General features: G+C 38.3%; 9 protein-coding genes, 1 long non-coding RNA gene and 2 pseudogenes across 13 annotated transcripts in view; 9 read left to right on the top strand and 3 right to left on the bottom strand.

The window, feature by feature from the left end:
• The first annotated feature begins 38,544 nt into the window (after nucleotides 1–38,544).
• Nucleotides 38,545–40,671, top strand: LOC147518797 (uncharacterized). Its single transcript, XM_086590535.1, has 6 exons — nucleotides 38,545–38,719; nucleotides 38,835–39,173; nucleotides 39,565–39,614; nucleotides 39,732–39,794; nucleotides 40,256–40,397; nucleotides 40,470–40,671. The coding sequence occupies exons 1-6, from the start codon at nucleotides 38,671–38,673 to the stop codon at nucleotides 40,484–40,486; spliced, it is 660 nt and encodes a 219-aa protein (XP_086446661.1). The 5' UTR covers nucleotides 38,545–38,670; the 3' UTR covers nucleotides 40,487–40,671.
• A 6,451-nt stretch (nucleotides 40,672–47,122) lies between these two features.
• Nucleotides 47,123–51,925, top strand: LOC147518796 (lysine-specific demethylase JMJ26-like). Of its 3 annotated transcripts, XM_086590534.1 has the most exons (5): nucleotides 47,123–47,956; nucleotides 48,035–49,323; nucleotides 50,578–50,693; nucleotides 51,370–51,469; nucleotides 51,584–51,925. In XM_086590534.1, the coding sequence occupies exons 2-5, from the start codon at nucleotides 49,279–49,281 to the stop codon at nucleotides 51,731–51,733; spliced, it is 411 nt and encodes a 136-aa protein (XP_086446660.1). In that variant the 5' UTR covers nucleotides 47,123–47,956; nucleotides 48,035–49,278; the 3' UTR covers nucleotides 51,734–51,925. The 3 variants fall into 3 exon arrangements, 1 of the variants encoding a protein (XP_086446660.1); XR_015211884.1 differs by lacking the exon at nucleotides 50,578–50,693; XR_015211883.1 differs by lacking the exons at nucleotides 47,123–47,956; nucleotides 48,035–49,323 and adding an exon at nucleotides 49,463–50,435.
• Nucleotides 51,926–53,117: 1,192 nt separating this feature from the next.
• On the top strand, nucleotides 53,118–54,724 carry LOC147518795 (uncharacterized). The gene is made up of 4 exons (XR_015211885.1): nucleotides 53,118–53,173; nucleotides 53,647–53,752; nucleotides 53,839–54,067; nucleotides 54,296–54,724. It is a non-coding gene; the product is annotated as an uncharacterized LOC147518795 (long non-coding RNA).
• Nucleotides 54,725–73,024: 18,300 nt separating this feature from the next.
• Nucleotides 73,025–77,948, bottom strand: LOC147518794 (uncharacterized). Its single transcript, XM_086590533.1, has 3 exons — nucleotides 76,982–77,948; nucleotides 73,633–73,750; nucleotides 73,025–73,529 (listed from the first exon to the last, which is right to left on the bottom strand). The coding sequence occupies exons 1-3, from the start codon at nucleotides 77,722–77,724 to the stop codon at nucleotides 73,323–73,325; spliced, it is 1,068 nt and encodes a 355-aa protein (XP_086446659.1). The 5' UTR covers nucleotides 77,725–77,948; the 3' UTR covers nucleotides 73,025–73,322.
• A 3,125-nt stretch (nucleotides 77,949–81,073) lies between these two features.
• LOC147518793 (uncharacterized) lies at nucleotides 81,074–82,167 on the top strand. The gene is made up of 3 exons (XM_086594016.1): nucleotides 81,074–81,094; nucleotides 81,221–81,571; nucleotides 81,649–82,167. Exons 1-3 carry the CDS (start codon nucleotides 81,074–81,076, stop codon nucleotides 82,165–82,167), a joined length of 891 nt encoding a protein of 296 aa, XP_086450142.1.
• Nucleotides 82,168–83,993: 1,826 nt separating this feature from the next.
• LOC147518792 (pyruvate dehydrogenase E1 component subunit beta-4, chloroplastic pseudogene) lies at nucleotides 83,994–84,311 on the bottom strand (annotated as a pseudogene).
• A 1,858-nt stretch (nucleotides 84,312–86,169) lies between these two features.
• LOC147518791 (heat stress transcription factor A-4b-like) lies at nucleotides 86,170–88,506 on the top strand. Its single transcript, XM_086590532.1, has 2 exons — nucleotides 86,170–87,043; nucleotides 87,132–88,506. Exons 1-2 carry the CDS (start codon nucleotides 86,807–86,809, stop codon nucleotides 88,257–88,259), a joined length of 1,365 nt encoding a protein of 454 aa, XP_086446658.1. The 5' UTR covers nucleotides 86,170–86,806; the 3' UTR covers nucleotides 88,260–88,506.
• Nucleotides 88,507–93,661: 5,155 nt separating this feature from the next.
• LOC147518790 (uncharacterized) lies at nucleotides 93,662–94,036 on the bottom strand. Its single transcript, XM_086594015.1, has one exon. The coding sequence runs from the start codon at nucleotides 94,034–94,036 to the stop codon at nucleotides 93,662–93,664; it is 375 nt and encodes a 124-aa protein (XP_086450141.1).
• Nucleotides 94,037–113,946: 19,910 nt separating this feature from the next.
• On the top strand, nucleotides 113,947–114,498 carry LOC147518789 (uncharacterized). The gene has a single exon (XM_086594014.1). It carries the CDS (start codon nucleotides 113,947–113,949, stop codon nucleotides 114,496–114,498), a length of 552 nt encoding a protein of 183 aa, XP_086450140.1.
• Nucleotides 114,499–115,236: 738 nt separating this feature from the next.
• LOC147518788 (uncharacterized) lies at nucleotides 115,237–117,755 on the top strand. The gene is made up of 5 exons (XM_086594013.1): nucleotides 115,237–115,357; nucleotides 115,400–115,683; nucleotides 115,777–116,493; nucleotides 117,403–117,507; nucleotides 117,564–117,755. Exons 1-5 carry the CDS (start codon nucleotides 115,237–115,239, stop codon nucleotides 117,753–117,755), a joined length of 1,419 nt encoding a protein of 472 aa, XP_086450139.1.
• A 14,384-nt stretch (nucleotides 117,756–132,139) lies between these two features.
• LOC147518787 (uncharacterized) lies at nucleotides 132,140–133,207 on the top strand (annotated as a pseudogene).
• Nucleotides 133,208–141,529: 8,322 nt separating this feature from the next.
• LOC147518786 (gamma-glutamyl hydrolase 2-like) overlaps nucleotides 141,530–144,179 on the top strand; it is a 5,378-nt gene continuing 2,728 nt past the window's right edge. The window contains exons 1-5 of one of the 2 annotated variants that reach the window (XM_086590530.1): nucleotides 141,530–142,131; nucleotides 142,201–142,287; nucleotides 142,406–142,495; nucleotides 142,889–142,983; nucleotides 143,667–143,727. In XM_086590530.1, the coding sequence (XP_086446656.1) occupies nucleotides 141,748–142,131; nucleotides 142,201–142,287; nucleotides 142,406–142,495; nucleotides 142,889–142,983; nucleotides 143,667–143,727 (717 nt within the window). In that variant the 5' untranslated portion in view covers nucleotides 141,530–141,747. The remainder of the gene's footprint in view (nucleotides 142,132–142,200; nucleotides 142,288–142,405; nucleotides 142,496–142,888; nucleotides 142,984–143,666; nucleotides 143,728–144,179) is intronic. The other variant, XM_086590531.1, reaches the window with a different exon arrangement.

Below are 144,179 nucleotides of genomic sequence, written 5' to 3'. Positions count from 1 at the left end.
ATTATGGTATCAGAGCATTTCACCTCACGGTGCTAATCGATCCTTCACGATTTTTTTTTTTTTTTGATTCATCTCAAATCCTCAATTTTCTGTTTCAATCTTTTGATTATTTGTTAAATCTATCTTTGATTCATCTTTTATTCACGAATTTTCTTTGTTCAGATCAATTAATTTAATTCTTTGTTCTTCAAACCCTAGATAGTTTCAATTACAAATCAAATCATGGTTCGAACGAATCAAACTCAACATCCATCTTCTTATGTTGACGATGTTTTGCTCAATGATCTTCAACAACAACCTCAAGAACAAGAAATATTGAATCCAACACCAGTTAATCGGATTCCTTCTTCATTAAGTAATCAAGAACATCATATTCCTTCTTCTTTGAATCATCAAGAACCAGTTCTACCAACATCAGGTTTGAATACTCCTGTTCCTATGGCTGTGCCACCGCCTAATACTTCATTTCAAAACATCAAATCTTTTAAAACTCTTGTTGAAAATCTTGTGGCTTACAAAATCATGTGTCAGAACTGACAATGGTGGTGAATTTACGATCACAAAATTTGAAAATTTTCTTACCTCAAATGGTATAAGTCATCAATTCACATGTCCTCACACTTCTGAACAAAATGGCATTGTGGAAAGAAAGCATCGTCACATTTTAGATATGGCCAGAACACTTTTGTCTCAATCTTGTATTCCACCTAAATTCTGGTGTTCTGTTTTTACAAGTTTTGTCTATCTTATAAACAGACTCCCCTCCATCACTCTTCATAACATTTCTCCCCTTGAAAAGTTGTTCAATAAATCTCCAAACTATGGTAATCTCAAAAGCCTATGGATGCACCTGCTATCCCTGGTTGAGACCCTACACCAATAATAAACTTGATCTCAGATCAAAAGTATGTATTTTTCTTGGTTATAGTCTTAATCACAAAGGCTATAAATGCATGGATATCAAAACTGGCAGAATTTACATATCTAGACATGTAGTTTTTAATGAAGAGGAATTTCCTTTCAAAAATATGTATGATAACTCCACTTTCATTGCTTCTCAAAGCTTTATTCTTTCCTCTTTTTGCAATGATATTAATCCCTCATCTGACAATTCTTATTCTAACAATTCTTCTCAAAAGTCTATTTTAAGTTCTATCTCTACTACTCCAGTTCCTACAATTTCTACATCCTCAACTACAATTCCAACTGTTGTCAATTCTAATTCAAATCCTCCTTCTGTATCCTCTCACGCTATGACCACTAGAGCAAAGAATGGCATTTTTAAACCAAAATCTCTTCTAAGTACAAAATATCCCCTGCCTCATGCTCTTTAGTCCACTCTCTCTTCTATTCCAACTACACCAACTTCTTTTACTCAAGCCAACAAGGATCCTCACTGGAGGGCTGCTATGCTAAGTGAGTTCAATGCATTAATCAAAAATGGAACGTGGACACTTGTCCCTTTTATTCCTAATCAGAATCTTATTGACAACAAGTGGGTCTTTAAGCTTAAACAAAAAGCCGATGGAACCATTGACAAACACAAGGCAAGATTAGTGGCCAAAGGGTTTAATCAAAAGTTTGGTTTTGATTATGACGAGACATTTAGTCCTGTTGCCAAGCCAACTACAATAAGGTTGATTATATCTGTAGCTGTATTTTTCAATTGGGACATTAGACAACTTGATGTCTCGAATGCTTTCCTCCATGGTAATCTCAAGGAAGAAGTGTACATGAAGCAACCTCAAGGCTTCATTGATCCAGTAAAACCAACTCATGTATGCAAGCTTTTGAAATCTCTATATGGTCTAAAACAAGCCCCGAGGGCTTGGTATGAAGAATTGTATCAAGCTCTCTTATCCTTTGGTTTTGTCACATCTGATGCTGATCACTCTCTATTCATTAAGAACGATGTATCTTCTATGACATATGTGCTTGTATATGTTGATGATATCCTAATTACTGGTAACTGCTCCAAAGTTTATCATCACATCATTTCTCAGTTAAGTTCTTGCTTTGCTATGAAAGATTTGGGCTCATTACACTATTTCTTGGGACTGGAAGCTAAAAGAAATTCAAAAGGTATTTTTCTTTCTCAAGCAAAGTATACTTTTGATCTTTTATCGAAAGCCAAGATGAAAGATGCCAAGCATGTTTCTACACCTCTTTCTACAAGTTGTAAACTAGACAATCACACAGGAGAACTTTTAGTGGATCCAACTGAGTACAGATCTCTTGTAGGAGCATTACAATATCTTACTTGGTGTAGACCAAATATTTCTTTTGCTGTTAATTTAGTTTGCCAATTCATGCATACACCGAGAGTTCCACATATGTCAGTGGTCAATAGGATTCTGAAGTATCTTAAGGGTACAATTCATTATGGAGTCTGGTTTACAAAGAGTTCACTTCAAATTCAAGCATTTTGTGATGCTGATTGGGCAGGCTGCCCCATGGACAGACGGTCTATCACTAGTTTCTGTGTGTTTATTGGTCACAATCCTTTGTCATGGTCAGCTAAGAAGTAGAAAACAGTACGTAGCTCGTTCTTCAACTAAAGCTGAATACAGGGCCTTAGCTCAAACTGCGGCAGAAATCTACTGGATTTGTATATTACTCAAAGATCTCAGAATTCCTTTGTCTTTAGCACCAGTGATACATTGTGATAATATAAGTGCAATTTCTTTAGCCCATAATCCGGTCTTCCATGCAAGAACTAAGCATGTAGAAATAGACTATCACTACGTCAGAGAGCTTGTTATCAACAAAGTTTTTGATGTTAAGTAGCTTAATACTGCACATCAAATTGCAGATATTCTGACAAAAGCTCTTTCTTCTCAGAGATTTCATCTTCTTACAGTCAAGCTTTCAGTGCTCCAGAATCCCTTCAACTTGAGGGAGGGAATTGAACAGAATCAAATAAGTGTACAAGTCAAGACTACCAACAAATAACCATACAAGAGAAATTCTCCAGCTTTCAAAGACAAGAAGACAATTTAGAACCTTATGTATATATGTTTTAGTGTAGACTATAAATATGTAAGAGATATAGAATTCAAGAATTATGAAAATCATTTTTAATCTTTTATCTCAAATATCATTACCTTTCACGTTGCCTCAGGACACCTTTGACCGCCTTGGCCACTTTGGCCACCAGGCGCAGCCACTAAGTCTGATTCAGTCCATTTCTTACAAATTTCCACAGTGAATATAAATATTCTATTTACACGCTGTACTCCAAATAATAAGAACAAATACAAATTTATCGGAATAGTTTTACTGTTGCAAAGATTTTAAAGAAAACAATCAACAACATAGAAGATTTTAGAGAAAATAATGTTTCATTATGAATCTATCATTAAAAAGTTCAAAATTAGCACCCCAAGTACATTTACAGGTGAATTGACATAACTGAATTTCACAAACATGAATTTGCTCTTATCTAATAAAAATGACATAGTTAAGATTCGTATGTAGATATATACAGAAAGGCAGTATACCATTTCTATACTTTAGAGTACTTTAACACCATTACTAATCTATTTATAAGGTGGTATGCAATTTCATTAGTTTACACAGCTTTAACAGTTTAACAACAATACTTCTCTTTTTACGTTACTCCTTACACATTAAAACATCGGCATAGTAAATGTAGCTAGGAATTCTCTTATTTAATTTACTTTCTATTTCACCTTAAAGTTTACCTTTGTGGGTTTTATATAAGCAAGTTCAAACTTATAATAACTCATTCATCCACCGATTCTCCTCCAATAATGGCCAATGACATTACCAGAATAATTGAATAAAGTGTCACAAGCAATAAAGCAAGTATTTTTTTTTAATCCACACTAGCATACTGGCATGTAGATAACAATCGTGATTTACTCAAAATAGAGCTAAGGAGCCTCAGAGCCATGACATCCCAAAGTAGTTGAATAAACAAACCAAGCAAATGAGACTTAATCTCAGAGTCCCACCACCTTGAGACTCCAAGACTGCATAAATATATGACATGGAACAATTTTTTAGTATAACCAGTTAATCAAATGAACCGTACAGACTACAGACTCAAGTCTGAAATATCTAATCAAGGTATAAGAAAAGGTTGCAAAACAGAACAAAGGACCTCACAGTTTGAATCTGCAATTGTTCCAAAAGCAAACAAAGAATCAAATCATCGATAGAGAAAACGAATTCAACTGCATACAAAGGAGCTCACTTCTTCACCGTAGAAGTTCACTAACTGTAATCTGCATTCAAGATTGAGAGAGGGAGAGAGAGAGAGAGAGATAATGCTTAGCGTAGCTGTGTTGATGGAGAGATAGGTGAGAGAGAGAGAACAGAACTGTAACTATCTAAGGCTAAATTGTTATAAGAGTAGTGTCCAATTTTAGATTTTTTCTTGTTTATAGATTTTATCGATCTGTTTTTTCATTAGTGGTAAGTCTTTATCATTTTTAACAGCAATCAGCTATCATACTCATACATTGTTGTTGTTATTGGTACTGTGCAATGAGAAAAATGCTACAAAATGTTTCAAACATGATAGCTGCAGAAAACTCAACAATCGGCATCCATATATCGAGGTAGCAATATTAAGCATAGTTTTAAGATGCCAACAGGCCGTGAAATCTCATCATACAACAATGTGCTATCACTACAAAGCCGAAAGTACGCATTTCCAATAGATTGCCACTACAAAGTATGCATTTTTCTAAGATTTTAGCAGATATTACAATATATTACAGCATTTTGTATGTACTACGATTATTAAGAACACACAGTTTAAGCAATTGATTTCTTCATGCATCTTCTATTCTCACCTCTCCTCTAGACTCCCTTTTCAAAACTATTGTTTAGCATACTATTTGATAAAAACACTAAGATGATAAATTGCTTCACAACTTTAGTATTTGTCTTGAACTCCCTTGGGCGAATCTTCTCTTTTCGGCTCATCTCTCCCAAATTCCCCCATTTTTCCTATTAGTTTCATCCCACCATTCTGTTTGACTGGAAGGCAGATCCTCTCACAATTTTTCTACCTTCCACTTTTCATCATCCTTCCCACCGCACCCCCATCTCTCTCTCTCTCACTGCCACAAATCATAATCCACAACAACCCGGAATCCGTTCACACAGTTTTTTCAATTAAAATGTTTTGATCACAAACACAAAACTTACAAAAGAGAAGAAACATTATCTAAATTCCAACGATTTTTCTCTTAGATATAGGAATCCTCTATCATCCTCATCTATTATCCTTACAAGTTCTATAGAAAATTCATGGGGGTGTAGTATTAATTCCTCATCTACAGCTATTCTAGATAAGAGATCAGCCACCCTATTCGTCTCCCTAAAAACATGCTTAACATTCCACCCTAAAAATTGTCCTAATAGAGTCTGAATATCAATAATACAATCCCTTACTATTATAGGGCAAGAAGACGCAGGAGAATAAATGTAACTTACAGCCAGTACTGGCCCTGAGGCAAAGCGACCCAAACCAAAACAAAAAATAGGGGCCACACTATTATCGACACAAAACAATAAACTTTCTGATAAATAGTTCAGTTAGTTGCCACTTATTTAAGACAACCATATTTAAGAAAAAAATAAACACATGCACGATTTCAATTAATCCCTCAATACTTGAGAACCCAACTCTTTATATTAAATTGATTGGCAATATTTACTCTACTAGTTACAAACAATTAAAAAAAACAAAAAACACTAAACCAACTCACAATTAAAAAACCCAAACTTTTATCTATATCTAAAAAAATAAATAAAACTCTTCTGTCAAATAACAAAATCATTCACAATCCCCGATAATCCAACTCCTTATTAAACTCTTTGGCAATACTTACCCCACTCCCACTTGTTACAAAAAAAAAAAAAAAAAAAAAAAAACACTAAACCAACTCACAATTAAAACACCCAAACTTTTATCTAAATCTAAAAAAACAAATAAAACTCATTTGCTAAATAACAAAATCACTCACAATCCCCGAGAACCCAACTCCTTATTAAACTCTTTGGCAATATTATTTCACTCGTTACAAATAATTAAAAAAAAAAAAAACACTAAACCAACTCACAATTAAAAAACCCAAACTTTTATCTATATCTAAAAAAAGAAATAAAACTCTTTTGTCAAATAACAAAATCACTTGCAATCCCCAAGAACCCAACTCCTTATTAAACTCTTTGAAAATACTTACCCCACTGGTTACAAACAATTAAAAAAAACAAAAAACACTAAACCAACTCACAATTAAAAAACCCAAACTTTTATCCATATCTAAAAAAATAAATAAAACTCATCTGTCAAATAACAAAATCACTCACAATCCCCGAGAACCAACTACTTATTAAACTCTTTGGCAATACTTACCCCACTTCCACTCGTTATAAACAATTAAAAAAAACAAAAAACATTAAACTAACTCACAATTAAAAAATCCAAATTTTTATCTATATCTAAAAAAACAAATAAAACTTCTCTACCAAATAACAAAATCACTCATAATCTTCGAGAACTCAACTCCTTATTAAACTTTTTGGCAATACTTACCCCACTCATTACAAACAATTAAAAAAAACAAAAAATATTAAACTAACTCACAATTAAAAAACCCAAACTTTTATCTATATCTAAAAATACAAATAAAACTCTTCTGTCAAATAACAAAATCACTTCACTCGCTCTCTTTTGGATTATATTAAATAACACAAGTTTAAAAAAAAATGATAACATTAACACATATAAAGCCACATTCTATTCTCTTGCTTTAGGCCACTAAAATATCAAGGCCGACACTGCTTACAACGATACTAGAATCAGTATGGACATTGATGAATCGCACACCCTTAGATAAAGCAAGCTCCAATCCACGCCAAATTACCCAAAGCTCGACCGCATAGACATATCAGCAAAAGCTATAAGGGATTCACCAATTGAATTTCTAATTATCCCTCCAATTTTAGAACCATTCTTAGAAATAGAACCATCAGTGTTTCGATTAGAATAATTGGCTAATGGTTTGGCCCATCTGTAGTAACGGGATTTAGGAATACAGGTTTTATGTAATAGGGACCACTATATAGGAGAGGAGGTGGTGAGAGTAGCATTGGTGGACGTTGGAAACGAGGCGAAGGTAGGAGAGGAAGAGGTTGCAGGCGGTAATGAGGAGGCGAAGGTAGGAGAGGAGGTTGTAGACGATTACAAGTGTAATAATGAGGCTAAGGTAAAAGAGGAGAGTGTTGAAAAGAAGTTTTCATCTTCGTAACTTGTTAATGAGACAACAGAAGATTAGTTTCTATGAATAGTTCCTTATCGTAATTTATAGAAGGGTATCAATATTTGAATATTTATATTTCGAAATTACGAGTGGCTGAGTGGAAAAAAGAGAAAAGAAAAACGGCGTTTATTGAATTCCCAAGGAAAATTTTCGACTAGTTATTGTTAAGTTCTAAAATTAGAAACATGATATGGCAGTTGTGAAGAATGGTGATCGAGTCCCTGGAGTGCATTAAAAGTTACTTGGATGGTATCAACAGTCAAATATGCCATGTTTTTGTATGGTTTTGTACCACCGTCACATATATCTCGTGACACAAAAATGCACGTCGTCAAGGTTCTCAACGAATAAACACGATATATAATTCTTATGAGTTGAATATGAATGCTGAATGAACACAGAGATTGAGTACAATTCACAGTACAAATTAAAAGCAAATTCACTAAAAGATGTTGAGGATTGGTCTAACTATATTATTACTTCGCCCGTTCGAAAGAAAATTCTGCTCGGTCAGTGGAAAAAGTATATCATTTAGGCTGGGGAATGGTCATTGAATTGGTGACACAATCATTACGTATGCCTAGGGTCTTGAGCCCTTTGGTTCGCTTAATTAGTTCTATGAATGGCGGCTCTTAGGATTTCCCTATCAATGTGATGCCGGTATGACAAAGATTTAACATGCTACCTCAGCCCAACTACTTCACGGGAGGGGAAATGTGGCCACATAATGCTAAGGGACGCCGTGAAGCCACCAGAATGAACTCGCAGAACACGTACTAGGATGAGAGATCTTGTGGGGAGCGTTGAACTTTATTTTTACCAAGTTAGGTGAACACTGATTAAATATTGATGAGTGAAGCTATCTAATTAGCTTATGTGCACGTACCCAGTGCACGTATGTATTTCCATCGGATTATCTTTTACATTACCTATTAAATGTCATTTTTACATTTTTGATCTGAAATTGTCGTCACTACATTATCACTTGATATTGCAAGCAAATACGGATTATTTTAAACTTTTCAAGTCCTTGCCGTTAGTTTGGGAGACAACATAGGAAAAAAAACACTGTTCGTAAAAGATGTGTCCCCATTCAACACCGCACCAGCTCCGACTTGACTATTCAAATTCCAATTCTTTATTTTTTTTAAGCAAGAAAAGGAACTTGGTTCAAGCCCTCACTTCCCCATTTTCTTAAGAACACCACACAAAATAAGTTCTTCAAAATTTGATGAGACCCGACTTTTTTGGGTGAATGATATCAAATTTTCACTAACTCCTCCTTGTGAGCTGTTCTAGATATCTAGTTCAGCCCAAAGGAGTCCCTCCAAGAAAATGTTGAATTGTTGTGTAATTAATTATATTACTTAAGTTTACCATAAAAATTATATATATATATATTACTTAAGCTGGTGCATCACTACTAGCAGCTAGAACTTCTTTATCCAAACTGCTACTAGCTAGGACTGATTGAGAACTTTTCGGTCTTTTCCCAGGGAATTTCAGGCTCTCCTGGGACTCAGAGAGAGAGAGAGTAGGTTATTGCATTGAATTGACTTGCACAAGGGCACAAGGCCGGTCAAGAGAATCTTGCTCTGTCTTTCTACTCGTACAGCAAGTTCTTTAACGTGTTCTGCACTTCTGCAATACCCAAGACTACCAAACCTATTTCATAGTCGTTAATTGTGTTTCTCCAACCCTGTTTCTCTTGGTTCGCTGTAGCGTGGTTCAAAAGTTCATGAAGTTTTAGGACACAACATATTGAATCTTGGTGACGCACTCACGCACGTCGCTGGTAGGGCATCAAGGGCTAGAACAAATAGACAAACCTTAGGCCTAAGCTTTTCTAGTTCTGTACATAATCTTCTACAAAATGATTAAGCTAAGCTATTGCCAAATGCCCAATTGACGATTGACGAGTGAACCATCTGCTTCTTTCCAGAGCGAAACCGAGAGCATAGCTATGCATGTTGTTTTCTAATTTTTCCTTCCCTTATCTTTCCATCACATTATTTACAGAGCGAAACCCGTTATCAATCTTTCCATCACATTATCAATCTTTCCCTTATCTTTCCAAAGCGAAACCCGTTATCTTTCCATCCAAATTTACCATTATCTTTTATTAATAAATATTTTTTAAATCCTTTAATTGTTTAATTATTTACAGCTCAGTAAATTGACAGCCAGAAGTAGTCAACTAACGTGGCGGATACATAATATGTATCATGATGATACATTAGCACGATAATACAAAACATGTATCATTTGCCACGTGTTGACTTTTTTGTTGTGTTGACCTTTTTTGTTTTTTTTGTGATAAACACGTGTTAAATTTATCTTATGTGTAATTGTTTGTTTTTTTACTTATTATTTGTGTATATTTGAAATAAAAAATGAATGACACATGTGAAAATCATCGCCACGTATGCTAAATTTGGACGGAATGGTAACATGTTACCCTTATTGACGAATTACTTAAGTTACCATAATCGACGGAAAAAAAAATATGTTACCTCAATTGAAATTTTGGGATAAGTTTATGTATTTTTTTGGCTATTTTTTCAATTTGTGATGAGCAGTGAGGAAGAAATTAGTTAATTATAGCATTTCAACTTTCAACCAAACACTTAACATCCCAGGGCATTAAGATTCATGGTGGAAAGTACCAATGCCAATTAGTCATATATAGGCCATAGGAGGGTTAAATTTCTCCCTCCTTGATGAAAGAGGCATACATGAAATTTCAGGGCTGGCATTCTCAATTATGTCACTATCTCGTCTTCCATGCATTAGTGCTCATAGACAATAAGATTCATGGTGGAAAGTACCAATGCCAATTAGTCATACTAGTAAATGGGCACGTGTGTTGCACGTGCTATGAAAATAGTTAATTGTTTGTTCGGGATAAATGATATTAATAATGGTTCCTATAGACAGAAAAACTCAGCCAACAATACTATTATACAGACACTTATAAATCTGCTTTCAAGTCCGAAGGAGAATGACTGCTTTCTTAATAAATCTGTCACAAAATTGCTAGTATTTATATGATTTGGGCTGAAATTATTTAATTGGTGAAAGAATTAATTGATTTTGCCTTCGAATTGTACTGTCATAACAAATATTTTCAGAGAAATGTGCTCGGAGTTTTCAAAGTATAAGCAATATATAATTAAACCTATAATGAACTTCAAAGAAAGATTGTGAAACATAAATAAATGACATCAACGAATTTGTCTTGGAGAGGTAGCATAATATTTTGAACCAAATCAAAATAGCAAGAATATCCTTCATACAAAGTGGAATATATAAGCTGAAACATAGATGCGTATACTTGTGAGAATTTTCTTTAAAGAATTTGTCATACCCTCACATAAACAGGAACTCAAGATTGATGGTATTCGTACCGTTCCAGTTGGGAATGATGATTACTATTCCCACTGGGCCGATCACATTTAGTCTCTTGGGATGCGTCATGGTAGTATTCTGCGAAGGATGTCAATTGTTGGTTTGCATTATCAATTTCCAAAGATGGATATCTAGTAAGGTCTAATGACCTTGAAATGGTAAGTTCTTGAAGAACACTAACACTGGGTTTTGTGAAAATAATTTTCATTCGATATAGGGTGGTTACTTTCTCAAGTACCTTTTCCTTAAATGTTTTGTTACGAGTCAATGTGTGAGGTCCTCAAGATGTTAGTCCACAATTCTCCCAACCAAAAAGTTCAACCACGTCACGAATGTGATGCTTGCAATAAGATTACTTGTCAGTAAAGGACGAAATTCTACTGCAATGGTTTAAAGTGAAAAATGAATAGCTATTCTCCATGTTCTGCCAAATGATGAATATAAACTTCCACATCATGATGCAGCTCATACCACAACTTGGGATACTTCTAAGCAACATCCTCTCACTCAAAAAACTCAAACGATAAAAAATAGCAAACATATTCTGCTTCAAGTCAAATGCAAGACATTCCACCAAACACTTTTGGTGTGTTAACTGAAAAGAGAAAATACTAATAAGATTAAACTGTAAAACAGAAAATCTCCATCCACTCCTTAATATTGTGTCATTTTTTAGCCATACTCCTGATCTTGCTCTCCAAGCTGCGCATGCACATTTGGCTTAATCTTCTCTCGTCTCTCCCTTATCAAAGTTAGTTGTATCTTTATCACCGTTTTGACTGAAAAAAGAAAAACTCAATTCACCCCATTTCCAACTTAAGTTTAAACATGAAGATGCATAACTATTTGGACAACAACTTCTTTAACTACATAGAAAATTAAAATCACATTGCCGGTTAAATAGAAGAAAACTGTTACACTACCTTGCTAACAATCAAACCTTGTTGAAGAAAATTACTACTTAAAATGTTCAATTCCTTTCCATCTATCATTACTGCAAATATTGTCCCGAGTCGCAACCCTGCACATAGAGTCATAGACCAGAAATTAATAGATAAGAATTTGAATGCATTTAGACGAAAACATAAGTTGGAAAAATACCACGCACCAAGAACTAAAAAATAAAATAAAACTCCTCAATAAGCAGATAGGATGTCCAAAAAGATCGAAGTAGATACTTAAGGAACATGAACAAATAGATAGGTTCATAACTCTTCTGCCTTAGTATAGAAAATATTATTCTTATCTATAGTTCATATACACAATTTGAAGAAAATGACATATAGTCAAACCTAAAATATTAGAAATAATGTATAAGACTGGAAATAAAATACTATCATTACCTATCACAGTAGCTGGTCTGACATCAAATACAATGAAGCACTTGACTCATTCATACAACATTGTGATACCACCACTTCTTTCTCCATTTCTCTAGGCTTGAGACTGACAAAGCAAGAATGGGCATCACATTTAATGGAGTCACATTCGATACCGATAAAAACAATAACCTGAAAGTGGAAACTAATACAAGGATGATGATCCTTGTTTCTTAACCTACATTTCTGTGTGTTGAATCTGTAAGTTTTTGAAGACATAGCAATCACTGCAAGTGGAATTCAAAGTTCAAACCAATGGCAATCTTAGATAACTTATGTTAGTTAGGGACTTAGGGGATTGTTCTTTCTCCATTGTATTTTATCTTCAATGTGCCATCATGGTTCGACAATGCTTTTTTTAAATTGAGAAACAATAACATAACTGGTGACACATAGATGTGTGAAGGAATATATTAATCAATACACAATAGTGAAGAACACATTTTAAACTTAGGAAAATCCTCCTAGTAGTGATCAATGCATAAAGAATTTAACTGTACCACAAAACATTGAATTCATAACATAGAACTACATTACAAATTTATGGCCATAAACAAAGTATGAGGGAAACTAAATACAAAAAATCAACTATTAATACCAAAAAATGAAGAAAATAAAGAAAGCATATTTGGCACGGTGAGGTATCGAGTCGTATCTATCTGAGCAACATACCTTCAAAGACACAAATTGAACGATTGTGAATCAGTTTGGTTGAGAAGCAAGATTGTGTGTTCAAATGTGAATTTTTTTGTAATTCCCAACCATTGTACAATTCATGAATCGGTTATAAGTTTCTAACACTTTCCGAATAAACTACGGATTCGTAAACTACTGATGAGGTGAGAATTTTGGAATCCCTAAAACTACGATTGAGAAAAATCGGAAAAAACCAACAATAAATTGAAGAGCATATTAAACATCTAGTTAAAAGAACTCTTAAAATGAGAAGATTGAAATAGGAATTCTAAGCATAACAAATAAAAACACTGAAAGTAGGAACTGCAAGAACTAATTTAGTAACAGAACTTACCTATTCTATTCCGGTTGCAGGGGATGTACGTTGGAGAGAGAATGTGATTTGAACCCGAAAAGTAAGATTAATTTCACATAAAAACAATGGATAAAAAAGAGCGTGAGTGTAGGACCGAATTAATTTAGCCAAAAAGCCAAAGAGAATGAGACAGTGGGAGGATGTTTTTGTTGTTAGAGATAGTTAACCCCCTTCTTTAATCTGGTAAAGTAGGGAAAACCGCGAAACAGTATGTTTGTTTCATGAGGAGTTTTTCCTTTTAAAACCAGGAATAAACAAAAGTACGTATTTACCCTAAGAAGTAGTACTATCCGAAAATTTTATGGGTGAAACATTTGGGTACCTTTTTTATTTAAAAGAATGGGATAAAAGCGAGAATACACCAACTAATACAGAGGCAAGTTTTCCCATTATATATAAGAAAAGAATCAAAAGATGAAAAAAATAAATGAAGTGGGATTCTTCTTGCTATACCTCATAAGTCAGAACGTGCTATATTGTTCAATTTGATCTCGCCCTCCTTTATCTATTACAAAGAAACACATAGAATAAGGCATCGGTTATTCTTGGACTGTGTGACTGTGCATTCAGATGCATTAAGTAGTTAATTGGGCATAAAAGCATGTAATGTACTGTTTGATATCTCAGTACCCCTCATAGCAGTATGTTTTCACTCTTCTGCAGATTCTATCTGCAGTAGTCCCTACTATGCTAATACACCAACGAGCAAACGCAGTGCCGGCCCTGAGGCAAAGCCACACAAGCAAGCGCTTTGGGCCCCCATTATTTTGGCAAAGTAAGGGGCCACCAGTCCACCACTAGAGTCCACTGAAACAGTTTAACACACCTTGTAATAAACACTTACTAATAAGAACAATATAATTATAGGCTTAATTGTAGCTTATATATGGCTAATAAAATTATTAAATCCACTTGCTATTTCACATATTACGAAGTCAAAAGATGCATAAAATCTTATTTGTTACATAAAACAAAAAGGAATTCGACTAAAAATAGGAGATAACAAATAATAACGCTAGGCAAAAAATGCATCGATTTTTGTTTTTGACATGTGAATTTACACATATAGGGCCATATTTTAAGAGTTGGCTTCGGGCCACCAGAAACTCAGGGCCGGCACTGAGCAAACGCCGACTATTCTTCCAAAAGAATGTTCAATATAATGCACCAGATGATAAAGCCATAATGGAAAACTACTTCCAGGACAGGATCAACACTCTAGTGCTTATGGCGACACTAATTGTCACCATCACCTTTGCCGCTGGTTTTACATTACCAAGAGGTCACAACAACGATGACGCCGACAAAGATGAGGCAACTCTTCTACTAAAATCTACGTTCCATATTTTCGTGATAAGCAACACCATAGCTATGTACAGCTCCATAGTTGCTGCAATTATGCTCATTTGGGTGCACTTAGGCGACCTCAATTTGCTTGATTTTGCTCTCAGATGGAGCATGGTCCTACTGTCCATTGCATTAACAATGTTGGCTGTTACTTTCATTTCTTTGGAGTGTATTTGGTGGTGAGCAAATTTGCATGGTTGGCAAGTGTTGTTTCAGCAATGAGTTTCATTTTTCTTTTTTGTACTTTAGCTTTTTTCATTCCACTTCAGGCCCCTATTTTCCCCAGGCCGGGTTGGATGAGGTTCATGTCCACCTTTCCCTTAAATTTATTGTTGTTTGCAACCGGACTTGAGCCCCGGGGATGGTTAAGGGATCAGGCTTCTCTAAAGCATCTACAATGTAATGGAGACATGCAGTTATGAACTTATGATTGTTTACTGAACATGATAGCACATTTTTATAAATGCATCATTTGGAATGGGTCTCCTTAGTTCAGCTTCTGCGGAGAATATATTAAAAGGAGCTTCCATGCCATAGCTCTCCTACAACCAATCCAACCCCGTTCTCATCAGGGTTAACTACACTCTCTCATGGTCCAATCACCTAGTTAAGTTGAGTGGTGAAGGCAAACCAAAGGCCTCAGCAATCAAGTTTCCATGAAAATTTCTATGGCTAAGCTTGTCCCCAGTTAAGAGACTACCATAATAAGTTTCTGTTTACTCCAAAATTATTGCAGTTCAGCCAAATTCTCTAGACTACTTTCTGATGGAAAGACGAAGTTTAATGTATCCATCCATCTCAGTTGATCAGGGGTATGCCTAGGTTTAACCAAGATACCTATGTCATTGTCAAGGGTCCTTAACCTTCAAAATTTGTTTTTAAGCATAAGAGATATGATGGCCAGTTCATTAAGAGTAATACAGTGATTCTAATGAACCGCTCTCCAAAAGACAGAAGTCCAAGAGAGGAGTTTACAACCCCTTCTACCAGTGGCCACAGTTTTAACCACAAAGAGTCTAGTCGATTAAACTTAGCCATGCTTGACTAACAATCCCTTGTGCATTTTAGATGCTTTCCTGCAACCCAAGTCTCCCCATGATTTAGGCCTAAATAGAGTGTCCCAACTTAAACTTCATCTGTGTCCACCAAAAGTTTCTTAAAGACTTGTCAACTAAGATGTCATCAAACTAATCCCAAGTCCAAATCAACACAAAATAAAGTGATTGTGATCTTTTCCAAAGGAACAACCCTCCTAAGAAACTACTTTTTAAACCATTCTCTTCTATATTAAAAGTTTTTTTTTTTCTTCTTACTCTCCTCTCAGTAGACAAATTTTCATTTTTAACCTTCTCTCATCACCACCCTCCTTCTGTCAATTGCCACTCTTTTTGGCCTTGTTCTCGAAGCTTAGCATGCATATTTGACTTAACCCTACACAGAAATATAGAATGACATCACCTCAAAGAAAACTGTTCTTAGAAACTTAAATGTTTTCAAAGCACTGGAGTGTCAATTAAAAATAAAACAAAATATTCAACTAAGAGTGCAATCACATGTTTAGGAACAGTAAGAATAAAAATTCTGGAAGCATATCCAAAATTTGTAGCATAAGCATAAATAAATCAGAAGGTTGAATTTATGAACAATAAGAATAAAAACTCGTTGAACTCACCTCTTCTATTGAAGTTGCACAGTAGTGATTCCGTTGAACATAATTTATTGCAACTAACATAATAAAGGTAGATTAAATGGGCAACGGTATCCCTCTTTCAGAAGAAGACCGAATTCCATGGCTTGAAACCTTGAGTGTCGTTCTCAGAGCAAACATTGTCAATTTTAAAACAGTTATTCTTGGATGTTCTCTCTGAAAAGAAGTCTGAGAGAGATTCCGAGAATGGCGCACCAATTATGAATTAGGGAGCTATGGTGGTAGAGTGAGATTTGTTTGCTTGGAGGCTCCAGCAGAGCTAATAGTAGCACGACTCTTGTAGTCTCAGATAGACTTACTTCAAATTGATAGTCGACGCCACCCTAAGTCCTGAAGCCATTGTGACCAATGTAAGAGACCTGATCATTCCTTCAAAGTGCAGATTATAGATATATTTCCAATCTCAATACGGTTGAGAAATCACAAATGCCTGCGATAGAATTTCTTGTCCGCCCAATTGGTGATTTACTTCTACCAAAGACTTTCGTCAATTAATACATTTTGTAATACTACTATGCATATGTTTACTTTAACAGAGCTACCAACCAATACACTTTCACCAAGATTTCCCACACGATTCAACATCAATACCAATAGGTACTCTGAGCTTTCTGATTGAAAAAAAAAAAGGTAGATTAAATGAACCACCAGAAATAATTGGAGCCGTGATTAAAGCAAAGAATAAAATGGAATGAAAGGGAAGTTCCAATTTGAAAAGTGATTAATGCATTAAAAAAGAAAACGAAACAAAAATTACCTTAAACCCATTTCACATATTATCATCAGCGGTGGAGATTCGTTATTTCGGTAGCGAAAAAGATGAACAATTAGAAGAATAAGACGAACAAATTTGGTTAAGCGTTTGCTTTTTTATTGGCTGGAAATTAAATTATTGGCTAGAAAGAATTTATGCAGGGGGAACTAAATAACCAAAAACAGGAAGAAAATTAAGTAACAATATAGGCAATGTCAATACCTTCTGTAGGAGACGAATGAGGTGCACACAATGAGAAAGAGCAATGTATAACAAAGAAATTTATTGGCTTTAAAAAACACACCGAATGATTGCTATGGTTCTGGGAAGAGGCTCTCAAAATAGTGTACCCCCACAACATAACAATTTGTGATAAGCAGGCCACCATTGGTCGACGTACAACCGCTATCACTGGATTTACAGATAGTATTGAATTTTTCAATCAAATAAAAAAAAGTCAATAAACAATTAAAATCAATATCAACGGTTGAACTTTTGAAGGTCCTGTTCACTTCATATCTTCTTGTGCGAATTGCTTGGGCAACTTTTTCTAAGTAGGGGGTATAAATCTGGCGCTCCTTACCAATTCTTATAAGTTGACACACTATTCAAGGCTGCTTCCCTGCTGCCTTCGATTGAGGGGTTGACTCAGATAAGGAAGAGATCGAGAGGGCGTCAGGGAGACCAATGGAATTGGATGAGCCCCCCATCCCATCTAAAACCCTTGAATCAGTGAATCCGGGGATTGAGACCTAGCCTACTTTATTTAAACAGCTAAGATAACGTCTAGTTTTCTATATATGCAAATATAAAATTTCTATAATCAATGGTTGCTTTTCACCAACGGTAAGTCTGCAACAACTAATTTACGTCCACATAAATGCTGGATTTCAATGGTGATGCACGTCGAGGATTAGCAAGCAACATAACTATTAAGCAAAAGGAAAGGTGGGAAAAGAATGGTACCTCTTCACAGAACGGCGTGACAGCAGGATATGAGTGATGAGTCCTTCCATTTTTATCCTTCAAATATCTGAAAGAAGAGAATGACATACATTTAAAACTTGAGGAATTATCTTGACAGGTATGAATACCATGTAGTCGGGACTTAAAAAAAAAGTAAAAATTCTCAATAAACATAGAGGAAATATAATATTAACTCCTCTTGTCCATTCTACATCATATTAACACCATGAGAATCAGCAACCTTAACTAAAAAAATACATTGGAATGATAGTTCTGGGAAGAAGAAAAATCATTCTTAGATTTGCATTATACGCTACCGGGACCATAACAGAATAAACCAAAAAAGAATGCCATCAATACAGGAAACGAAAACACTCAACTGAGATTAGAAGTTGATAAGTTTTAAGTTTGTTCCTTGTCAAACGGTCAAGCCCACAGAAGAATGGTAGGAAAGAACTAAAAGAAGGCGAGTGAAAGTAGATTAAATTTTGAAGCTAATTGAAATGAAACAACAATTGGATGTCTGGAATTTTGTAAGACTTACATAACACCATTGGTGCATAGGTTTAGAGCCAGGAACTGGTGGAATTCCAACATAGCTGTTGCCCTGAGCAGCATCCACAACTTGAAAAGATGGGTCCCAAACATATTATTGCATCACATCTGATCCATAAGAATGTTGATTTGGGAAATAACCAGAGGAAGCAATAGGCTGTGGAGACATGGGACTCAGCACATATGAATGCGGACTCAAATATTGGCCATTGATGCCATTTGTAGCACTAGGCATGTATGGGTTGTAAGGAACATAACCAGGTTGAATACTAGGCATGTATGGGTTGTAAAGGACCCATTTTCCCCTTGCACTGCCTGAAAAATATGCAAAGAAGAAAAAATCAGCTTTATGAAACTTACTTGTCAAAGATACTCTTTAAACATGCGAAGGCAAACAAAAGAAACTAATAGATCATGGCCAAGGAGCATTTTCTATGCATTAGAAAAGCACAAATTATGAGAAGGAGATCTTCAATACAATTCTTTCGACGATGCATATTCATTATACTCTTCAACAAAGATCACATAGGTAGCACCAATTACTAATAGAAATGAATCCTAGAATGAAACCAGTTATTCATGTTATTTGGATGTGTATACTAATGACAACGTGGCAAGAAAGAAAAGCAAGATTATGGAGTTAAAATACATGAATGAATATTACTGAATGGCAAACTTGAGATGATGCCACAACAGCAGCACCTGTACATGTTGGGGAATATTGGCATCATAAACATATAATTGGTTATGTGATCGAAATCCAATCTTACATGATATTGAGTCTCGAATCCATCATTGGCGAGATAGTATCCCTGATCATCGTATTCTCCTCCTGGATAATAGTAATAGCTTCCAGGTGGATAATACATGGGTTGGAGATACTCGTCGTCTGAAAAAGTTAATTAAAGGCTAATATCTGAAAGTATGAACACTAAGCTGATCTCTTCCATGGCAAAGCAATGCATCCATAGTGCAAGAGGATTTTTTTTTTTAAAGATGAAAAGAGATGTCTTATGACAACGTGAATCAACATGTAAGATAAACACAAACCCACAAAAGATCGGCATATTCCCAGAGGTGAAAATTTTCATGTAGCTAGCGCATTAAAATCATTCACAACAAAAAGAAGAAACTGACAATGAAATTAAATATAAATCCTGAAGTGTCAATATACCTGATGATACGCACGCTATTGGCCAAACAAAGCAAATAACACATTAACCAAGAAAGAAGTAAAATGATGAAAACTTGAAACATTTAAAAAAAAAACATACGAATAACAACTTGTTCCATTCCGACAGTGTTAAACAGCAGTAACAATTAATTTGAAAGGAAGAGAAGAGGAGGATTAGAGGAATATATTAAAACTGAGAATTCAAAGATGGATTTTTTGAATTCTGAAAGGGGGTGGATTATCGGTTTAGTCGGTTTATTCATGAAAATTGTAGGCGAAGCGGTGCGTCTGTTGGTCTAGAATTTCCGAACTTTCGTGAGTTTTAAGTGGTGGAAACACACAATTACTCCTTCGAACGTGAATTGTAGAAAATAATAAACGGCGGCTAGTTTTCCCAAGATATATAAGATATAGGCCATAGGAGGGTTAAATTTCTCCCTCCTTGATGAAAATTTCAGGGCTGGCATTCTCAATTATGTCACTATCTCGTCTTCCATGCATCCCCCAATCTTAACCTCGGAAATATTTTTGTTGAGTATGCAGTTAACCTCATAGCATTCCCTTCTTCCAACCTGAGAAAAAGAAAACAAAATTCTACCCATGTTCATATATAGTCACCCAGCAGAATGGTTACCGCTTGACGAGCAAGCTGGCAGCAAGCGTATGTGTCATTTGATTATAAGCTAACACCTAGACAAGCTAGTATGGGTGAGTGTGCGACGACGACGTTGGGAATTTTAGGAAAAGAAATTCACAACCAGGAAAAATGATGCCAATAAGGAAAATTCACAACTTAATCATGTTTAGTACATGTTTTTTTTTATTGTTATGTATTTTGATTCTGGAAAATGTAACTTTTTGTAGAAGATTAAGTTGAACATCCTTAGCTTGGTATACGTTACAAATCCTGTAACATAGCAGGGGATTACATTTCCATGCAATTTGGTGTTCTACTACTCAATAGTATTCATTCCTTCACTCCTTCCAACAAAGGAGTACATCACATTTGTAAAATTGATTGAAAATGCCAGGGACCGATCAGCACACTTCACAATTTTTCCAGGTTTACTTGAGCTGGGATTCATATTCCGTTCCTTTCCTATACACTCTAGACACTGATGTGCAAGAAGTACTAGCTGTACAATACTGTAACCCTCCACAAATATATCTTGAGGCCAGTTCTCTGAGGACGAGTTACAAAAGTTGCTCTAGCTGGTCAGGAAAGTGGCTATCTATCAAAGGCAGGCTCATTCTTGCATGCAGCTAGCAGACATCTTTAATGAAGTACCTCCCATTTGTACATGAGCTAGTTGGAAAATATACTTCAGAGATCACGTATGGATTATGAACCCCTCTGAAAGGAAATTGGTCACTTTTACATATTTTCATGGCATAAGACTTCTAAACGTAATAAGCAGGTTGAGTTAGTTTCGAGAAGCGTAAACAAGATATGTGGGCTGAGAATGCAGAATGAAAACAAGATTGCGGTCAGTTCACAAAAAAAGCAAGTGCACTAACATATTTAGGGTCCGGTCTAACTATATGACTGCATCCCTGTGGTCAGGACTCTGAAATTTAAAATGTGTCAGTGGAAATGGTATATTATTTAGACTGTGGAAAGATCATTGGATAGGTGAGAATGTTATATGGTTTGGCGAGGGTTTAAGACTCCTTTAGTTAGCTTACCTGTATGAATGGCAGACGCTTGGGTATTTCCCTTCGAATGTGAAGCAGGCAGGTATCACACAGATTTAACTTGGATGTGCATACCATCTCAGCCCAACACTTTATTGGAGAATGCAAAAATGTGCCACATAATGCCAATGGACGCTGTGAAGCCATTAGTAAGAAAGAAACCCACCTCGGGCAGGCCAGGGAAGCTGCACTAGAATGAGAGAATTTTTAGGGGGCGTTTAACTGAGCTCTTTCCTTCTCTCTTATGGTTTTCTTAATTCTATATATATCAGACACATTCTTTTGTGTATTTGCATAATTTTACTTGTCTCTCTTGTTTATGTGGATGATCTCATTGTGACAGGCAACAAAGCCTCCTTTATTATCCAGTATCCATGGTCTCCCCATGTACATGGTTAGACATGTGGGTGCCTCATTTGCAACTCGCAGTGCCATTGAGGGTGAGTGCTTTTGAACGTTGATAGCCAACACCCGTCTTTGTGTGTGATTGTGGTTTCCATGTTTGTGACCCGCAATCTTGTGAACAGTGAAAGTTTTGGAAGTGTGTCCACAACCTTCTCTGTGGTTAAGCGTGTGCTTACCGCGTGTGTGAACCATGATCCCGTTGAAATACATTGTTAGCGCCATCTAAAAGCTCAGGCTTTCTGAGCAACTAGGATTCAATAACAGCAAAGACAATCCAGAAAAGATCCTTCCAAAGTTCCGAAGCAGGCTTCCTCAATTGAAACACTCAACCTGGTGGACTAGAAGCCCAGTGCCTTGCTCCCCCACCCTAAAAAAAAGGTATATATATTGTAACACTACTGAGGTCAGTCCATCTCTATGGCCAAAGAGAATGAAATAATCTTGAAGCGGTGGGTGCTCACTGGTGCCAGCAACCAGCAACCAGCAACCAGCAACCAGCAATTAGGCAAGGTGAAATGCAAAGCTATCAAGTTAAGGCCCAAGTTGCACACCAGACAGTAACTGAATATAATACAACAAACCACGGACAATCCAATTACCCAATTAAACGTGACAAGAGAAAATTTAATCACATTACGTACAAGAAAAACTTGTTTCTAATGAGGACAATCCAATTACCCAATTAAACGTGACAAGAGAAAATTTAATCACATTACGTACAAGAAAAACTTGTTTCTAATGACATGGTACATGCCAATACAATAATGGTTGGCAGGTGTCGAGACCAAGACCATCGGTAAGGCAAATGAGCAAGAAAAATATCCTGCATACAACCGAATGAGAATGCAAATGTGTTCGCTGGCAACATCTTAAAGTAATGAATTAAGTTAAGGACAAATTAAAAATTACACGCCCTAGACTCAAGAGACATGATTATCAGAACAGGAGAGAAGAGGAAGTTTTGTTGTCATACCTGAAGGTAATAGGTGGAAGAAGATCTTCCCTGAAGACTAAAAGACGCAAGCTCCTTCCTCAGTAGTAAGTAAAATAACCATTCCGGTGCACAATCCCTGCCATGAATCAACAAGTGTCAGTACAATTTAACAATGCAATGCAATATACTAACAATTCAAAAACAGAAAAGGGGGGGGGGGGGGTGTGTTGTAAGTGGTGCAGACTTACAATAACTCAATAACTCATTCATCCACCTAAACTCCAGTAAAAATGGCCAACGACGATACCAGAATAATTGAATAAAGTGTCACTGCAGCAGTAATGAAGTTTGAATGAGACCACACTAGGACACTGGCATGTAGATAACAATTGTGATTTACTCGAAATAGAGCTAAGGAGCCCCAATGGCATGCTGTCTTAACGTAGTCGATTAACCTAACCAAGCTAATGAAACTTAATCTCAGAGTCCCACCACCTGAGACTCCAAGACTCTGCATAAAAATATGACATGGAACAGTTTTTGAATTTAACTAGTTAATCAAGTGAACCATACAGACTAGTACAGACTCAAGACTCAAGCTATAAAAAAAAAGGTTCAAAACTGAACAAAGGACCTCACAGCTTGAATCTGCAATTGTGACAAAAGCAAATGACGATTCAAATCTTCGACAGAGAAAACGAATTCAACTGCCTGTATCTCACTTCTTCACTATAGAAGTTCACCAACTGTAATCTGCATTCAAGATTGAGAGAGAGTATAATGCTTAGCATAGCTGCGTTGATGGAGAGAAAGGTGAGAGAGAGAGAACAGAAATGTAACCATCTAAGGCTAAATTGTTATAAGAGTAGTTTCCTAATATTAGATTTTTTTCTTGTTTATAGATTCCATCAATCTGTTTTTCACTAGTGGAGTCTTTATCCTTTGTAGGCTGTAGCAGCAATTAGCTATCAAACTCACATATTGTTGTTATTGGTGTTGTGCAATGACAAGAATGCTGCGAAATGTTTCAAACATGACAGCTGCTTAAAACTTGGCAATCATCATCCATATATGGAGGTAGCAATAGCAAGCATAATTTTTAAATGCCAACAGGGTGTGAAATCTCATCATACAACAATGTGCTATCACTGCATACAAAGCCGAAACTAGGCATTTGCAATAGATTGCCACTATAAAGTATGGATATCTCTCAGATTTGAGCAGATAGACAATATATTACGACGTTTTGCAGTATGATTATTGAGAACATACCGTTCAAACTATTAATTTCTTCATGAATCCCATCTTCACAATTGTCGTTTAGCATATTGTTTGATAAAAACACTAAGATGATAAATAACTATTGCGAAAATAATACCTCTGAACCGTATGCATATGTCAAGAACCATTGCGTATTGTACATATTTTTGAATACTGAGAACATATTTGACTATTGGGAAAATTATATAACAAACTCAATCAGAACAATCACAAGTAAACAAAAACAAAGATGGACGCTAAAGTGAACAAATTAAAGATATCTATTATATATACCCTGTGTATATGCAGGTATGAATATCATATTTCTACATACATAATGTTTTTTCCCCTAACATAATGTTTTTTCCCTAACATACAAAACCCCACTTGCGTCCTGGTCTATAATCTTTGACAATTCTTCAGGAAACTCTAACGGATGTAAGAATACTTCACTAGTAGTAGCAAACCTAGACAAGAAATCTGCTGCTCGATTAGTTTCCCTAAACACATGCTTTACTTCCCAGCGTGAAAACTGTCCTAAAAGAGCTTGTATTTCAATAATACAATCCTGTACAAGTGATGGACAAGCAGAGGGATCACTATAAATTAAACTTACAGCATCTGTGGAATCGGTATCCACGTTAATAAATCGCACACCACTAGATAATGCATGCCGCAAACCTATCTTTATCGCCCATAACTCAACCGCATATACTGGATACTCTTCGTTACAAACATCCGCAAAAGCAAATATTGGCTCCCCTAAACAATTACGTAGTAGACCACCAACCTTGGAATCTTTAGTTAATGAGCCATCCGTATTTAGAGTACAAAAGGGATGCAGGGGTTTAGCCCATTTGTAGTATTTCACACGTGGGATGTTAGGATTAGTATAGGGACCTGGAAATTGGTAATGGTGGGGAGCTGGAAGTGGAAGTGGAAGTGGAAGTGAAAGTGAAAGTGGAAGAGGTGGTGGTGGTCCGTAGGGAAGTGGAAGTGGAGGAGGTGGTGGTGGTCGGTATGGAGAAAAACCAAAACTAAATGGAACTGGTCTTAGGAAATGACCTTCCATGATTAACAAACCGAGGAAAGAAATTTGTGTTTTGTTGATAGAAGGAAAGTACCCAAAAAATCACTGAAGGTAAAAAGGAAAGTTTGCTTTGTTTATAGAAGGAATCGAAGTAAACTTGTGTGACTTGAGACATTTGCCTTCGCTCTTTATATAAAAGGTTACCCTGTTTTAGAAAGAGTCTCCGAATTGGTGTTTGGAAATTGGTAATCATAATATCTTTAGGACTCGGATTACGTGTTTTTTCTAATTCTAATGGTGGCGGCAACTAATATATATCCGTTGGGTTTTCAAGAAAAAATGTGGACACATAATGCTAAGGGACGCCATATATGAGGCCATCAGAATGAAAGAACAAATTCGTCTTAGGAAGTGCGCATACTAGGATGAGAGATCTTTTATGGAGCGTTGAACGTTGGAGCTTGGATGGTCATAGGGGATTTCAACATAGTTACTAAACTCTCATAAAGAAGAGGTGGTAGATTTCCTTGTAAAATCGCGATGAATGAGTTTGTCGAATTTATAAATGCCAATGCTTTGCTGGACTTGACAACTGTTGGAATGAGATTCTCTTGGACTAGCAGAAGAAGCGGTGATAAGAGAATGATTCAAAAGATTGACAGAGTTCTTGTTAATCAGAATTGGCTCAACTCGTCGGGAGTTTGGAAGAGTAGAATTAATAAAAGGAAATTTTCTGGTCATTCTCTTGTCGTTGGGAGTTTGGGAGTTTAAAGCAGTTTGGTGCATAAGCCATCAAGAAAGTGGTGGAACAGAGTTGGTAAGAGCCATTGTGCAATGTGCCTATTCGGAAAGTGATGAAAATACTGAAAAGATTTGAAGCAGCTCTGAAACATTGGAGCTGGGAGGTCTTTGGCAAGCTAAAAGCGAACATGAAGCTGGAGCTGGAACAGGTTCAACTGGACTTGGAGGAGGATCCTTTTAACAGAGTCATGCAGCAACAGGACTCTTTAAAAGAGCAACAGTTAACAGAAATGAAAGAGATTGAGATGGAGGGTTGGAAATAGAAGTCAAGGGTGAAAGACGCATTTGAGGAGGGTGAAAGACGCATTTGAGGAGGTAAGAAATACTGCTTATTTCCATGCTCTTACTAAGAACCAGACAGCTCGAAGCCCAGATTGTGGAATACAATGATGAAGTTGAGCTTTTGAAACAACAAGAAGATATTAAATCATTCATTTTCTCAGCATATGAAACCAAGTACCAGCACCATGAGGTACACTCGAATTCTGAGCTTATGAGTTTGATCCCCCAGCTGGTGAGGGATGAGGAGAATATTGTGCTTACAGCTGTTCCGACTCATCAGGAGGTTGAGGATGCAGTGTTCAGCATGGAGGCCAACAGCTCCCCTGGACCTGACGGATTCCAGGGTATATTCTATCTTGCTTTTTGGAGCATAATAGGACAAGATGTGAGTAATGCTATTGTTTCTGTTTTCAAAGACAACAAGCTGCCTAAGGGAATGAACTTAGGTTTTCGTGTTCTTATTCCTGAGGTCACTAATGCTATAAGGGTGAACCAATATAGGCCTAGGGATATATCGCTTATATCCCATAGGCCTATATCGCTAAGTAATTTTCTTTTCAAAATTATTACTAAGATTTTGTCCATGAGAATAAAGCATGTTGCAGATAGATTGATCAGTAATGAACAGCTGGCATTCATACAAGGCAGAACTGGGCTCACTGGTATAAGCCTACGGTTAGCATTAGAAATGATGAATGAGCTGGACAGAGAAGAGGGGGTAATTTAGCGTTCAAGCTGGATGTAGCTCAAGTTTGGTTTCAACAATTAATGGTGCTCATGGATGCGAACTATTCTTAGTAGTGCAAAGATGTCAGTTATGATCAATGGAGGACCGAGCGGATTTTTTGTTGCTGGTAGGGGTTTACGTCAAGGAGATCCTCTTTCTCCAATTTTATTTGATCTAGTTGAAGATGTTTTGAGTAGAGGAATGAATTTTTTGTTCAACAGTGGAGCAGTAAAACATATGGCATTGGTAATCAGGTGCACAGGACCTTCTCATCTGCTTTTTGCCAATGACATCTTCGTATTTGCAAACTGGCATATCAGAGGACTAAGGACGTTGTGGGACAAGCTCTATATGTACCAGCAGGCAGCAGGACAATTGTTCAATACTTCCATGAGCAAGTTGTTCTTAGGAAACATGGATAACCAAAAGGAAGCAGCCACTGGTGGATCCAGGATTACCACTCAAGGGGGGCTGTTATTACTAACACACTACTATTTTTTTTTTTTTTGGGTGAATTATACACTATTATAACTACTAATTTTTTTTCGTCGGAACCCCCTCTGGATCCACCCCTGGAAGCCAGAGTGGAGAATCTGTTTGGATTTTAAGGAAGCTCAGCTACCTAAAAAGTACTTGGGCATACCTCTCTTCAAAGGCAGAGTAACAACAAGGCATATACAAGGTTCCACAGATAGAATCAAAGCCAAAGCTGCGGGGTGGACTGCTAGATTGCTGTCATTTCACGGAAGGGTGGTTCATGCTTAATTAATTCTAAGCAATATACCAGTTCATGATATGTCTGCGGACAAGTGCCCAAAATGGTGTATGAAAAAATCCGAGCAGTTATTAGGAACTTTGAATGGTCCGGCGATCCTGAGAAAAAGAAGGGGTGTGACGTTGGAAGTGGGAAAATGTGTCCAAGCCTATCGAAGAAGGAGGTGTAGGCCTAAGAAGACTAAGCGAGATCAATTTATCTCTACTTATTATGAAACTTGCTTGGCATCTCATTACTCAAAAGAATGACTGGGGTGCTTTTATGTTGATTTTTTTTACCATGAAGGATGGTTGAGTTTTCACAAATCATTTTCGGACTGGCCTGGGATAAAGTGGGCACTTTCTGAACTCAAGCCTCATCTTGAATGGGTGGTTGGACAAGGTAAAGCTATTGACCTATGGAAGGAGTCTTGGGCTAGTAAAGCTGTGTATGATTGCTTGCCATAAAGGAGCTGGGAAGGATTGTAGAAGACATCATCTAAAATAACAATTGGGATATTCCCGAACATATAAAGTCTAGCTCGTCTACACAGTTTATAAAGTAGTAGAGATAATTTGACATTTATAAGTTATAGACACACTACATGCACATTACTTATACAAATTAGTAACTAAATAGAATTTGCATTACTGGGTTGATCTTTCACTGTAATAGCTTTGTTATTTCACCATCACAATGTTAGTGCCGATGGTTATATAGACATTGTATCAGGCACCTTAAACAAATCGATTATGGAAGGTTTCGTGGACCCAACGCCAAATCAATCATTGCATAAGAAGGTTATTTCTTTGTAGAATAGCCTTGTGAAGAGCTGTTAAAAATTTGCTCTTTTATCACGTGTCAGGATATGGAAGGTCGAAGCCAACTCCAAACAAAATGAGAATATAATGTGGCAAACAAAGAAGAAGTGTATGTGTTCTTTGATGGTGTAAACAACGTTTGAATCGATAACGCAATTCCTTTTTTGGCTCCTCTTAATGTTTCATTGGCCAACCACTACAAATCAACGTCGAGTTTGGAGATGTTGAATCCTTAGCGGCAGATAGTTTGTTTATTACTGTGTTGTTTCGCATTCCACTTATCTACTACACAACATTTTGATATATACTTACATGTTTTTTTTTGTTGGGCAAGACTAGAAAGGCCACTATAATTGGAGTATAGTGAGGGACATCCTCAACTATATCAAAGACAAGATTATAATGCCTGACAAAGGTCATAAAAATATACAACCTAGAAAACATGAGAGGGGAGAATTACTTAGAATCCAGAAATGATAGTGTCCTGGTGAAAGACCAAATCCTGGAATGTGATGCAGGCCAGTATACATAAATTTACCTTGGACTTGGCATCCTACCTCAGCCCAACTCCTTTTAGGGAGGAGAGGAAAATGTGGACACATAATGCTAAGGGGCGCCATATATGAGGCCATCAGAATGAAAGAACAAATTCAACTTAGGAAGTGTGCGTACTAGGATGAGAGATCTTGTAGGGAGCATTGAACTTTTTTTTGCCGAGTTAGGATGATCACTAATTACTAGTGGTGAATGAAGCTTTCTGATTAGCTTATGTGCGCCTATGGATTTCCATCAGGTTATCTTTTGTAATGGAGTATTAACTCTGTAATGTTTAATGCCTTAGTTTAAAAATATTGACTCAGTCATTGTAAGTCAAGGTTGTTAGGACAGGTGTCAATGTAAGAAAGTATCCTATAAATACTTGTAATCAGACAGAACAAACTAATGAAAATTTTCTATTTCCTCATTTCTTGTTTTCAGTCTATTATGGTATCGGAGCCTTTTTAGTCTCACGACGAAAGCGATCCTTCATCATCAGAGATAAGATTTTTTTTTTAGATCCATCCTCTTTTCTTCAATTACTTGATTGATTTGTTACACTTGATTGTTGTTCATCTGTTGTTGTTGATAAATTTGATCGATTATAGATTTCTTTTCAATTTCTTGATTCAGAAACCCTAATTTTTCATCATCATCAATTTTTTTTTTTATTATCATGGCTCAAAATATCACTTTCCACAACATCAATAACTTCATCTCTATCAAATTAACCAAAGACAATTACATTGTATGGAAGTCATTATTCATTCCTGTCCTTTCTAGCTTTGATATGCTCGGTTTTATCGATGGATCTAATGTTTGTCCTGCTCAGTATATTGAGACAACCACTGAAAACAATACAACTCGAGTTGTTAATGATAAGTATCTCGATTGGAAGAAGAAGGATTAACAAGTGTTAATTTGGTTGAATGCTACCATTTCAGAGTCTCTTTTACCTTATGTTGTGGGTATAAGATCATCTTTTGAACTATGGAGTGTTTTGGAAAGGCGTTTCTCTGCCACAGTCACTAGAACTCATGTGTTGCAGCTTAAAAACACACTTCACAACATCAAAAAGGGTTCTTCTACAATGGCAAAGTATCTTCAAACTATCAAAGAGACCTGTGATTTACTTGCTGCTTCTGGAGAAATAGTTTCTGATAGTGATATCATCTACTATACTTTAAAAGGATTACCAAATGAGTACAAGCCTTTTGCAACATCAATTTGTATTAGAGAGCCACCTATTGTACCTGATGAGCTTTATAGTCTACTCATGAGTGAAGAACTTACTACAAATGAAGAAGTTTCAAGTATGTTTCAAGCTGATTCATCTAGTCCAGCTCAAGCCTTTGCTGCTACCTCAAATCAGTTATATTCTAATTCTAACAAAGGAGGAAGAGCTCCATTTCGTGGAAGAGGTCGTGGCAGATCATTCTACAGAGGTTCTAATGGTTTTCATACAAATGGTTCTGCAAGTTCAAATGGTCAAAGTTCAACTCAATATTCTGCAAGTTCTTCAAGACCTATCTGTTAGATATGTAATAAGCCTGGACATCTGGCTATTGATTGCTTTCAAAGAATGAATCATGCATATATTGGAAGGCATCTTCCAGCCAAACTACAAGCAATGGTTGCAAATAAATCCTCTTTCTCAGATGGCTACATCACTTCATCACTTGGTCACACTGGTTATATTCATTATGATGCTGATGCTGATGCTGATTACATACAATGGTTATCATGGCTTTACTGATTACAATGGCTCTAATCATTATGATGCTGGCTTTACTTCTTATCACAACTCATCTTCACCTTGGATTGCTGATACAGGGGCTACAAATCATGTAACTCCTCATGTTTCGAATCTCAACACTTATTCTGACTATGATGGCAATGAGAAGATTTCTGTTGGCAATGGCCAAGGTCTCAATATAGCTCACACTGGTAACTCTACCCTCTTAACTCCATCTACTATTTTCCAGTTGAAAAATATCTTACACGTTCCTCATATATCCCATAATTTGCTTTTCGTACATAAATTACTTAAATGGATAATAATTGCTCATTAACTTTTACATCAAATTCCTTTTTTGTAAATGACAACTTCTCAGGGAGGATTCTTTTCCAAGGACATCCTGAGAATGGCTTGTACCCTTTTCATCCTAAAGCATCTTCATCACATTATTCATCTCAACATCCTCATGGTCTCTCACCTTCGCTCAAGCCTCCACTTTATATTCTATCAGATTTCATTGGAGAGAGAACAACCCCATCTCTCTCGGCATCAAAGATTGGGACATCCCTCTCTTTCAACTTTGTCTTTTGTTTTGAATAAATGCAATTTACCTGTTTCATGTAAGACTGATATATCTCATTTCTTCATCAATCATGTAAACTTGGTAAAAGTGCAAAGCTTCCTTTTAAATCTAATACAAGTCATTCTAATCGCTGCTCCTCTTCAACTTATACACATTGATTTATGGGGTCTCAGCACCTTGCTATTCCATTTCGGATATAGATACTATGTCGGCCTTTGTTGATGACTATACCAAGTATACTTGGATTTACCCTCTTCTGACTAAATCTCAATTTTATAATGCTTTTCTGGTTTTACTTCTTTGGTTGAAAATATGTTAAGCACCACCATCGTAACAGCGAGAACTCGATGGGGTGAATTCATTAGTCATGTCTTTAGAAATTTCTTGAAATCTAAAGGCATTTTTCACCGATTTTCACCCTCATACTCCAGAGCAAAACTCTATTGTTGAAATAAAACATAGACACATCCTTGATCTAAGCAGAACACTTTTTGCACAAAGCAATGTCCCTTTTGTGTACTCGGTTGAAGTCTTTACACTTCGGTCTTTCTCATTAACAGACTTCCCTCTAAAGTTCTTTCAAATTCTTCTCCTTTTGAAAAACTCTTTAACCAAAACCCTTCATGCTTTTTCTCAAATCTTTTGGTCGCTCTTGTTATCCATGGATTAAACCATACATTTCAAATAAACTCCAAAACAGAAGTCTGCATTGTATTTTCATTGGATATAGCCAGAACCATAAGGGATATAGGTGTCTTGACCTTAAAACTGGCAAAGTCTACATCTCAAGATATGTAGTCTTTCATGAAAATAATTTTCCCTGTCACACTTTTTCAAGTCCTTCTACAGTTCCAAATTCTTCTACTTCAGTCCCTATTACTGTTCTTATTTTTCAACACGTCACCACTCCTCCTGCACCCATGGTTCCTACTACACATTCTCTTCCCATTGAAGTGTTACAACCTAGCTATTATTCCTCAAATTTCAGACCAACCTATTCTTAATAGCAGTCCCCAATCTTCATTAAACCCCTCCTCCTCCGCATCAAATGCATTAACTTCAAACTCCAACTCAAGCCATTCAAACAACAATTTAGTTCAATCTGTTGCTCACACCATGCAAACACGAGCCAAAAATAATATTATCAAACCAACTACAAAATACCCTCTCAGTCATTATGTGATGAACACCACTCTCACTACTATCTCAACTCCAACTTGTTATACACAAGCCATCAAAGACCCAAACTGGAGAAATGCTATGGCCGAGGAGTTTAGTGCTTTACAAAATAACAACACTTGGATTCTTGTACCATATGATCCTTCCATGAATCCTGTTGGAGCAAAATGGGTTTTTAGAGTCAAATACAAGCCAACTGGTGTTATTGATAAACTTAAAGCTAGGTTAGTGGCAAAAGGTTATCACCAGCAGTATGGCTTTGATTATCTTAACACTTTCAGCCCAGTAGCCAAGCCTGCCACAATTAGATTCATTCTCTCAATTGCCCTAAATAATGATTGGTCAATCGAACAATTGGATGTAAGTAATGCTTTTCTTCATGGCTCTTTAAAAGAGCAAGTTTATATGATTCAACCCCCAGGTTTTGTTGATCCTCAAAAACCTTCCTATGTCCGTAAACTACAAAAATCCTTGTATGGCTTAAAACAGGCTACTCGAGCTTGGTACCAAGAACTTTTCTCTGCATTACTGGAACTTGGATTCATTGCTTCTCAAGCTGACACCTCATTGTTCACAAGGAAGGATTCCAAGAGTACTACTTATGTCCTCATCTATGTAGATGACATATTAATAACTGGCAGCTCTTCTTTAGTAATCTCTGAAATAATTCAACAGTTAAGTTTGAAATTCCCAATGAAAGATCTAGGACAGCTCATGGACCAAAATATCGCCGATATATCCGATATATCGCCGATATATATCGGTATTTTGGTACACCGACATCTATATTTCCGACATATATCCACCGAATATAGAATCCTTTTTTTCCGATATATATCGGAATTTCCGATATGAAACTTTATATCGCCGATATAATCGATATTTCCGATATAATCGATATATATCGGTTGACTTTTTGACCATTTTAAAATATAAATCCGATATTTCCAATATATATCCGATATTTTCGATATTATATTTCCGATATATCCGATATTTCTGATATTTTAAATAGTTTGGACTGGTTACCAAAAAAATGGATATATCCGAAATATCCGATATATCTGATATATATCGGTTTTTGGGTACACCGATATATTCATCGATATCGATATTTTGGGCCTTGGGACAGCTACATTACTTCTTAGGCCTAGAAGTAAAGAGAACCTCTCAAGCAATGTTTCTTACTCAGTCAAAGTACATCCTTGACCTGTTGAAGAAAGCAAACATAGAGGGAGCTAAACCATGCTCTACACCAGTCTCTACTGGCCAAAAGCTCAATAATTCTGATGGTGATCCATTACAAAATGCAACTGAATATAGGTCATTGGTTGGTGCTCTTCAGTATCTCTGTTGGACAAGACCTGACATCACTTTTTCTCTAAATCAAGTTTGTCAATTTCTTCACAGTCCAATAACTATTCATCTTGCTGCAGTGAAGAGAATCATAAGATATTTGAAAAGGACTATTGATCATGGTCTCAAATTTACAAAAGGATCTCCTGCTATCACTGCGATTCTCGTGATGCGGTGATCGGTCAGTCCCAATTGATGTAAGGTCTACTAATGGCTTTATCATCTTCTCTGGTACAAATCCTATTAGTTGGAGGCTAAAAAGCAAAATACTGTCTCACAATCTTCTACTGAGTCAGAGTTCAGAGCCTTAGCTCACACTGTTGCTGAGTTGTATTGCCTCTGTAAAATCTTGCAAGATCTTGGTATTCCATTACATAGTGCACCTATTCTATGGTGTGATAATATTGGGGCACTTGCTTTGGCTTCCAATCCTGTCTTCCATGTGCGCACAAAACACATTGAAGTTGACTACCATTACACAAGGGAATTGGTAACTAGTGGCACTCTTCAACTCAAGTACATATGCACTCAAGACCAAGTGGCAGATGTCTTCACCAAAGGTCTTTCCAGTACAAGGTTTAATTTCACAAGTCCAAGCTTTACGTTGTCGCTGCTCACCAAAAGCTTGAGGGGGTGTAATAGAGTATTAACTCTGTAATGCTTAATGCCTTAGTTTAAAAATATTGACTCAGTCATTGTAAGTCAAGGTTGTTAGGACAGGTGTCAATGTAAGAAGGTATCCTATAAATACTTGTAATCAGACAGAACAAACTAATGAAAATTTTCTATTTCCTCATTTCTTGTTTTCAGTCTATTATTTTGCACTACCTATTAAATGTCATTTTACGTGTTTGATCTGAAATTGTTAGGTCACTACATTATCATTGTGATTTTGCAAGCATATATGGATTATTTTGAAGTCCTCGCTACTAGTTTAGGAAACAAACTGTAAAAGATGTGTCCCCATTTAACAACGCACCAGCGAGCTCCAATCCTCGCTACTAGTTTAGGAAACAAACAACTTTCTTTTCGACTTTTCATCAATTCCATTTTGTGAGTTGTTCAAGATTTCTTGTTCATCCCAGAGGTGTCCCTCCAAAGTAATATTGTGTATTATTTACTTGAGCGGGTGCATCAGTGCTACCAACTAGAACTTCTTTATCAAGACTGCTACTAGTTAATTAGGACTGATAATAAAGAACTTTTCCCCAGGGAATTTCAGGCTCCCCTGAGAGAGAGAGGAGAGAGAGAGAGAGAGAGCTATCGCATTGAATTGACTTGCACAAGGTCAAGAGAATCTTGCTCTGACTTTCTACTCGTACAACAAGTTCTTTAACATGTTCTTTAATACCCAAGACATCAAACCTATTTTTGGAGGTTGGAGCACCTATAGAGAAATAGAGAAAGCATGACTGCTAAATATTGATTAGGAGTACTGCGGTTACCTGTGTTCATTGTCCAGCATTTTGACATGCTTGTGTATTGTTCTCGATCCTTACTATGTATTTGGTACGAAATGTCCATCAAGTTTCTTAATTTGCATCATGTCAGAAAAACAAAAGTGACTTAGAATTCAGTTGTTTTACTTGTATTTCCCATGGTCCGTGATACAATATCAAGACATGAAAAACTTTGGCTTTTCTGCCAAAAATTGTATGCATGTCCACCAAGTCCATATACGCCTACAACTCAATTGGCCATACGTTTGTGCTTTCAAGGCATAGTCACTTACACTATTACAATGAGGAATGCCCTCAATCAAGTACGTTGCCTAGCGTCATCTATACCTTATTACAGGTGGTATAGCCCAGAAAGCTTAACTAGCAACATATACATTAATGCACCCCAATTAATATCAGCTGATCTGATGAAAGTGAAGTCCTCTTGTGTCCATTGACCATGTTGTCCATGGCCATATGCATGCCTAAGGCACTTAACTAATGTCGTGTACTCGTGTGTTGGCTCATTTTGAAGTTGCTAGTGCTCCAAGCTTGTCCTAGCTGTATTATAAATTGATGGCTATGGTCAAGATACGATTTTTTCTTAATTCATTTTGGTGTCTCTGTATTGAAAATAATTAAGTGAAGAGCACATGCGTCCTGTTAACGACTTGTTTCTTGTGCTCTTTTGTGTCTCTAGATTTTGCTATAACCTTTTAAGTCCATTGGTTTACGTTAATGTCTACATTTTTATACGAGGGTTATGACAAACTTGCTCCTTAATGATGTTACAATGTCTACATCTGCACAAAGGAGGAGTGCTAGTAATATGAAGTGATACTGGCTTGCTGCTACACCTACAGCTAGCTACTTGACTAGGCACAGTCATTCATCTTATGGTGCGCAGCAGTATTAGAAGGTAGCAACCTGTATTGTTTGCACTTTGTGTAGAGTATTACAATTTACAAGATCCATTATTTTCCTAGCTATTGCATGTACTATATTGCCGATGCAGGCACTGCGTAGTGCTGATATTCTATATTTTGACTATGACCTATTGGATGCTTTCTTTCCTTTAAGTGATTAACGTTTGGAAAAGAAACCTGATTATACTACGTGGGGTGAATGTATAGTGTGTGATTCTAGTGGCTTCATTCTTAGGAAAAAAAAAGAAAAATAAAAAAAGTGATTCCAATAACTTAATGAAAACATTGAAACTATAACAGATTAACAGTTCAGTCTGCGACATGCATAGTACTGCTCTGCTTGATACTTGTAGACTTGTTTAGATCATGCATAAAAAAAGTTTGCTTTGTTTATAGAAGGAATTCGAAGTAAACTTGTGTGACTTGAGACATTTGCCTTCGCTCTTTATATAAAAGGTTACCCTGTTTTAGAAAGAGTTTCCGAATTGGTGTTTGGTAATCGGTAATCATAATATCTTTAGGACTCGGATTACGCATTTTTTCTAATTCTAATGGTGGCGGCAAATAATATATATCCGTTGGGTTTTCAAGAAGAAATTTACGGTCAGTTTGCTTAAAGTTATTCAGGTTTGATTGACATTTTGTCTTCAGAGTTTATCAGCATGGTGATCAAGTGCCTGGAGTGCATCAGAACTTGAGTAAGTTTTAGGTTTTTGATATATTTGGAGGTCGGCAGGAAAATACCCACAATGCCACCATGTCCTCCAATTTTGGGGGTGAGTAGCACTAGGCTGACTATCACCATCACATATATCTTGGTGACACGAAAATGCACGTTGAGGTTCTCAACCTATGGCATCAAGAAGAGTAAACACGATAATTCTTACGAGTTGAAGATGAATGCTGAATGAACACAGAGATTGAGTACTCTTCACAAAAATATTTTGGGGACTGGTCTAACTATATGACTTCACCAGTGTGGTCACAGTGCCGGCCCTGAGTTTCTGGTGGCCCGAAGCCAACTCTTAAAATATGGCCCTATATGTGTAAATTCACATGTCAAAAACAAAAATCGATGCATTTTTTGCCTAGGGTTATTATTTGTTATCTCCTATTTTTAGTCAAATTCCTTTTTGTTTTATGTAACAAATAAGATTTTATGCATCTTTTGACTTCGTAATATGTGAAATAGCAAGTGGATTTAATAATTTTATTAGCCATATATAAGCTACAATTAAGCCTATAATTATATTGTTCTTATTAGTAAGTGTTTATTACAAGGTGTGTTAAACTGTTTCAGTGGACTCTAGTGGTAGACTAGTGGCCCCTTACTTTGCCAAAATAATGGGGGCCCAAAGCGCTTGCTTGTGTGGTTTTGCCTCAGGGCCGGCACTGTGTAGTCAGGAATAAAATGCACTTTGGAAGAGATGAAAGGCAACTCTGCTGGGTTAGTGGAAATGGTATATCATTTAGGTTGGGAATGGTCATTAAATTGGAGTGATTTTTTTGCTCTCAGCGGGATTTGCTCCAAGAGCTCCAAGCGAAACAGGAACCAACCACGTGTCTATTAAAAAGAGATTGACAGTTATCAAATTCCTTCCTTAGAACAAACTTCCTGATTTGCCCCACTAAAAATAGAAATAAATAAAAAGAAAAAAAATTAAAAAAATCTCATTGTAAAATATATAGGAGTTCTTCCCATCATTAGCTAAAGATTTTTTTTTATCTTTTTTAGTTTGAAAGAAGTGTCACTAGCTCAGCACTTCAAGTTTTTTATTCCTTTTTTTTTTCCTCAACAATTAAGACCAAAAACTATATTTTGTAACTGGTTAAGTTTTTTTATTTTATTTTTTTAAGGTTGGGGATAAATCAGGAAGCATATATTAAGGTAGAAATTTGATAACTATTGACCCCTTTTCAGTGGACACTTGGTTGGTTCCTGTTTCCCTTGGAGCTCTTGGAGCAAATCCTACTGGGAGCAAAAAATCACTCATTAAATTGGTGAGACAGTCATTACCTTTGGAGAGGGTGTTGAACTCCTTTGATTCGCTAAATTAGTTTTATGAATAGCGACTCTTAAGATTATCTTCCAATGTGATGCAGGCCAGTATACATAATTGGGGTTTTTAGTATTGCCCCCCTACTAGATGAGCCAATTAGGATTTTCTCCATCTAGATGAGGAAATTAGGGTCTCCTCCCTAAGTATACACCAAAAAAAAAAGTCACCTTGGGTTGACCGTGTTTTTTTTTGTGTATTTCCCAGAATCTAGTTGGGAAAATTTCCCATCTAGTTGGGAAAATACTAAACCCTACATAATTTAATCTAGTAGGAGGTAATACTAGTTAACCCTACATAATTTACCTTGGACTTATCCTACCTCAGCTATAACACCCTGCGAGATGTACTGAAAGTTTTGGTGCGCACGATTTCTAGCCATACAATGGGAAGGTAGAACCGGAAGAAAAAGATTTTAAAAGATAGCCTTCTTTAATGCCACCTAAACAACCGGTTGTAAGTTGTAAAATGAGTCACTGAAGAAGCCCTCATATTTGTAATATATGAAGAAACCAACTGGAAATCTTGCAAGTGACCATATTGATCTTGAAGGTTAGTTTTTATTTGTTTATGTTACAATACAATAGTGACAATTCTGATCTACATTTTTTTTTTTTAGGGTTGAAAACTATTGGAACGTTCTGATCCTCCTAATGTTATTATATAGTGGAACGTCGAATTGCTACTAGCAAGGCTATTACGGATGCGGAGGTTGAACATCTCTTGACTCGGCTGCGTTTGCTTCAATCAGGGTTCAACAGTGAACAACTGCAAGCTCCTGCTATTCAGTTTTTCAAAGAAAATATGCCAAATCTTATTTTTAAAATAAATGAGAAAGATGAACGATTTGAATTGAAATGGAAAGATAAGGATGGTAATTTATCTGTTAGCTACAGTGCTGAAAGAAATATGCATGAGTCTCTTCTACAACAGATGTCTAAAGCTTATCCTGATTTTGCACCTGGACTACCTCAAGGCGGTGGCTTTGATTATTCAAGTCAAGCAGGTGTGTCTACAATTTGCTTAATATATATCTACAGAAAAAGGGTTTTGTACAAAGGGCACCTACGCGATGAATGAAGAGCTCATTTTTGGTGTAGATGATCTTTCCACCATTGATATCATCCTCACAGAAAATTAGCTCATTTGAACATTTCTGACCATGTTAAAAATTGATTTCAATCTTTGGATCCATTTTTTACAAGGTTTGAAATGTCAATAAATTGAATTTTTGTGAGGATGATCTCTATGTGGAGGAGACCATATCCATCAAATATCAGCACTTAAGTCATCCTCTAAGGCCACCAAAGGACCCTTTGTATGTAGATCCTGTCCCATTATATATTTTGGTTTTTGAGTTTTGCTGTTTCTCAGTGCGAGTCTTTGTCTTTTGACAGTGAATACTATGAATCTTTTAGGTGCAGCGGACTTTCAAATTCCAGATTTTGTATGCTATCACGCACCATATTCATTATTTATGTGCTTTTTATGATTTAAAGCTCACTTTAGTATTATCGTCACCTGTCTTTAATTTGGTTTTCCTTATTTGGGATTTTGCTGCTAGGTAATGGAAGGGCCATCAGAGTCTCAGATGCTTGGACTGCAAAATGCTTTCCAAACTCCTGGGGTTTGTAACTTCTTTGCCATATATATATATATATATACTGTAAACTGTTTACATTGGTACCAAATATTCGTTATATGTATATAACTTAAGCTGTTTGGTAGAACCAGGGTCGCTCAAATAGGTAGCAAAGTAGGCAATTGCGTAGGGCCCCCAAGTCATATGCTTAAAATGGCCCTATTTGAATCACAACTTGTATTGTTACTGATCAGTGAAGGGCCCATGTAAGCATCAGAGAGGCTGTGAAGTTCCTCCAATTTAATAGATATAATTATAATGCACTATATGTGAACAAAATTTGTTTTGAGTGTGTAAATTGAAAAGGATACAGAGAAGTTTATGCATAGATTCTGGATCTTTATAGTGCCAACCTTGTGTCATCTTTTTGTTGGCGATTACATTTGGTGCAATTTAAATATAAATCCCAGATATTGGGAACTGGCTAACTATTTTGTAAACAACAGGGTGAACAGGCGTATTCACAGAGACTGTCTGTTGGTATGACTCCCAAAACTCTCAGGTTACCAAAGCCTGGGGAGATGCTTCTCTCTGTCCGAGGTTCTCCTCTTGGTGTGTACAAGGAGGATGGCATGGAAGCAATTAACGGTATGCCTTATATCTGAAGATGCAATTTCTGTTTATGTGTTTCGTGTTTAATTTCTGATGTTTAATTTGCAGAAATGGAAGAGGGCTAACTGTTTTAGAACACTCTGGTCAGTATTCTTGAAGATTTTACATCTCCACTAAAGCTGGTTCAAGAGATGTTTTGTGGTATATTATCACTTTGTTGGCCTACTGAATATGTTCACTTGCGGTTATATTCTAGCCATAATCTTAATACAATGAAAAAAGTTAGTAAGATCCAGTCCATTTAACACCATCTTGCTGTTTCCTTATTTCTCTTATGTTCCACACTTGCACTAGTACATAGTTTAGTTAGTAGTTGGAGAATGACAACCAGTCACCAAGGCAGCTCTTTTCGACTTCATCGACGCTTTAACTGTCTCAGCTCTTAACTGGTACTTTGTGTCTTCCTTTTATGTTTGCATTAAAGACATAGGTCTCATGTAGAAATATCTGTACTATATATGTTTGCCACAGGCGTATCTTGTAATATAATTTACGCTGTAGCTATATTGTTAAACCAGATTGTTTTTTGCATTTTGTTCAAGTATGCTGGAAATATTTTCTAGAGATAGAGGAGATGGGCTGGGATTTCTATCACGCTACTTTGGCATAATGTGTTTCCCCATCCTCAGAATACGGAATTCTCTTATTTGAAGCGGGAAAGGAAACCATAAATGGCTAAGGGAGGGAACTCGGGATATTTTGAACTCGGGATATTTGAAGTTTCCATTTAATTATCTGTTCAGTTCTCATTTATTATATTAATAAAATATTTTTTGTTCTTTTTAGTTTACATATTAATTTTGTAAGGTATTAATTGCTTTCTTTTTCTCTACATACCCTAGCTTCTTATGTTCTTATGATCAATAAAATATTTTTTGTTCTTTTTAGTTTACATATTAATTTTGTAAGGTATTAATTGCTTTCTTTTTCTCTACATACCCTAGCTTCTTATGTTCTTATGATCAATTTCCTATCACTGAAATTGAGTTCATAAATAGTGATGCAGTAGAATGCATTCTTTTTGAACCACAAATCATCAGAGCTCATCCTACTAGTAGTCGAGATTACTGCCTTCTTAGCCCTGTCCTATCATCTTTCTAATGGAGTTCGTCATTTATGGACGGATTTTTCGGGTTATTGTTCTTTGATTAGAGATTCCGTAAGTAACTCAGTGAGTGGTATTATTGGACTGATCCTTTGGTGGGAAATGTTATTCCGAAATGCTATTGATTCTTGGAGGACTATAATGAGGAGGACGACAGACCCACTCACGATCTACTAAAGGGAAAGTAGCTTCTACTAAAGGGAAAGTAGCTTGATTGGTTCGAATCCAATTCGTGAGATGGCAGAAAGTACAGGTTATGTCTTCACCATGGGTAGTGCAGCAGTCAGTTTTAAGCAGCAGAAGATATCTCTATACCACTACAGAAGAATATGTGGCAGCAACTGAGGCATGTAAAGAACGCAGAGTTTCATGAAAGAGTTGGGTAACAAGCAAGCAAATGGCAAGCGCTTTACAGTGAAAGGCAAGATCCATCTTGAAAAGCATTCAGCATTCCATGCAAGCACATCGACATCAGATTTAACTTGACTTCATACGATCACCACTTTCTTTTGGAGGAGAAGGTTATTTCATTGTTGGGGAAAATCCACACCAGCGAGAACCCCGCAGCAGATATGTTGACTAAGGCCATAGATAAGCTTCAGCGATGTTCAGCTTCTTTAGGTCACTTGAGGACCAGGAGTCACACCAAGTTAATTATGCATTTTGGAGTAGTAGTTCAGATAGAGCTTTCTCTGGTTCAAGTGATCAGTCTCCAAGTGGGAGATTGTTGGGTATAGAGCCGCCACGGCACTGCGCCGTCATTCGCAGGTCCAGCTCAGCTGAGATGGCGGGGTGCAGGGGTAACCCGGATCCAATTGATTCTATGGTGGTACTACACTAAGGGCATTTCCGTCTTATCCTTGGGTGGTCTTCTTACTATAATGTTAAGAAAACCCTACCCTAGTTGAGAGAGAGTTGTTGCAAGACTGAGAGAAATCGTTGTATAGAGCATAGCACTCGTCGTTTCTTCCACAATATAGTGATTCGGTGTGGATCCGAGTAGGCACATTGCCGAACCTCGTCAAATTGTTGTGTCTTGTGATATTTGCATCTTGTTCTTGTTTTTCTAGTGTACATTGACTCCGCTTTGAAAAAGTGTGAAATTACTTCTTTCTTAAGGGAGTGCTCACTGGCTTAGCACCTTCCATATTGAATCTTTTTAGCACTTTAGCGACTCTGCCTGTGACAATTGAAGCGTCCTGTTTGGCCTATCCCTGCTAATATGCATACCAAGGATTTGTTTTGCTGGACCCAAATCCTTAATTAACTCTTGAAAAAGTTTTCAACTTGGACATTTCATCCATGCTTGAACCTGCAACAAGTACTAGCGTATAGCATAACCAAATGGAAATGTATAGGAAGAAGATTTGACTGATCGAACAAATTATGGATATACAGTAGACGTTGGCTAGGAATATTCCTGATCGACCAGGATAGGCTGTGTAAGCTGCGAGAACAGAGAGAGAGAAGATTGGTTCTAGGGTAGTAGTATAGAGGTTCGTGTTAGGATTGATTCTCACAAGTACACGAAAGAATTATACCCGATCGAACACGAGAGCTAGTGACCGATCTAAATCTCACGTATGATGGCCGAGCCAGCAAAGCTATAGGTTCTTCTTCCGTGGGGCTCTAGTTCCCCCTTATACAGTCTAGTCACAGCATAGAACCGAAGATAAAACAAGACGCATAAACAGACGAATCAACTTAAGCTATTTCCTTAGCCTTTGTTGGTTGGGAATCTCACTCATCGCTAGTGAAGGTCTCAAAGTCAACTCCGAGTTAAGACAAATCAAATACAGTGAAAGAAATAGTTGAGTAAGCGTACTAAACAGGCAACTAGCTAACAAGTCAAGCTTTCAAGTCCAGTTGTTAAAGTGTACTACACGATCGAAAAGCCAATCCAATCGAGCAGTCTAGCCAATAAGTTATCCATTGCTGGCGTTCAAGCCAAGCTACTTCCTTAATATACCTCTATAGGCGCATTACGATCTTCAGCTCAATCAAAAGATCAGAGTATATATACGTGAACTGGTTTCCTTTTGTACATATGGTAAGGGAATCGTATAAGAGAGAGTCACTATTTTTACTATTCCCTAACGTACATCTGTACTAATTGACTCCCATCCCCATACGGATTGGGCTCCCATCCTTGAACCTCTGCCACCGCTGCTATTTAAGGGAGCAACTTGTCTGGGTGTTTGTTGTATCTATCGTACTACCTAAGATATTCCATAAAAAGTGGAGAATCTAAACATGAGGGAGCAGATGCAGATGAATGAGATGCCCTCTTACTGTTCTAAGTTATGATTCTCACTCCATTCCAAGCTTCTTAGTCGTCTAAGGATGACATATGACATATAAGTAAGAGATTCTTCTTATTCCGCTTCAAGCTTTTAGTGATATATATGTCCCACCAACTACCTGAGTTCTAGCTGATGCGTCTGTCTCTGATGCAGATTCGGATTTCACTGTAACTGGTGTCACTGTCCCAACGGATCAAATAACAACTGGAGCTGTCCCTGTTGTTGGTGTCCTCTCACTCAATCGCCGAGGGCTATACTATCAATCTAGACTCAGCGATCCCCTACTTTAGGGCGTAGGAGCTCCTTTTGGTCCAGGCCTGTTTGACCGTCCTTTTCTTGTCCTTCTGCCTTAATGAGAAAGGTAATCCCTCGAGTACCCTTAGCTGAAGATCGAATTCCTATGTCCAGCTCCTTATCGAATGTCCCATTAAGAAAGTCCCGCTTGGTATTGATGAAATCAATAGTACCGCCTTCGAACCCTAGAAATGCCATAACTCTATCTCCTTCGGACCACGAGACTGATCTAACCCTACTTCACCGAGACTGAACTACCTCGAGCACGAGACGAAAAGCCCATTGCAAACACCTATCAATAGAACCACAAGCAAACCTTCGAAGAATCATCCGCTCCGTCAGACTAACGCAGGCCATCCGCCCTTAATTAATCCCTCAGCAAGCCTTATTGATTACATGCAAGCCCTTATCGCACTACTCGAGCTCGCCCTAATTGACAAATCTCATGGAATGTCAAGGGTTGGCACTTGTAGCTAACAAGGTCACTAGCTCTCAATTTGATCGAACCAGAGAGAGTGATCGGGTTACTAATACTATATCATGCCGAGAAAGCAAAACCAAGATTACTAAGCGGGAGGGTGTCTAAGTGCCATGCACGGTAAACCATGAACAAAGGCGTCGAGACACCTGACAGTTGCAAGACGGTCGGACATATCCCTATCTTCGATAGAGAGCCCCCAACTTTAAAAAAAAAAGGATTTATTAGTAATTCAAATGTTATAACATAGCCCGGCGGGCTATATAAAATAAACTACTGAACTCAACGAAAGAAACATAGATCAACAAACATTGGAATGACTCTTTCAATCGAGAGAACAAGAACTACACTTTGAGAAGGCTCAAAAATAGAACTGAAGTGACCAAAGAAAAGCCAGCAACCCTTCTTCAAGAAGCATGTGTTAAAAGCGTATCTCTGTCGATCACTTTTGGGGCATCTTGTCTAAAGGACTTGGCCCTAAGTTTAGAGCGATTCAAAGCCAAAACCTCACTCTCTTCTATTACGATATTTCGAAAGTTAGAAGAAAGGCATGGGAGAAAGAATTCAAAGCATGATTTTCGATTCGATATTCATCCGACTTCGGGCTTAACACCCCTTTTATTTATGCCCGTCGCCCGGTGTTGAACGGGATAGATTACAAATGGAGCCTTTGAGTAGGAACCACGCGGTTGACACCCTTTGTTGGGGGATGAAGTATTAGTTAGCGAGATTTGTGCGTTAGGCCCAATTAGACCGGGGGCAAACAACGCCTAGCCAATTTCCATAATGTAGAAACAACAGACTTTGGCATTGCCCTAGAGACGCGTTAGCTCTCAATGCACTAGTGGAATGCCATAAGAAGGGAGATTCTCAGAAGTTCTAGACAGTCTAAGTTTAATCTCCAAGCGCTAGATTGCCTCGTGCCTTATGGACACTCAAGGCTACTCGGTTTGTTGAGGAAAGGATGACAAGGATTTCTAACTTCGGTCTTGCCGATCTTACGGTGGAAACTTCGAAAGCACCGGAAGATGCTTATATCATTCAGATTTCCCGATATGTTCCCGAGGAATTACCGAGGCCTCACCGATTGAGAGATTATTAGAGAAACCTCTCCTCGAGAAAATGGGCATACCTTTTTTTTATTTCCTTCCCTTCGTGAAAGTAAACGACAATGGAAAGAGTGAAAAAAAAAAAGAGTGGAAGTCATTTTTAGGAAAAGCTTCCTCTGCCTTGAGGAATGGGACCAAGGAGACATCCCTCTTGCTCTTTCTATCAAACAAGCGAGTAAACTCACTTTGGTCGAGCTAGTAAACCACCTCATTCTCTTGGTATGCCCCAAATAGGGTAGATTGATAGACCTGTTTTAGCACTTGTGTGAAGGATTGACAATGAATCCATTCAAAGGGGTTGAGCTTCTTTGGGTTCTTTATACATAATGGATTTCCCGTGAAAAGATCTTCTCCCTCCTCCGGATCTCTCATAAGCCAAGAACCTCAGATCAGTCTCGTGCTTGAATACAGCCAAGTGAGTATGATTCCTTGGGTTGTGTATGCATGCCTTGTGAGCCAGTTGAACAAGTAGGCATCTTCCTAAACCAGTTGACAGATGGCGGGTTCACTTTGCCTATCTCTCAAGCCATAGGCCTTGCTCTATCAATCAATAGGCTCCCTGGTCCAGCTTTGAAAGAAAGGAAGTTGAAAGTCGGTCGACCATAGGCGTTATGCTCTTGTCACCGAGAATGTGGAAGAATGGCTCACTTGTGACAAGTAAGGGAGAAGCACTAATGGGGATGGTTTACCAATACGGAGATGCAGGGATCATTCTCAAGATCTACCCTAGCCCTTTCACCGGAGTTCATCTTCGTCCCTTTCAATCTAAGGCATCCATCCAATACATCCTCATTAATCATAAAATTAAAGGTCAACTTAGTCAACTACCTTTGCGCATCGAGGCATCCTCTTGAGATCGAGAGAGCGAATCCGGGATTTTAACTCTAATATCGAGCTCCCAAAGGCCATAAAGAGCCGAACCCTAGTAGCATTGACCTTAGCTACCTCATACATCAAGACCAGCGAGCCCCCCAACCCACACCCTCCAAATCGGAGGCCTTGTCTCAAAACCATTATTATCTAAGTGACCGTCGGTGCTCTTATCAAAGTCTTACCGTGAGGATTTTCTTTCTTCGATGGAGCAATGATAATCTACTCCACGTAAGTTGTCCTTACCAACCCCATTCTTTTCATAGAGAATGTGATTGCTTTGAAAGAGAGTCCAAGTTGGTAGCTCGGTACATCCGATTGTTGTGTAAAAAGATGTAGTAGTAAAGAGTTACCGGACTCATGTTCCTGCCTTTTCAACACTTTCTATATAAAGGCTTTTCCAGCCTGAAGAAAGAACATAATAACATACCTTAAGAACAATCCCCTTATATATCTATTTTATGTGTGACAACCGAATTAGGCCCAGTTACAAAGAACCATGTTGGGATTGAGTTGAGCCCTTCCTAGAGGATCGTCGTCTGGGACACTAGTACAAAGAGAGTCGTTAGATAGTGCTAGCAACTTCCTCTGCCGTTGATAGCTACTTGAGAACATTGCTAGATTTTTCTTTTTCTCTTAAGGTAGGTTTCCTTCTCAGAATGAGAGTCGGCTACCGGATTCTGCTATATCTGAACTGAGGATGGCACTCGATATTTTTTTAGGACTTCCATGCTTCCTTATTGGCACTGCTCTTAGGGGATTCATCCCTATCTTATAATAAATCCCGTTGCTTTCTTATTTGAGCTAGGCTGCTGCTACAAATGCTTGCTGTCGAAATGTGCCCCTTAAATAGCGCACTCTTAGTAAGCAGCTTGCGGCGCTTCCCACTATGATTGATTGATGTCTTTCCTTCTTCAGTTTGCTTTCTCTCCGGAGTGCTTTCCAATGGTGATTGGTTAGAAAAGAAATCGGTAAACCCTTGCCTCGCCACAAACATCAAACCGGAAACAGAAGCTAAAGCTTACCTTGCTGAAAATATAAGTTCGTACAAGTTTTGAAAAAGGCAAATGACTACTTAGTTATATGATAGATTGGATGTGCCTTGTAACTTTACAAGCGATGGACAAGTACTTGGTCCCAAAGTAACTCAACGAAGTGAGTCTTACTTTTTCTATATATTTATTATTCACAAAAAAGAAGAGAAAAATTTATTGGTGGCTCAAGTGGATTCATATGCTGCAAGGCAAATATCAAAAGATCCAAGGTTATGATTTCAATAAATTGGGGTTAACTATTCTGAGCTTCTCAAATCAATGGTGTCAACTCGTTTTCAAGCGTCTAATCTTGGTGAAGCGATTGAAATTGTCAATGAAATGGTACTTTTTTTTTATTACATTGAGCTTGTTTTATTTTTTGTTTTTAGTTTAAAGTTATAATTTTGTTGTTTGTTTTAGATTGATTGGAGGCTTTCAGATGAAGCTTTGGTGGAAGGTTGAAGTGAAGAAGAGAGAGATTTGGAGTTTAGAGAGTCTACAAAGCATAGTACAAAATATCAGGATATGGGTATTTATCGATATTCAATTTCTGGATATGTATCGTGGATATATCCTCCTCTTTGGGGATATTTGACATTGTTTCACATGCAAATATTGTGGATATATCCAAAATATCGACAAATATCGTAGATATTGTGGATATTTCTTGATATATCATGATACATTATTTATATTTATTTGAAATATAATGATAAATATTAAATGAAATTGTTATATACACAAAATATCGTAAAATATCACAAAATATCATCGAAATATCACCGATATTTGCAGTCATATATATTTCTGAACATATTGTAATATTTATATATCTTTTTCTAAAATCTGGATAGATATCCCCAAATATCGCGATATATCGAGATATTTTGTACTATGCTACAAAGTGTAAAATATTCTTGGGGTTTACTAGCTCGTTATGTAATATACATGTTATTTATTTTGTCTTTATTTCTTGTGTTTAGATGAAAGTGAAATTTTTACATGCTTTGATGAAATTATTAATTGAAGAGTGTTTTGTCAAGTATTTAGAATTTTAATTATTATTTCGAGTTGTCGTTGATTCTTAACAAAAAATTTGGCAAATATAAGACAATGTTATTGTTAAAATATGAAAAAAATTGATGGTAGACATTATTGTGTGATTAATTAACGTGTGAAAATCAAAGACCATTAATACTGAGTAGTTGAGAATGTTCCCAGTGACCCACGTCAGTCCCCCTTTTTTCTCTTTGACACATCAGATTTTTCATAAAAAAATGAATTTTACGCTCTTTTTTGCCGATTTCAATTTTTCGTAGCCCAAAATAAATAAAAACCTCTTTCTATATTTTTTTTTTTTCAATTCTACAAAACACTCCCAACTCTCCAAACAAAAATTCATCTCTTCAAACTCTCTTTCTCTTATTCCTCTTCCAAAATTTAACTAATGTCATCCTTCAACCCCCTCCATTAAAAAAAAACCCAGACTTCTTCTTCTCACCAAACCTAAAAAAAACAAGAAAAAATGAAAGAAGAAATAGAGCAAAAGACTCTTCGTCAAAACCCTAGTCCAATCAATCCATCCGCATGACTGGAGCCAGTTGGGATATAAATTAACCGGATCAGTTTGCGATGTCTTGGTGCGAGCCCAATGAGAGAAATTAATGGAAGAGACCTCATCAGTGTTCAATGGGAAGCTTAACATCTTGGTGAGTTTCACACTTACACTCAAATAACTTTTATTTTTTTTTATTTATTTATTTTTGGCCTAAAACAACAAATTAAATCAACAAAATTTATTTTCACAATTTGCCGCACCCGTGATTTGTAATTTTTTTTTTCTTTTTTCACAATAAGCGTTTAAATTTGTTTTCTCACCTTATTAAAGGATGTATACCAAAACAATCACTTTCACTAGGGAAACAGTTACATTCCATGGTTATAACATCTGGGTGTTGTTTAGAAAAGTTTGTTATGAATCATTTAATTAATATGTATTGCAAATGTGAGGATTTAGAGAGTGGTATAACTTTGTTTAGTGTATTGCCAAGGATGAATGTTATGTCTTATAATATTTTGATAGGTGGGTTTGTTCAAAATGGGGATTTGGATAGTGCTAGGATTTTGTTTGATAAAATGCCGGAAAGAAACCTTGCGACGTGGATTGCTATGGTTGGTGGGTTGATACAGTTTGAGTTTAATGAGGAGGGGATGTGTTTGTTTGGGAAAATGCATGGGATGGGATTGTTTCCTGATAAGTTTACTTTAGGGAGTGTTTTAAGGGGTTGTGTGGGGTCAAAGGAGGTTAAACTTGGGCAGCAGATACATGGGTATGTTATGAAGTCTGGGATTGATTTTGATTTAGTTGTTGGAAGCTCCCTTGCTCATATGTATATGAAATGTGGAAATATGAGTGATGGGGAGAAAGTTTTTGAGGGGATGCCTGTTCATAATGTCATTGGCGCAAGCAATACGATTATAGCAGTAGGGCTCAAAACGGATGCTCTGAGGGAGCTTTGGATCGATTTAATTTGATGAAGTTACTGGATTAAGGCCAGATAAAATAACTCTTGTCAGTGTTATTAGTACATGTTCAGAGTTGGCAACTCTTGGACAAGGCCAACAGGTTCATGCACAAGCGATAAAGTCTCTAAGACTAATGATGAAAAAGTGGTGAAAAGGGACCAGGAATTAGTGGAGAAAGTGGAGCAGATAGGAGGAAAAATCTGATCTAGGTCGTGGCAGAAGATCGAGTAGGTTTAAAAACTGTTTGAAGGAACCTACTCCATCGGGAGGTGTCACAAGGAAAAAACCAACTACTGTAAGTGTTTTCTGTTTCTACTTCATGTAGATTCTAAACTAATAATCTGTTTTCATCAATAAAATGTATCATGTCCTTTTCCTATTTTGTGTTTTGGATCGAATAAATTGTTGAACATAATATTTTTTTTTGGGATGAATAGAAAGAGGATTATGGAGATTCTACTATGTGCCACCAATGTCAAAGAAATGATAAAGGGCCAGTTGTCCGATGCACGAAATGTAAAACAAAAAGATATTGTCATTCATGCTTAAAATGGTAAATCTTTTTGTGGTTGTTAAGTTCTCCTTTTTATGGTAATGAGATTTTGTGCTTTTTAAGTTTTTACTTTGATAATTGTTGTTTTGATGAATTTGGGAACCTTTTTAATCCCGTGTTATTGCAAAATTTCAACCTTAAATTACGCAAGGAAAATCATTGCTAAGATATTGGAAACAATGAAGCTTATTCAGTTTCAGCTGAATATCATAAGTTTAACATCCCAAAACAATTGGAAAGAAGTATCTTCTAAGAGTAAGGCTTTCATTTACTCTTTCATGTTACATAAACTTAGAAAAACGATATCTGCGACATGTACGTAATGGGAGAACAAGTGTAGGGCACTTTTTGATGGTCAAGTAGAATCATGCTACGAGCCTATGAGACATAATTTTGTAAACTATTGTAACACTGGTGTTATTTATCTATCAGTGATATTAAATGATTTTTACCGATCAATCAAAAAGTAAGAAACAAATATTTCTAATGTACCACATGGCATTAGTAATCTCTATTTTATCACAGATGGCTACAATTTAATACCACATTTAGTTATACTTCATACTTTGTCCATGTGTTTCAATTTCAGACTAACTTCTGTAGCTGCAAAAAGAGTTCTATCTGAAAGTCTCTGTTTTTTATGGTTATGCTTTCTCTTCACTGTTATTGATTGTAGGTATCCACACCTGTCACACACGGAAGTTGTTGAGTCTTGCCTAGTTTGTCGCGGAAACTGCAATTGCAAACAATGCTTGCGTACACATGGAAATTATAAGGTTTTTTTTTAGCATGCGTAATTTATTACTCTTAATCAATTTTCCCATTTTGACATTTTCTTCTTCATACTGCAGTAGTGATATCATGTACATTTCAAATGGTTTTTCTTTCAGGAGAAACATAAGTCAGAAAGGAAGTTAAATAAAGATGGAGAACATAACTATTCCAAATACTTGGTGCATCTACTCCTTCCGGTCTTGAAACAAATTGATCAAGAACAAGTAATGGAAAAGGAGGTGGAAGCTAAGATTCAAGGCTGGTAACTTGCACAATATCTTACATAATTGACCAGTGTGGGACTAAATTTACTAACACGACCAAGTGTAACTGATACTTTAGCAAGCTTAAGTAGATCTTTTCCGTTGTTTAATATTATATTCCAACAATAGAACAGGTGTGTTTCTTTCTTCCGACACATTTTTTTTTCTCTTTCAATTTCAATTTCACCTTTTTCTGAATTCAGTGCTCACCATAGAATTTAATCACGATAAATATGGTACAGAATACAGAAGAAGCAAGTCAAGTTCAGTTTTCATATTTTGTTTCTCTCCATGACTATATTATCAGTGTCACCTCCAGCGGGTGTATCACTACCCAAAAGGAGATTACCTGATGTTTTAACATTCACTTTTGGAGGAAAACTCGGTATCTTTCCTGTAAGATTATTGTTTGAGACATCTAATACTTGGAGCTGTGGAAGCGCAATCAATCCATCCGGTATACTACCAGTAAGATTATTATCATTCAATAACAAATTTCTCAAAGAAGCAAGATCTCCATAAGCCGGAGATATAGTACCCACAAAATGCTGCTTTGAGAAATTAATAACAGTCACATTCTTTCCCTGTGAATCACAAGTAATAAAAGTCCAACCATGGCATGCATCATTTCCTGACCAAGATTGTGCCAAATTCATCGGGTAACCCATAGCACCAGCAATATCAAGCAATGTCGTTTCGTATCCAACTAGCTTAATCATAAGATCATCCACTATTAATGTAGTAAGCCCGGCAATAGCGGGGGCCAATTAGCTAGTGTATAACAGAAGTTGGTATAATGGAGCTAATAATACATGATGACTACAAATTGGAAACGGCTCTTGAAATGTGTGTACTGCATGTAAATGATATGTGGTAGTGCTAACTAGCCAACTAGGGTCACCCTTGAAGTTTGAAGAACCGTTTAACCATATGATCTCAGTGATTATTATTTTTATTTTTATATTTTTTTAAATATTATATATATAGTCCTTTTCCAAGTCATGAGCTTACAACAATTTTCTTCTGTTTGTTTATCACCCAAGAAGGCAAGAAGAGGACGCTGAATTACTTTGGACTTTGATTTTAGGTGGAAGTAGTGGTTAGTTGGTTACAACAGGAGGTATAGAGGAGGACCTTATAAAATGTCTTGCTCACACATATAAGGGCGATTTTAATCTAGATAGAGCTCGTTTACATTCAAAAGGATTAAATCATATTGGAAACCTGTTGGTGCCAAATGACAACTACTGCAAATTTGAGGATTGGATTATCCCGATTTTTTATCAGATGTTAGAAGAGCAAAAAGTAGAGGTAAGTGATATGTAGCTTCTAGCTGACTTGTTTCTGCAACTAATGGATGTTGAGTTGTTGGTACTGGCATCAATATCTCGCTTGGGGAAAGAAATAAATGACGAAAGGTCATATCTCCACTGGGCATACAAGGTAAACATACCGGGAAGCTTCCTAGCAATTATGTGAAACAAATTTAACTGGATGCTTGAGAGTGATTGAACTTTGCTTTGAACATTAGTAAAATGTAATATTTTTTTCATGGAGTTCTCTAGAAGTGTGCATATCTATACTAATTGAAATGAAAAGTTGAATTTGCTATTCATGATTAAATACATCATTTTCCTCAGCTGAATTGTCTCATTTGTACCTTAAGATTTTATTGTGACTTCATCTAATATAATATATGGATCAAAAAAAAAAATTCTTCGATTTCAAAGTAACTGGCAATGCATAGCACATGTCCTCTCGTCTAGATTGCCTTTTGTTTTTTCAAGAACTAAGTTGGAGTCTGTGTTTTGCCCCTTATGTCCACCATCTATATGTCATTAGAAGTTCTTGCTAGGGATTGATTATCTTATTTGCTTACTGTATTATAATGATATTTCATGTTGTAACTTCTACAGAATGGTATTCCAGTTTTCTGCCCAGGCTTGATAGACTGTTCGTTGGGGGATATGTTATACTTCCATTCTTTCCGCAATCCTGGTTTGATTATTGACATTGTTCAAGGTAACCACTTTAGTTTTCACTGTCATACAGTCATCACATACTATTTTTTAAATCTAACACATGTTCAACTTTTTGGCGGATATAAGGGCCATGAATAGGGAAGCCGTTCATGCAAATCATAGGAAGACAAGCATGATAATTCTTGGAGGAGGATTACCTAAGCATCACATATGTAATGCCAATATGATGCGAAATGGTGCAGATTATGCTGTCTTTATAAAAACGGCGCAAGAGTTTGATGGTAGTGATTCTGGTGCTCGACCCGACGAGGCTGTATCATGGGGAAAACCACGAGGATCTGCCAAGACAGTTAAAGTACACCTTCTGTTTTTCTAAGCTCATTTTTATATGTAAAATTCTTTAATATCTTGAAAACATACTTAGTTTTCATGTTGCTCTCACATATGCACATGTTTGTATGCTGTTTTGTTTTTTTGGAAGTAATGCCTGTGCATTGGTACAACACATGGCCCAACATCTCACTGAAACTGCTTTAAATTCCAACACAATTGTTATAATATCTTCTTCTGCGGTGTTGAGCAGGTACATTGTGATGCTACAATTGCCTTCCCCGTACTGGTTGCAGAAACATTTGCTGCAAATTGCATTGAACCTTGAAGCTAGCCTAATTAAGACATTCATCTTGTAAAGAAAACAGCCGACTCTGAAGCATTAAGAGATAAGTTTTATTTTGCTGATGTATATCTACATGATATTGTAGGCAAGTGTCATTATAAGGACTTGGATAGCTGTGTGGAAGATAAGCTCTGTTAATACTTTCTTGCAGAGTAGTCCTTCACAACTAGTTAGTCATTTCTTTTTCTCTTGAAGTCCTGGAAGCTGCGACACAGAGAAGTATCCCTGCATTTCTCAGAAGAGGGAAGTCATTAATAACATAATGAGGTGAAATGCAAGTGAAGTGGCTCATTTGGGGTAAAGTTCAGCCAAAAAAAAGGAAAAATACTATTTTGTAGTGTGTAGTGTTAGAAAAATGATTTGATCAAATCCATTTAAATATGAATGAGTAGTTTGTCTCCCAAGTTACCCCACTTAAGATGAAATGGGTTTTATCTTGAAACAAGATGCGTAAAGTGAGAAAAACCTTTTGAAATGGTGCATTAGTTCAAATAATGCATCATGCCGAAAGGTCGCGACTTTTCAAATGTGCACCGGTTGAAACAAGCATCATCATGCGAAAAAGGTGTGACCTTTTCGAAATAGGCACCTTTGGTTCGAAAGCGATGCTTTATGCGAAATGGTGTGTCTTTTCGAAACATGTGACTTTTCAAAGAGTTGCTTACTTTTTCCCAAGAGTCACTGTGTTCTTTCGAAGAGGCACCACTCACCTATAAATAGTGGATGAATTTGGAGAGAAAAAAGCAGGACCGGATCACCGCGAGTTCGATCTTTCTCTTCTCCCTCGTTCTTAGTCAAATACTATGTTGTGTTCGACCGAGTCTATAGAATTGAAGTGCTAGCTTTCTATAGAAGGAAATCCGTTCTATCTTGGGAGATAGTTTCCCATCAACCTTCAAGCAATCGCGGAGGGGGAAAATCATCTTAAGGACATAGTGAATCTTCACTAGGCTCGGATTTAATCATTGGTAAATTAAGTTCATTAGTTGAACTAAAAGGTTTGTTTGTTTGTTGATATTAAAGGTTTGTTCATATCAATTTGATTTTCTTGTTTACTTAACAATAAGTATATTTTTGGAATAAGTTTCCTAACAACTTAAGACAGATTCCATTTTTCTTCTTCTTCTTTACCGAACAGAATTTGTTTCTGTTTTCTTTTCCTTTTTGGTTTAAGGAAATAACGAAGGTGTGTTTCTATTTTAGAATAGAAATGACAACACCTCCAGGTTCTCCTATTCATGCTGTTCCTATTTCATTTGTTAGACCTACTAGTTCGTTGAATGGTATGAACATTTTGGTCCCCGATGACGACCTTATGTTCGTAGAAGTGGAACTCAATAACTACGGGTGTATACTAGCAATGGTAGATACTGGTTCAACTCATACGTTAATCTCTGAGTATGTATACGAGGCTATTGGATTGAAACTCGCAGAATGTACAGGCTCTATGAGAGGCTTGAACCAAGAAGCCGAACCGGTGAAAGGACTCGCTTTGGAAGTTGACATTAAGATGCACAACTGGCGAGGAAAGGTAGACCTGATGGTAGCTCGCTTAGACCATTTTCAAGTCATTCTTGGAATGGACTTCTTGAAAGCAAATAAGGTGGTGGTAATGCCACACTTGGGGAATTATGATCCAAGATTCGAGAATCCTTGCTTCATTCGGATGTTAGGAATGGAGGGTGCTAAAAGGGTTCTAAAAATATTGTATTATTTGTAAGATATATGTGTTTTACTATTGCGCCAAAGAGTGTCAATAAAGAAGATTGCTTAAGATATTATTTTATAAACATACTTGTAAGCAAAATTGAGGTCTTAGAAGTGTTTTCGACACTATATGAATGATATGTGACATTCTTTAAGAAGAAGCCTCACTTGAAAAACATATATCTACATGGTTTTCCAATTTATTGACTTTGTCATGAGAAATTGGAAAAATGTGGGGGATTATGTATCTTCTTGAATTAATTAATTCAAAATTGGAAATTTGTTGAAGCATTACTCAAAAGACATCAAATGTGGTGTTTTACTCTAGGAGAGATGCATAAATTTCAAAGAAATCCTTATAGCAAACGTGCATAGCAAGGTCCACTATATATGGAATCAGAATTCATAGTGTTGGACGAGGTCAGTATCTAAGTTGAGTGACTTCGAAATTTCTTAGAGGATATTCCAAAGCTGGGCTAAACACATTACCCGCGGAGTGTGTATACTTGTGATGACCAAATCTGCTATTGGTAGAGCACGCAGTAGCATGTATAGCGGAAGTCTCGACATATATGTCGTAGACATATACCGTTAGACAATTGCTCTCAAATGGAGTTATCTCAATCGACTATGTAAGGTCAAAAGATAACATTAGGGATCCGCTTACAAAAGGTTTAACAAGAGAGCAAGTAGAAAGATTATCAAAGGGAATGGGCTTCAAGCCTTTGAGATAATCAACCAAGAGTCATCATAATGGAAAAACCAACCTAGTTATTTGGAGATCCCAAGATCTAGGTTCAATGGGCCAACTGAATTATGTTTGTGACTCGGTTAGCACTTTGGAGAGTAATATTATACTCTAACCCATTCCTATATAAGGCGATGCATATCTGCCATGAGAACCGGGATAAGTCGAGCTTTTAATGATTTACTATATCTTGGAAAGTTATGTTATCCAAGTGGAGTATTGCGGGATACTCTTTATAGAAATCACCTATGTTAGTGTCGAGAAGTGGGGCCGCTTCTATGAGAATTTTAAAGGCAAATGTCTCAAAAGCACTATCACGAAACCAAGAAGTGTTCAAGGCCAAAATGAACACAAACGTGAGAACCAACAGTATTCGAGAAGGTACTGCGTGAAGATGATTGTCTAGGTTTATACAAACGGCTGACAGTTCAAGGACATTAATAGAAGTCTACTGATCGTCCAATTAAATCCGATCGTCTTTCACTAAGGCAAGTTCAAGGCCTCCCATGCTACTTGACCTGATGCGGTATCTTTTCATTTGTAAAAGAACAGAAATCCAATGTTTATGATAAAAGAAGCCAAATTTTCATTCATGTGGGGATTGTTAGAAAAATGATTTGCTCAAATCCATTTAAATATGAATGAGTAGTTTGTCTCCCCAAAGTTACCCCACTTAAGATGAAATGGGTTTTATCTTGAAACGATGCGTAAAGTGAGAAAAACCTTTTTAAAATGGTGCATTAGTTCAAAACGATTGCATCATGCCGAAAGGTCGCGACTTTTCGAAATGTGCCTTTGGTTCAACAATTGCATCATGCTTGAAAAGGTGTGACCTTCGAAATAGGCAGCGGTTTCAAACGAGTGCTTTATGCGAAAATGGTGTGTCTTTTTGAAACATGTGACTTTTCAAAGAGTTGCTTACTTTTTCCCAAGAGTCACCGTGTTCTTTTTCGAAGAGGCACCACTCACCTATAAATAGTGGATGAATTTGGAGAAAAAACGGACCGGATCACCGAAGTTCGATCTTCTTTCTCTTCTCCTACGTTCTTAGTCAAATACTATGTTGTGTTATTTGAGTCTATAAATTGAAGTGCTAGCTTTCTATAGAAGGAAATCCGTTCTATCTTGGGAGATAGTTTCCCATCAACCTTCAAGCACCGCAGTGGGGGAAAATCTGTCTTAAGGACATAGTGAATCTTCACTAGGCTCGGATTTAATCATTGGTAAATTAAGTTCATTAGTTGAACTAAAAGGTTTGTTTGTTTGTTGATATTAAAGGTTTGTTCATATCAATTTGATTTTCTTGTTTACTTAACAATAAGTATATTTTTTGGAATAAGTTTCCTACATGTAGTTCTCGAGTCTCTTGAAGAAATAGGAGAAAGCACTTGGTCATTCACAAAGGAAGCTAGTGCCCCGTTATTTGATAATGAGATTTAGACATCGGCTATAATCATTGGTTCTCACTGCATTGTGGATGCTTCTTTCGTGATTAATTGAAAGCGATGCTCAACTTAAATCGGATACTTCAACATTACGCCTCTCTGTAATTTGGATGAATTCTTCGCTATCATTATAGATATCTTGATTTCTTCATCTAAGTACCAAAACAAAATTTAGTTAAAGCAATATGGGGTCAATATCTTCTTATCCATGCGAGCTTAGCTAAACTTGTTAGTTAACTTCGGTGCTTGATCCCAATATTAGATGTTAAAAGCAATATTAGATGTAGAAAATTGTGTTTCACTCGTAAATGTGGATTTCTGCTCTCTGTCTATTGTTTTTACTCTCTACAATAATATGTTTCCCTATCTTCTTTGCCTAACCGACTACAACGAGAGTCATACTAAAGTGCAAGCATCCTTCGTTAACTTTGATTGACTCCTTACACATGCTTGAAGTCCCTCTCTCACATTTACGCACCAAGCACGCGAATCGATGCTAGCAGATTTGTGCGAAGAACATGGGGCTCATCTATACCATTTACGATCTAACCGCACCGCGATGCGAGAGGTTATAATGATTTTCTTTGATCCCAAGTGCAGCTCCCCTTAGCCCTTCTACAACCGCTTTGAGTTCATAGGTCGGTGATTTCTGTTAGAGCTTCCCCGTGAAGACAAGCTACACATCATTTTCACAGTCCCTAATAATGCCACCATAACAATTCCGCCTTCTCGTATCGACCCTTTAGTGTTAATCATCATTCCTGTTTTACGGTTGGGACCCGAGCACCATGTTGGTACATTCTGCTTATACCTTTTACTTGGTTGCCAATTCTGTCAATAGAGTCTAGTACCCACCTGTTGGAATCTCTAAGTGTATTTCGAAATACTTGTGAGTGTGTGCAAAGTGGAGGAGATGAACCATATGTGTTCTCTCCACTTTAGTGCATAGTAGATAGTCCCACATTGGTTATCCACCACATTGGGTAGGGTTCAGGCCTGGGCTTGGGCTTACTGTTGTGGGTAGTGGTTTGACCAATAGCCTAAACTTGTTTTGCCTTTTTCTTGAGCAGCAAGTTTTAGTGTTCTAGTAGGAGTTGGTCTCTCTTTCTCCTAACCTCTATAAATAGGACTGTGAGTCCATAAAGAAAATAGACTTGATCGAAACTTCAACTTCGAGAAAAAAAAACTAAAACCGGTCCTTTTCTTCTTCTCTTCTTCCCGGCCACCGCCAAAAGTTATATTCTTGTTCTAGAGGGTAGTCTGTTCTAGTGCAAAGTCGGTCATGTTAACCATTGAATCTGTGAGAAAGACACCAATCATGTTGCCTTTACGCACCATTGGAAGGGCGAAATCTTTCCTTAAGGACTGACCCTAATTCGCGCCTTGGTTATTCCCGATTCATGGCTGTCCTTGTTTCTTTATTGCTCTTGTTCATACGTTTCTACTTTAGTTCTTTGTGTTCATACAACTATTCTAACACCACCGTAAAGGTGTGATATGATATTCCACTTACAAACGATCTCGGGATGGTATGAATGTATAGGTGAGACCGAAGTTCGGCTTTTGGAGCCGAACCGCCTCGATCTTGCTCAAATTTGGGCTCGAGTAGAATCAGTCCGGGCGTGGTTCATAGGAGTGGTATTTATAGAGATTCGAGTGTATCCTCACCCTCCACGTGTAGAGGATATCACCAACGTGGGGTGTGGATCATGGGAGCATGTGAGAAATATCTACATAGGTCCGCTGTGATGATGAGGAGGAGTGATCTCGAGCAAGTAGCTTGCGTCGTGTCGATGGCCCGGCGATCGGGATTAGTCTGCAAGTACTCCGTCGGTCATGATTGCTTATGGATAGGGAGTATGTGTCATTTTGATGTAGTTCGGCGTGATGATACGATCTGTCTTGTGGCGTTGTTGGCTCTTGGATCGCGACTGATATCGCAGTCGGTCCCTTGTTCCACCATGCTAAAGCGGCGTCTTTGTATAGAGAATATCACTCCCCTACGCCCCCTCTTAGTAGGTTGTGAAAGCGACCTGGCGAGAGAAAACGATTAACGCTGCGTACTATGTGATAGTTGGGGATCGACCCGCGATCGGTGTAATAGAAACGACTAGTGCTAACCGCGTGAGTTGGTTAGTGTGATCGTGTGGCGTGTGCGCGTGCGTGACGAGATCTGGCGATTCGCGACAAAGGGAACGTGGCGCCCGTTTTTCGGGATGTGAAAAGACAAAGGCGATTACTTGGAAGTCGTGGGGGCTAGGGCTACGGTGTAATCATAATGCCTTGGAATTGGGGGCGGTTGTTCAAACATCTTACTTGCTTGGTGAGGCTTCATTTTGCTACCGTTTGGTAGAGAACTTCATTAGCGCATCAACCCTCAGGTTAGTTTTCTGCCATTTTTGAACCCGTTTCCCTTGTTTAGTGTTAAGCTTCTGTGCTAGAGTAGTTAGGGTGCTCTGTTAGATACCAGTAGCTAGGTTTGTTAAGTTTAGAGGAGAAGAATGTCGGATTCTGATGACACTCGTTCAGACGAAGTGCGTGAAGTTTCCCTTGGTTGGGAAGAGGAGGAGGAGACAGATGAATCATTTTGTAGTAATTTGGGTGAGGAAGATAGGGATGAAATTTTGAGTGAAAGTGAAGAAGGCGATGCTTCGATCACCGCTTCTTGGCGTTGCGCGCCGGGGCAGTGGTGAGAGGTTAAACTTCGGCGAGCTGCCGCTAGGGCTGTGGATAAACACGCCTTGAGGGCGTTTCCATATCTGAGGAAAAGATATGGTATAACCGTAGAAGGTCTGGAGATCCACGAGCCTGACCGAGGCGTCCTGGTCTTTAGCGATAGGTACGTCCCACCGCACCACGGGGTGATCGTCTGTGAGGGGCAGCTGAGGGCGCACATGACGATACCCTTTTCGAAGTTGGTTTGTCAATTTTTGAACCGCTGTGGCAAAGCTGTCGCGGTTAAATTGGTAACACCCGGGCGGTTGTTAAAGGTGTTCGACTGTTGAGCGCCAAATGAATACGGATCGAAGTCGCTGATATTATTGAGCACTTCACTTTGAAGCGATCTAGGGCATACAATTTTAGCTTGCAAACCCGAGCTACTCTGTCGCCCGTTCTGGATGGAGTGAGTAACGAGTCTTGGGATAAAAGACCGTTCCTGCTAGTCGGTAACTACTGTGCGAGCGGGTTCAGTGTGGACAGGAAAACGTGTGATTTCACTGGTGGGTACCAGTACGCTTTCTTAGGTTTTCCGCTGATATCGATTGATTTTATCTTGATCTAACATTTGGTGTTTTGTCTTTTATACGGATACCCGCACCCGCATGTGACGAACCGAAACGGCGTCGAGAGATTAAGCTCGGTGACTTCGGGGACGAAAAATGCCAAGTTGCCGAGGTCGCGAATTCTTTAAGGGCGTGGAGGGACTGTTGTTGGAAGAAAGAAAGCTCGAAAAAGTAGGGCTCGTGGTAAGGGAGCGTCAAAGTGCGTGTTATGGAAGCGTGGAAGTGATTTGGTGACGGGGAGGATAGAAACGGGGCGTCTTGGGGTGAAGCGACCCCCGGAAGTCTTTGGGGCCTCCGGTCCAGGTCGGGCATGGGTCGGGAGGATGCTCCGCCGGCGTTGAGGGCGTTCCTTCCGATGTTCGAGATACCGACTGCTAAAGGCTGCGAGGTGGCCCGGATCGCCTGAAGGTGGTGAGGTCGCGAATGGGTGGGAGGCGGAGCTCGAACCGAGGTCGAAGTAGATGCGACTTCAGCGCGTTCTAGTTGAGGATGCTGCCCGAGGTTGCCCCGAGGTCATTCGACCGGGGTGGTTGGAGATGCCTCGAGGCAAGATGAAGGGGAAGGTTGGCTCGAGAGAGACCGGTAAGGGAGCCGTCCGGTCTTGCAAGGAGGACGAAATGGGGCGCAACGATGTATGTTGATGAAATGCTTGGGAAGAAGCGCTCTGTGAAAGAGGTCGGACTGCAGCTACAAGTCCGCACCCATAGCCTTGCTTGCTTGCTAGAAGGGATGACACTTGATGGTGATAGGAAAGACCTTGACTCCAAGGAACTAGAGTCGAATGTGAGAAGCGGTGGATAAAGGCGATTTGCACGGTAAGTGGAAGTGTTATTGCGATTGTGTTATCCCTTATTGTGCTTTGCTGCTTATCGTTTGTTTGTGGTACTATCGTCGAATTTGCTGCTTGAGATGGTTCTTGGGTATCGAACCGAAGACAAAGCCGCCTTGTTCTTTGAGATGGAGAAGTCGGAGGTTGAGGCCTTGAGGCTTGAGGTCTCCGATCTCGAGGCGATATCTCAATCGGAGAAGGTGGAGCTGGAAACGAAGAAAGGCGCAACTAGTTACAACGTCTCGGAAGGGGCGTCGGTATGAAACGAAATTTGGGCCGGGAAACATGGTCGATGATCCGAAGAAGAAGAAAGTTCGCCGCTAATCGCCGCTACCGTTGTAAAGCTACTGCAATGGAGGCTGGCGGCCTATCTTGCCATCCGTCTTTGAAATAGAGAACCTGGAGAGAGGTATGGCGACTGCCCGGAAGCCAGCTCAAGGACCTGCAATAGATCGACCCGGTCGACTTCGCTTCGAGGTCGGTCGTCTTTGGTTCTAGCGGTCGTTCTTGCTCCTGCTGATGAGATGGTTCGCGGATCAACCTCCGTCGTTAAGCGGATGCGGGTGGGGCGCTAAGCGACGACATTAGGCGTCTCTGGTGATCCGAAATGTTCCCAAGTCTTTGGGCGTCCCTCCGGTTGAAGGCTTTGAAGATCTTTGAAAGCGAATTCGTCTTTTTCTTTATGCGTGCCTATGATCTAGATGTTTTAAATTACTGGGCGCGGGTTTTTCTTTTACAGGTAGACCAGTGTTTTAGGGCGGCTTATTTTCGGTAGACCAACGACTGGCTTATCGGGCTGTGGTCTTGGTCTTCGGTTTGCTAACTGTTTTATATTAATGCCATGTTGTTATCCGTTGTTTTTCTTCCTTGCGTACTGTATGTCTGTTTGATTTGATTTGTCCCCGCAGGTTGGTCGACTTGTATCAATCTTGAATCGTGTTTTGCGTGAGGTCGGTGTTAGCGTCCTCGGTTTACTCGATATTAATACGGCCGGAAGGTGTTTTTTGAGCAATGGTCACTTCCATTTCGATCGTGCTTAGCGCGTGTCACGGATATATGATGAGCGGTTTCGCGAAATATGAAATGATGGTTGCCAGTTGGATTGGCGTTTGGCGTCTCGATGTCTTAATGAGCTGCCTCGGGAAGAGACGTTTCTTTTGCATAAATAGAAACTGTTCGGGGAGAGCGATGGCATTTGGACTTCCATTTCTTCTTTTTCTTCCTCTCCGAAGCGTGTTTGCTTTTGGTGGTCATCTTCTCGGTATGGTGGTTCTTTTCTTCTTTTGATCATTGTAAAAGATGTTATCTCTTCCTCATTGCCTCTGTTTTGTTCTTTTTGCTTTAGCTTTCCTCATATGGCTCGTTATTCGCTTTTGGTGTGGGAGGCAGGCGTGGCGTGAGAGCTCTCCTCTGCTGATGGAGGAGATGGAATTTCATCCACATGTGCCCTGGCGACCGTGGCAAGAGGAAGGTGGTGGCATCGGGTCCAAAAAGCTAAACGCGGCCCGGAGGTCGGCGCGCCCTGCTTCGGAGGTGTGGTTATCGAATTAAAGCCCATCGAGGGCGGCCTCCCCTCGGGTCGCCCGAGCGGATGGAGCGACACAGGGCGAGGGGCGTCGCTAGTGGGAGTTCTGCCCCTCACGTTGGGGGCGTGGGGGCGAGTTCTTCTATGTCGGGAGGTCGGGGAAGAAGCGTCTCGTGTGGCGTTATTTGCGGCTTCCACTCTGCGCTATAGCGGCGAGTCTTCCGAGGGTATTGTCTTTGGGCGGGGACAAAGGCGGAGGTCGAGGGCGGCGACATGGATACGCTCTTGGGGACCATGGACATGGCGGTATTTGTCGGTGAGTACATTGTTTGCTAATTTCTCGGTCGTTCTTCGATTGATTTTCATTGTTCTTTTCGTACTTGCGGTTTCTTCTTTGGTTATGATAAGTTGAAGAACGCGTTGTAACGCCTGCCATTGATGTTGATGCAGAGTCGGTGGGATGTCTGCGAATGCTTTCGGGTAGGTCCGACAAGAAAAGGCGGAAGCTATGTCGGCTAAATGTCGTCTTTATTCTTGATGAAAATGAAAAACTTCTTTGCGTCGTTGTTGACTTGCAAATGGAGATCACGGAGGTGACCGAGTCTGTGAAAAGCAATGCGGAGGGTTGCTTTCGTAAAGGCTCGAAACAGCGTATACCAGCACTTTTAATAGTGATGCGCCAAAATTTGGGCGAAAATATTGTCGGTGAAGAAGCGGATGGTGCTCAAAGGGCGGTATCGTGTTGCTCTGCGAGCTTCGGATATGTTCCCTCAACCCGCCGCTTCACGAGGATAAACATGTGGTCGCTCCGTGATCTTTTTTTTGTTTATTGGTGAGGATATGTTTTTGTTTTGTTTTTTGATCGACCGTGTTTTTCTTTGCCCCTATGAGGGTTAAACATTAGAGCTGCATTTTCGGGCTTGCCCGAACCCGATTCGCTTCTTTTGATTTTTGGGAACTGGTTTCCACTAAAGTGGCGATTCGCGGTCCATTTGGTATTTTGTAACTTGGTAACCGACACGGATTTTTCACGGGTAGACCCAGCCAGGTCGGTTACTCGGAGATGATTTAATCTCCGATATATGTTTTTGTTTTGGTTAACACTGCTACATGTTGTCTTTGTAATGTATGGGAATTTGATGTGACTTGTTCATCGCTTTGATTAAAAGGGGGCGCCTTTTGCTTAAATTGGGCTGTATTCTTGCTACATGTTATCTTTTAGTTGATAATGTAGTGGATGCCGCGGCTTAGGGAGACTTCGGGGGCTTTTGATGAGCTCTGAGAGGCGTCTGCGGGGCTTTGCCCTTTTTAAGTTTGGTGCTCCCCAGGCGTTCTTTGGGCTTAGTTTGATTCGAAAAGTATAACCTGACTTTAGTGAGGATGAAAGAGGCTCTTAAAGCGTTCTTACTTAGTTGATTCGAAAAGTGTATGCCCTCAACTTAGCGGAGACTCGAGGGCGTTGAGCCCTAAGCTCCCGAGAGCGTCTTTAATGGCGTGTTTATACGCGTTACGCTCTGAGGCGTTCTAGCCGGCTTAGTTGATCGAAAAGTGTATGCCCTCAACTTAGCGTTCACTTCGGGCGTTGAGCAAGTATAGCTCTCAACGTTAGCGAGACTTGTTTATTGAGCACTTAAGCTCCCCGAGGCGCGTTGGCGTATAGGCGTGTTTAGCCCGTTATAGGTCCCTGAGGGCGTTACGCTCTGAGCGTTCTATGGCTTAGTTGAATCGAAAAGTGTATGCCCAACTTAGCGAGACTTCGGAGGCGTTGAGCTGTAAGCTCGAGAATCCTTCGCGTATGGCGCGTTTTTAGCCCCGAGGGCGTTACGCTCTGGCGTTCACCGCTTAGTTGATCCTAGAAAAGTGTATGTCCTCAACTTAGCGAGACTTCGGGCGTTGAGCACTGTAAGCTCTGAGGCGTCTTTAGCGCCAGCGTATGGCGTGTTTAACCCCGAGGCGTTACGCTCTGAGCGTTCGCTTAGTTGATCCTAGAAGTATAGGTCCTCAACTTAGCGAGACTTCGGAAGAAGCGTTGAGCTGTAAGCTCTGAAGGCGTCTTTGCGGCGTGGCGGCGTGTTTAGCCCCCGAGGCGTTACGCTCTGAGCGTTCACCGCTTAGTTGATCCTAGAAGCATAGGTCCTCAACTTAGCGAGACTTCGGAAGCGTTGAGCTGTAAGCTCTGGGCGTCTTGGCGGCGTATGGCGTGTTTAGCCCCCTCGAAGGGCGTTACGCTCTGAGCGTTCACCGGCTTAGTTGATCCTAGGCGTATAGGTCCTCAACTTAGCGAGACTTCGGAGAAGCGTTGAGCACTGTAAGCTCTGAGGCGTCTTCGGCGTATGGCGCGTTTTTAGCCCCGAGGGCGTTACGCTCTGAGGCGTTCTCGCTTAGTTGATCCTAGAAGTATAGGTCCTCAACTTAGCGAGACTTCGGAGAGGCGTTGAGCTGTAAGCTCTGAGGCGTCCCCGGCGTATGGTGCGTGTTTAGGTATGGAGCTTGCTCGTGGGGGTGTGGTTTGGAGATGTGAGTAGGTCCGCCATTTATGATACCATCTTGAGTTTCTTTCATTTGAACTTTGTTGTGCACGGGGAACAGGGAATTACAATCGTATCACCTATTGGTAAAATTGCTTTAACAAGTATGTGTTCCATGGTCGTGGCGGCATCTTTCCTTCTTGGGTTTTAATCCAATGCAGCGCCGTTACTGCGACCGTTCCACGCGATGTAAGGGCCTTCCCATGTTGGTGCTAGCTTAGCCTCATCTTGAGTTTTCTTCAATCACGAGATCCCTGGTTGAAAAGATCGTGGAAGTACTTCGTTTGTTGTAAGATCTTTTGAGGACTGTTGGTAAATTTTGCCACTTTCGGACGGTACTGCTAGGTCGCGCCGTTCCTCGAGGAGGTCGATCTCGAGCTAGAACCGAGTTATTAAGGCTGTTTCGACAAGTTCAGATCGGGTTATCGTGATTGTCATTTCGGTGGGTATGGCGGCCGTGCCATAGCATAGGAGAATGGTGACTTCGCCCGGTGCTTGAAGCGGTAGTCGCGATGAGCCGGTATGTTCTCCGGTGATTGGGCCAGCGGCTTTTGTTCTTTTCAATTTTCTTTTCAAATTCTCGGAATGGCCTTATTCTTCGGCCTCTGCTTGTCCATTGCTTTGAAGCGTCTTGTGGTGTAGAGAATGCATGAACGATCTTCCATTTGGCGAAAACTCTTTGGTTGTTTTGCCGCGAACTGGGAGCCATTATCCATCACCGGTGTATGTGGAAGGCCAAACCGGGTGATGATATGAGTCCAAATGAAATTTCGACATGTGATTCTTTGGCGTGTGCTAACGGAATTGCTTCAACCCACTTAGTGAAGTAGTGCGTGGCGGCAAGGGACAAAGCGGAAGCCGGTGCTTTTCCCCGAGGATGAATGGTCCCATAATGTCCATGCCCCACATGTGGAACGGCCAAGGACTCGCGATGTTAATCAGTTCGCGAGCTGGTTGTATGATGTTGTGACCAAATGTTTGGCATTTGACACATTTGAGGACGTACGCTTTAGCATCGATCTGCATACGAGGCCAGAAGTAGCCCTGGGAGATCGCTTTGTGGGCGAGTGAGCGACCTCCCGCATGGTTGCCGCATTCTCCTTCGTGAATTTCAGCAAAAATTAGCTGGCCTTGCTCTGGACTGATACACCTCAGATGAGGTCCCCCTGCGGATTTGCGAAATAATCTGTCATTCACCATACAATAGCTACGTGCTTGGTGTAGAACCTTCTTGGCTTTGGTGCGCTCCTCTGGGAGTGTGCCGTACTGGATGTACTGTATAATAGGCTGCATCCATGATTGACTCGTCTGATCTTCAGAGAGTGGGAGCAGGTCGCTAATTGTGCAGACGTGGTTCGCTTGGTAGGCTGGTCGATCGACCACGTCGATAAGTAGTTGTCGAGGGACACAGTTCGGTGTCTGAGTGGCTAAGTACGCCAAGCTATCTGCGTGACGGTTCTCGTCACGCAAAAAATGGTGTATCGTCGCTCTGCTAAATGACGGAAGCAAATTGTTAACAACTTGAAGGTATTTGGAGAGGTTACCTTCGCTGGTAGTGTACTCTTTTTGCAACTGGCGAATCGACCGATCGCGAGTCACTAAAGATTTGGATCTCCTTTACTCCGAATTGGATCGCCCCGCGCATCATTCCCATTATTAGTGCCGTCGTACTCTTCATTGTTGGGCGTTCGCGAAGTCTATCTGAATCCTTCTCTACCATAGCTCCCTCGGGGAGACTAAAAACGATTCCCATACCATCGCCTCGGGGTTCTTTGGAACCATCGGCGTAGAGACCGACCGGTGTTTTGCATGTTAAACTTTCTTGGGTGCGACCTCTGTTTGACCTCCCCCATTAGGGTCGCCGACCGGGGAAATCAGCTAGGAAATCTGCTACGACCGACCCTTTGTGATATGCGCGGGGCGAAGTCGATGTGGTGTTCACCCAGCTCTTCGGCCCATAATGCCATCCTTGTAGTCTTGTTTTCTTTGTGAAGAATCCTCTTCAAAGGAAGATCGCTAAGCACCTTGATTGGATGAGCCTGGAAATACGGTCGGAATTTCCTTGCCGAGTATAACAAAGCAAGGACGGCTCTTTCTATGTAAGAGTAGTTCTTCTCGGCTGGAGTGAGTGTCTTGCTTGTGAAGTAGATCGGCTTTTCGAATTGTGTTAGATCCTTGAATAGGACCGAACTGATGGCGAAATCGGATACCGCCGGATAGAGCCCCGAGTTTCTCCGGTTGGTTTGGCGAGGGGCGGGAGGAGTTGTGGAGGTACTCCTTAAAGGTGGGCGAATGCTTGGTGGCATTGATCGTTCCATGAGAATTGCTCGCCTTTCTTTAGTATCTGTAGGAATGGTCGGCATTTGTCGATGCTCTAGATATGAATCGGTTGAGTCACGGCGACCATACGACAACTTTTGTATCTGTTTTTTTGTTTTGCGGTCGGGCATGTCGATGAGCGCCGAATTTGGTCTGGATTTGCTTCGATGCCTCGTTCGCGACCCGATATCCGAGAAATTTTCGGAGGGCGCCAAAAGACATTTCTCGGATTGAGTTTCATTCGGTTCGTCTTAGTCCGGAAGCGCTTTTTCGAGGTGAGTGAGGTGGTCGGCTGCTTTTTTGCTCTTGACTACCATATCGTCTATGTAGACCTCCATGGTATCGCCTAACATGTCCTGGAACATGTTAGTTACTAGCCGTTGGTAGGTTGCTCCTGCGTTCTTTAGTCCGAACGGGAGAACGTTGTAACAATAAATTCCTTGTTCGGTGATGAACGATGTCTTCTCCTGATCTTCTTCAGCTAATGGTATCTGATTGTACCCGCTATATGCGTCCATGAATGATAGCAGCTCGTGCCCACACGTCTGGTCGACTAGTTGGTCGATTCTTGGTAGGGGGAAGCTGTCTTTCGGAGTTTCCTGATTGACGTTGGTGAAGTCGACGCATAAACGGACTGTGCCATTCTTTTTCGGGACTGCCACTATGTTGGCGACCCACTCTGGGTAGTCGACCTTCCGGATGAAACCTACTTGTTTGAGCTTGTCCACCTCGTCGTTGATTGCTTTTTGAAAGCGTAAGGACAATCTTCGAGGACGCTGTCGAACTGGTTTGGCACCATGGTTGATGTTTAAACGATGGCATGCAACACTAGGGTCTATACCAGGCACATCGATATACGACCAAGCGAACACATCTTTATTCATGGATAGAAAATTTACAAGTTGAGCCTTAAGTGTGGGGTCGAGGTTGGCTCCCACATAGACGAGTTTAGGGTCGTCTTCGGTTCCGAGGTTCACTTGCTGTTTGTCTTGAGTCGGTGCTTGGCTCTGTGCGTTCTGGGCGCTCTCTGGAGGGTTGTTCTTTGCCGACTCTGTCGGTGTGTTGGCTTGGGCCGAGTAGTCGATTGGAACTGGGGCGCCCCTCGTGGTTATGACAACGAGGTCGAAATGACCGCCGCCGTTAGGACAACAAATCGGGTAGTTCCCTGCCATCCTTCTGGTTGGAGGGTAGGCGGTGGTGGTATCACGAGACTCTGCTTGTTCGTGATGCTCTTCAATGGGGCGACCTCTATTATTTGAACTGTTGGTTAAGCCCACCGCTTTGGTGGTGGGTGATCGGGTCGGAGTGTGGAGACTCTTCTTTGGAGCCCCCGCCGCTCGTTTTTTGTTCGCGCTTAGCTCTCACCTCGACCACTAAATCTTTGGCCATTGTATAGTTGGTAGGTTCGTTCTTCGACGAGAGATGGGAGGTTGCATGGCCTTGGGCTCTGCAATGATTTGGATTTACAATGATGGGCCTCGGTGGTTTGCCGAAGTTCCATCATTCCCTAGGCGGAAAAACGGATGACGATGCACGGTGTGGATGGTACGGCCTGCATCTGATGTATCCAACGTCGTCCTAGAATGGCGTTGTAGGACGACTTGGTATCTAGGACGCTGAAGCGCGTGTTGAAGCTGACTTTGTCTTCCCGGGATCCCACTGAGACTGGGAGGATGATGTCTCCTATTGGGTCGGCTCTGGAGCCGTTGAATCCGAAGAGGGGTGCAATGGGGTCTATGAAGACCGACTTTGGTAAGTTCATCTCTTGGATCGTGTGATAGAACAAAATATCGCACGAGCTGCCAGGGTCGATCAAAACTCGCTTGACGGTCCAGTCACTGATTTTGACGTGGACCACGAGTGCATCGTTATGCGGGAGGCAGACCTTGTTGAGGTCGGCCTCTGAGAAGGTGATATCTCCTGTTCGACGCCCTGAACTGCGTGGCATAGCTGCAGCTTGTGAAGTGAAATTGTATACTTCGTGGAGGGCACCTACGCGCCTTCGTTTTTCCCGTGAGCTCGAGACGGAATCATCTTGAAGAGTGATCATGTGGATGGTTCTGTCGTGCTCGCGACCTCTGGATGGCTGACGGTGATCTTGATGGATGCGTTCTCGGGAGCGTCCTCTGATATGAGGGCGACTTTGAGAACGCAGGTCGCTCCTTCTGGGTGGGGACCTGCTTCGTATCCTGCGAGCCATGAGTTTGTGGCGCAGGTCGCCGTCAGGTATATTAGTGTACTGCTTGATGTGCCCAGCTTCGACCAGGTCTTGCAAGTAATGCTTAAGCCCCCAGCAGACGTCGGTCTCGTGGCGGTTAGCGTGAAAAGCGCAGATAGGGGGCTGGTGCGGGCGACCGTTGGTCGCCTTTATCTCTCGGTCGGGTAGAATGCGACGCTTGATCTTTTCTAGTATGTAACTAGGAGATCTAGTGAGCACCGCGCGAATTCCCGATCGTTTCTTGGTTTTGGTCCGGGCGGCCGCCCTTGTTGTCGGGTCGCCTTCCTAGAGGATGATGCTACTTAAGTAAACCTCTCCCTCTTCTCGCGCTTCTTCTTCTTCGTTTTCGCTTTAGCAAAGCTTCTTGCGGTTTGATGTATTTATCCACTCGAAGTCATTTCGGCCAACGTTCGGGTTGGTCTTTCAAAAGCGACACTGGTTAGGTCGGTGTTACGGAGCGCGTAAAGTTTGTGAAAAGCCACCGCGGCAAATGATTCCTTGAGGCCGCTTCCATGTCCAAGAGTTCGGTTTTGAACCGGCAAGAAAAGAAGTTTCCTTGCCCCCAGCGAAATGGAAGAGTGAATTGAGAGTCACCCTTTTCGTCATTTATTATGCGTCTTGGTTCGCGAAGTCGTGTCGGTGAGTTGTTGAAGCTTCGAATGGAGTCCGCTCCGAGGAGAAGAACCGTCGAGTGGGCCGCCTTTAGTTTGGGAAAGAGTCGGCATCGAAGATGGTCGAACTCGACGCTACCAGAGCGAGGCTTTGAGCATATCGTGCTATATCTTTGGCACGCATGTACGACCGTCATCACGATGGAAACCGTGGTTGGACAAAGTCTGGAGGGGAGATCTTATGAAGAACTTCGGCGGCAAATGGAGATGCGCGATAGGTTTTCAACATTTTCTGCACTATCTGGGTGGAATCTTTCTTGACCGCGTTCTTGTCGAGCCTTTGGTTTAGCTCTCGGTGATTGACGACGCGTTGATGGCGTCGTCGTCTGCGGTGCCCCGACTAGTGGGCTTTGTGTATCTACTTGTGCACGTAACGTGGCGTTTTCTTGCCTCGAGTTGGGCAATTTGTTCGCTCATTGTTCCTAGGCGGCGGCCAAAGTGTTGAATTGAGCTTGAGGCTTACCATGCTTCGTGGGCTTGAGAATCTTTTGGTTTGGTTTTTGTTACCGACATTAGTGTGAAAGTGGTTTGGTTTCTCAAGTGATCGATCCACGACGGCGCCAATGTAAAGGTGGGATGTGATATTCCCTTACCATACGTCTTTGGAGGGCCCGATATGGATGGATGGGTGAGACCGAAGTTCGGCTTTTTGGAGCCGAATCGCCTACGATCTTACTCGGTTCTCGGGGGTCGAGTAGAATCGTGTCCGGCGTAGTTCATAGGAGTGGTATTTATAGAGATTGAAAGTGTATCCTCACCTCCACGTGTAAAGGATGTCACCAACGTGGGGTGTGGATCATGGGAGCACGCGAGAAATATCTACATAGTCCTGGCTGTGATGATGAGGAGTGGCGGTCAGGCGAAAGTAAGCTTGCGGCGTGACTAGTGGATCGACGCTTAGGATGAGTGCAAGTACACCTTCAGTCATGATTGCTTATGGATAGGGGGTCTGTGTCATTGCCTGGCGTAATTCGCATGATGTTGCGATCTGTCCTCTGGCGCGATGTTGGCTCATGGATGCGACCTGGGACCATAGGTCGGTGCATTAGTTCCACCATGTTAAGCGCGTGCTGGATAGAGAATATCACTCCCCTACAACAGCCTAGAGTGGAACAGGAACCAAAGTGTACAAAACTGAATTTACATAACCATAACCTTCTTTGATTCTATATGACTTTGCATGGTGATTTATTGATTAGTATAGAGTTTTTGACTTTTTGGAAGTGCAACTGCGACAGGTAGTTCAAAAAACATTATAATTTGATTTGGACGGCGCAGCTTGGAACTGATGAGTCGGCCCAAGTAACGCGCTTATGGTAGACAATTGCAAAAGCGAAAAATTGCACCTGGACAAGTCAAGACTCAAGAATCAAGACAGAATTGTTATTACACCACTAGATCAATATCTATCGACAGAATTGTAAGTCATACTTAGATCATAACATCATAGATTCAAGAAAAAAATTCCCTGGATACAACCATACAGGTAGTCCTTGTAGTAAACTTTCTTGAAAATGAAATGTGCAAATAATCCGGCTTGAAGAAAGAGAGGAAGTGCACACCACCACAAGAATTCCAAGGGCTGAAGCAGACCTTAAGATCGGGACCAAGTGTTATGATGTACGCATAGTCCCGATCTTTTAGAATATAACCAATGACATCATTGACTATGCGTGACCACCTGCTTGAGCAAATTGCTTACAGAATCCTTAATTTCATCTGGTACAATCAGGTTTGAATGCGTCAACCCAAACCCGTACGAAGTGAGACTTCTCATCAAATCGCCTACATTCATCTCATCAGCTTTCTTTCCCACAATATGATTCGCGAACTCACATACGTTATTCAATTTGCAAGGTCGGCATACCTGAACGCACACATGACAATTTTGACAAAATAAAATCTCTCTAAATGATGGACGAAAATCAATATAAAAAAAGTGAACGATTTCAATGTAAGAGACCACTTACCATAGTTTCCCGAATGTTAAAATAAGAGCGCAACCTTTTAGCTGCAAAAGCACTTTTCTTAGTAACAGAAGGACAACCAAAAAGTAGAAGCCTTTTCACATCCTCCTCTGACAATAATCTGCAACGCTAGAAAAATGGTTATTCATGGCCAAACCAAGAAAGACATAAGAAGACACAGCAGGTCAAAGTTGGCAAGAATTCTAGGATTGAAGAGAGGTGCTTTATATCAGTTGTGAATTCAGAAAATTAGTCTAGAGGAGTTAGTTATAAATATTTAGTAGTCCTAAAACTCCTCTTAAATTTGTTTAGAATTTAATACCCCAATTTGACCCGAATATGGAACTAACCACCTGTTATCCAACTTTACCAAGAATAGACGAAAATATCCTCACTTGGAAACAAACATAACTGACTATCTACCGAGTAACATAGTGGGATACAAAACAAAAAATTAAATTTCACACAAAAAATTCACTTATAACTACCTGCCTTCATATTTAAAAATGCATATAATGAAAAGAGGGCATCTAGGGTGCATCGAGTGTATGAGTCTTGCAGAATGAGAGCCCTTGGACAATACTTCTTTCACGCAATACACCAAGTATTTGTGCTTATATGAGTGGCCCGGATGCTATACCGAGTACACCCTAGCAAGACACTAGCTTTTAAATGAAAAAACTAAAATATTATGCCTCCAATATTTTGTGGAGGCATTTGACACTAGTCGTTAAGTCTAAACTCCAAACCACTAGACACTAAACCCAAAATCTTTATAAACTAGACCCTAAGCCTAAACCCTAAATCTTAAGACACTAAACCCTAACCCTTATAAACTAGACCCTAAGCCTAAAAGCCTAAAACCTTAAGACACTAAACCCTAATCCCTATATTCTAAATTTATAAACAATAAACTCTAAAACCAACCCGTTTCATTTAATAGTAGTTAATCAAACCCACAAAAATAAATAATCAAATGCATTTTGTATCAGATTTTAAAATGTGGGTGTGTATGCATTTTAAAATGTATAAGTTTATAACGTGGTGCATCTGCATTTTAAAATATATAAGTTTATAACATGGTGCATCTGCATTTTAAAATATATAAGTTTATAACATGGTGCATCTGCATTTTAAAATGTATAAGTTTATAACGTCCACATTCGGATGAAAACAGGTAGTGTCAAATTTAACTTTTGGAGCAATACACGGTACTTTTTGCTAAATTCTATTCAAACCCAAAATCTACTCTTTTTGTTCTAGTAGTTATCTTATCTAAAAGTAGTTATCTTATTCAATCTTTATTCGTAGTTATCTTATCTACAAGTAGTTATCTTGGAAGGGTGAAAAAGAGAATAATTTATATTAAAAAATAACAGGTGGCACCTGGTCTCGAGTCAAAAGCTTAGATTCTAAAGATTTTCTATAAAAAAACACTTATGGCTTAATAAAAAAACAATGTAGGGGTATTAAAACCCAAAAAATTTATGGATAGGGCTTTAGAGTTGTTTTTTTTTTAAATGAGACTCTCTAGCCCAATTTCTTGGTTGTGAATTTTGGTAGGGTGATAAAGTTACCCTTTACTGTCTTGGATGCTAATCAATGATCAGTTAATGACATGTTACATTAAATACCAATCACAAGTCAACAGGACCAACAATAGTGCATAGAAAGAATACATTTCTTGAAGTTGAAATAGCCATATCTATATGGTATTTTCCATGCACAAAAATACTGATAGAGCTTATGAACTATGAGAGTTATCCTTGTTACAAAACCCCCCTCCCCCCTTGAGAGTTGATATAGGTGCTTCGGTGTAAGAAAATAAATATAACAAAATCAAATAAGAACTCCATGAAACAGATAATACAATACAGGAAGGAGGTCCTAAGGCTTATCCAGTTCAGGGTCGCAGTCGGTCAAGCGTTTGGGGAGGGGTTGCCCCAAACGTCGTCCAAATTATATTCACGTTGATGGGAGGGATTTAGGGGTAGCAAGGTTGTATGTAACTGCTGGGGGAGGCCTCCTCCTAAATATAAATGAGAAAAATACATCATTAAGAGATCGCTCATCTTATTCTACCTCGAATACAAGCATCCTCTCTGTCCTACAGGATGGCCATCCCCACAATGCGAGGCATGCAGCACGCTGTTGTCAATGGAATAAGTTTGGCTACAAATCACGAAATCTTGCATCTTCTCTATAGAGAGATCTCGTGACAGTTACGCTATTATAATTTCAAATCCTTGCCTTTTGTTGCAATTAAAGTTTAATCCAATGAAGATCATCTCTTCCATGTTCATTCAACCAGGCATTCATGTTCAATGCCAAGAAGAAAATTGCAATACCAAAGGTTTAATGGGTGAATCCCAACACAACTGATCAAGTCAAAACCTGTTCTTATTTTCTTCCAACCTTACACTTGATGTAATTTGAGAAGCTAGCTTTGATGGAGAAGATACTGATTCAAAAGCTACATTCATGGGGCAGAATCACATCATAGCCCACCACATAAATGAATTGGTGGCAAATTCTATTGAGCATGCTTTACGTGAGTTGAAGGCATTCTTTTCAATATCAACGAGTGTGTCACTGTACATATTTCCAACAGAAAAGAACACAGTGGTTTTCTTTATAGTAGGCTTGTTAACTGGAGCGATGATTATTGATTTTCCAATAAAACTACAAACACACTCCCGCTGATGCAAAATTCCATACAGAATTTACATGGAATACTTGGACTACCCTAACAACTACGTATGACTAAGATTAGAAATCAAATTGCAAAGAGACTTGATCAACCAAATTATGAATGTGTTCAAATTTGTAAGGTATAAAAGAAAGATATTATTCTGACTAAATTATTTATTACCCACTGCAGAGTGTATACAGTCCAATGTAGTTACTTCCAAATCATGGTATCTAGCTAGTAGCCTAGATTTGCTATATCTACAGCTCCACCAACTAACTTCAGCCTGGTAGGTTCAAGCTAAAAATGGCAAGGAATTGATAAGAGCTTAATGTTCACTTTGAGTTCCTTGCTAAACTGTCAAGTTGGGAACTTCCAATAATCCAAACATTAGTCTCCAAATTTCCAAAAACAGTTACAATCTGTATTTGATGAAAGTCTATACACACCTTACTCATGCAAAGCGACTCTACCTTATATCCACTTTTTATCATGTATTCAATATAGAGTAAAACAAAAAAATAACTAAACAAAGGTTCTTCCTATTAGTTGGATGAGCTTAAAATTTATTAACGTCGATGTTGTAGATAGTTTAGTATACGCAATCTATCTATGCACAAACAATAATAGAAATGAGATTAATGTAAGTAAGATTTTCCTTACTTCGCTAATAATTCCTGATGATCCTTTCCAAACTTTTCAGCTGCACCCTGTAAGAAAGTGCGAGAATAATATGTCGAGGAACAGCTCAAATCAAACTTATTCGACTGCATGAAATTCGCATTTTTTAAGTACCCTTTCTCATGCAAACAATGCAAAAGCGAAACCATTTCCGGTGATAACTCAGTCATGGACTGCTTTAGGTCATCTTCTTTAGAACCTTTCTCAGTTACATCAACTTTCTTTTCGCAATCAGACTTCTCCTTAAACAATGTATCCAACAACTTTCCCGCTTTAAATTCCGATTCTTCTTTCTTCAAACCATTCTCCTTTTTCTCTACATTTTTCAAAACCCCTTTCATCATTCTCACTTCTCTCTCTATTTTCTTCAAACTCTTCTTCAATTGATTAATATCCACAAAACCATTTGAAACTTCCCCTTCACATTCTTCTTCTTCTTCTACTCTTTCACTTAGTCCTACTGCTTCTTTAAACAAAACATCCAAACCCTTTGTACCCTTTATCAATGGCTTGGTTTCTACATCAGTTTCGGAATGTTCTTCTAATTGGGCTGAAGTGGAAAATATTCTTTGAAAGTGTGAAGAAGGTGAGAACGAATTAGTCCCAGAAGTGAGTTTATGGAGTTTTGAGGTGATATATGGATGGGGTTGTGTGGAAAGTGATGGTTTTTGGGTTTTGAGAAGTGTGTAGAAGAATTGGGGTTTAAGGGTTTTGAGATAAACCATGTTTAGGGTTTAAGCAGATGAAACGTTTGATGAGAGTTCAGAGTGAATGGAGAGTGACAGTGCGTGGGAGGAACTCTAGTTTTTACATTTTAGGCAGTGGCTGAGGTTTTGGGTTTAAGCATTACTTGGGCTTAGGCTTGGGCAATAGTTTCCTCATCACCGGTGTGCGACTGTGTGTGTATTAAAAATTTAAGGGTATTTTAGACATATCCCCAACCAAAATTTATAATTGGGAATTAGAAATACCCCAAGGGTGTGTTTGGAATGCTGGATTTGAGGGGAGAATTCATGATATATTTCCAAGAATTAGGAGTTACCTCGTTTGGCAACCTTTTGTGCGCTAGAATGGAAACTCCAAAACCCCAAAATAAAGGAATCGCAAGTTTCTATGGGGGGCAGAAACTTGAGATTTCCGTATTCCACAATTCCTTGCGGGTGAAAAATTATCGGGTAAGATATATTTTCTACTTCTTTAAAACCTCTCGTACATCCCACTCGATCTCTCTACCAACACTAGTCGAAAACTCGTCCATTTTTCCTCTGCAACTCGTCCAAGGTGTGCACTCTCTCACTTGTTTATGTTGGTTTTTCATCTCTCATCTCTCATCTCTCATTATTCTTGTTGTTGTTGTTTGCACAGTTCTATAATTCTTATCTTTTTTCTTTCTACTTTTTATATTTTATATTAAATTTCTAGTTCTCTTGATTATGTATCAATGACTTACTGTTTTGAACATAAAGTTTAATCTGGAATCATCTTAAATGAACATGACCAATAAACAAGTAAAAGTGACTTCATTGAAATTCTTGACATGTAAATGGCGACTTGTGAGTCACGAAAACAACAAATATTAGAATCTCATAACAATAAAGTTGAGAATCCAAACATATTCAACACCAATAACAAGTACTGCTGCCGAACAAAACCAATTTATTCTACACCTCGTCGCCCTCGTATAACTTGAGAACTTGGGCACATGCTGCCAAAGGCTCATCCTTGATGAATCCCAAGTTGTTGGCAAAACGATTGTTTGAGTTGATCCCATTGTTGTTTGTAAGAATCACATGAGCCCTCTCACGCCCGTGCATGGCTGATGCACAATCTTTTCGAGGGTTGTTGATAAGCATTGATTCAAATAGCTAATCATCATGGTCATCTCGCAATGAAACTTCACATGCTCCACTTGAGTCTCACACCGCTTGATCTTGTAAACCACCCGCGGGGTGTCTCTTAAATCTTGTAAAAATTTAATATCGTTCCACCCACTTGCAACATTTTCTCTTTTTCTGGATCATTTTAGTATTTTAGTGTGTCAACAACGAGATTATGCGCCTTTATCGAATAAGTATTTTAGTACCCAAAGAAGAAATATTATGCATTTGTGTATGCAACTATAATTATAGACAAGATCGGGCATTTAGTGATTCTACAAAGCTCGGTAATCTTATTTTCATGTTTAAAAAGTGATATAAACTTGGAACGATCTCAAAGAAGACTTCAATAGGAAGATCCGTGTTTATAATTTTATCATTTGCAAATAAATTAAAACACGAGTATTATGAGTCGCTACTAAATTATATTCATTTATAATAAGATGCTACAAGACCCATAATAAAAAATATGTATCATAGGTTTCAGTGTGTGGATTAAGGGTTGGCAGATCTAAACTCAAATACTTTGCCTTAATCAATCTATAATAGTCAGATCTGAAATAAGTATAGTATACCTGCGATGTATGTAGTGACGGGGGTTTCAAAACCACATTTGCAAGTGTCACAGTAAACACGACCATGTAGAATTAAAGGGTTCCTCACTGTTGATGGCTTACTGTTGCAATGCTTATTAAGTAAATGTTTTTATGCATTTTCTTTGCATGTATGTATTGATGAATAATTTGATGCTTATAATATAGATGGAAGATCATACATACGATACTGACGATGAGAGTATGGATGTTGTTGTAGCTACATGTGTGGCTACAACGTTGTGTGCTGTAAGATGGTACCACGATACATATATAGATAAATTTCTTACATCCAATCTTGATATTGAAAGAGAGAAGTTTATGAATAGGCTGACTAATAGGAATGATAACGATTGTCGCAACATGTTACGAATGAATAAAATCCAATTTCTTAGTTTGTGTGATTTTTTGCATCGAAAAGGAGGAATACAAGATTCAAAGTTTGTCTCTCTAGAGGAACAGATTGCATATTTTTTACATACCATTGCACATGATGTAAGAAATTGAGTAGTAAAATTTGGTTTTAATCGTTCTGGGGAAACTGTTCATCGTCATTTTAAGCGAGTTTTGAATGCAATAATACGTGTGTATAAGTATCTTGTTAGACGACTTGGGGGACTTCCATATCCACAAATTGCCGAGAATCCAAGATTTACATATTTTAAGGTAAATTTATATTTTTTAAATATGTGTTGTTTGTGGGAACAAAAAGTTTTGTTCTTATTCATCTAAAACTTTTCAACACGGGATATTAGGATTGCATGGGAGCACTAGATGGAACTTATGTCCCTGCAAAAGTCCCACTTGCAGAACAAGGAGCTTATCGTAATAGGAAGAAACAAGTTTCACAAAATGTCTTAGGTGCATGTACAATGGACATGAAGTTCACATACGTTTTAGCTGGTTGGGAAGGATCTGTGGCAGATAGTAGAGTACTACAATCTACATTATGGAGGCAAGATCCACTCCTTGTTCCAATTGGTATGTTATTTACCAATTGTTATTAAAGTACGATATACATATTGATTAGAAATAGATTGACTAATGAAGTGTTGTCATTTTAAATAGGTAACTATTACCTTGTGGATGCGGGATATGCCAATGCCCCTGGATTTCTTGCCCCATATCGTGGTGTTCACTACCATCTTAATGAATGGAGGGGAGGTAGAAGACCACAAAATTTTAAGGAACTATTCAATCATAGGCATTCATCGCTATGCAATGTGATCGAAAGGACATTTGGATTGATAAAAAAACGATGGGCGATACTAAGATGTGATCCATTTTATAGTTTTGAGATGCAAGTGAAGATTGTGCTTGCTTGTTGTGCTGTTCACAATTATATAATGACCATAGATTCAGATGATCCTTTATTAGCTGAGGTTGATATTGAGTTGGAAATCTTAGGGCCAGAGACAAATGAGTTGATCACTGAAATTAGTTATGGCAATGATGATTGGAATGTAATGAGGGACCAGATGGCACAACAAATGTTTGTTGACTATATGGCGTCGAGAAATCGTTAGATGACTTAGTCTTATAGCTTTTCTACTTGAGAATTGAAATCGTTAAATGACTTAGTCTTATAGTTTTTCTACTTGAGAATGTTTTATTTTCTAGTCTATGTTTGGTCAGTTGCAATGTTTCTTGGATTGAATTTATGTTATTCTTTATATTTCTAATTAATAAGCATTTGTATCATGTTGCATGGGAACTCAATGATAATTTTGTATGTAACTTCGAACTATTAGAAATGGAGAACAATCAATCACCGAACAACCAAAAACACCAAAGCAAAAGGAAACTATGTGGTTTGGACAATTGAGATGGATCGTGTATTAATCGAGACGTTTCTTGACCAAGTTCAAAAGGGAAACAAATCTGAACAAGGTTGGAAGCCTGTTGTTTGGACTGTAACTGTTGATGCCATCAAAGAAAAATGTGGAAAAGCAATGACAAAGGATAATGTTCAAGCTCGCTTAAAGACTTGGACTAAGAATTTTAATATCGTGACTGAGCTTCGAGACCAATCAGGATTCGGGTGGGATGACAATCGCAAGATGATTGTGGTGAGGGATGATGGTTGGGATAACCATGTTAAGGTAATTTTCTTAGTAATATAAATTTGCCTTTTATTGTTAAGGTGTTTTTTATTAAATATTGGTTAAATAATTTGCAGTCACATCCCGATGCCAAAAGGTTTAGGTATAAGCCTCTCACAAACTATGATGAGTTAGCAATTATTGTTGGGAAGAATAATGCAAAAGGAGTTGGCGCTAACACAGGAGGAGAACTTGATAAAGCAAGAGAAGAAGTTGAAAACAATGGCAGCATTGAGAATGATGGCCATGAGGACATTAATGGAGAAAATGAAGGAAGTGACAAACAATTGAAAAGAGGTTCGGATGAGAAACAATCTGCAAATAAAAAAGTTTGCACAGGTGATGCCATTGCCGCAGCTGTGACTTCCATGATTGATACATTGAAGTTTATGGTAGAGACCAACTCACGTGCACGTCTTCCCACTGTTGATGTGAACAAGTTATGCCAAGAAGTTAATAAAGTTCCAGATTTTGATCGTTCTCTAACACCACGAGTTGTTGATTTGCTTGCAGCTGATAAGACTAAGGAACACGTCTTTTATGGGCTTCCGGATGATTTTAAGAAAGAATGGTTGATGATGCATCTCAATGTTTAGAATACTACTTTAAAGAGGAGGTTTAAACATTCAAAAATAAAGTTTATAATAAATTTGGTCGGGAGGCCTGTTGGTTTAGAGTACACATTTTTTTTTTGAATATATCAACTTTGGTTTGGAAATTTTGAGTGGCCAAACAGTTGATTTGAGATTCTGTGGAATTTGGAAATGAATTCTGTTGTGCAACCAAACATAGGAATTCCAAATTGAGAAATTTTAACTACTTGAAATTGTAAGTCTTGGAATTCTATTTTCAATTCCAATTCCAATTCCAACTCTAATCTTCTTTAGACATGCCCCTTTTAACACTTTGATGCCGGTCAACAAGGTTTGACTATTAGCCTAGGTTTTTTTTTTTATTTTTTTATTTTTTTCCGATAAAAAAATAAAAAATAAACAAAAAAACAAAAAAAAAAAACACCTATGATAGAATACCAATTATGCCCTCTAAAACCAAAAGTTAAAAAAAATTTTCTTCCCAAAAAAAAAAAAAAAAAACATAAACATAAACATAAACAATTCTTTATTTTCTTGTTAAAAAAAAAAAAAAAAAAAAAAAACACACTTTACAATCAAACCTTGTTGACCGCATCAAGGTGTTAAAGTGGGGAGGCATTTAAATAAATTTTGTGTGTTTTGTGTGGTCCGAATTATAAATAGGGAAGAAAAAAAATTTAAAACATAAACATAAAAGCAATTCCAATGGTTTTGGACTTTTCTTGTTGTATAAAAAAAACAGTGATTTAAAAAAAAAAAAAAAAAAAAGTGGTTAAACAAACGCCCACTTCAACTGGCATAGAATGAAAAACGAAAAAAAAAATAAAAAAAAAATATAGTATGCCACTTGAACACAAGGGTAGTTTGGAAAAGTCAAAAGTTAAAAAGATAAAACTGCCCCTGAATTTTTTTTCACACCACTTCAACTTCAACTAGGGTGTGTTTGGCAACTATGATTTTATATTGGAATTCAGAATATATTTTCAAAAATTAAGAACTATCCTGTTTGACAACCGTTTCTACACTGGAATGGAAACGTCAAATCCCCAAAATCAATGAATTGTAAGTTTCTATAGGGCGCAGAAACTTTAGATTTCCATATATTCATAAATTTTTACTACTTGAAATTGAAGTCTTGGAATTATATTTTCAATTCCAATTCCAAAAGAAAACTTCCAAACAGACCCCTAGAGTAGTTTTGTTTTGTTTTTATTTTTCAAATTACGTGGTCTAGTTACTTTTCATTTATGGAAACAAAAAATCTATTTAGACTCCCTTCATAACTCCCTATCTTACGTGGCACCCAAATTATATTTCTGTTTCCAAAAATCAAAAAACAAAAATAGAAACAAATAAATAAGTAATAACTTACCCAATTAAATAAGGGCGCGACTACAACACATGGCCCACCACAAACAAAAGTTGCGAAGTCATCTCTTATTGGCTGGACTCTATCTTACGTGGCACCCAAATTATATTTATATTTTCAAAAATCAAAAAACAAAAATAGAAACAAATAAATAAGTAATAACTTACCCAATTAAATAGAGGGACTACAATACATGGCCCAAAGACAAACAAAAAGTTCTTGAAGTCATCTCTTATTGGCTGGATTGGAATGATGTGGCAGAAAACAAAAGAATTAAATAACACCAAGAAACCATGAGAAATAAACAAATTCTTCTCTTCTTGTTTCTCTCTCCTCATTTCCCCGATTCCCCACTCTTTCTTCTGCAAAAAAAAAAAAAAAAACACTAAAATGTGCATTTCTTTGGATCTTGTGCAGGCATGAACTGGATTCTAGGAATTGACTGGAAATACGACTCAAGTCATTGAGAGTGCTCTGCTCCAAGATTGCTTCCAACACCACCAGGTCCATAGATAACAAGCAGGAGGATGAACTGGGCTCCTGAAGTGTAGTGTAGCATGCCACAATTGTTTGAGATCTGGTTGAAAGCCAAGAGAAGGAAACCCATGTTCATACCCTCAATGATTGGCCGAATCATGGCATCCCCAATAGGCATACCTGTGAAGGAGTTCTCAGCAATGGGTGTATCAAGAACCCTGATATCACCAAACTTTTTGGCTAGGCCCTGAGTCACCTTGTAGGAGCCTCCATAATGACCCACATCTTCACCATAACACATACACGAGGATCTCTATCCATCTTTTCTTCCGCACCTTCTCAAGAGCTTCAAAAAGCAAGAGTTCATGCACCTCGATAGGATCCAAAGAAATGTACATTTTAGTGGGGGTTATTTATTTATTTATTATTTTTTTGCATAAGAGGAAGGAGTGGGGAATCGGAGAAATGAGGAGAGAGAAACGATAAGAGAATAATTTGTTTATTTTCTTGTGGTTTCTTGGTGTTAATTATTTCATTTTTTTGTTTTCTGCCATGTCATTCCAATCCAGCCAATAAGAGATAACTTCGCAACTTTTGTTTGCGTTGGGCCATGTGTTGTTGTCGCGCCCATTAAATAACTAAACCCAAAATAATAAAAAATAAAAAAAAAAAAACTTACCTATATTGCACGTAAAAAAAAAAAAAAAAAAAAAAATCCCTCTCTCTTGTTTTTGTCAAAACCAACGCCAAAAAAAAATCAAACACACCGTACCTCTTGAATGAAGAACAAAAAAATCATATGGTTCTATTGACTTAAACAAATGTGTAGATGAACTAGACATGAAAGATAATGAATGGTTTGTGTATCAAAATGGTGTGATTGAAGATGAAGATGGTAAAATAGGATGATTTGTTTGCCACACCCAATTCAACTTTTTGATTTTTTTTTTTTTGATTTTTTATTTGTGAAAATATTAGTAAGTTTGTTGATTTATTTATTACTATTTTTAGTTTTAGTATTTAATTAGGCATGTTATTTGTTATTATTTTGTTTATATATTTGGTTTTTAATTTTTGAAAAGAAAAAGTGAGATTTGGAAATGGAGTCCCAAGAGAATTATAGAGGGAGTCTGAGTAGAAAGGCTCTTCTGAAAATCTTTTGTAAATCACTTGGTATGTATCATATATTCATATATGGGAAATAATTTGGAGATATAAAGATAAAAGACTGCCCTGGCTTGGGTCATTGGAGATTTGGAGCCGTGTTTTGGCAGTTTTTTTAGGAGATACAGGACAAATGAACTCGGCCTAAAACTTCAAATTAAAAGTGAAGTCCCCTTTTTTTTTTGTTTTTGATTCAATTCAATGATTCGAATCGTATCAAGTATAAAGAACCACTTGGGCATGTAGAAAGAGTCAAGTACCATGCTTGCATGCGTGAATGCAGTGAGTCTATAGGGGCCAACAACAGCACAGGTGTTAAACCCCACACCGTCAAACCTCGTAAACTGCATGGCCATCTCTAAAACAACATAAACTTCTCGTCTGCTCTACGTTTTCACGTTTCATGCAGGGGCTTTGGGGGTTTTAGTTGGGTTTAAGCATATGGGCTCTACAGCTCTAAGTTACAGAAAGAAAGTGTAACTGTGCGTGTAAACTAGGTTGTTGGACGGTTGGACGTGGGTTCCATTGAACAAAAGTATTGAGGAACCGGTGTGATATTTTAAAGTGCTGATATAAAATTGACATTGTGATTTGTGAGGGGTCGATTTCCCCCTTGTCGTGTTATGTCCTGAAATCTGTAAACAGCTGCTTTTTTCAGTCCGTGCCCACCGGTGATTAAGGCTCTTAAATTTGATTTTAATACTAGAAACTAGAAAGAGTCAACAACAACAACTTGTGGCATGCATCTAAGTCAAACATCATGCATGTATGCAATGACTTTATATATAGAACCTTTCAAATAATCCGTGTCTAATCCGTGTCTAGATGCCAAGAACGTACAGATCACTCTGTCTGAAACAAACGAGACCACTACTAAAATTTCCAACAAAATTCCTATGCCAGATAATCTCAAAGCTAGGCACTTTCCAGGTTCTTTCCAGAATTGAATATGACTTCAGTTGTTAGAATGTTCCGACTTGCAAAGCCAAGTTGAAGTTCCTAATGATCAGGCAAACAATGACCAGACTCTTCTGACGTCTAATTGTCTATTTGATTTCTCCACTTTATTACCAGATAAACATTTTCTCCACTTTTTCTGCCCCTTCTTAAAATAGAACAATTTTGGTTCAGTATCCCAATTACAAAAGTAGCCCACATAAAATAATAACGATATTTCTTGATTGGTTTAGTTGGTGAGCCATTTGGTAGTTTCCATAAAAAAATAGTTAAATTCGTTAAACAAAACTGACCAATTATCTTTTTCTGTCGTGTTTTTGAGGCACAAAACAAACTTTTTATTTCTATATATATTTCCTGCTGGCGGCTTTACGGATAATCGAGTCCTGCACAAAACTGATTGACTTGTAGAAGAAAATTTATTTTCCTTACTTGCTCTCCAAGGTTTTCATCAAGTTAGGTTTTCAAATTCCAACTCTCAATTCATTTAAAAAAATCCAATCTTTCTTCCATTCCCACACCAATTCTCCTTTTCCCCAATCAAATTTAACTTATTAGTGGAAGATTGGAAGTGTGCTTTGCTCAATTGGAAAGGGGGCTGGTTGAATTTTTGAGAATTTGAAGGAATTGTTGATATGGTTTTGTTTGGTGCAATTTGAAGGGTGTTGGCGTAAAATGGATGGGTCACAAGGGGGGAGTGGTTCTTCTTCTTCTTCTTCGAATGCGCCAGCTCCGTTTCTTACGAAGACTTATGAGATGGTTGATGATCAGTCAACGGATTCTGTTGTGTCGTGGAGCGTGACGAATAATAGTTTCATTGTTTGGAATCACGCCGAGTTTGCGAGGGACTTGTTGCCTAAGTATTTCAAGCATAATAACTTTTCCAGCTTTGTTAGACAGCTCAATACCTATGTAAGTATAACAGACTTAATTGTTTTTATATATTTTTTTTGGTACTTCAACTATAAATGTTAATTAGAATTATGATATTATTATTCAGGGTTTTAGAAAAATTGATCCTGACCAATGGGAATTTGCGAACGAGGATTTTGTAAGAGGTCAGAAACATTTACTAAAGAACATTCACAGACGGAAGCCGATACACAGTCATTCTATGCAGAATATTGGACAAGGGGTATTGAATGAATCAGTAAGGCAAGAACTTGAGGAAGAAATTGAGAAGTTGAAAAATGATAAGGCCTTGCTTCTTTTGGATTTACAAAGACATTCACAAGAGAAAAAAGGAATGGAGGTGCAACTGGAGGTTTTGGAGGGGCGTTTGCACCAAATGGAACATCGACAGCGCCAAATGATGGCCTTCTTGGCTCAAGTTTTGCAAAGACCTGGTTATATACCAAGTCTGATGCAGCAGTCGGAACAGAATAACAAGAAGAGGAGGCTTCCTAGTGCAGATTACGTTTGTGAAGAGGCTAATACCGAACGGAATCAAATAGTGACATTCAAGCCAGTGTTGGGAGAGTGGTCAGATGCTCCTCCTATGCTGGTTGTGAATGCAGAACCATTTGAGAAGTTTGAGGTCACCTTGAATACTTGGGAAAATTTTCTGCATGGGGTTGGTGAAGCTTCTGGGGAAGATATGCACTGTGTTGGAGGAGCTGCAGCCATTCTTACTGACATGCGAGCATCATCTGGGGACACAGACATGAGCATGCAGCCACAGTCGCCAAAGTTACTTTGCTCTTCACCTCATTCAAAAGATATCCATTCCTCCCCCGAGTTGGCAGAATCAACGAGTTATGTGGAAAGCCCAGTTATGTCTTCCCTTCAACTAAATCCAGATGTTCGTCCTAAAGATTTGGGAATTGATGTGAATTCGAAGCCTGCTGCTGCTACTACTGAAACGGAGTCCCCGAAAAATGAGGAACTTAGGACTACTTCATCTGCTGTGCCTACTGGAGCAAATGATGTTTTCTGGGAACAATTTCTAACTGAAACTCCTGGTTCAGCCGAAACACAGGAGGTCCAGTCAGAAAGAAGGGATACTGCGTACAGAAAGAGTGAAAGCAAGCCTGTTGATCGCGGTAGATTTTGGTGGAACACAAACATGAAGAACATGGATAACCTTACAGAACAGATGGGACAGCTTACTCCATCTGAAAAAACTTGATGTCAATGGCTTTGCCTTTTCAACTTCCGATGTCTCAATCACTGGCTGTAGTAGAACCTAACATTGAGGTATGAGGGGTTTGATTTTGTAATATATGAATTCACTTTTTGAGCTTATTGCATTCTTGTATAGCAGACGGCATACTGGCGCGTTTTGTTGTTTTGAAGAGATTTCTTTTGTTCATCTATATTGGATTTGCTATGATGTTTAGGGAATTTTGTTCATCTACAAGCATTTGTTTAGATTATTAGCCTTCCTATTATTTTTGAATTTCCATGGGTGTGTATGTGCTTTTCCATATATTGTTATCTCTCATACCGGTAAGGATATGTTGTTTGAAAATTAGCTATGAGAAGACGTAGCAGTGTCATATACCTTGAGACGGAAGCCACTTGAAGGTTTGACAAGTCCTACAAATCTAGAATCACATATATGAGGGTGTATGTTTTGGGGCTCAAACCTCAAGGGGCAGTGAAATTACAATCTCATAGGCACAGCTTAGTTTTTCTTCTGATAAATGACTTCAGTGTGTGTGTGTGTGTGTGTTTTGACGTTATATTGATGGGTTGGATGGGTTACTCATTGACATTACTTAATTATGTTTATTATGAAATTACTCTTTTTTCTTTTTGTTCTTTCTTTCTCTTCTTTTGGTTGGTAGATAGTGTCTTGTCAGTCAGTTGTTGTTGTTGTTGTTACTTAATGTTGTGCTGAAAAAATCAAGTTGCCTGCATAATAATTTAATTTAGTAAATTGTAAAACAAGTTGCCGAATGTGTCTATCCGTCTTTTTTACAATGATGTCTGTTAGATTTTTATACTATGATTTTCAACAATGTTCAGACCACACAGCCCCCCTCACTCACACACACCTTTTTCCTTCCTAGTATTGTTCAATTGGCCATACCTGGGCAGGTACAAAACTCCTAAAGGATAATATTTCATACCTCTTTGAGGCTTACACCTCACCTGGTTGATGTAAACCACCACGTAGTTCTGAATTTGCTAGCTTTAGTTATTTCATTTTATGGTATGCAGTTATGCACTTATTATCGATCAGTATAACAGCTGCCTGAGGTGGATATATGGATGAAATCTGCTTTGCACTTTTTATATACGAATTTCATTGTATAGAGTTTACAATATATTTATGTTTTTGTTATCTTAAATGTATTTCTCAGTTCTCAACTTTTCGAGTTCCCCCGAATGAGCTGAGAATGTACCAAAATGACTTTCTGCCCACATTATTACCACATCCAGACATTCTGAGTTTGTGACTAGGGTTTGGTTTGGTGTTTATACTTTATAAGGTTATTGGGAAATAGGAAGGGTGTAAGGTTCTGGGTGGATACAGGTGATAGAATTTGTTTGTGGAAAGAATAGTGCTTAGACAGAAATTTCTCTCTACTAGTCTACTCTCACTGTGATTGAAGCTGAGTCATGCAAGCCTATGCTTCTGAGAGAATAAAAAAGGACCATCTTTTGGAACTTGAACTTTTGTTGGATATTGAGTGGCAAGGACACTGATATGGTTGAGGACCTCATCATATGCGATTCTGATGAGGACAAGGCTGGATCCTTTCAGGTTACTATACAAGTTGTAGGTTGACTGCTGGGGGTTTGTGACACTGTGAAATTCAAATTTGCATTCTTTGATTCCTTATTGAGCTCCCCGGAGCAGCTCATGTTTCGTTTACCTTCTTTAGTTATCTGGAATTTCAAATTTTCTTCCAGAGTTGCGTTCTTTGTTAGGTGTAGCTGTAGGTGAGATTCTTGTGTAAGGATAGGTAATCCTTAGGTATTTGTGGGCGAATGGTGGATTGTTGGATTTGTTCTTTTGCACCTCTCATTCTTTTGGAGCCTGGACTCGACTTGTTCCCCTCTTCTAGTGCCTATTGGGTCATATGATCCATGATTAGAACCATGGAGAAGATGTTTGTGTTGGGATTACTTTAATCCTATATCTTTAAAATGCTAATCTATTATTGATAAAAAAAGAATTAAAAGAAAAATACCTTCAAAACCAGAATTAGAGATTGACACAAAGAAAAAATTTCCAAAGCTGAATCCAAAAAACTTAGTCTTCAGTCTTTTAGTAGTATTCACCACACAACACACTACAAAACACTTTTGCTTTTCTTCTACTTTTAGTTGTACTTTTCCTAAAAAGACTAATGGTCCCTTTCACTAAAAAGTTATTCTCTTATATAATGAGAAACTTTGAGAATACATAAGTGTGTGTAGTGGGATCTACTTAAGATTCCAAGTCTTATCTTAAAGATGACAAGTTTTGTCATACAAGTTTTTGTTATTGATATACTAAAACATTTTTAATATATATATCTTTAATATGAAAATGCCCATTAACAAATTCATATTTACAATAAGGCCTTTGAAATTTTTAAGAAAATCATTTCCTACCATTAATTATATCTAAGTCCATCTACTTTATTTGTATTCACAATTAAACCATTGGGAATTTGTTCTTCACTATCACACCCATGTTTAATTGACCCAATGTGACATTTAACATCAATTGAGCATTAAAAAACTATTTCTTATACCGGCTGGATTTGAGCTCAATTAGTTATGTCACAATTTCCTAATACATAACTCCGTAGAGTGGTGGATCCTTTATTAGAATTCGTAATTCAAGACGTCCTACATTCATTACCCAAAATGTTAAGTCTAGTTTATGAATAAACTTTACTTTTTAACGTCTCAAAGTAATAAATTTGAGACACAATGAATTTTCACAATTCCTCAAGTCTAGGGATTAATTGGTAGAGTGAGATTTGCACACTAATCTTAACAGTGAATTTATAGTGTGTTCTCACTTTGATCCCCTCAATATCAGTCATGTGACTACACCAATATACAAACTTAGAGTCATACTCAAATGATTGAGATATTATCATCCTATCATATAGCAGTTATGTATATTACAGTCTTATAAGTGAAGCGTCCGACTTCACCACTAACTGTGAGCATTCTAGGTAAATAGATACAATCAAATCTCCCGCATATGACTCTTCATATGCTTGATTGTTCTAATTCTATTACCTATGGAACTTATGGTTTCATCATATGATATTAGTTCACCCATATGCATAATAATAAGATTCGTGTATTTAATTAAACATCATCATGTATAATCAATAAATGTCCATTAGCTTTGTAAATGCCAAATATCCTAACAATCTCCCACTGGCCTTCAAAGCCATTTAGTAACCATTCTAAAACCCATAATATTTATATAAGGGTTTACGCATATTTGGTCCTCATAGACTATATCATTCATAATGAATAGTGTATCATATACATATAAGACCAATAACATAGCCATCTTACCTTCAACCTTCTTGTAAAACACAAGGTCCTTCCATCTTACTTTCAACCTTCTTGTAAAACACAAGGTCCTTCATTACATTGATCAAAACCAAACGATTTGATTGTTTGATCAAAGTTTACATTCCAACTTCTTAAAGCTTGTAGGAACTGTAAAGCCTCCAAGTTCTAAAACGCGGTCTTTACATCCATTTGCCAAATCATATAGTCATAATGAGCAACAATCACTAGAAGGACTATAATGGATTTTTCATGGCTACTGGCGAAAAAGTTTTCTCATAATCGATACCCTCTTTTTGAGTAAATATTTTTTCCAACAGTCTCGCTTTAAAAGTCTCTACCTTTCTATCAGCTCCTAATTTTTGAATAAATACTTATTCTTAATAGGCTTAATATTTGGCAATGGATCAACAAGTTCCCAGACTTTGTAGGAATACATAGACTCCATTTCCGATCTCATTACTTCAAGCCATTTTTTTGAATCAATATCAGAAATTGCTTCTTCGTAGTTTATAGGATCTTTATCCTTGTCATCTGATATAACATAGAAAGTTTTCCTTAATAATAGGGTTAACTTTTCTGGAAGACTATTTGTCCTCCCACTATGACGAAGTACTGGAGTAGGTTTAGGTGAACTCTGAACTTTACATGAAAGTTTTATCGAAATTATAAGTTAATCTAGATTGACTTATAATTTAGATTGAACATAAATAGGAATATTTGCTGACATTTCTAAGGCTTATCTCTAAAAAGATATAGGGAGAGTTTGAATAACTTACCATAGTCCAAACCATGCCCCATAAGGTTACGTTCTTTCGTTCTGCAATCTCTTTTTGTTGTGGAGTTATTGGTGCACTTAATTGAAACAAAATCACATTTTGCATTAAGTTACCTTTTGCTTTCACATTAATAGGCCCATGTACATCTGTATGTACTAACTCCATTAACTATGTGGCTCTTGACCCCTTTACTTTAAAAATTCTTTTAGTCATCTCTCATTCTAAGTAAGATTACATGTTGAGGAAAATTATAAAGGGAGTGAACTTAAAATCCCATCTTTCACCCAAGCTATTAATCTTATTCAGATTGATATGACCAAGTCTTAAGTGCCACAAGTTTGTTGGATTAACTGAAGAAAATATTCTCTTTTGAGGTAATAACGTATGATGAATTACTAATATCAATATAATTTATTTCTAGCATAGAAGAAAGTAAATAGAGACCATTTTCCAAAAAAAACAGAGGCAATAATCTTTCTATTTAATATGATTACAACTTTTGAATCAAATGAAATAGAATATTATATTCTGACTTATAAAGTGTAGAAACATAAACCAAATTTCTCCTTTTCCCTGGAACATAAAAATAGTCTTCTAAAACCAACATTTTCTTTTCTAATGCTAAACAATAAACTCCTATTGATACTGTAGCAATATTTGCCTCTGTCCCTAGTGCCTGGTACACCTTTTCTTCATTCATCTTTCTTTTCTTTTGAAACTCCTGTAACATTTTACAAAAGTAGTTAGTGGCCTCTTATTCCACTTAACAGGTGTCAGAAGGAAAAACCAACTCTTTGGTTTTAAGAATAAAGGATTGCATACCTTGTTTTTGTTTTTGTTTCATAGCCAGATACTCCCTACAGTTCCGCTTCCAATGACCAAACTTTTCACAATGGTAACAATTACCTTTTGCTTTAGCCCTTCAATTCTTCTCCACTCCCCTTTTTGCCCCAAGGGCAAACTTTTTACCCTTTTTCCACTTGCCTTTGCCTTTCGGTTTAGGCTTGGAAACACCAACATTTTCTGAGACCATTACACTCGGCTTAACCTTAACTAAGTCTTCAACCTGCTGCAAAGAGTTCATTAACTCTGGCAGTGTCAGATCCATATTGTTCATGTTGTAGTTCAACTTGAACTGATTAAATGAAACTGGCAAAGACTGAAGAATAGCATCAACCTGAAAATTGGTGTCTATTTCAGCACCTAGGATCTCCAACTCATTGACATAGCCAATCATTTTAAGGATATGCTCCCTAACTTGAGTCCCATCATCCATTTATGTATTCATCAGGTTTGCCATTGCAATATGACGTTTAGTGCGATTTTGTTCGCCAAACATCTCTTGCAAATTGGTCATGATCTCAATAGCTATACCAAAATTTTGGTGCTGGTGCTGGAGTACATTTGGCATGGATGCTAGGAGATAACACTTGGACATCTCATTGGCCTTTTTCCATTTTTTGTACTCATCTTTCAACCTTGCACTAGCATTGTCTGCTGGTTCAGGGGGGCAAGGGGTAGTGAGAACGAATTTGTAACTTTCAACAGTCAAGATAATGTTAATGTTACGCTTCCAGTCCACATAATTAAGACCAGTTAACTTGTTCTCTTTCAAGATAGATGCTAAGGGACTGAAATTTGATTGAGACATATCTAGAACATTTACATATACACAAAAATTATTATAATGCATTTAATATTGGTTTTAGGAATTTAATAAACCAATTACCCGCTTATATAATAAAAATACAACACCCTCCATATTGTATCAATAAGACAAATATAAGCAATAGAAATCTAATACTTATGAATAATCTCTTATCCGTAGGGCATCAAAATTATTCAACTTAATCAGGCGAGTTATACTAGACCCATCAATTTTACATACATGTAATATGATTTCCATTATTATTCCTTTTGCTACTAAAATATAATTGCACAAACCGTAGGGCTGTTAACTATATTTCAGCCAAGTGTACTATCATCATAATTCATTAATGTAATATCGAGATAATGAATCTGTAAGGGAAAACACTCTCACTAGCCATATATGAATTTTTATTCTTAAGAATAGACAATAAGCAAAAATATTTTAGCATGCAATTAATTTATCCGTATGAATCATATTAATTATCACATCTAAAAATATAATTCCTATTGAATTGATAACGGTGTAGTAAGGGATTCAATTTGTAAATTAAATGCCTTTACCACTTGCTTTATATAAACCGAGGGTATTAACAATTAATGATCAACATATATCGACAATTCTTAATATGAATGTAACATTATGTATATGCCACTAATTAGCAATGATATACTACCTATTTAACGGACCATGCATCTCATGCCAACAATAAATAAGTGTAAATATATCATTGTGATACTAAATCAATAGTGGATTAGCTAACCGCCAGTATCATATACATATTGAAATCCTCTGGTACAGGTCATGTATGCATCTAACTGAAACATCATATTAATTAGCATGCAATATGTGTACCTTAAAATTGCTAATAGTAGCATACCATAGCACATGAATTTCAACTGTTACTTTACCGTTAATATATTGATAAAAGCATATTCAGTTATCTCAATAATGAAAAAAAAACGTTAGTCATGTTTTCTATACAAACTTTAGAAGCCTTACAAGCATCTCCTACATGTGTTAGTAGATAAAAGTGTGTTGACCAAATAGTCTACTAACTAATCACTGTTTCCGTCCTTGTGTTTTTTCCTTTACTAAGAATTAGTACACTTTGTATGCATGTGAAATAGTGCATGGAAACTTTTTGCTTAAAGTTTAAAAAAGGTCTTTGTTAGTATTATTACATGTCAATTCTCCATCACAAACACAAACGTAATTACTTACTATTGCTTTATTTCTTTACTAATAAAATGTTTTAATTGTGTATGCATGTGCTGGAAAAGAAACATTGCATGCCACATGTCAAGTCCTTATACATCATCCATGTATTTAGTGCAAAGTTTTCATGTGTTATAACAGGACAAAACAAGACTAGACATATAGTTTACTATTACTGACTGCCCAAAACTAACTATATGAAACAATGGTATCTGTCTTTTAGTGAATAGTAGTTTTGTCCTTTAGTGCATATGATATGTTTTACATCAACAAGTAAATTGGCACTTCAGTCGAAATAAGACTTTTGATCATCTAGATTACAACCACAGTACCACTTCTACAATAATAAAAATAAAGTTTTATCACGTAACTGAATCGCATGAAAATAATAATACCCAGCGGAAGCAATCATATATTACTAATATTGCATGCACTATTTAGTATGTGATATATGTCACCCTCTTTTCTTTTATAGTATGTATTAATACTTAAAAAAAAACTTTTATTAATTAGAACATACATATATGAAATTACCTTATGTCATATATATTTGTACAATAAAAAAAAAATTCAGATTTGATTATTCTATTACAAACAAATCAAAAATAGATTATAGCATAACCTGACTCTGATACCAATTGTTGAGATTACTTTAATCCTATATCTTTAACATGCTAATCTATTATTGATAAAAAAGAAATTAAAAGAAAAATACCTTCAAAGTCGGAATTAGAGATTGATAATAAAGAAAAACTTTCCAAAGCTGATTCCAAAAAACTTAGTCTTCAGTATTCTAGTAGTATTCATCACACAACACACCACAAAATACTTTTTCTTTTCTCCTACTTTTAGTTGTACTTTTCCTGGAAAGACTAATGGTCCATTTCACCAAAAAGTCATTATCTTATATAAAGAAATTTTGAGAATACGTAAGTGTGTGTGTAGTGGGATTCACTTAAGATTCTAAGTATTATCTTAAATACGACAAATCCTTGTCATACAAGTACTTGATATACTAAAACACTTTTAATATATATCTCTTTAATATGGAAAGTGCCTGTTCCGGCCCCACAAATATAGCCCAATAAAAGTCCAATTCAATACAAGCCCATGCTCAAAGCCCATCTATAAAAAAGTCCACGCTCAAAGCCCATGATCAAAGCCTACATACCTACACGTAAAATCAATATCAATTACGCACATGTTTTGCGAGTCAAACAACTTCCACCAACTTCATCCCACGACAGTTCTCCCGCCAGTTCTCCAACTTCATCCCACGAGCTGACAGTTGTCCCGCCAGTTCTCCAACTTGGTCCCACGAAATGTCCCGTCCCGGTTCTCCAACTTCGTCCCCACGAGCCGATTTGTCCCGCCAGTTCTCGACTTCATCCCACAAAGCCGACAAATGTCCCGCCGGTTCTCAACTTCATCCCACGAAATGACGGTTGTCCCGCCAGTTCTCAACTTCGTCCCACGAGTCGGTTGTCCCCGGCCAGTTCTCCAACTTCGTCCCACGAGCTGATAGCTGTCCCGCCAGTTCTCCAACTTCATCCCACGAGCTAACAGTTGTCCCGCCAATTCTCTAACTTCATCCCACGAGCTGACAGTTGTCCCGCCAGCTCTCCAACTTCATCCCATGATTGGACAGTTCTCCCGCTAGTTCTCCAACTTCATCCCACGATTGGAATATTTGAGAACGAGGAAGTAACTATCACCAATCCTACCTATAAAATCCAACCTTCGTCATTTTTCCAGAACTACGCATCGAGACTTGATCCCAAGTAATATATTTGGTTACGTAGGCAACTTCAAAACCAAAGTCCAGTCTCATCTTTTCCTAACCACCATCTCCTTCACCATTTCCAAAAAAACATTACTTCCGACCTTCAACTGGTGTGTTTTGGCAAATCTTGCTGAAACATATTTGGCGCCGTATGTGGGGATACCCTCAACCACAAAACAAAAGTTACGTCAATGGCTTCTAAAAAACAAACAACGGTGAAAGTATCCCTTTTACCGCACAAGTTCAGCATTCACCTTCTGCTGGGAATTCACTTTCCAAGTCCAATGGTCCTCGCCATCTCAAGGGTGGTAGAGTGGGTATTCATGTATCCGATCCATCAACTCACCGCCTCCGACAATTAGAGAGCAAGAATAACAATCTGAAGAAACAAAATAGCTGCGTCAATTTCTCGAAGATGAATCAGGGTTGTCACAGCCCGAATTTCTAAACAATTAAAAAAAATGAATATTTGAAATATAAATATATCAAACATCACTCGGTTCAATTGTCTAAAAAGCCAGGCTATGACAGGGTGGATACAACACATGTCAAAACCCAAAAACCCACATCATAAAGAATCAACTTAACAACAATAGTATTCTCCAAAAATTCTCTTTATTACTTTATAAAAAGTCTATCTTCCATCCCAATAAAACATCAAACTACTATAAGAATAACAGGTCTTCAACATCGTATTTCATGTCATATGAATAGGAGACTACGTTATTACATACTTCCAAAAAGAACAGACCTAATAAAAGAACTAACGGACTGCTCCAGATCAAATCAAAATCAAATGCCGCGGTTCCACTGCCTTCCACCTATGTTCCCAAGAACACACCCACGTTGCCAAAACAAAGCAAACATGGGTTAGCAAAAATGGAATTTGCTGGTATGAGTAGACTAACCACATAAAACCATTATCATACTTTCATTATCCAAACAATCACGTTATATTTTCCCATAACTTAATCATTCTCAGCTTGGAAGACAGGTAGTTCCGTCATTTCAACTGGCATATTTTCTCCCCAAGCAAAAATTCCATTATATTAACTCATTCTAATAACTCGTTTTAATATCTAAATCATTGAATTAAAACTTACCGATATCCACTGGCCAGATAAGGGTAGGACCACCCTCAAGACAAAATGTTATTAAGTCCTACCCTCCTGCAAAAGAAAGTTAGAACTTCTATATAACATATGTAGATATTATATTAGGCATCCAAAAATAAACCCAAACACTCGCATAATCAAAGAATACAACTAACCCCAAGGCGATACCTTAGTTCCTCTCTAGGGCGTCCAAACAATCTGGGTCATTCATGGCACATTCAATGAATACCCGTGTCATTCATGACACATTCAATGAATACCCATATATAACGCTAATCTGCTATTTATGGCACATTCAATAAATGCCCACCTAACATATGACATCAAACATAAAACTCAATTCCAAAACTTGAGGCGGAAGAAGTTCTAAAAGAGTCGCGGTAAATTTGTTTTACGCGTTATTGAACTTTATTGCATATATTATTTCGAGAACAAAGGAGTATCTTGATTCATGTATTTTTGGTTTACGCTATTATTAATATATCGATGTCTAAGTGTCATAAAGCGTGTGTATAAAACTGAAATATCACACATTTGTTAACACACGTATATATAAAAAGGTCTTAGCTTAAAGCCAAGCATGCAAATAGTCATAGGCCTATCCTAATGGACCGAATCATAATCCTAGGTAAAAGTCAACTTTTGGGTCAACTGGTCAAAGTCAACCCTGGTCAAAAGTTTGACGGTCAAGAACCAACCGTCATGGGTCAACAAAGAAGCAAAACAAATCTAAACTTATCTAACTCCAAAACCCAATGACTATGGCCCATAGTCTAACACTTAAATCTAAACATAAAAATCTAAACTCTAAAACACATAAGCTCACTCCATGATTTGGCCTGAAGCCCAAACCAAAACATAAAACGACTGTTCATCTTCCTCACTCTCCTATTCTCCGATACCAACCCTCACAAATGGCCACCACCGCCATCCATCTCCATAATGAACCCGGCGGTTTGGTTCATGGAGAAAAACCCATGTACCTATACCAACAATTCTCACTTCTCTTATAATTGTGACAATCTCGATTTGACGCCATTATCGCCTCCACCAATCCGACCACCACGGATCAGCCACTCACCAGCGCCCCACCTAATCGAAAATACTCCCTTCAAAACCCCTATAACATTAACCAAAGCACGAACCTCAATTCTTAAATTCAAATCCTTCAACCAAAACTAGATCGAGAATTTCGACCTCCATTAAAGCTTGTTCAAAGCTTCAACCATACCCTCCAAAGACCCCAAACAACCATAAACAATCAACAATCAAAGCTACAGCCTTAACCTTACAACAAAACCAACAAAACAAATCATTCAAACAATCAAAATCATGGCCAATTTGGTTTTGTTTTGACGCCATTATCGCTCCTCCGAGGCTTCAACAACCCCATCTCAAACACCAACAAATCAAATCAATTCAACTCACTTAAATCAACTACAACATAATAACCACAACGAACTCAATTTATTTGGCATAAACATTCTTTTTTTCGGTATATAACTATTAGCTTAAACAAGTAGTTAGAATTGTTATCAACACTTTTGTTTTACAAAAGCGATACAATTTGATAGAGAATAAGAACAATGAGACGACATTAATGCGGGCTAATACAACTTCTCCACAATAGTTTAAGCATTCAAAATTTCTAATCCTTACACAGTATCTATATATAATTATATAAACAATAAACTTTTTGTTTCGAGAGAAACCTTTCGATAAAATAAAAATTAGTGAAAGATAAAATCTACTCACCTTTTATAAACCAAACAGCTTTCCGAAAACGGGAAAAATCCCGAAAGACCGAAGTCGACTGTTGCGCGAAAGGACGATCTTCCTCGTTCAAAACCTTTTCTTCTTTCAATAAAACTCCCTTTTTTTTTTCTAAAACCCTCGCTGTGTTTTTCCCCAAAAACTTTACGTGAGAAAACTCCCCGAAAAACAAGGACAACACTTATCTATTACTTACGGGACTTTTATCCTTAACTGATAGTTATCATCTATCCATTTATCTATTTTCATTATTATTATTATTATTTATACTAGGAAAACAAAAGAAAAAGTCGGGGTGTTATAAGGGTCCACGGCAAAAAGTGTTTGGGATCGTTTGAACACTGAAGCATCTCTGTCAAAGACTCCGAGTACAAACTCCCGCACCAAGAGAAACCGCGGCGAAGTCGCTAAACTAAAGGCTTCAAAGAAACAGAATGTGCAACGCCGAAAGCCTATACTTTCCAGTGTAATCGTAAGTAAATCCACAAACTCCTCTGTCGACCTTGATGCCGACCACCCTGTGAGGGATCACCAACTCACAAAAGATCTCATGACGAAAACTGGTTTTGCCGATTCGAACCGTACCAAGGGAGATCGGCAAAATATCTATATAGGTCGGCAAGATAGACTACCCAACCAACGAAAAACCAATGAAGTTCCTACCCCAAGCTCTAGAAGGGGTAGGCAAGCCACTGCAAACCCTAGTCGCAACAGCAGTATGCGCCAATCTCGACAGCAGCACTATTCACCAAGCAATTCCAGTTCACAACCTAGTCGCTTAAGTTATAGTCCCAATCCAAGAGCTCATTGTCGGCCAAAGTATGTTGAAAATGGTAGCCATGGAGATGGAGACTCACTTGCATCAGGTCAAGAAAATGGTTGTGACAGTCCAGCACTCCGTCCGTATTCTCCCGATGTTCACCATAGGAGACGAAGGAACCGAACTCCTCTACTGGTTCGGTCACCTTCACCTGCATGGACGGGTCAACGAGAACTCACTCCACCTCCTCCGAAGAAATCTTGGCCAAAACGTCCGCAGTTCGGTCGTGACCATCGTCAAGAGATTGTTCCATTTTCTGAACGACGTCTTCATGAAATGATACTGAAGGCTGTTAATGATAAGGAGTCACGAGAAAACAAAATACGAAATCTTGCTATAGAGAGTGGTATTGATTCTCCCTTCTCTCTTCCAATCCAAAAAACCGTTCATCACAAGGACTTCAAGCAGCCAGAATTTGAAAAGTATGATAAGATTGATGGAGATCATCCTTTGATGCATCTTGTTAATTACAGAAACAAGATGATCTTATGGACTTTCGACGATGCTCTTCTTTGCAAGTTATTCCCGTCCACACTCATTGGAATTGAGTCGATGAGATGGTTTAGCATGCTTCCAGAAAGATCCATCCACAATTTTACTGATCTTGCATATAAATTTGCCAAGCATTTTTCGTCACAACTGGAAAGAACCAAAAAATATTGATTCTCTATTCATTATAAAACAACAAAAGGACGAAAAGCTCAGTAAGTTTGTTGCGAGATTTTAGAAAGCGACTGTTGAAATTCCCGATACATCTGATATTCTTGTCATTTATGCTTTTAAGGAAGGCATTAATTATGACAGGGACGACATTTACAACTCTATAGTAAAAGACGTCCGAACAACTCACTATGAACTTTTTGCTCGAACTCAACAGTTCATTCGAGTTGAAGATGATGCATCAGCACGAGTTCACAGAGATAGGGATCGAATAAGCAAGCCGCAGGAACAGAGTAAAAAACCGAAGTTTCAACAAACAACCGATCAAAAGTCCAAGAGTGATGGTAGGCCACAACAATGGAACGACAAAGAACAAAAGAAACTTCCCGAGTTAAAGCTTATGACCAGCCTCTTTTTGTGTATGTAGATGGTGTATGGATGATGTAGATATATGATGGTTGTTGAACAAATAGAAGCGTATCAAAACCTAATTATCCCTCAATAAGTAAAGGATGAGTAGGGTATCGTTCTACTTTTAAGTGTATGTTATGTGAAGGACAGGACTGGAAAGGGAGTTTAAGGGATTAAAAACTATGATTATAGAGATTTAGATTCTAATGCTAAACTAAACTAAATTAACTAAACTATTGAGAATTTATAAGAGAGGGAATTCAAGAGATTAGAATCCACCAATACTTTTAATCTATGACCTTCTGCTTCATGGTTGTTCTTACAAGTAGACTACAATTAGGCAATCGAGCAAGTGCCGATGCCCTCTTGGACGAAACATCATTAACAATTAACTCTACTTAAGGTTGTTCCTATGTTTATGCTATTAATATCTTCTTTCCTTTTATGTAAGCTTCTCGGCAGCCATTCAATGTATTACCAAGAGCAACATCAAGGAGTACTTCCTAATAGGGCGGCCATTCAATGAATCACCACTTAAGGCAAACACAAAGAATACTTCCCCTAGGCAGCCACTCCCTGAGCTACCCCTTCTAAGGCAACACAAAGAATACTTCCCTAACTCTAAAGAACTATACTACTAGAAGAAAAGTAAAGAACACTAGCATAATATTAATATTGCAAAACATAAAGCCTATTATATACTTCCATCCCCTGGTGTGGGCAATGTAACTAATAACTAAAAACATAAAGAACTAACCTGATTGAAGAACACCATGAACTAGAAGAATCATTAAACCTTAAGCACTGGCTTCATCTCCTCCCTTGAAGGAGAAGATTAGCCTTCCATAAAGAAGGAAGAACACGAAGAACGAGAAGAAGAAGAGTCGAAGAACATAAGACTAGAAAGACTAATTTATTAAGACTCAGCTAGTTAAAACCGATATTTTATTATTAATCTCTCTCTGCCTCAAGTTCTAGAGACAAGAATATAAGTGAATTAGAAATTTACATGAGGCACTTAGGTCCTCTATTTATAGGGGTTACAATGAGCTCTAGAAGCATTCCAAACCGTCATTTGTTTCCTAATACAAATAGACTTATTTCAGGGTCCAACTTCGTCTTCAAAACTGAGAAGGAATTGGCTACAGTGTCGATTCATGCATCTGGACGCACTATTCATGCGACCCAGACTTAATCAATGCGTCTAGGCCGCTCGATCTATGCGTCCCAAATGCATGGGTCGCGTCTGGACGTTCGTGTCTCAAATGGGAGACTCTATTTTTTCACCTTTGGTTTATTTTTCTTTCCTCTTTTGCGGGTTTTGGTCCAAGCAACGAATCCTTTGGTCTTGGGCTTCCAAATAGGCTTTAAAATAGGTCCAAGTCGCATATTTAATAGCTTCAATTCCTTGGCCTTTTCCATGATTGTCCACGGGTTTCCCATGTGATCCTTAATGCTCCGTATTGCTATGTTTTACCCCTTTTTCTCTAATATTCTACAAAACTCTCTTTTTCACCTGTAGAATCTTAAAACATAACTTACAAACACTATTAGTCCACTAAGATGGCTAAACAAGAGGCATAATCGAGGGTTAAATTGCACTTTTTGAGCACTTATCACAACTCCCAACTAGCCTTTTGCTAGTCTCTTAGCAAATAAGATAAAAAAATAGATAAGTGATCAAAATTACATCCTAAAAAGTAAAATCTTAACTCACTTTCGCAGGCATCGCGATTGCATTTACCATATGCAACAAGGCTTTAAACCTTTAAGTTCCCCAAAAAGGACGAGTTATAGTCTCGTGAGGGTTTTCAGGTGATATACCCACAAAATCAATCAATAACATGTTCAAGAATAATAGTATTTTTCAGAAAGAGAAATTCCTTACCCACTTAGTGCTTACTCCGATAGACAGTCTCCATTGCTAACTACATTGCTGCAAAGACTCATAGATTATGATGGGAGATAGTAAAAATTGACAAAATTCTCAATCAAGATTTATGTGTGTACTTAGTCAATCTCCTATACTCTCCTATCCAAGAAACGGAATCCCTAGTTTACCATAGGTAGATAATCTCGACTTTCAATCCTCACCAGTCATACTCTAAAAAAAAAATCTCTCAGAAGATGGTCTACTATTTTACCTCATGTATGTGGGGAAAAGAATAATGCATACAAACATCCCACATACTACCTTGAAAAAACAGACTTCTGAATAAAAGTAGTCTCATGGAAAGAATGTTAATCACATATGAAGTGTCGGGTCCTTCACTTTAGCATCCTCTCACCTATTCTAGACTTTGTACCATACTGTAATGATAAGTCATGGGTTGTAACTTGGCTTGGGTATTGGTTTATGAAGGAAAGGTAAAAAGGATTCTAAGGTTGTTTCTGAAAACACTAAGGATTTTGCTTCTTTCTTTGGAAGATTTCTTCAAATTTTGTATTGCAGAGAAAATTCTTCCTTTCTCTTAGCTTTTCCATCCATTCTGTTCAATTTTTTTTTTTTTTTTTTTTTAGTTAAAGCTCAGTGGTATATCCTTGATTAGTACTGGATATGCTTATTTTCCACTAGCTTCTTTCACTTTGAAATGTATGACCGGACTTCATTGTATCTCTCGATATTTCCTTGTAATCTTCCTTTTGTGGTCTTTCTTCCTTCTTTGTGCCCCTCGTATTCTCGTAAAACATATGGGTATGGCTGATAAAGATTTTGGCTATACTCCTTGTCTGGAGTTAGGTGACGGGTAAAGGGTTTTATGAAAGAAAATAGCTTATTGTAAGGCTCAAAAGGGTTTAACATGATGGTCCTACTAGGTGGGATAAAGGCTGAATGGGTTCACTACTTGACTTATCGGATGATACTTTCTGTTTGAATAGACTACAAGACCTAATGGCTATCTCTCCAGTTGATGTCACTTCGTGATTAACCAAATCAACGAATAATGAGACTATATTACAACGATATAAAGAACTGAAAGATGTTGAGTCACTAAGACTCGGATTTTTTATAAGAACTCTCCAAAGAATGGGTATAAAGCTCAAGTCTTACGGGTTAAGTTTAAAAATTCTACTTCCAGTTTACTAGGGGTTTAAATCTCTCTTCTAGTAAAAGTACACAAAACTGACCAAGTACTATGGTGGTGCCTTGATAAAGGATTCTATCAACAAGAACTATGTCCGAGCATAATAAATAGTCTAAGCAGTAATGAAATCAATAATATCAACTATCTATCAAACTCAACACTAAGCAGTATAGAATCTATATCCCAGACTCATCATTAAAATTCATTTTTCTCATGCTACTGATATAGAAACCAAAAATATTTTAGTTTTTTTTTGAAAACTAATTTTCGAAATTCATTTCTCAAGTACACCCTCCCCCTACTTATGCATGCATTGACCTCAATGCATAAAGAAGTAAATGAAATAGATGAGAAAAAGGTAGGATATTACCATTGATGCCGAATATCAGAATTAGTTCAAGAAACAAATTTTTAGGTCTTTTTACGTTAGATCCCCAAGACATAATGTGAGTCTTTTAAAGTCAGATCCTCAAGACTTTTGAGTCTTTTATAGTCAGATCCTCAAGACTAGTATTCCCACCTCAAAACTGATCTCTTAGCAACATGCTTACTTCATGTAGACATTTTATACTCGGTCTACTAGAGTTATGAGACTTTGACTCCGGCGCTTGCAACTCCTCTCAGTAAAGGATAAAGTTATGAAAATCTGAGGGCCCGGCTATCAGTGACACTTATACTAATGAGATCCTAAGGAGTCAAGCTTACGGCGCTTGGCTTCCTCATGCAAAAACTTAAACTAGACAGAGTAACAGGTTCAAAAAGACATAGAATGTAATCTTTAAGGTGTGTAGGTAACTTACCCCAATTTTCCGCTTCAACGGTGAATTACGATAAACCGGATCCTTGAGAAAAATGGCCTCCACGTCTCCGATTAGGGGTAACTCCGAGAAAAAGGCTTTAGTCGATGAGCATTGACTTTGAAACGAGTCCTTCTCTTTATGTCTTCTACTTCAATAGCTCCAAAAGGTGTGACATGTCTTACTATAAACGGTCTCATCCATCTAGATCTCAAACTTTCCAGGGAAAATTTCTAGACGAGTTGTAGACCGTAACCTTCATCGTCGGGTTCAAATTCTCTCTTCAAATTCTTACGTCATGTAATGCTTTAGTCTTATCCTTGTAAATCCTCGACTTATCATAAGCATCACTTCTCAATTCCTCTAATTCACTGATCCGAAGCTTCCTCCTTTCTCTCCTTGATCTAGGTTGAAATTCATCTCTTTCACTGCCCATAGGCTTTATGTTCTAACTTAATAGGTAGATGACACACTTTTCCATATACCAAGCGATAGGGCGACATCCCTATGGGTGTTTTGAATCTTTGATACAGATGCCCATAGTGTATCTTGGAGTCTAAGAGACCGATCTTTCCTAGATGGATTCTTGTCTTCTCTCGTAATACTCTTGATTTTCCTATTCAAAACTTACGCGCTTGACCATTAGTCCGAGGATGATATGGTAAAGCTAGCTTGTGAATTACTCCATACTTTGCCATAAGATTCCTAAATACACGGTTCTGAAGTGAGAACCGTTATCACCGATGATGGCTCTCGGTGTTCCAAATCTTGGTAGAATGTTCTTCTTCGAAAAGTCCACGGCGACTTTATGATCGGCGGTCTTCGTAGGAACTGCTTCAATCCATTTTGAAACATAGTCCACAGCAAGTAGAATGTAGGTGTAACCAAAAGAAGGAGGAAATAGTCCCATGAAATCTATACCCCATACATCAAAGATTTCGAGATAAGGATCGGTTGTTGAGGCCACTCGAACCTTTTTCGAGGTCTTACCCAAAAATGGCATCTCGGACATGCTTTGCAATAAATATTTGCATCTTTAAAAAGAGTAGGCCAATAGAATCCAGCTTGTAATACCTTGTCTGCGATGCGTTCGCGGGCCAAAGTGTCCTCCTCCATGAAATTGATCGTGATGAATGAATGATAGAATGGATTCCTGTTCCAATTCTGGGATGCATCTTTGAATAATTTGATCCGAACACTTCTTGAATAAGTATGGATCATCCCAAAAATAATATCTGGCCTTTGAGTAGAATAAATCTTTTTCTTGCTTGCTCCAATGTGATGGTACCTTGTCGGCCACAAGATAATTTGCAATGTGGTTGTACCATGGCACTTCTGATATACTGAACAACTGTTCATCAGGAAAAGTCTCACAGATTTGTAAATTGTCTTCCATATTTTCCACTAGCAATCTAGAAAGGTGATCAGCAATGACATTCTCTGTTCCTTTCTTATCACGTATCTCCAAATCAAATTCTTGTAAAAGTAGTATCCATCGGATCAACCTAGGCTTGGCATCCTGCTTAGCGAGTAAATGACGCAAGGCAGCATGGTCAGTATAGATAATCACCTTTGAACCTATCAGATATTGTCGGAATTTGTCAAGAGAATAGACGACGGCTAAGAGTTCTTTCTCAGTGGTAGAATAATTAATCTGAGCTCCATTTAGAGTCTTGCTAGCATAGTAGATTGCATACGGCACTTTCTTGTCTCTTTGTCCTAGAACGGTTCTTATAGCATAATCAGATGCATCACACATGATTTCAAATGGTCGGGCTCCAATCGGGCGCCGCGAATGATTGGTGCTTTGAAGTGAAGTGCTTCCTTTAACTTCATAAAAGCTTCAACACATGATGTATCAAAATCAAAGACAATATCTTTCCATAACAGGATGTGACCAGCCGGTCTTGCAATTCTCTTGAAATCCTTGATAAATCGGCGGTAGAATCTGCGTGACCTAGGAAGGCGGATATCTTTCTTTGATTCTCGGTTTGGGTAGATCCTTTATAATATCAATCTTCGCCGATCTACTAGAATTCCTTCCTTTGAAACTTGGTGACCTAGCACTATCCCTTCATTTACCATGAAGTGACACTTTTCCCGTTCGGAACTAAGTTGGTATCGCAACAACGTTTAAGGACTAAGGAGAGATGGTGTAGGCAATCCTCAAAAGATGATCCAAAACTGAAAAATCGTCCATAAAACTACCATGTATTTCTCCACCATGTCGTCAAAATACTCATCATGCATCGCTGAAAAGTGGCGGTGCATTGCATAGACCAAAAGGCATCTGACGGTGGCGAATGTTCGACGGACATGTGAATGTGGTCTTCTCTTGGTCCTCGGGGTGAATATGGATTTGAAAATATCCCGAGTAACCATCAAGAAAGCGTGTAAGCTTGTCCGGCTAATCTTTCTAACATCGATTGATGAATGGCAATGGAAAATGGTCTTTCCTTGATCGCTATTCACTTCACGTAATCAATGCAAACTCTCCATCCAAATCGAATCACGGTTGGAATCAACTCATTGTTCTCGTTCTCGATCACCGTGGTTCCGACTTCTTTGGCATAACTTGAACTGGACTAACCCATTGACTATCGAAATAGGGTAGATAATGCGGCGTCAAGGAGTTTGGCGACCTCTTCTCTAACTACTTCCTTCATTTTTCGGATTAAGCCTCCTCGTAGTTGCTTAGAAGTCTTGGAATCCTCTTCCGGATGAATCCTATGTTGAACTATCATAGGGCTGATCCCCTTGATATCATCAATTGTCCAACCTATAGCTGACTTGTGTTCCTTTAAAAGTGCTACTAACCTGGATTCCTGCTCCGCAGTCAAATCTGATGCAATGACTACTGGGTAGGTTCCCAAATCTCCCAAGAAAACATACTTGAGTGTAGATGGTAAAGGCTTCAATTCTAGCTTAGGTGGCTCCTTCTTAAGCTCTTTAGGTGGTCCATCAAGCATAGGCGATTCAAGCTTTTCTTTGAACTTGATGTCATCCATGACAGGTGATGAATCCAAAATCGCATTGATTGACTCAACACTAAGTTCCTCACAATCTGAGTCTGTCAGAGCTTTCAATAACTCGTCAGCAGGATATGAATGAGTCAGATAATCCTGTGCTAACGCTTCAATCATGCATACCTCATTCACAGCACATACCTCTTGTGGTTGCTGTAACATATGGAAAACATTGGTATCGACTTTCATATTACCAAAGGATAACGTCATATTACCGTTTTGACAGTTGATGAGTGCATTTGCAGTGGCCAAGAATGGTCTGCCTAGAATGATTGGTACTATGCCTACCAGATGTAGGTTCTGTGTCGAGTACTATGAAATCAACCGGATAATAGAAATCTTCGATCTTGACTATGACGTCTTCAATGATTCCTCTAGGTATCTTCAGCGATCTATCGCCAACCGTAAAGTAACATCGGTCGGTTTAGATCCTTCAAGCCCAACTTCGTGGAGGCGAAATATGGTAGAAGATTCACACTAGCACCCAAATCTAATAAAGCTTGTTCCTCCAAAGAATTTCCAATTCTGCATGTAACGATTGGACTTCGGGATCTTTTCGGTTTCCACAACCGATAGATTTTGTAGGTACGATGAACATCGTTGGCGATAAAAGCTTCTTTCGGAATGTTGGTATTCTTCTTCACTAGATCTTTTCGGGAACTTGGCATACGAGGGAACTTGCTTGATGGCGGTCGAAATGGGATATTAATCAGTAAATTCTGAAATACATCGCAAATCTCCTTATCTTGGTCATCTTTTCTCGGTATTCACTAGTTTGAAGGAAACGGTCTTTGGCGGATTCTTCAATATCGGTTCTCTTCTTTTCGGCGGTTGGCTTTGGTAGCGGATAATGGAGTGATGGTGGAGTCACTTTCGTGATGGCTTCTTCTTACTTACTTCCACAGATAGTTCCTTCAACTTCTTTTGCAATAGTTTCTTCAATGGGTGGCACAACACTAGATATATCTAGAATGTTAGAACCGAGTGGGATGGTGGGGACATAAGTTACCTTAGGCTCCATGAAATCTTTTCTGGTTCATAGATAATCCCATTTATCAACTTTCTTGCGACCTCGAGTGGTGACAGAATTAACTTGGGCATTCGGTGAGTAATCTCGGGTTATCCACTGCGGGACACCCTCTTCCTTCGGTTGGCTCTCCGCTTGGTAATGCTCCTTTTGATCTCTCTGTCAAGGCGGCAGCGATTTGCCCTATCTAGCCTTGAATGACACTAAAGTTATTCTCTAACTTTTGGGTTCTTTGATTTGTTTGTTTCAGCTCATTGACAATGGTGGTGATAGCATCTTCTAGATGTGGGGTAACTGCTTTGCTTTCGGTAGAGGGGCAATATATCCACTCATAAGATCTGGTACTAACTCTCTTTTGTGTGGGCTTGGTATTCTTTGGTTACGGTATGGTTGTTGATTTTTGTATGGTTCTTTGGCGGTTTGAAACTAATCTTGGTTATTCGAACCGATTTGGTGATTACGAATCACGGAGGAAAATTCCTCGATTTGTATTTTGTGGCTTCCAATAATTACGTCCCCGATTGAACTAGTTATTTCTTCCTAAAGAGTTGATACTACATGCCTGCTGCATTAGTATCCGGATAATCTGAACACTCTTCGATGGTGTGGCCTTCATCGAACATAGCTCACAAATGGTATAACAAGGCTTGGATGGTGAGGTTTAGCTTGGAAATTGTTTGGTTTTGGAGGATTCATGGAACCCGATCAAACTTCTTGTTCAGATTTTCAAGTCCTATTGATAGGCTTGCCATAATTGATAGCATTGCTTGATTTGGGTCTTCTTGAATTTGGTTGCCAAAATTTCTTCGGCACCCCCTCCACTCTAGCTACGTCCTCGTTGCTAGTACTCCATTGTTGAGTGTCTTTAGCTAAATTCTCGAGAAAGTTGTAGGCTTCCTGTCCATCCAATGATGTAAACTTACCTTGATGCATTGACTGTATCATCCGCTTGTTCATAGTAGAAAGTCCTCGAAAAAAAAAATGAGCCATTATTGCTCTTATCATAACCATGATGTGGACATGAGACTAGCAGATTATTGAATTTCTCCCAAATTGATGATATTCTTGATCACCTTCCCTTTGAAATTGCGATGGCTTGCTGCATGGCATCTGTCTTCTGGGGTGGGTAGAACTTGTTCATAAACTTTGTTCTCAACTTCTCCCAGTTGTTGATTGAATTGATTGGTTGTGCAGTTAACCATTCGGATGCTTTACCTTCGAGTGAGAGTGGAAAAAGAATTAACTTGATACTCTCATCCCTGATATTCTGGTTCTTGAAAGTTCTAAGGATTGATAAAAATTTGTTCATGTGAACATAAGGTTGAACATTATCTAAACCATTGAACTTTGGAAGCATAGAGATTACTGATGCTCTAAGTTCAAATTGATTAGCTTCTGTCTCTGGAATAACAATACTGCTGGGTGGGTCTCCAATGATTGGCGAATAGAAATCGCTCAACTTCTTCCTCTGTTGTGCTTGCATGGGTGGGATAGCTTCAGGATTATTGGTGTCCAAAACACCTCCATCATTGCTTGCGGCCATTGTATCAATCTCGTCTAATATTCTTGTGAGTCGGTTGTTAAACCTTGTCCACTGTTATGTTCTTACCGGACGATGATATGGACGACGGGGCATATACTAGAAAATGCTATGCGAAAATAACGAAAAACTATCTTACAATGCTTGAATAATATGCAACTATTCTAAATTATACTAAAATGTAAAACTACTTTCCTTCAACTGGGTTGGGCTTTGCAGCTAGTATCTCGCCCGTTGTCTAAAGCAGTCTCTTCTAGGGTTATGGTGAATCACTTGGATTACTTAAGTACCACTACCCATAGACGATAGTCTGTTTGTCAAGATTCAGACAAGAAACACTAGAGTTTGATGTTTCGCTGTGTTGGCTTACAACTTCAATTGTTGAAAAGGTCCTAAATGCAATTATACTAGAAATCAATAAAACTAAACTATGATGCAACTATACTAAGAAAGCAATAAAAAGAATGAAGATTCGACTAACCTGGATGGTAGATCTTGTATTCGAGATGTCCTTCAAGCTTCTTTCTTTCTTAAAAGGATGGATGATGCGGCTAAAATTACCTCAAGATCCAAAATTCTAATCTTGAAAGAAAACGTTAAACATAAACAACTTAAAACGGCAGCGGCACCATTTGACCAGCCTCTTTTTGTGTATGTAGATGGTGTATGGATGATGTAGATGTATGATGGTCGCTGAACAAATAGAAGCGTATCAAAACCTAATTATCCCTCAATAAGTAAAGGATGAGTAGGGTATCGTTCCACTTTTAAGTGTATGTTATGTGAAGGACGGAATTTGGAAAGGGGTTTAAGGGATTAAAAACTATGATTATGGAGATTTAGATTCTAATGCTAAACTAAACTAAATTAACTAAACTATTGAGAATTTATAAGAGAGGGAATTCAAGAGATTAGAATCCACCAATACTTTTAATCTATGACCTTCTGCTTCATGGTTGTTCTTACAAGTAGACTACAATTAGGCAATCGAGCAAGTGCCGATGCCCTCTTGGACGAAACATCATTAACAATTAACTCTACTTAAGGTTGTTCCTATGTTTATGCTATTAATATATTCTTTCCTTTTATGTAAGCTCGGGCAGCCATTCAATGTATTACCAAGAGCAACATCAAGGAGTACTTCCTAATAGGATCTGACCATTCAATGAATCACCACTTAAGGCAAACACAAAGAATACTTCCCTAGGCACTCACTCCTGAGCTACCCCTTTTAAGGCAACACAAAGAATACTTCCCTAACTCTAAAGAACTATACTACTAGAAGAAAAGTAAAGAACACTAGCATGATATTAATATTGCAAAACATAAACCCTATTATATACTTCCATCCCCCCGTGTGTGGGCAATGTAACTAATAACTAAAAACATAAAGAACTAACCCTCGAAGAACACCATGAACCAGAAGAATCATTAAACCTTAAGCACTGGCTTCATCTCCTCCCTTGAAGGAGAAGATTAGCCTTCCATAAAGAAGGAAGAACACGAAGAACGAGAAGAAGAAGAGTCGAAGAACATAAAACTAGAAAGACTAATTTATTAAGACTCAGCTAGTTAAAACCGATCTTTTATTATTAATCTCTCTCTGCCTCAAGTTCTGGAGACAAGAATATAAGTGAATTGGCAATTTACATGAGGCACTTAGGTCCTCTATTTATAGGGGTTACAATGAGCTCTAGAAGCATTCCAAACTGTCATTTGTTTCCTAATACAAATAGACTTCTTTCAGAGTCCAACTTCGTCTTCAAAACTGAGAAGGAGTTGGCTACAGTGCCAATTCATGCGTCTGGACGCACTATTCATGCGTCCCAGACTTAATCAATGCATCTGGACGCTCGATCTATGCGTCCCAAATGCATGGGTTGCGTCTGGACGCACGATAGTCGCGTCTCAAACGCGAGACTCTATTTTTTCACCTTTGGTCTATTTTTCTTTCCTCTTTTGCGGGTTTTGGTCTAAGCAACGAATCCTTTGGTCTTGGGCTTCCAAATAGGCTTTAAAATAGGTCCAAGTCGCATCTTTAATAGCTTCAATTCCTTGGCCTTTTCCATGATTGTCCACGGGCTTCCCATGTGATCCTTAATGCTCCGTATTGCTCTGTTTTACCCCTTTTTCTCTAATATTCTACAAAACTCTCTTTTTCACCTGTAGAATCTTAAAACATAACTTACAAACACTATTAGTCCACTAAGATGGCTAAACAAGAGGCATAATCGAGGGTTAAATTGCACTTTTTGAGCACTTATCAGCTTACCACCCTCAACGAGAAGTATGCTGTTATCTATGAGAAGATTAAGGGAAAGAATATCTTATCTCCACCTTTTCCTCTCTCAGAAGATACCAATGCTACACGTGACAAATCACTGTGGTGCAAATTCCACGATGATTTTGGTCATGAAACTGAACAATGCCGATCTCTAAGGGGTAGAATTCAAGGTTTGATCGAGAAAGGTATGCTTCAGGATTACGTGCTGGGTAAAATGAAACAAGCTTTAGTCGTGACCGCACACAATGTAATCAAAGTCGGTCATGCTAGAGTTGATTCAATGTCTAACACCCAGTGCAAGAATTTCAATCACTCCAAGATTACTGATCTCAGCCACCACTATGTTTATAGTGGATACGATTTTCTACACGGCATGGGTATTGAGACTTATGAGGAAGGACCTCTCTGTTGGACCGACAACGATCTAATAGGAGTGCACCATCCTCATTATGATGCTGTTGTAATACAAGCTTTTGTTGGAATTCATCGTGTGCAGAAAATCATGATCGATACAGGTAGTTCGGCAAGTGTGATCTACAAGCGTTGTTACAATGGACTCAATCTCCCAGAGAAAATGATAGTTCCCAATCCAAATCCTATCATTGGCTTCGATGGAACAGCAGCAAAATCAATTGGTAGATGCTACCTTCCGGTGACATTAATGAACAAGGAAGTTACAATTGATTTTCTTCTCATGGATTGTAACTCCTCCTACAATGTCATTCTGGGAAGAGATTGGATCCACTCAATGGGAGCTGTCATTTCTACTTTCCATCAGGCTATCAAGTTCTGGTGTGATGGTATGGTAGGCAAAGTTAGAAGTGATCAAATAGCAGCTTTGAAGTGCCATGAGTCTGTACTCAAATATTATAAAGATTCGGAAGTCAAGGGCAACTCCATCCTAAATGTCGATGGGGGAAAATAGCAATTACATAATTCCATTGGTCGGGTAAACGCTATGGAGCAGCGTTTAGGTGGCCCCCCGACCATTGATAGGCTCCTCGAAGTACAGATCGGCAACAAGGAAGAAGAAACCACTTTTATTTCTGCGGAAATTTCCAAGAAGGAACAGGATGAACTCATTGAGCTTTTGAAGAAAAATTGCACAGTGTTTGCGTGGACGGTCGAACAAATGCCTGGGATTGATCCTTCACTTGCATGTCACAGGCTGGATATCGACAAAACACAAAAGTCAGTGCGTTAGAAGCCTCGCCAAATGGCTCCCGATCGAAAGCTCAAAGTGAAAGAAGAGATCGACAAACTTCTAAGTGTTAATTTTATTAGGCATGTACTATATCCGAAATGGATATCCAATGTAGTAGCAGTCCCTAAGAAAAATGGGAAACTTAGAATCTGTGTTGATTTTACTGATATCAATAAAAAATGTCCTGTTCACCCGTATCCCTTGCCTCGTATTTCTGAAATTGTTGATGTCACTTCAGGGTTTAAACGAATTTCTTTTATGGATGCCTCAATGGGATTTTATCAAATTGCATTAGCTGAAGATGAACAAGAACTTACAACTTTCATAACAGACCAAGACTTATTTTGCTATAAGGTAATGCCTTTCGGTCTAAAAAATGCACCGGCAACATATCAGAAATTCATAAATACATCATTTTCAGACTTCTTAGGCAAGTTTATGGAAGCTTATATTGACGATATGGTCATCAAGTCGCATGAAGAGTCTTCTCACCTTCATCACTTGCAAAAATTCTTTGATCGGCTTGTGCATATTCAAATGCGTCTAAATCCAACAAAATGCGCATTTGGGTTAGCATCGGGTAAATTTCTTGGATATCTTATGACCAAATGAGGCATTGAAGCTAATCCTGATCAAATCCGTGCAATTACTGAAATGCTCTCGCCAAAAACAAAGAAGCAGATCCAGCAACTTACGGGTAGGATAGCAGCTTTGGGTAGATTTATCTCAAAATATTTAGATCGGCTCCACCCTTTTTTTCAAGCCATTAAGGGATCCCCACAATGGACAGATGAGTGTGACGTAGCTTTTCAGAAAATGAAAGAATACCTAGTACAGCTGCCAATTCTTGCTAGTCCGACCACCGGACAAACAATTGACATTTATTTGGCAGCATCAGAAATAATTGTGAGTGCCATCTTATTCATTGATGATGAAAATGAACAACCAATTTTCTTCATAAGTAAGACCCTTACAGCTCCAGAAGCAAGGTATTCACAGATTGAGAAAATAGCTCTCTCACTTGTCCATAGTGCACGAAGATTGAAGCCTTATTTCCAAGGGGGTATCATCAATGTCTATACTGAATACCCCTTGAGAAAAGTTCTTCGAAATGCTGATTCGAGTAGATTAGCAGAATGGGAAACATATTTGAGTGCCTACGAGATTATCTACAAAGCCCGATCATCTGAGAAAGGCCACGCAATGGCATCACTTATGGCCGATTTTCCTGTCGATGACATACCGACCATGGAAGAGAAGTTTGAGGAACCTCCTCCTAATCCACAACAAGGATCGGCTGATCCATCCACAAGTGCCGACCCTTCTTTATGGATTCTACACACGGACGGTTCCAAGAACAAATCAGGTTCAGGTCTTGGTTGTGTTTTGATCCGACCTGATGGCGAGAAAATTGAAAAATCTGTTCGCCTCGGATTTTGCGCATCAAACAATGAAGCTGAATATGAAGCGGTTCTTTATGCAATGCGAACAGCACTTGACTTGGGGGCGACAAAGATCGAGTTATTCACTGACTCAAAGCTTGTTGCGAATCAATTTGGCGGATCATTTGTTGCTCGAAATGATAAGATGGCTGCATATGTCCGAAAAATGCATGAGCTATCCATTCATTTCAAATCCATTGCAGTTCACCAATGCTCTCGCAATGATAATCGTCACGCCGATGCCTTAGCCTATCTCTCTACCGCGGTTGATGATGTTACAATGAAAGAAAAATCTATATTGATTTCCAACTTTTTCCAAGCATAACTGTTATAGAAGAAAATGTTCAAAACTTATATATTGCTCATCTATGCTATTTCCAAACGACATCTCGGCATTTCGAATTTGAGCAAGTAAATGCCGTAACAACAAGGAAAAGAAAGAGAGAAGAGCTAGCTCAATCGGCCGACACAAGTTCAGAATCTCACTCAGAGGAAGTAGCTCAAGAAGATTTAGCCAACCAACAAGATTTGGCCGATCATCATTTTGAGAGTGATTCTCCACTCACACAGGATGCCGACCAAAGCAATGTTGATATGGAAGATGAGTCCCATGAAGCAGATAATTCTCTAGAAGTACCACATTTGGATCTCCAATCTATCGACGGTGATTCTTCACCAGATGATTGGAGACCTACTTATTTAGAATTTCTGCAATATGGAACTCTACCTGAAGATTCCTCACTTTCCTACAAAATTAAGAGAGATGCATGGAAATTTGTCATAATTCCAAATTCTAAAGGCAAGCTCCTACTTTATAGGAAAGCAAACAACTTCAGTCCTCTTTTCAGATGTCTTTCCAAAGATCAAGGTCATCTAGTTCTCGAAGAAATACACTCCAGACTTTGTGGAAACCATTCTGGGGGACGTAATCTTGCACCTAAAGCCATGACTCAAGGATACTGGTGGCCTAGCATGCAAAGACACTCAGCGGAATTTGCCCAAAAATGCATACCATGTCAAAAACATGCAAATATGGGCAAACTCCCAGCAACGGGACTCCACCCAATTCTAAGCCCTTGGCCTTTTACAAAATGGGGTTTGGATATTGTGGGACCCCTACCAAAGGCTCCTGGAAGTGTACGATTTTTATTGGTTGCGACTGATTATTTCACTAAATGGGTAGAAGCTCAACCGCTTGTCAACATCTCAGCAACAGATGTACGGCATTTCTTATGGAAAGACATCGTTTGTCGCTTTAGAATTCCATCTAACATCGTCTCTGACAACGGTAAGCAATTTGATGCTGAAGAAATTCACAAATTTTGCGCCTCACTAAAAATTCAGCATAATTTTTCTGCTCCATATTATCCACAAGCAAATGGACAAGCAGAAGCAACCAATAAGACGATTCTCTCAACTTTGAAGAAGAAGCTTAATGAAGCAAAAGGAAATTGGGTTAAAGAGTTACCAGCAGTGCTTTGGGCTTATCGCACCACTCCAAAGCATTCTACCAATCTTTCCCCCCTTTCAACCTAGCTTATGGCATGGATGCTGTTGCACCAACTACAAGGACAGAAGCGGTACAAACTGGAAACAATGATGCTGCTCTAACTTTGGTGGCAGACTCAATCGATAAAACTTGAGAAAAAGCTTTACAATGTCTAATAAAATATCAGGCAGACATGAAACACAAATATGATGGAAAACTTCGCCTCAAGAGTTTTGAACCAGAAGATTGGGTATTTAGCCGAAAACAGAAGCTCATTGAATCTGGGAAGCTGTCAGAGAATTGGGAAGGACCGTTCATCATTGATAGGCCAGCATCTAAAGGGTCTTATTTCCTTCGTAGAATCACTGGAGAAAAATTTGTCAAGCCATGGAATGCTTTTCATTTAAAAAAGTTTTATCGTTGAATGTTTTGTTCTTCATTCATTGTAATCATTTCATAATTCAATAAAATTTGATCCATCTTTCGTTTTAACTAGGAATCAAATACCCCAAATTTTATTACGTTATCATTACACTTACACTATAGGGGTGACAACACCCCAAATTTAATTACGTTATCATTACACTATGGGGGCGGCGACACCCCAAATTTCATTACGTTATCATTACACTATGGGGGCGGCAACACCCCAGATTTCATTACGTTATCATTACACTATGGGGGCGGCGACACCCCAAATTTAATTACGTTAACATTACACTATGGGGGCAGCGACACCCCAAATTTAATTACATTATAATTACACTATGGGGGCGGCGACACCCCAAATTTCATTACGTTATCATTACACTATGGGGGCGGCGACATCCCAAATTTCATTATGTTATCATTACACTTTGGGGGCGGCGACACCCCAAATTTTATTACGTTATTATTATATTATGGGGGCGGCAACACCCCAATTACGTTATCCTTAATACTTATATCTATTTTTCCGACCTACCTCAAGGCCAGATTACCCAACTCTTATATATTTTGACCGACCTATTCTGATTACCAATCTAATAAAAAATAGATAAAAACCAAATATCATGAATACAGTGGAAAAAATAAACATAATCGAGAAAGAAAAAACCATAACCTAACCTTACATCATCCTAACAATAAAAAACAAAAACTTCACTCAAGAAGTTGTGGCATAATGCTATCCTCCACTGGAACTGGAACACCTTTTAGATCTGACGGTGATACATCTTCCAACTTCCTATAACACATAGTATAATAATCTGACAGCTGCTGCAATTTTTCCCGTTTCTCAGAATCTCTCGATTTCCAAAGTCCAACACTTGCCGATGCTTCACGCAACAACGCCCTAGATTTCTTAGTTTCAATTGCATGCTTCTCAATCATATCATCCTTCTCTTCACACCCAACCCTAAAATTTTCCACCCTCTCATGATATTCATCTAACTCCTTCTTCAAAAATGCATTCTCTTCCAATAGTACCTTGTAGTCTCCTCTAATTCCCTCAGCCTCGCAAACTCGTTTTGCCAATTCTAATTTCTCACATTTTAAAATCTCAACTTCATCACTCAAAACCTTCTGCTCCTTGAGAACAACAATTTATTGATTCTGTTTCGACAATTCATCTTTCATGATATTCATTTTCATCTCATAGTCGTGCAAAACTACTTCATTTCTCATAAGTACTCCTCTCATACGTTCATTCTCCTGAAAAATGAGCTCTCTCTCCTTCCAAATATTTCTCAATTGCTTCTAAGATTTCTTTAGCACAATCCCCAATCTTCGACGCCTAAGAGAACAAAAATAATGTGTTGATAAAAATAAATAAATAAATAAATAAATAAAAAACACACACAACACACACACACACACACACACACACACACACACACACACACACACAAAATTACCTTTGCAAGCTTTGAATTCAACATATTAACGGTTTTTCCAAAATCTACACTTCGTTAATAATCTAAACACAATAACTCTGGATCTGAAATATTAGACAAAATAATTTAAAATAATAATATATAATAATAAGTCAATACTATTAAAATAACTATTCAACATCTAACCTTCAATTGCCAAGGCTTGCACATCTGGAGTGATGAGCACAGGCATTGTAGAACTGCCACTCATCCCTGGCTGCATTGAAGAAGGTACAGTTGAGTCAACAATGATGTTGGTACTAACCACAGTGAATCTTCTGTTGGCACGTCTGCATCGGTGTCAATAGAAGTCGGCAATCCAGCACTAGTGCCAACAACAGTTGATACTAAACTCGACACACCAACAATGGTGCCATCGGCAGAAGTTGCTACACCAGCATTGGTGCCAACAACAGGTGTTGGAACTCCAAAACTACTTCCACCAAAAGGAGTTGGCACTCCAAAATTGATCTTGACAACAGAAGTTGAACCCATTGTATCTCCACCATCGAAAACTTTTTCAATCTACATTACCAAAAGAACCATTAAACAATCAATAACGAATATTATTCTAAATCACAAAAACAAGATCAACACTAACATCAAGTCCAGATATACTGTTAGTCATCGCTTCCCCACCAATATCATCATCATCATCAATATCAAGCACATCAGTAGTTTTTTGTGCAGGAAGACAAAAAACCTGTCATAATGAAACATCATTTCAAAACATATTATAGGTATTATATATATGATATTTTAAAAGAAATATTATATACGTACCATTTCTTGACTTTCAATTCCTTCCTCAATTTTACTTGAGTTATCCCCAGTTTTCTTTTCCTTCTTTTTTGGACGTACGTTTCTTTTCTTCTTTCTAATATTTTCTTGTCCACTATCCTCAGAGTCATCTCCTTCTACTTCTTCGTCGTCTTCACTGCTATCATCTACAATAACATTCTTTCTCTTCTTTGAGCCACAGTAAGGTGCTAATTCCCTAGGCTCATTAAGCAGTCTAATTTCTATATCATGATAATAATCTACAATATCGTCTGGAAACGATAGATCATAGACATCTGCATTATGACTAAACAAACTAACAAATTTCATTTTTATCATCTCGCTGTTAAACACTGATTTATTTGGAAACTTCAAAAAATCCCCTATAAAAATTAAAAAAAAAAAAACAAGATACTCAAAATGTGATGCTAACTATTTAAAATTATAATGAGTTAACATCTTACCTGATATATTGTTAGGATAATCAATATTTTCGAACCTCCAATTGCCTTTGATCTTAAAACCATACAATTTCGCATTCTTGTAGTTCGAAGGCATCCCATAAAACCTATAATTCTGGTTGTGATGGTTATGATATCCTAACGCATAGCTTTTAGAAGAAGTCTTATTTTGCCGCAGAGGCTTCAATAACTCAAACAAAAGGTCTGACGACATACTCTTTTGATAAACCTTACAAATTATCGCTACACGGGCAAATATAGCCCAATAGCCAGGAGATAATTGTAAAGGATGTACTCTCCATCGAGCTAATAACTCGGAAACTAATTTTTGAAATGAAACACTACAACCCAGCCAAAAATGTGAAAACAATAAAATTATCTCGTCATTTTCACACTTTTGGTCGATATCGCTACCAACATACTCAATAGAAACATCATCTCCAATATCATACTGTGTTCTCAAACAATTAGAATCAATACCTTTCGCCACCCTATTCATATTAAAATCCCCTTTATCACCCCATCTCCTCTTCAAATTATAAGCTCTTTCCATTAAGCAAAAAATATCAGACTTTGATTAAAAGAGAGATCCAAGCAGAGAATAAACTAACTATAAACAAAGAAGTCTCGAACACTTAACTGACGCTAGACGAAGAAAAGAAGATCAAACCTTTTTGCTCCCTCAAGTTTCTCTTCGGTCTAATAGTCTGTAACTCCAACCCAACAAGTTCTCCTTTTATCTCTACTCCAACACATAATACCTTTCGTCTCCCCTTTTTATAAAATAATCACAACCAGCAAGCTAGAGTCTCAAACGGTTATTCCACTCTCCCACTTCACTACGTTTCTAGATATATATCCTTTTGCAACAACTCTCCAAAAATCTATCTTCAGATATATATCCTTTCACAACAAATCTCCAAAATATCCGCTTTCCAATTGCCGATCAGCAATCACAACTGAACGGTCTATAACCGATGAGTTTGTTTTCTTCAAACCGAACCGATCTCGTTGAATCGAAATATTCCTTAGTTCAGTACTCCCACAAGTTTACTGATCTCTTCTACCTCTATTTTCCGATCCAATTAACAAATATCGATAAAAATTCCCAACTGTTTCTAATAGATCAACCTATCTTTCAGAATGCCGCGCACAATACCCCTGTTACCCACCTCTCTATATATAACACTTTGAGAGTTTGAGCCGCTTCTATATTAAAATCCTTCTTCACATCGGATTAGTATTGTTAAACTTTGAAAAACTTTATTCAAAACTTGACCGACCAGTTCAAGTTGCCGCCTTGTTTTCCGATCAAAGATACCGATCTAATGTGAATTCCTAATTCTAACGGAATTTGGAAACCACTTTTGTCCAGACCCTCTACTTTGATCGGTTTGCACTTTGAACTGGTGTAGCTATCAATGGCAGTTTGCTACTAGCGCCTTCATGGCAGGCACTGAACTCAAGAACACCTGCCCATTATGAATACCGATCCGTGGTACTGAAGGTGCTGAAGGTGGTACTCAAGGAGCTGGGCTGTGGAGGGAGATCCATGCAATGTAATTTCATCAACAGATCAATACCACTGATTATTGATAAGGAAAATCAAGTTGATAGGATCTTGTCGCTGGAAGAAGTGTGATAAGAGCCCAAAACTATAGTTTTAACCCCTTAACAATCGTACTTTTAGACCAATTATGTGAATAATAAGTAAGAGTTAATACTGATTACGTGTTTTTATGCATTTCAGGCTTCAAAGTCCATTATGTGCAGAAATGTGCCACTTTAGCGAGATAAAGGAGCAAAGGTCGGTTGCTAAGGAGTTCTGTGATTAAAGGCCAAGATTCAAGAAGACAAAGCCTCTGTAAAGCCCGGTCAAAAGATGAAAAGTCAAAGTCCACGCGGGCGTAAAATTAACAAAGTCAACAAAACTTCCGAAGGCCGTATCTTTGGACTCAGACCTCAGAATTGGGCCTACCTTATGTCAAAACGACCGGCTCGGAAAGAGCTTTCCAATGGTCCAAGCCTTGGACCAATCAGAGGAGCAGAAGTGGACAAAAAGTCTGTCAAAGTCAACTGCAGTTGAAGAGGCCTTTTTGGACTGAAAGTATTGGTTTTGGGCCTGATTCTCTGGCCCAAAACATGGATCCAAGCCCATGCACGATTTTTGGATCTGAACATATAAAAACCAAAGCTTAGCTCTTTGTTAATGGTAGCTAGTTAGACCTAAAACTATAGATAATTCTAGATCTAGTTTTCATTTAATAAAATTAAGTTTAGTTTAATTTGAATTATTGTTTTAGATTAATCTTTAGAATCATTGTTCTTCATTAGTTTGATAAATAAAATAGCTAGTTTGTCAATTTCGATTCTTGTCATTTACAATTGTTTAGATCTAAATTCCCTTATTACGTAGATAGCTAGACCTAGATTAGTTAGATTATTAATTTAGTATTTGAATCATTGTTTTATTATTCATTAGATTAATAAAATAGTGTTCTCCATAATCTAGTTTCATTTTCATTAATTGTTTTGTTTCAATTCGTAGATTCAATTATTTGTCATTATTAGTTTAATTCAATTATTGCATTAGTAGTTTTGAATTGAGTTTAAACAAGCAAAGTTTCAATATTTATATCATGTCTTGTTTGAATTCCATTGGGAATGATAGCGTGATGATTCTCGGCTAAACCCCCATTAGAGGGGGTTGAGAAGCCTTGATGAAAGCTTGATTCCAATTATCGTAGAGTCGTCGTAATTTCCTTTCCACTCTAGAAATGATTAGTTCACCATGAGAATGGGTGTGATCGTTCACATGCTAGTTATGAATTGGTAGAAATGCCATGTGTAATTAGGGATTAGGAGTAACCAGATTGTTCTGCAAAGCAGTTTAATTCGGATTACGATGATTCATCGTTAGTAGGATTAAGTCGAGTTAAGGTGGAATCAATCCCCCTCTAACTCCTTATCATAGAATCGACGTAGCATTCCCATAGTTGTTCTAATAGTCGACTAGTTGCATCTTGTGGGTAGTTGCATCGTAGTCTAGTTGCCTTTTCGTAAATCTCTCATTAGACTTAGAGTAGAGTAATTAGACTAGAAAACACAGCATGCGGAAGGACTAGGAGTGGAACGAATCATCTACTCCACTATATCTCATAGGATTGAGAGTATAATCTTTGATAAAATATAGGCACACCATAACAATAGTTTTAGTTTACTTACGTTTTGAGTTTTATCGTTCATTTCGTAGGTAAACTATCAATTTTATGATTTATCAAAGTGCCGATTAAGTTGATAGGATTTCTGGTGAAAGGAAAGAATTCGTACAAAGCATTGTGAATTATTATTTCTTATCTCATATAGAGAGAAGCCGGTCTCAGCATGTAACATATTCATTCTTCTCACTAGCAAGGAATAAAGAATACTCATTTTAAAACCTAAGTTAACATATGCATAATAATCAAATCATCTACAAATAAACATACATGCAATGAACAAAACTATGAAATGCAGTGGCAGGTCCGGTTTTGAAACTTCGGAATAGCGTCCCTAAGTAGGTCCTCACAAATATGTCAAGACAAAAATACTCTGATTTTTCCGCTCAGGTTTCGCTCACTCCAGTGTGCGGTGAGCACACTTTTCCTCTCAATCTCAATGACATCCAAAGGAGCCGAGGTCGATCAAACACATCTGCCACTTACTATCACACCAACCTATTCCTAATTGAGCTAAATGTCTTTATTAGGTGTTATGTATGTCTTAGGTGATAGTTTAAAAATAACTGGAATGGATAAACAAAATAGACAAGTCTGAGAAAATAAGGTCTTCAAATTCCGTAACTAGAGAAAGTCTTGTTCATACTTTGCTTCTACACTTTGTTTCCATCCTTAGCCCTTTTGTTTTGGCTTTTTGACTCCTTTGATTCTATTTTTGGAGTTCTAATTTTTTATTTTTTTTATTTTTTATTTTTTTTCTATTCATTTTTCTTTTCTTTGGATGGAAACTTTCTTTTCTTTATTCTTCTTTTGAAGCAACTAGCAAATTCTTGATTTTCCACAGGTCTTTCTCATTTCTTTTCTTCATTTCATCCTATTTCTCAAACTTATCAAATGGGTAGACTATTTTTATTTATTTGTTTATTTATTTATTTTTTTATATAGGGTAAAGGAATTTGTGGTTTATGAAAAAGCTAATAAAAGGCTCGATTAGGCTTACTAAGCGGAAAAAAAATATTCTTTAGGTTTGAATTTCTCGGCTATATCGATCCAAAGATGGCCTAAATTCTCTTTAGGATATGGTATGGTGATCAAGCAAGTGGGCGTGTTTTTTCTACTCGAATTAAACTTCCCCAGTGTCATCACTCGGATATCAACTCATATGAGGCTTTTAGGCTAGATTCTCACCGGATATGTAAAATTAAGCACTCTAACCTAGGTCTCGAAAAAATCGCCAAGTACAAATATAACGTTCATGCAAGATATTTATGAAAAGATGCAGAGACTATTACTTATATCTTAACCTAAGTTTCTTAATAACTACTCTTAATTCTAATGCTAACTGAGATTTCTAGACTATAATCATCATAGAAAAGGAAACAATACCACTACCCCTAAGTGCATAGTATACCTAAGTTTTATTTTTCGCTAAACAAAACATTTTGTTCCCATGGTGCATCATTCCCGCCTGTCACGCGGGTGACCCGGGTTCGATCCCCGGCAGCGGCGCCAAAAACTTGATAGAAAATTAACCAGCCTAAATAAACAGGCTAATTAATTCTTATTTTACTTATACTAATACTCGCAAAGTTTATCTAGGTCTATCGTAATAGGTGCTAAGAAGAATCGAGGTTGATCCCACGGGGATTCTTTGTTTAGGGACAATTGAATACTAAAATATTACTTATCCTAATTCGACAATGTTGTTTTATAGAAATTTGAAATTAATTACTACTAAATCTATTTTATTTAACTACGATCTAAGAAATGAATAAACTAAATGTTAGGGGTCTGCTAAGTAGAGAGAATTCTAGGACTATCGAATCCACCTTAAAACTTTATAGACACTATCAACTTAACCTTTGGTATTCCAGTTATATATTTCTGAGAAGCAATCGATGATGATCAATTGCTTTCTCGATGATATTATCGTTACAATTCTTGTTGTACTTTCTTCGCAAAATTATCTTCTTACTCAGCTAAAGATCAAACCCAAAGCATTATTTGTTTTCTTACAGCACAAACAATCAAACGATTTAATACTAACAATTATTCCAAGCTTGATTAATAATCTCCTATTCAAACTACCGAAAATGCATCACGAAACGGTGAAAGAAATAATAGTAATATTAATCACGAAGTTCAAAGAAGAATTAATTAAATCATTAAAAACAATTCAGAATACCAAATATCAAATATCAAACATCCATATTGATCTAAGGTTTCATCTACGCCTAGAAATAATTTAGTTACACATGGGAAATAATGCAAAGGCGAAATAAATATATCAAAAGAAAATAAAGCCATTAACAAAACCGATCATCGCCATGAAGTCCGGGTTCGGTGTTCTGGCTTTTCTGATTTTTCCTTTGCGTTCCAGAGTCTCCAGCCCCTTCACTGCTGTCTTTTCCCCTCTTCAGCCAAGAGCCGCTCGCTATTCTCTGCTTCCCTTGCGTTCCAGCACCAGCCAAGAGCCTTCCTTCCTTGCTGTCTTCTGCGTTTTTCCAGCCAACAGACGACCTTCACTCCTTTTCTCTTACGCCTGCAGCGTTGACAACAGACGACCAATTCTTTCATTTCATCATTGCCGCTGCGTTCCAAAGACCAGCCCAACAGCCTTTCTCTACTGCTTTCTGTTCTCCCTCCACTTTTCAGCCAAGCGACCTCTCTTTTCACTGCTGTCGCCTACGTTTTTTCAGCCAACGAACACGACCCCTTTCATCATTGTCCGCTATTCCAGATCCTCTAGCCCTTTTCATCTGCCGTGATTCGCCTTTATTCAGCGAAGGCCCTCTTCAAAAGGAAACTCTCCTTCCTTTTGGTATGGGATCGGCAGCTTTTGTTCTCTTTGGAAAGTTTCTGTAATTGGGTTCCATTCTTTCCTATTCGCCAGAATGAATGGAGAAGGAAACTAAAGATCTCCCCGCTTCCCTTTGTAGCGATGTGGGCTTTTAATATCTTGGTTCAATTTGTAAATGCGGGATTTGAGGGATTTGAAGTTTGTTCGCGATGGGGAAGGAAATCAGTCTTAAGGACTGATTCGGTGGTCCGGTAGCCAGGCATTAGGGTGGGAACGGGCCTTAGTGTATATGGGCTGGTCTATTTAAGGGCTAAGAATTGGCTTGGTACACATGGTCCAGCCTTAGGCTATTGGACCTAGACTAAACTTTAGGCCCAAATTCCATTTTCTTTTATTTCCTCTTGTATTTACTCACGTGCTTTAACAAGGCCCAACCAGACTAGGGGAACTCATACCACTGACATCCCGAATCTCGACAGTTTCCACACTTTTAATCATGTTAAGTCCAATTCCTGTAAAACCACCAAAAAATACACTAACTAAATCACACGAATAAATTAAACGAACTAACTAATATAAAATTGAGCGTGAATACTGTAATATTTATGCGCTTATCATAACACCATCAGCCATTGAAGCTGGAGAGAAAAAAAAAAAAAAACTACTACTACTACTCATAACTTGTGCAGCTGGTTTCAAAGCTTGTGCGCCAAAGATACTGCTAATGGCACCAAGATATGGTCAGATGGCTGGAGATATCCTTCGAGAGACAAATTCAACTAGTTGAAAAAGGCTGTAGTAGCACTGACGGGTTCCAAAATACCCATCAGATGCAACAATGTGAGTGCATTGGATGAGGATGTAGATGGACAATCACTATTTGCCGATCTAAATGTGAGTGCATTGCCGATCCTGTTTTGCCGATCTCGTTGAACTGCCGATGCCGCTCGATACTTTGAATTGCTGCTGGTGTGCTGATCCTTTGAATAGCCGCTGAAGAACTTTGAGTAGCCGCTGGTGTGCGGATCCTTTGAATAGCCGCTGAAGAACTTTGAGTAGTCGCTGGTGTACTGATCCTTTGAATAGCCGCTGAAGAATGAGTAGCCGCTGGTGTGCTGATCCTTTGAATAGCCGCTGAAGTCGGCAATATCCCAACTGATTTAGTGGGGGCCGGTCCTTTTGTTAGAATGAACAAGCCATTGACAACAAGTTATCAAAGATTTGAGACCATCTATTTAGCTTTTCACATGTCCAGTTTTTGTCAGTGGGTCCTTATTTCCCTAAGTTGATATATGCTGAGTGCTACTTGCAAAGAGGGGAACCGTTGTCTTCAAGAATCTCAAGCAATTTAAGTTGGATGGCAAAATAATTGATAACTTGACATTATATGGCATCGTCAAATTTTTTTTTCTATGGTTATCCTGTGCTGGAGAATGTTACAATTGATGTTCGGTTCCCTTGTCTACAAGGTGCATGGATTTTGGAATTTATGGAAAAAGAGTGTGTGCAAGGGAGACTACGTCATGGTTTTTTGCTGTATAACCTTAAAATTGTTAGGATCAACGGGTTCTCGTGTCGAAATAAGAAATGATGCTCATAAAAGTTTTGTTCGATAAGGCTATTGTTCTTGAAGAGTTATTCTTGTACTCGATGATGGCTTGCATGACAGGGGAGTATGAGTTACTGCAACGGTTACCTAAATGATCATCTTCTGCCAAAATTATCATGGAGAATGGTCTACGGCTCAAATACTTTTGAGAACAAGAAACATATTTCCTTTGCTAGCTAGCATTTTATTATGAACGATTTGTAACGAACTGAGTCATCTATATCAATCCTTTGTTATATATATATATAATTACTTCTTTGCCACACAGGCGTTGCCCATGTAACAAAGAGAGGGCGATGTTCCGGCCCCACAAATGTGGCCTAATAAAAGTCCAATTCAATACAAGCCCATGCTCATAGCCCATCTATAAAAAAGCCCACGCTCAGAGCCCATGCTCAAAGCTTATCTACAAAAAAGCTCATGCTCAAAGCCTACATACCTACACGTAAAATCAATATCAATTACGCACATGTTTTGTGAGTTAAACAACTTCCACCAACTTCATTCCACGAGCTGACAGTTGTCCCGCCAGTTCTCCAACTCCATCCCACAACAGTTCTCCCGCCAGTTCTCCAACTTCATCCCACGAGCTAATAGTTATCCCGCCAGTTCTCCAACTTCATCCCACGAGCTGACAGTTGTCCCACCAGTTCTCCAACTTCATCCCACGACAGTTCTCCCGCCAGTTCTCCAACTTCATCTCCCGCCAGTTCTCCAACTTCATTCCACAAGCTGACAGCTGTCCCGCCAGTTCTCCAACTTCATCCCACGAGCTGACAGTTGTCCCGCCAGTTCTCTAACTTCATCCCACGAGCTGACAGTTGTCCCGCCAGCTCTCCAACTTTATCCCATGATTGGACAGTTCTCCCGCTAGTTCTCCAAGTTTATCCCACGATTGGAATATTGGAGAACGAGGAAGTAACTATCACCAATCCTACCTATAAAATCCAACCTTCGTCATTTTTCCAGAACTACGCATCGAGACTTGATCCCAAACAATACATTTGGGTACGTAGGCAACTTCAAAACTGAAGTCCAGTCTTATCTTTTCCCAACCACCATCTCCTTCACCATTTCCAAAAAAATATTACTTCCGACCTTCAACTGATGTGTTTTGGGGAATCTTGCTGAAACAGTGCCCATTAACAAATCCATATTTACAATAAGGCCCTTGGAACTTTCAAGAAAGTCATTTCCTACCATTAATTATATCTAAGTCCATCCACCTTACTTGTATTCACAATTAGACCATTGGGAATTTGTTCTTCACTGTCACACCCATGTTTAATTGACCCAATGTGATATTTAACATCAATTGAGCATTAAAAAACTATTTCTTATACCGGCTGGATTTGAGCTCAATTAGTTATGTCATAATTTCCTAATACATAACTCTATAGAGTGGTGGATCCTTTATTAGAATTCATAATTCAAGACGTCCTACATTCATTACCCAAAACGTTAAGTCTAGTCTATGAATAGACATTACTTTTTAACGTCTTAAAGTAATAAATTTGAGACACAATGAATTTTCACAATTCCTCAAGTCTAGGGATTAATTGGTAGAGTGAGATTTGCACACTAACCTTAACAGTGAATTTATAGTGTGTTCTCACTTTGATCCCCTCAGTGTCAGTCATGTGACTACACCAATATACAAACTTAGAGTCATATATACTCAAATGATTGAGATATCATCATCCTATCATATAACAGTTTTGTATATTACAGTCTTATAAGTGAAGCGTCCGACTTCACCCCTAACTGTGAGCATTCTAGGTATATAGATACAATCAAATATCTCACACATGACTCTTCATATGCTTGATTGTTCTAATTCTATTATCTATGGAACTTATGGTTTCATCATATGATATTAGTTTACCCATATGTATAATAATAAGATTCGTGTATTTAATTAAACATTAACACGTATAATCAATAAATGTTCATTGGCTTTCTAAATGCCAAATATCCCAATAGTTTGCATGTCTATTATCTATAAATCTATAGATGCTTCTTTGTTATGGTTTAGACGTTCAGTCATTGGGGTTAGGGAATGTGGGCCTCTTGTAATCTTGTTGGATTATTTTCTGCATAAGCCGTTTCGCCTGCTTGTGGGTACTTTTGAGTTTTGATGTATACTATTAAAATGCCTTTAGAGTTAATAAATTATAGCAAGCCTTATTTCTTGGTGTAAATCGTTTGGTATGTTATGAAATCCGTGGCCCTATATGGATGCCCACCATTGAGCCCATATGGGACATCTCCTTATATGTATATATCATGGTAATCCTTTATCTTGGTGTTTATCCTGGTAATCTTTTATCTTGGAAAGGAGGTTACCTAGTTGTATATAAAGGTAACCTCCTCCCATTCAGACTTACCTCAATGAATAAAATTCTCTCTATCTCATTCTCTCAATGATTCAATACATGTTAAGTTAGTGTGGTGTTCTCTCTAAGTCGGTTTAATTCTAACACATTATCAGTACGATAGTCTCTAGCTTTGGATTAAACGTATGTGTTTAACTTGTGATTAAATCGTATTTGATACTGTTGATACCATATTAAATTCGTTACTGTCGAATTTAACTTTATAGTAGAATAACATATGCATGTTATTAAGAGATATTAGTGTACTGCAATTTCTCTTTTAATTTTGAATGAGTAATCATAGAATTAGTAGTGTACACTGCACACCGCGAAATAAAAAGCTCAATACAGAAACTCACGCATGCTGATACGCTGGTTACTGGTCCAAGTGATATTTAACGAACCTTTTGATCCAATTATTGAAGTTCAAGAAAAAGCTTGTTTGTTGAATATAGAACAGGTGTAACATAAAGCCAATGATAAAACTGTTGTGGTTATTTTTTATTATTTTTAGTTATATCGCTTAAGAAAACAAGTTGATATGCCGTAAGAAAGATTACTGTTTTATGATTGTTTGGCTATGGCGAAATCATTTTATCGGATTCTAAGAGGTATGTATTGCGTTTTGGTGCCAGAACCGGTACTGTTTCGACCACTGGAATTGGTGGTGTTTGATGCCGTCATATGTACTTGTATAAGCCGTCGAATTTGATGAACTAGGCTTGACCATTTATATTGGATGGGTTGGTTTGTTTAATTTTACGATGAAACCAAAGATTGGACTGTTTTTGTAATTGATCTAACCCTTTGATAGTTTTGTTTCGTGCCCTAAGATGAGAGGTAGAAGACGATGATGTCAGGACATTATCACTCATTAAAGATCTCCTTGGGCTTTAAGTCTATGTTTTACCTGGGCTTCAAAACTTAATGTTATTGTTCTGGGCTTTTAGCATTTGTTTGTTTCAGACCTAACTTCTTATAAACTGACTTGGGTCTAACCAGTTTGGACCGATCCATTTTGACACTTAAGGACGAGGTGTGATTGACTATATCGACTTGGTCAGGTCCAACCCATAAAGACTGGTTTGGTTTTGGCCCATTATAGTGGTAATTTATGTATGTCCAATTCGTTTTTATAGGTATTTTGTTTTCAAGAACTTAAAGTTCTAACATAAATAAGGACTTGAAGTTCTAAAATCATGAACGTGAATATTTGATGCCATCAATTTTTTTTTTTTTTTGCATTTTTGTTTAATTTTTTTTTTTACTTGAAAGATGTCAAACCTTACTAAACTTGATTTTCAAACCTTACTAAACTTCAATTTTCAGGCTTACAATTATTTATCATGACAGTTGGATGCCAAGATCTATTTACAATCTAAAAAACTTGGTGATTCTATTAAAGAAGGAAACAAAATGAGCCTAGAGGAAAAGACCACAGCTCTCATATTCCTACGTTATCATATTCATAACGACTTAAAGAATGAGTACCTAACAGAGGAAGACCCAGTAGATCTTTGGAAATCCCTAAAGGATAGGTATGATCACCAGAAGATGGTCATACTACCAACTGCTCAAAGTGAATGACTCAACATGAGGTTCCAAGACTATAAGACAGTTTCTGAATACAACTCTACTTTGTTTAATATAGTTTCTCGGTTGAAATTGTGTGATGAAAATGTAACTGATGAGCAGATGTTAGAGAAAACTCTTTCTACCTTTCATGCCTCGAATGTGCTCCTGCATCAGTAGTATTGAGAAAGACAATTCTCCAAATATTATGATCTTATAACATGTCTCCTTGTTGCGGAGCAAAATAGTAACCTTTTAATCAAGAACCACAACTCCAGACCAACTGGGTCAATGGCAATTCCAGAAGCAAATGCCATCTTTCGAGCTAGTGGTAGTCGTGGTAAAAGACATGGGAGAGGGCGTGGAAGAGGCAGAAATACTGGGAGAGGTGGTCGAGGTTATCATCCTTACGGAGATGGCAATGGTAATAGAAAAAAGGATCATTGGAATACTAATGACCAACAAAAGGGTAATTGGAAAAAGTGGACATCTCCACTGCATAAAGGGGACTCAAATCCTCATAACAAACAAAAGGAGAGCAGTGATATTTGCTACAGATGCGGTGGTAATGATGGACATTGGGCAAAATACTGCCGAGCTCCTATAGAAGAGGTTAAAAAGCATAAAACCTCTAGGAAAATAGAAACAAATGTGATAGAGAATTGGAAGAGTGACCACTTTAATGATGGTACTCATTTGGATTGTTCCGATTTCCTTGAGGTTCAGTATGAGGATCCAAATAGCAATGGGCAAGTTTCATCCTTGGAATGATTTATTTAGTTAATTATATTTTTATTACCAATTCATGGAACGTTTACAGTTAATATTGTGTTCTCTTCATGAAAAGTCTAGGCCTTGATTGTCGTTAATATTTTGAATTTCCTTATTATGAATCTCAAGTTTTATTTTTCTTCATACACTTGTGCTAGTATCAATCTTTACAAATTTATTTTGCTTTATGTTAAAATGTATGGATATATAAATGGAGAAAAGTATTATGGAAATATGTCTGGTAGACTATACCCATAAATGAGAAAGACATTGTGTATCATATCTAATGTTTGGAGCAAGAAGCTCACTTAGATAGTCTGTATTACATAATTGTCAATTTAATGAGGCAATATTCCCGTCGTTAGGGGGAGAAAAGCAATAGTTGCTCTAAGGAACGACGTGAATCAACTTGGATCACGTCCTCTGTCTCATTAAGGATCCAAACAATGAATGTGACTATATGAGATAAGGAGAATGATACACTTGCAAGTAGTTGCAGAGAAAATGCCTAAACATTTAATGATATGGTAAAAGTAACCATGAATGTGCCAGCCAGAATTGATGTTCCATTTGGACGGGGTCCAAACATGGCGGCAAATAAATCTACTATACGCTAAAAGTGTGGTAGACCTATAGGATCCAAAGAGCGTGCTCCTAGGAGAGGAGAACTGAGGAACCATCTTGTCCAAATAATAGCCAGGTAATGGCTAGAGCTCCATAAGCAAATAATGAAAATGTGCAAATATCCAAAATTCACTGAAATGCCTATGGTTGCCCATGGAAAGGCACAGGTACCTGAAAATGAAGAGATCGATCTCAATATTCTATGCATGTTCAGGTGAATTATGGGATAGGAAAGCACTTGTCATAGATGATATATTTAGCTATGGTATAGCTATTGGAACATTAAAGGACAATAATGGAAAATAAATGAACCATGTGTTTTGTCGACAAAGGAAAGATTGGCCAATCTGGAATTTGCTATTCAAGCATAATTAAACTCTTTGAAAAATGTGGTGTGGACCTATAGTAAAATCTGAGGTTAGATTTAATATAGCAGCAACAAGTTTGGTTGGTATAAACTTGATTGAGACTCCTAAGGAATTAGAGAACACTGCTGACTATAAATTTTTTGAAATGAAATTGACAAAGCACATGGTTGTGCAAAAGTTGGATTTGGATAAGGAACTATTTCAACTAAAGGAAGAACATGAGGAAGTTCTTGGTCTTGAAAATACCCTACTTGAGTGATATTGAAGCATTTATATATCTAGCACAATACGTGCAAAAGATTAGACATTGCATTTTCTATTAGTTTCTTATAAAGATATAATTGTGCACATACACTTGGACACCGGAATGATGTCAAACACATATTGAGATATTTTTATGGAATAACTGGTATGAAACTATTTTATTCTTATGGTTCCACTAATGACTATGATCTAGTTTGTCATGCAGTCTTTGGTTATCCATCTGACCCTCAGAAGGATCACTTTCAAACAGGTTAAATTTTTATTAATAAATATGCAGCTATGTCTTGGCAATCGACAAAGCAAGATTAAGCAATAGCTTCCTTAAATCGCGAAGATTTCACCACCAAGCCATGTAAAGACTTGTTTTTATCAGGGGTAATAGAATATGGGGAGCATTATGAAGAATGCATCCCAGGACATATGCACTGCACTCTTTTTCCTTATCTAGGTTTTATCCCACTGGGTTTTCCTAGTAAAAGTTTTAATGAGGCAGTATAAAGTAAGTCACAATGATTCTGAATAATGTTGTACTCTTTTTCTTTCGCTTTGGTTTTTCCTACTAGGTTTTTCTTAGCAAGGTTTTAATGAGGCAATTGTCATTGGATAGTTATAGAGCATCCAGAAGAATGTTACAAAAGATGCATCCACCAAAATTTCCACAAGAATGGTGGACATCCAAGGGAGAGTGTTATGAAATCCGTGGGCCTATATGGATGCCCACCATTGAGCCCATATGGGATGTCTCGTTATATATATTTATCCTGGTAATCCTTTGTCTTGGTGTTTATCCTGGTAATCATTTATCTTGGAAAGGAGGTTATCTTGGTGTTTATCCTGGTAATCTTTTATCTTGGAAAGGAGGTTATCTAGTTGTATATAAAGGTAACCTCCTCCCATTCAGACTTACCTTAAGAATTCTCTCTATTTCTCTCAATGATTCAATACATGTTAAATTAGTGTGGTGTTCTCTCTTGGTTTAATTCTAACATGGTATTGTTTATTTATTTGAAATGTTTGGTAATGTGAACTTATGAAGTGCCCTCTCCACTTTTAAGGGAAGGAAGAGGACATCCAGTTTGTAATCATCATTTTCAAAAGTTTCATATATGTTCATCGAAAGAACTTGAATGTCTATCTTCGTAGTTCATTATTTTCTAAATGAGCTGTAACTTTTTGCCTGGAAATAAGTGGGCACACTGTACACACGGTTTATGTAAGTTTCCTTGAGCTTGCATTTGTCTGTCTTCTCTTTTTCATTATTTGTAGTGCCTTCAAACATTTGCGTAATGTGTAGAGAAAAAGGCGTTTTCTTTCATGTCTGTCTAGAGCGCTTTCGCCCTCCGATGAAGCCGACCCTCTCTAGTGTTTTAAGACTCCGCCACGATGATGCGTGACCAGCTCCAACCAATTTCAGCCCGAAATTCACTATTTCGGAAGCTTTTCTGAAATAGTATAAAAATAGGTTTTTTCTGTAGAAACCCAACTTTTCCAAAACCAAGAAAGAGAGAGATTATAAGAGAGCAATTCTTTGTGAGTTGAGTATTCATTCTTTGTGAGTGAATTGAGAGACTTGTAATCTGTTACTCCGGACATCTAGTAAAGCTTGGAACTCGCAGTGTGGACATAGGCAAATTGCCGAACCACGATATATCTCGTCTTGTGGTTTGTTCTTCTTTTACATTAATTGTTTTACTTTATATGCTTGTTATTTGATATTAAGAAGTGTTGGGATATTGCTTGGAGGGTGTTGAAGTCTTGTCTATTGAGAAGGATCGATCCTTGTGTTGGATTGATCCGTTTGTTATGGGTAACGTTGTTTCCGTAGTCATATATTCACAACAATGGTATCAGAGCGTAGGTATACAACCTAGAATTTTGAGTTTAGTGCTCGAAATTTGTGTAGACAAGGTGTTCGATTAAATTCCGAGGTAAAATTTTTTTTGGGTTATTGTGTGTAACTTGAAAGATGGCTCCCAAGATGTCAAACGCAAGGTTTGAAGTAGAGAAGTTTAATGGGAAGAATAACTTTGGGATTTGGCAAGTCCAAGTAAAGGACATCCTCATCCAACAAGGTTTGCACAAGGCTTTAAAGGGGATTAAATATAAGGCGGCGAGTATGAGTAATGATGATTGGGAAGAGTTCGATCTTCAGGCTTGTTCATCAATCCGGTTATGTCTTGCTAATGAGGCCATGTATAGTGTGATGGGAGAAAATACCGCTGCGGTATTTGTCTCAAACTAGAGTCTATGTATATGACCAAGAGCATAACGAACAAGATGTACCTTAAGAAGCGTCTTTATCGGTTACATGATGATGGTCGATGGTTCAACGATGCAAGAAAGCACGTTAGTGAGTTCCGTCGGCGCCTAGCGGATTATTTGAATGTTGGTATGAAGATGGATGATGAGGATCAATCGGCATGTTTAATATTCTCCTTGCCAAAAGCTATGAGCATCTAATGACTACATTCATGAACAGAGAAGTCGTCGATCTTGACGAAGTTCAGAGTGCACTTCTTTCTTATGAGTTGATGAAGAAGACACGTGTAGAGAATAGCATTGATGCAGGTCAGGGGCTAGTGGCAAGAGGAAATTCGTATGAACAGAATTATTCAAGTAATGAGAATTCTAGGTCCAAGTCAAAGAAGCCTTTAAAACATGTACAGTACTACAATTGCAATGAAAAGGGACATTATGCAAGTAATTGTCCTCACCCGAAGAAAGAGAACAAGAGAGATGGTCAGAAGAAAGGTAAGGCAAAAATTGAGGCAAATTATGCTTCAGGCTCTGAAGAGGATGAGTTCAGTCTTTGTGTGTCCACACAAGACTATATGACCGAAAGGTGGATTCTTGATTCCGGATGTTTCTATCATATGTGCCCGAATAGAAAGTGGTTTACTTCTTATGAGAGCATTGATGGTGGTTCCGTTTTAATGGGTAATGACGTTGCTTGTAAGACGGTAGGAATTGGAACTATACGGGTCAAGATGTATGATGGTGTAGTGAGGATTTTAATCGATGTGAGATATGTTCCTGAGCTAAAGAAAAGTTTTATTTCTCTTGGTACCTTGGACTCCAAAGGCCACAAGTTTGTGGACGAAGGTGGAGTCCTAAATATTGTTAATGGCTCTTTAGTTGTTATGAAGGGTCAAAAATATGGAACCTTGTATACTCTGATAGGTAGTACGGGATAGGCGATGTAGCGGGGTGCATGTAGTAATGATTCTGAGTGCACTAAGATATGGCATATGCGTTTAGGGCATATGAGTGAAAAGGGTTTGTCTGAGTTGTGCAAGCGATGGTTCTTGAAGAACTTGAAGAAGCCAAGTATGGGGTTCCGTGAGCATTGCGGCCTATGGGAAGCAAATCAGAGTCAAGTTCAAATCAAGCAAGCACCACGACAACAGCATCCTTGACTATGTGCATACGGATGTTTGGGGACCCTCCAGGGTGGCTTCCAAGGGAGGTAACCGCTATTATGTCTCATTCATTGATGATCATACTCGCTATGTGTGGGTGTATATGATGAAATCGAAAGATGAAGTGTTTGAGACATTTAAGAAGTGGAAGGCAAGGGTTGAGAATCGCACAAATAGGAAGGTAAAGACATTACGGTCTGACAATGGTACTGAGTATACCTATGGACCTTTCCAAGAGTTCTCTTGCGCCAACGGGAATTGCCCGCATTAATCGATACCGATCGGGGGACGCCACGCCAAATGGAATGGCAGAGAGGATGAATAGAACTTTGCTTGAAAGAGCAAGATGTTTATTGTCTAATGCCAATCTAGGCAAAGAGTATTGGGCGGATCAAAGGTCCATGGCGTGTTACCATGTCTGATAGGTCACCGCATTACCAGCTATAGATTGCGGGACACCTTATGAGGTGTGGTCGCAACCCAACCGGATAGTATTTTGCGAAAGTGTTTGGATCGACGACCTACTACCATGTGAGGGACAACAAGCTAGATCCTAGAGCTAAGAAGGCCATATTCTTAGGCTTCACAAATGGGGTAAAGGGATATAGATTGTGGTGTCTAGAAGACCACAAGTTCCCCGTTTAGCGAGAGATGTTACCTTTGATGAGATTTCCGTGTTATCTTTGAAGTTTAGGCAGCGGGCGTAATGGTGAGTCTATAGAAGTTCAAGCTTCCGAGCTTGAGTTGTCGATCTGTGAGATGATCGATTAGATCATGATGAGGTACCAAATCATGGAACCACACGAAGAACAGGAAGAAGAGCAAAAGCATCCACAACTTATAGTGGTGACCACTGACCACGAGACAAGTTAAAGAAGTGCACAAGTATGGGCACGAGAAGCCGTGAAACACTATGGTCGGTGGATTTGGTGGCATATGCACCGAATATCGAAGATGATGAGCGGATAGCTTCAAGGAAGCCGTTAGAGATGCTCATTACGAGATTAGTTGGTAGCTATGCAAGCGAGATGGAATCTTTGATAAAAATCACACATGGGACCTAGTTTTATTGCCAAAGGGCAAAAGGACTATCGGCGATAAAATGGGTGTTCGAAAAGAAAGAGATCCTTCCCGAGTCCGGACAAGATCGGGTACAAGGCAAAGAGTGGTAGCAAAGGGTTTTTCACGTAAGGAAGGAGTCGACTACAATGAGGTATTTTCCCGGTGGTCAAAACATACGTCCATTCGGTGTGTTATTGAGTTTAGTTGCTCACTTCAACTTGGAGTTAGAGCAACTTGATGTGAAAACTGCTTTCTTGCATGGGGACTTGGAAGAAGAGATCTATATGAGACAACCTGAAGGGTTTGTCGTTGCTGAGAAAGAAGATTATGTATGCAAATTGAATCGGTCACTGTATGGGTTAAAGCAATCGCCCAGGCAATGGTACAAGCGCTTTGACACATTCATGATGCAACATGAGTACACCCGAAGTAAGTATGACTGATGTGTCTACTTTAGAAGGCTTCGTGGTAATGACTTCATCTATCTCCTGCTTTATGTGGATGACATGCTTATTGCTTCCAAAAGCATGGTGGAGATAGACAAGTTGAAATCTCAACTTAGCTCTAAGTTTGAGATGAAAGACTTAGGTGGAGCCAAGAAGATACTGGGCATGGAGATTGACAGAGATAGGAAGAAGCGACAGATAGTTGTATCTCAGAACAAATACCTTCGTAAAAGTAATTTTCCGCGATTTGGTATGGAGAATGCAAAGTCGGTTTCTACACCTTTAGCTGGGCATTTTAGGCTTTCAGCTAAGTTCTCTCCTAGTTCGGTGGAGGAACAAAAGCATATGACTAATGTTCCTTATGCAAGTGCCGTGGGCAGTTTGATGTATGCTATGGTGTGCACACGCCCAGATATTTCACAGGCAGTTAGTGTTGTAAGCAGGTATATGGCAAATCCTGGGAAGCAACATTGGGAGGCAGTGAAATGGGTACTAAGGTACTTGAAGGGTACCTTGGATGTAGGATTAGCTTATGGTGGAGGCACTTGTTACGTCAGTGGGTTTGTGGATTCTGATTATGCAGGTGATCTAGATAGACGACGATCGACTACTGGTTATGTGTTTATGACTTTATGATGCATGGTGCACCGGTTAGTTGGAGGTCTATGCTACAGACTACAGTTGCTCTATCTACTATTGAGGAAGAGTATATGGCAGTGGCAGAGGCAGTGAAAGAGGCACTATGGCTTCGAGGTCTTCTAGATGATATGGGTATTGAGCAGAACAGTGTTGTTTTGTATTGTGATAGCCAGAGTGCTATTCATTTGGCGAAGAACCAAGTTCATCATGCTCGGACCAAACATATTAATGTCCGTTATCACTTTATACGGGATGTCGTTGAGGATGGTGATGTAGCACTTGAGAAAGTGGACACCCATGACAATCCTGCTGATATGCTGACGAAAGTTGTCACCGGAGTTAAGTTCCAATACTGTTTGGACTTGCTCCAAATCCTACATGTTTGAAAGAGCCCTGTGTGGGCATAGTCCTTCGGGCGGTTATTCGCGAGTCTTCCCATCGGATGTGTTCCCTCTTCGGATGTGTTATTCTTTGGATGTGTTCGGCTTGGTTTTATGTGCTAAAACCTCACCGAGGTGGAGAATGTAGAGAAAAAGTGTGTTTTTTTCTCTTTCATGTCTAGAGCGAACCTGCGCCTCCGATGGGCGCGACCCTCCAGTTGTTTTAAGCACTACGCTTACGATGGCGCGACCAGCTCCAACCAATTTCAAATAAATTCACCGCTTTGAAGCTTTTCCGAAATAGTATAAAAATAGGTTTTTCCTAGAAAACCAAAATTTTCCAAAACCAAGAAAGAGAGAGATTATAAGAGAGCAATTCTTTTGTGAGTTGAGTATTCATTCTTTGTGAGTGAATTGAGAGACTTGTAACTGTTACTCCGACATCTAGTAAAAGCTTGGAACTCGCGGTGTGGGACGAGGCAATTGCCGAACCAATGATATATCTCGCCTTGTGGTTTGTTCTTCTTTTACATTAATTGTTTTACTTTATATGCTTGTTATTTGATATTGAGAAGTGTTGGGATATTGCTTGGAGGGTGTTGAAGTCTTGTCTATTGAGAATGATCGATCCTTGTGTTGGATTGATCCGTTTGTTGTGGGTAACGTTGTTTCTGCAGTCATATATTCACAACACAGAAAATCCTCCTTAATTTGAAGATGAACCTTTAATGCCTTTTTCTGTTACTGTAATCAAGAGAATGAGAGATGGAGGGAGATGACTTGTATAGTTGTAGAACTTTTAATGACTTGTATAGTTGTAGAACTTTTGTATAGTTCTGTTACTGTCTATCTTCCTTTTCTTTAATCTTCCACTGAAAAAAAACGAAAGAACTTGTTGCCGCAAAAATATTTTGAGAAAATATATATATCCCGATAAAATGGGGAAACTCAGATAACAGTCATAACATAAAGGCAAATGATAAGGAGAGATCATTCTCTCTAAATTTTGGAGAGATCAAGACAAATATTCGTTGGATGGAGAAATTTCTTCTCGAAATTGGCGCACAAAATTTAAAGAGAATGATCTCTCCCTATCGGATCTCTAACATAAATTGGAACCAATTGTGAATCTTCAAATAATGGGCAGCAGTAACGAAACAACCAAAAGGACAATGTTCCGTATTGGTACAAAATAAAGATGATCCCCCAATGGTCACTTGACACACGCAATCCAAATTACCCTTACGTCACTTATGTACTACATCGTAATCAGTAAAAAACAGTGAACAAGTATTAAACACAAACGTCTAAACAGTTCCATCCTCAAAATTAAGAAAAATGCACACTAATCCCACTTCCAATATCCCCAACAACACCCAAACCAACATGCCGAAGAAAACCGACTCAGCTAACTCGGAAATTCGAAACTGGTTATGGCTGCCACTATTAATTGCACTCTCAAAAGAGTTAAACTCGGCAAAAGCGGAATCAGTTTTATTACTACCCGGATCAGAATCATCAAGTTGTTCAGCAGCTGACCCGAGTCTATATTTTAGACCCGTGATTGGAATATTAAGTCACCCGGGTGATGGTGCTTCTGGAAGACTAAATAACGCCACAAACGCTTCTTATATTGCTGCTTCTTACGTCAAATTTGTTGAATCTGCTGGTGCTCGTGTTATTCCTATTATTTATAATGAGTCTCCTGCTATTATCGAACAAGTAATAATATATTTTTTAACTTTTTTCTTTTTCATGCATTGGTAATAATTACGTCACATTTTTGTGCAGAAACTTAGTCTGGTAAATGGAGTGCTCTTTACTGGTGGATGGGCGAAGACTGGATTGTATTTTGAGACTGCCACCTGGATTTTTAAGGTAATTATTATTTTTTCCTAGATTCTTCCAAACATGACATGATCATGGTTATTGAACACAAGAAAGTACAACAGTTTTTGTGCCAAAATGAAATGCATGTTTTTGGTCACTTTTGCAGAAAGTTCTGGAGAGAAATGATGGGGCTGACCATTTCCCTCTCTTTGCTATCTGCTTGGGATTTGAACTTCTTAGCATGATTATCAGTGAGGTAATTGTTGTTATTTTATGACTAGACTTTTCTTGATTTATTTATTGTGATGTTATCTTAACCAATTTCATTAATTTTTCGGGTTGGGATTTGCGAGTATGTTTGGCAAAGAGGTTTTTCTTCTATATCTTATTGGTAGGGGACCTCTCTAACAACCTCGCTTGCCATTCAAAAATAAAATAAATAAATAAATAGTTTTATTTTTGTGTCATTATTTGCATATACGAGTTCTTTTTATGAGTTCAAGGTATCCCTGTTTAATGGTATGGGGTTTGTCGGTAAAGCCAGTTTCGTTGAAGTAAAATGACTATTTTGAACTTTTTTTCATACTATTATGCTGTCAATATATATTATAATTTTCTTCTCAAAATTCTTACTGTGTGGTGACCCCAGAACAATTACATTCTTGAAAGGTTTAGTGCAACAGATCAGGCATCCATCCTTAAGTTCACGGAGAACACGAACATCGAAGGCACTGTGTTCCAGCGGTATGCACACTCCGAGAAGTTTCCATCTCTGTTTCCGTGTTCGTATTTTCTTTATCTTTAAAGAAAAACCTCTTTATATATAGAGGTCTTTGCTTACTACCCAAGCAACTAACTGTAAATCAATGAAACATGACACTTAGGCTGCCACCTAAATCCCATTGCCTCTGTATTACAAGAAGAATTACCACCTCTATGACCTACCTTTCTTTCACTTTGCTTCCACCTAAGCAGCCCCATGATTGCCCACCTCGTCCAAAGGCTAGCTTCACCGGACTGAAGGGTGATTGGCCAGAGCTATAACTGGCCCTAGGGAAACTAGAACGGCCATTGCCATTTGTCACTGGCCCGTATTGCCCACATAATCACACGCGGCGAGGCTAGTGACTTTCAAACCCACAACCTCCCGCATCTCTATACCACTCTTTCGGTAATTTGATGTAGAAATTCAGCTACATTCTTATACAGAAAAAAGGTACAGTGATGTTGACAGTGTTGCTGAAAAGAACTATAATATTTTATTTCATGAAAATTGGTGCCATTCTAGTTTGTGTGTATAAAAGTCTTAAACCCTTTCGAGTTGCATACTCCTATAAGATCATAAGTAAATTTGGCTATTCTAACCATATTGTGATGGCAACCGCGTTCAGTAATTTTAATAAATGATACATGCTGGGGATGTGCAGGTTCCCTCCAGAGTTGCTTAAAAAATTGAGTACTGACTGTCTTGTCATGCAAAACCATCAAGTAAGTTTCAGAGTCACTCTTGGAGACACACGTAAGTTATAAAGAATGCAAAACCATGTATTTCATTTGCTTAATATGTCATATAATGCAGATCCAGTACAATGTTTACCTCGGGGACTTTATGTTTAATTTCGTATAGTGATTGGTATATATTTTCCAATGAATTAAAGCACTTGATTATTAGTATAGTTACCCAGTAGCGTCATGTATGATTGTTCTCGTTCTGTTATTTAGTGTTTATTTAGATTGGTAGTGGTATATGTCTCCCAATGGATTAAAGCACTTGGTTATTAGTATGGGTCACCCAGTAGCGTCATGTATGATTGTTCTCGTTTCATTGTCGAGTGTTTATTTTGATTGGTAATCTTTGCACATTCCTTGATTCATCCAATGCATGGGGCCAATGTCTCTCTCATGACGTAGATGGTATACAAATGAGCTGATTCAAAGTA

The sequence above is a fragment of the Coptis chinensis genome, chromosome 2, assembly GCF_015680905.1.
Source record: "Coptis chinensis isolate HL-2020 chromosome 2, ASM1568090v1, whole genome shotgun sequence".
Lineage (NCBI taxonomy): Eukaryota > Viridiplantae > Streptophyta > Magnoliopsida > Ranunculales > Ranunculaceae > Coptis > Coptis chinensis.
Note: the sequence above shows the minus strand (reverse complement) of the source record. Positions and strands in the feature narration are given on the sequence as shown.

What these genes read in the sequence shown, in the direction of transcription:
- LOC147518797 (XM_086590535.1), top strand. Translation starts at nt 38,671, where the DNA reads ATGAAGAAACCAACTGGAAATCTTGCAAGTGACCATATTGATCTTGAA. An exon ending in TGACCATATTGATCTTGAAG is followed by an intron (nt 38,720 to 38,834) that starts GTTAGTTTTTAT and finishes GTTATTATATAG; the next exon opens with TGGAACGTCGAATTGCTACT. An exon ending in ATGCTTTCCAAACTCCTGGG is followed by an intron (nt 39,795 to 40,255) that starts GTTTGTAACTTC and finishes TGTAAACAACAG; the next exon opens with GGTGAACAGGCGTATTCACA.
- LOC147518796 (XM_086590534.1), top strand. Translation starts at nt 49,279, where the DNA reads ATGGAAGAGACCTCATCAGTGTTCAATGGGAAGCTTAACATCTTG. An exon ending in TGTCATTCATGCTTAAAATG is followed by an intron (nt 50,694 to 51,369) that starts GTAAATCTTTTT and finishes TATTGATTGTAG; the next exon opens with GTATCCACACCTGTCACACA. An exon ending in GTACACATGGAAATTATAAG is followed by an intron (nt 51,470 to 51,583) that starts GTTTTTTTTTAG and finishes TTTTTCTTTCAG; the next exon opens with GAGAAACATAAGTCAGAAAG.
- LOC147518794 (XM_086590533.1), bottom strand. Translation starts at nt 77,724, where the DNA reads ATGGTTTATCTCAAAACCCTTAAACCCCAATTCTTCTACACACTTCTC. An exon ending in CATCAGGAATTATTAGCGAA is followed by an intron (nt 73,751 to 76,981) that starts GTAAGGAAAATC and finishes CTAGCGTTGCAG; the next exon opens with ATTATTGTCAGAGGAGGATG. An exon ending in TTAACATTCGGGAAACTATG is followed by an intron (nt 73,530 to 73,632) that starts GTAAGTGGTCTC and finishes GTGTGCGTTCAG; the next exon opens with GTATGCCGACCTTGCAAATT.
- LOC147518793 (XM_086594016.1), top strand. Translation starts at nt 81,074, where the DNA reads ATGTTTTATTTTCTAGTCTAT. An exon ending in TGTTTTATTTTCTAGTCTAT is followed by an intron (nt 81,095 to 81,220) that starts GTTTGGTCAGTT and finishes TCGAACTATTAG; the next exon opens with AAATGGAGAACAATCAATCA. An exon ending in GTTGGGATAACCATGTTAAG is followed by an intron (nt 81,572 to 81,648) that starts GTAATTTTCTTA and finishes AATAATTTGCAG; the next exon opens with TCACATCCCGATGCCAAAAG.
- LOC147518791 (XM_086590532.1), top strand. Translation starts at nt 86,807, where the DNA reads ATGGATGGGTCACAAGGGGGGAGTGGTTCTTCTTCTTCTTCTTCGAAT. An exon ending in TTAGACAGCTCAATACCTAT is followed by an intron (nt 87,044 to 87,131) that starts GTAAGTATAACA and finishes ATTATTATTCAG; the next exon opens with GGTTTTAGAAAAATTGATCC.
- LOC147518790 (XM_086594015.1), bottom strand. Translation starts at nt 94,036, where the DNA reads ATGTCTCAATCAAATTTCAGTCCCTTAGCATCTATCTTGAAAGAGAAC.
- LOC147518789 (XM_086594014.1), top strand. Translation starts at nt 113,947, where the DNA reads ATGGGTATTGAGACTTATGAGGAAGGACCTCTCTGTTGGACCGACAAC.
- LOC147518788 (XM_086594013.1), top strand. Translation starts at nt 115,237, where the DNA reads ATGGTCATCAAGTCGCATGAAGAGTCTTCTCACCTTCATCACTTGCAA. An exon ending in CGCATTTGGGTTAGCATCGG is followed by an intron (nt 115,358 to 115,399) that starts GTAAATTTCTTG and finishes GAGGCATTGAAG; the next exon opens with CTAATCCTGATCAAATCCGT. An exon ending in TAACATCGTCTCTGACAACG is followed by an intron (nt 117,508 to 117,563) that starts GTAAGCAATTTG and finishes CTAAAAATTCAG; the next exon opens with CATAATTTTTCTGCTCCATA.